The following is a 132691-nucleotide window of genomic DNA, read 5'->3' on the forward strand; positions in this document are numbered from 1 at the left end:
GCATCTTAAATATTAATCATTCCTGGGATTCTGGGATTCCTGGGATACTCTTCCTAGGTAACCTCATCCCCAAGACTTTAAATGGGTCCATTATACTGTGTCTACCAAATACTCTAATCATAATGAAAGCAAGGATCCCACTAATCTTGGCCTGAAGTACAGAAAATAATTAATAGATGTTTGGGCTTCCCTGGTGGCGCAGTGGTTGAGAGTCCACCTGCCGATGCAGAGGACGCGGGTTCGTGCCCCGGTCCGGGAAGATCCCACATGCCGCGGAGCGGCTGGGCCCGTGAGCCATGGCCGCTGAGCCTGCGCGTCCGGAGCCTGTGCTCCGCAACGGGAGAGGCCACAATAGTGAGAGGCCCGCGTACCGCAAAAAAAAAAAATTAATAGGTGTTTGTTGAATGCATTAAATACCCATCTCCAGCCCAGGTCTTCCCCCTGAGCCCCAGACAATAAATATGTATATATGTATATGTGGGCATACATATTATATACCTACCTATTGGACTACTCCACCTGAATGTCTTACAAGCATCTCACATTTATCTTTTTCAAAAATAGCTATTCTTTACTGGCCCCTAACCTCCTCCTTACCTTTGATTCTCTGTTTTAGTAAATGGCACCATGCAAATCAGACACACTGGAGGTTGTCTTTATGACCACCTCTTCACCTACATGCCCTCCCCCCATATCTAATTATTCATTAAATCCATTTATTTTTCTCTTATAAATCGTTCAAGTCTATCTTCTCTATTCCACTTACTCACACGGCCGCAACCTTAGTTGAGGCCTTCATCCTTCTGCAACTACCATGGCCTCCCTCTCTCACTCTCTCTCCAGTCCCAGATCACCCCAATGCAGCCTCTACACTGCTGTCAGAATGTTTTTTTTCTGAAAACAAACCTAGTCACGTACAGTTATATATCCAGTATCAAAAGTCCACGAATTTCCCTTTTCTCTGTCCTTAAAAGCACTGCAACAGGCACCTTTCATGAAAGATTCACTCAAGGCAAATGCAACCATACCCCGTAACAGGATTCAGCCAACATTCTCTAATAGGAATCAGAGCCCTAGGTCAAGAGCACCCTAGATTCCTTTGCTTCATTCATGCAAGGGCAGCGGTGCCTGTGCCACATTCCTAGCCAATATATTTATCTTGAATAGTACTTATTTCACTCCTTTAAAATTATTGCTAGCATCCCTCAGGCTGCCTAATAAACCCTCTAGTGCTAGTTGAAATGGCAGAGAGTTAAACATTTACAGTAGCTACCTGAGTAGAGTCTTTCAGGTGCTTAACTAACCTCCCTTGGAGTGTGTATTTCGGATTAAGGTACTTCAAACATCAGCAATCTGCCCGTAGAGGTAGGTTAAACTAACTAAACACACACATATGTATTACACTTTCTATGTTGAATATTTTTAAACTAAATTACGAACTATATAACATCCTGTTTTGCAGGGCCTTACAGGCGTGCCTAATTTGCCTACTGTGTAATTAAGCAGAGCTAGTACATACCCAACCCTTGGCATTCTTGTCTCAATGCTCAAGACAAGAAAAGACAGGCAACAGATGTTTTCTTCATGAATAGACCAGTGACTTTACTAATCCATTAGGTATAAGGGCAAAAGTTCTGGATGGGAACTCAGAATTCATTTCATCTATCCGGGCTTCAATCTTGCATTTCTCCGACAGAAGCTAATATTAAGCTGAACCATATGAAAGTGCCATCTTCAAAGTGGAAAAACACACAGGTTTTGGCAATTTTATATGGTTCAGTCTCCCATGATGCTTCTAAGCCACCTTCAGATAAACAGAGAGAAACTATTTTAAAGCACTTATAAGAATCAAATTCTATTCAAATGCTTAGTGATGAGGTCCCAGGAGGAGAAGCAGATCCTTACCTCTCAGTGTTGCTAGTGCCTCCAAACTCCTTAATATGCTTCATCATTCAATAAGGGGCTGTGGTTGCCACGAAGTTGTCACAGATCAATTAAATCCTGGGCATTTCTGAGGTGACACTCAGATTAGTGGGAGGATAAAAGGAAATCAATTCTTCCTTTTCAGCCTGCACGTGCCCACTGATTTCCTGGTGCGAATCGTGAACTCTCATTTCAAACAGAAAGGCAAAGATGGCCTCTCCTTTCAGGGCCACTAGTTGATTGCTGAGGTGATGCTGGAAGAATAGAAACCACAGGGGTCTTGCCTTGCCATTAAGGGCACTGACACAAAAAGACATCTTTATACCAGGACTTAGAAAGAGGAGAGGACAGAATTCCAATTTCACCAATCCTTGAAGTAAAATTACCTTGAGAATTTGGGCTTCAAACAGGGATAAGAGCACCAGCCTTCATTTTCTGGCCTACACGTGAAGAGACGTAATGCTTTTTTTTTTTTTTTTTTTTTTTTTTGCGGGACGCGGGCCTCTCACTGCTGTGGCCTCTCCCATTGTGGAGCACAGGCTCCGGACGCGCAGACTCAGCGGCCATGGCTCACGGGCCCATCCGCTCCGCGGCACGCAGGATCCTCCTGGACCGGGGCACGAACCCACGTCCCCCAGTATCGGGAGGCGGACTCTCAACCACTGCGCCACCAGGGAAGCCCGAGACTAATGCTTTTTGAGGAAGAGTGTCACTGCAGAGTGGGGAGGGGGAAGAAGACGAGTCAAGGTGAGGCAAAGTGAATTCCACCATTTAATTAGCAATCACCCCTGACCTGCCAGACACTGCTAGTGTAATTCCTGAATGGCTGAATCAAAGCAAAAGAGCAGGTAATTAGATAGCATGCACTAGAGCACTAGAAGCATCACATTTTCAGGGTTTGCACTGAGAGCAAACTGGATATATGTGCTATGCTTTTAATATGTTTTGCTTTCCAATTAGCAATCAGACCTGATTTGTCAGTCATCCCACCTATAATGCATAAAACATTGGAACATGGAAAAAAAGCAAGTTCAGAAAATCAATCATGCTTATATTTATATTCACTCAATGCTGAGGCGTTGCAAAAACTGCCGAAATATTATCTTTCTCTTTACAAAGGAGCAGAAAGGAAGGGTGAGATTGCAATTCAATATAATGAATAAAACTCTGGCTGTTTGGGGAAAAGTACAATAGCTGAATATTTATGAGATTGATGATGGGAAATGCACTTCATATAGTCAGCAATTGTGGAAATATTCTACCATTTATAAAGAGCATAGGAACAAGTACATGTTCAAGAAACATAGAGTCTTTTTTTTTTTTTTTTTTTTTTTTTTTTTTTTGCGGTACGCAGGCCTCTCACTGTTGTGGCCTCTCCCGTTGCGGAGCACAGGCTCCGGACGCGCAGGCTCAGCGGCCATGGCTCACGGGCCCAGCTGCTCCGCGGCATGTGGGATCTTCCCGGACCGGGGCACGAACCCATGTCCCCCACATCAGCAGGCGGACTCTCAACCACTGCACCACCAGGGAAGCCCTAGAGTCATCTTTTACATATAAGGAGTTAACAGAAAATGTTTTTAAATCTAGCCTTTTTATTGGATGGTAATTGGCAGAATGAGAATTTCTCATCTATCTCAAATGACACACTCACACAAGAGTGAAACTGAGTCCCCCCCAAAACCAAGGCCCTCTAAAACTGAGTTCCCCTGCTGAGTTTATGGAAGCCTCTTTATCCAAAATTTTATTCCCTTTCTTGTCCCACTCCTGTCCCCCTCAGGATTGAAGAGTATCAAAGAAAAGGGGGGATCAATACCGAGCAGGATGCTGCAGGGACCTCCCAGCTATAAAAACCTCTCTACGTCCCCCAACCACACTCAAAGCAAGGGGATGACACTAGAAAAAGGCTTTAGTCTGTTTTTTTGTTTTTTGTTTTTGTAGAAAAAGGCTTTAGTCTCCTAGGCCTTCCCTGATTTCCAAAGAGTGGACTGAAGAGGTTACTAATTAGGGAAGTGAGGGAACACAGAAACAAAGGAAAAGCAGTCAAGCAAGAAAAGTAATGATAGCTTAAATAAGAGCTCAGGTATAAAACAGAGTCCTAGTTCATCCTCAAGGGATATACACAACAATCTGATGCATAACTTTGAGTCATTCTGCAGAAACTGAGACCTGCCCCCCACCCATACCCAGGTGACTACTTGCTGACCACAAGCAGGTAGACCCCAGACTGGTTGGAACCAGAATGTTGATGATCAAGATTTCTAAAACATCACTCTGTTACGTCACCACCAACCAATCAGAAGAAAGTCCACGAGCTGCAACCCTCACCCCAAATCTTGCCTTTTAAAAACTGTTTCCAGAAAGCCATCAGGGAGTTCAGGTGTTTTGAGCACCAGCTGCCCAATCTCCTTGCTTGGCACCCTGCAATAAATGCTATACTTTCCTTCACCACAGCCCAGTGTCAGTAGATTGGCTTTGCTGCACAGTGGGCAAGGGGACCCAAGTTTGGTTCAGTAACAGAAGTAGTGTATAACTTCTTTCTAGCCTTTTAAAGAGAGTAGTCTAAACTCATTTAGTTTCCCTACTTCCTCAGCTCATATTCAGTTCTCAACCAAAGAATCTGTCTTCCATTACCACCATTCCATCAAAACTAGCCTTACCAAGGCCTCCAGTGACCTCTTAATTTCCAATTCAGTGAATACTTCCTGGTACTCATCTTAACAGACGGCCCTGTGGCTGTTGCCACTGATGACTTCTCCCCTCTTCTTCAAAAGCTCTCATCCTTCGTTTCTGTGGTGCCTAGCTCTCGATTCTCCTTCTGCCTCTCTGATCATCCTGTTTCTATCTCTTTTGTGAGCTTCTCTTTATCTGTATGTATCTTAAATATTGGTGCTCCCCACTTCAGCCTGCACGTTTTCCCTGAGTGTTACTTGCTTCTAGCCTCTGGTTTTAATTGCCACTGGCAGGCTGAAGATACCTAAATCTTTACCTCTTGTTCTGATTCTATACCTGAACCTCAGGCACAACATCTCATTTCCAGATGGACCTCTTCACCTAAATATTCACCAACACTTTATACTCAATATGTCCAAAATGGAACTGCTTATCCTTCCAGCTTCCAATCCTGCTCTTCCTCTTGCCCTCCATGTTGCTATTCGTTGTTTGTGGGAGAGGCAGCCCCAACCATGGGCCCCAATGACTTCCACTTCCTGTTCAGGCCCTAGTGTCATCCCCTTGCCTTGAGTGTGGGCTAGTGACTTGCTTCTAACAAATGGAATATGGCAAAATGTACTTCCAAGATTACGTGGCAAAAAAAGATAGTGACTTCCTTCTTGCTTCCTCTCTCTTCCTCTCTCCCTTATTCACTCAGAATGAAGCCAGCCACCATGTTATGGGCTGGCCTACAGAGAAGCTCCCATGATAAAGAACTGATGTCATCAACCAAGGAGTACCAGAGTCCTGCCAACAGCCATGTGACTGAGCTTGTTAGCAGATCCTCCCCAAGTTGAGCCTTGAGATGGCTCAGCTCCAAACACCTTGATTGTAACTTTGCAGAGCTGGGTCCAGCTAATATACCATATACCATATGAATTCATTGTTTACTAAACAGTACATTATTTAGGAAAAATATATATACATGTGGTAAAACCATAAAAAAAGAAGAGGGAAATTATTAACACACTATTGAGAGAAGCGGTTACCTTTGGTAGAAGAATATGGAGGATAAAATTGAGGAAGGGATCATAGGAACTTCTGAGGTGTTGGTACTATTTAAGCCTAATGGTAAGATGTGAATATTTGTTTTATTATTCTTTAATCTGTGCTTCATATGTGTGTCTGTGTATATATATAATGTACTCTTTGAATACATGATACATTTCACAGGTGTTCAATTTGGTTGTTTTCTCATGTTTTCTCATAATTAGATTGACCTTAAGCCTTTTGGGCAAGAATACTACATGAAGTAATGTTTTGTCCTTCTCAGCACATATCAGAGGGTCATGCCTTATTACTGGTCATATTAACCTTGATCAAGGTGGTGTCTGTGAAGTTTTTCCTCTCTGAAGTTACTATTATTCCCTTTGTAATTAATGGAGATGGTTTGAGACTGTGCTAAAACCCTGTTTCTCCTTAAACTTTTGCCCAATGATTTTAGCATCTATCTTACTTAGTGGTTCTTTCTATTGAGTTTGCCCAGTAATGATTTTATATTTCCTTCATTCCTTCAACATTTTTTAATTGAAATTTTTTCTATAGGGAAGAGTTGTCCCTTCTCCTTACATAAAGAGTTTTCCTTTCATAAATAAATGAAATTTATTTATTTTATTATGTATTTATATCCGTATTGACTCAAGGATACTTATTTTACTCTACTGGTCATAATCCAATGTTACTGTTATATATTTTTATTGTTTGAATCATTCCATTCTTGGCCATTGGGAGTTCCACCTTAGCTCCTGTGTCCTTATGACACACTGTCATCCTTTTTTTGAATACTTCTTTTCTCTGACATCACAAGATGTTCCAGTCGCATCTTTTATTTTTTTCCTCCCCAGCTTTTCCAAAGAGTTTTGGTTTCTTTCACAGGACAAGCGAATTTATAAACCGAGATTTTGCCACTAGGAGTACTCATGGCTACCAGAGTATCATTACTCCTGGGCTCTCTCAGTGGACAAAGATGGGAAATATACATATGAATACTAACCCACACATACACACATCTACATTTATTTCTACATATATCGATCTGTGTCTATACATATATAAAATCTGTAAATTCATATTCATGAATCATACCTATGATTCCAATCCAACACCATGAGGCTCATTCCACCTTTTTCCCTTGATTTATCTCTAACTTCTTTCCCCAACAGTGACAGATCCAGCTCTCATTTTCTACAATATATTCATTTGTTTGTTCAATACTAGTATACACATAAAGTAGTTACACAATTGCTCATCTATACCCCTATGAGAAACAGATTTACTAACTAGATAACAGTATTTGCATACAGTTCTTTTTATCTTTAGCCTCACAGAATCCAGCCAAAATATTATTTTCCAAAGCTATTTAGGTTTGTGCTTTTCTGTCCGTTCAACCTCAGTGCAATAATGTCACCCATTTGTAATACAGTTAGGTTCATTTGTTACTGATTACATTCCATTTTGGATTTTCTCCCAGTTCCTGGTTGATTTTAATTATTAAATGGGGAGAAGGTATGTATGTGAAATATGACTATGGTTCTAAAAGTCAAACCTATAAAAAAAATACTCAGAAAAGTATCTCTTCCTTTTCATCCCTACTAACCTGTCCCCATCCATTCCTTCTTCCTGCACCTTTCCTACCAATCTCTGTAGATAACCAATCTCCTTAGTTTCTCATTTATCTTTCCTGTATCTCTTTTGTATACATGTGCAGATACATGTGTATTTTTTTATTTCCCTTCCTTCTCACATAAAGGGTATCATGCTATATATATTCTTTTGTACTTTTCCTTTTCACTTACTAGTAAATATGTCCTGTAAATCACTGCATGTCAGTTCACAGAGATCTTTCTCATTCTTTTTTTTACAGTAGCAGAGTACTCCATTGTCTAGGTGTACTATAATTTATCCAATCACTCCCCAATGTGTTGGAATTTACTTCTTGTCAATATTTTCTAATTACAAACAATGCTGTCTTAAATAACCTTGGCATATGTATTTTGTACATATTGGAAGTACATCTTCAGGGTAGAGCCCTAGAAGTGGGATTTTCTGGGTCAAAGACCAAGTGCATATGTAGTTCTTTTAAGTATTACCAACTTTCCCTCTAGAAGAGCTGTACTGGTGCACATTCTCACCAGGTACTTACTAGGGAGTGTCTGTGTCCTCACAGCATCACCAACAAAACATGTTGACATAGTTTTTTATTTTTGCCAGTTTGATAGTGAGAAATTATACTTCAGTATTGTTTGAATGTACATTTCTCTAATTATAAGTGAATCTGAACATCTTTCCATATGTTCAAATGCTCCTTATATATTTTTGTGTCTACTCATGATTTTTTCCCATTTTTCTAATAGGTTTTGGTCCTTTGTTTCTCAATTTCTACAAGTTCTCTCTTCCTCTCTCATATATACATATACCACAGACAAAGATTATATATATATGTATTTATATATATATATATAATCTTTGTCTGTGGTATATGTTACAGATATTTTCTCCTAGTTTTTCCTTTGGTTTTGTTTATGATATGTGGTTTTTTTTGGTCACAAATCTTTTTTTATTAAACTTTTATGTAGTCAGATTTCTTAATCTTTGCTTTTATTGACCCTGGATTTTGAGTCACAGTTAGAGCCCCTGTGTCTTTAATAATGTTAAAGAGGAATTTATCCATGTTTTCTTCACATACTTGTATGTTTGTATTTTTTACATTTAGATCCCTCACTCCTTTGGAGCTTCTTCTTGGGTATAATGTGAGACGTGGATCTAATTTTAACTTCTTCCAAATGATTACCCAGTTGTCCAGCACCATTAAAAAGTCCAGCTTTATCCCAATGATTGGAGATGCCATCTGATAATTTCTAAATTTGCAACAATGAAGAGGTTATGAAAACCAGCAACAGACAAGACATTTCAAAAAATTGTTACAAAAAGCAGATAGAAGAGCACTGACAGAGGAGGCCAAGCTAAGGAAGTTCATACAGGGGAAGGACATTTTATAATGATTTTTTAAAAGCCAATTCATCAAGAATACATAACAATCTTAAATGTGCGTAACTGTACTGTGTCTCTTGACTGATTTTCTAATCTAACAAAATGCTATGGCTCTCACTTAACACAAAAGTTGGGTTGGAAAATCATTTCTTTATTTGTTCTGCTGAAATTGTTTTCCATTTCACCCCACAGGGCCAGAAGCATAATGAGGAGCTTCCAGCCACATCTACAATAACATCTTGACATCCCCAACATACTCTAGGTCCTTGGGAAACAGCTGGATATAGTAGTCATTCAATTTTTCCAGCTGTGAGTTTTTATCTTTTGCTTTTGGCATTTCAAAATTTTACCAATTCACTTCCATTCTCCTAGAAAAGCTTCAGAAAATAAAAACATCAATCTGTTTTAAAGGGAGTGGTTCTGGGACAGCACTTTTTGTTCTAAAAGACCATAAGAAGCCAAGTAAGCAGGTTTGGCTACCTTACATAGGCCTTCCAACTCCATGCTAGACCTGAGTACTAATCTGCTTCCCAATCAGTAAAAACATTGAGAGATGAATCATTGAATTTCATAAATACTTGGTGTTAATTACAAACTGTATGATGAATTTTGCTGTAAGTAGGATCAGTTTGACATTTTGGAAACTCTCCAGAATCCACTTTTAAGGTGTTTGTGAGGTGGGTAGATTAAGTAGCGAGGGTTCATACCAAAAGATTTATCCATATCTCTGAGCTGATAGAATTCATGAGTCAGCCAAGTCTTCACTTCATGTTTATGAAATGTCTTTCCTCCAGGAAGCTCTTCTCACATTCATTATCTCTTTAATCATTCACCTATTCCGTTAGAGAAAGCAAAGTGGGGAAACATGGGTTATATTAGCTCTTTTACTCCCAGGAGAGACTATTGAGGTTCAGAGAGAACAAAAAATTTAGTAATTCAAATCTGTGAAGTTAAAAAAAAAAAAAAAAAAAAGCTGTCCTAGGAAATTTGTGGAGTAATCATGTAAATTTTATTTTTTTTAATCCCTTATACGTATACTGAGAATAAGAGGTGAACACTGCCTAATGAGCATCATTAGTGTTAATTCATAGTTTAATGTGATAAAAGCTTTAGAGCGCTGTAGCAAAAATGTTAGTCAAATTTTTCACATAATACACAAGCCTATCAGATTCTCTTCTGGTCAAGCTGCTGAAAGTCCTACTCCCTTGCCCACATTATGAGGATTTATGAGATCGGTCTCAGTTAGGAATAAATCACTGAATCTCCTCATCTGTAAAATGAGGCCTCTGGCCTAACCCATGCCTTGTGCCCTAGGTACTTGGTGAGGATGAAAGATCTGAAAAGTTCCTTACCCCTTAGGAAAAACAAAATTACATATGTCTAGTCAGGCAAATTATTAAAGGACGAATGTCTCATGGCTTTAAGAGAAACGAGGACTTTATGACACACGATGATCTGAGTGAGAATATTAATAAAAATGAAAATATATTATACAAGTACCTGTTACTCCTTTGTGACTCCCAATATTTATTTCTGGTGGATCATGGTTATGATCTTAACCAATGAAGCTTTCATAAGTTGGTCACCATTTGAAGGTACTGATATGTTTATTACACATATGAGGGAATGGAATTAATTAACATTTGGGGGCTATTGTCTTTGCATGCATAATTTTAATTATTCCTGACAACAGCCAAAAGAAGAAAACATTATTATCCTCATTTTTCAAATTAAATGGGGATACAGATAAAATTACAAAAGAAACTTACTCAGGATATCATAGGCAGTAGGTGGTAGAGCTGAGATTTGAATTCTGGTCTTTTGATTTTTAAAAACATGTTCATTCCAATACATGGAATGTTTGCCATCAATGATATGTTTCATATTAATATGAATTATTCCAATATTTTAAATTACGTAATTCACAAAATGGACAATGTATCTGTATTCGTTATTTTGGAAATACTGGGCTTCTGCACAAAACGGGAACAAACTCAACTGTTATAAGTAGAAGATGGATAAATGGCATCTCTCTCTGGAAGAGGCATCCCTGGGGAGTTCGCAACACATAGGGACTCTCTAAAGGATGCTCCATGATTGCTCTATGACCTGGTATGTCTAGGGAAGGAGGTTTTATGGGTATTTATAAAATATCTGACAAAAGAACAATGTTCAAGGCTAAGATTATTACTGCCATACACTATGGCATTAGTTTTCATCTTGTATTTTGTCCCAACATCCCTATGGGATGCAATACACTGATATCAGTAATAGTGGTTTCGTTCTCTGCTCCACCAATTCACACCCTGTCTGAGTACCTTAGGGTAGGGTGGTGAGGCCCCTGCAGAAATCTGGAAAAGTCCCCTTTCTCAGATGACTCAGCTATGGGAGGTGGGAGAGGTAGGGAGAACAGTATTCCCATCCCTAAATAAAGTCATTAGAACAAAACACGCTTTTAAGCAAATTATTAGAAATACAGCCTAAAAGGTTACAAGCAAGTTCCCCTTCCTCCAGCCTGATGGAGCTCCATGCCAGGGCATGTGCCTTGATAAGTATAAGGCTGTTCTTCAGTCTTGACTCGCCTCTCATGGCCAACTGGAACATAATCTCCACAACCATCGGCAGTGACCCTTCTCAGGGACTATGAAAGCACAGGTCTCCACATTTCACTAGAAACACAGAATGGCTCTAAGTACCTGTTAGAAGATTAAAATCTCAGTCTCTTTGCCCTTCGATAATTATCAAGAGCTCAGTTTATTTACTAAAAAATGAAAAACATACATACCAAAAGAAGTTTAGCCTAACCAGAAATTAAAGAAACACAAAATCATTTTTCGCTTCAGGGAATTTTATCTAAAATAGGAATTTTTAGCTTTTCTTGAAAATCTAAAGATCTGGACTATCCTTAGTCTTTATTCCTGGATGACAACGGTTGGCAAGAGCTGAGTATCATCCTCTCCCTGAAGATAGGACATGCCGTCCCCAGTTCTTTGCTGTCTCCAGTGAACTCTCCCTATTGTCTCACGCATCTGCCTGCTCACTTGCCTGGCCTCTGTTGGCTTTTGAGTTTGCAATCCTTGAGGAAGTACCCTCCTCTGCTCCAATCATTTGTGACCAGAGAGGTGGAGTCAGGTGACAAGAAACAGCTCCCTGTTTGTAAGAAACGATATGGTTCTGCTCCCTCAGCAGGGGCCATGGATATAGAAAACCTTCAGAAGGGAGGTACGGGTGTGGCAGACATTCTGAGGCTTGGCTTATCCATTACATAAACAGGGAAAGTCATCTATTTTTATAAATTTCAACATATACCATTATATTACATAGAGATATGGTCACAATATATTGTGAAAAAGCAGGTTTAAATCAGTAAGAGAGTAACCCATTTTTCATAACAAATTTATATACAGGCATTGCTTGTGATTTGAATCTAATCCTTTTCTTGGTTTGATATGTTGGATATCAAATTTGGACGGAGTGGAGAATGGGCCTTATATCTGTTTCAAGACCATCCCAAAACCCCAACCAATTTTCCAAAATTTAACTAGATATTCTTAAACACCTATATAGGGAGACAAGATGGTGGAGTAGAAAGACCTTGAGTTCAATTCCTCTCGTGAGAACACCAAAATCACAACTAACTGCTGAACAACCATCGACAAGAAAAGACTGGCACCTACCAAAAAAGATATTCTACATCCAAAGACATAAAGAAGAAATCCAACGAGACGGTAGGAGGGGCACACTCATGATATAAACACCTATATAATAATAACCCCAAGGATTTCTGCATAAATCTATTAGGTAAAATGTCAAACACATAATTATTTAATGGGCTTTTTAGTGGATATATTTTCATGTAATAGGCAACAATACAGTAGAAATTAGCTTTTCTTCTGTACAACAAGCATATACTATAATGTAAACTAAAAACTACCATATATTTAAAGTTATGAAATGAATATAGATAGAACTTAAATAAGCAAACATGAAACATTTTAAAAATGATTACTTACCAAATAAGGAGGGATTTATGGAGAGGAAGATGGAGCCTCAGTTAGGTAGACAGTGATGCTACTCAGGGGTGGGTGCAGTGAGGGAGTTAGCTAGCAGAGAGCAGGTAAAACAGCACACACCTGAGGTGCACCTATGTTCAAATCCAAGGATCTTGTGGACAGCCTTCTCTTTTTGGCACTTGAGTCTCTAGAAGTGGGTGGCTATAAACCATTATCTGAAATAGCAGATGGCCAAGAACCAAAACCAGCAAACAAACAAAAACTTACAAAAATAAATATTTTATCTGCATAATTCCAAGTTTTTGAAAGATCCAGCAACAGGTATTTACGGCTCCCCTTCTTTCTCTTCCTTTGACCTAGAATGAACATCAGGTTGAACAAGTTTCTTGGTTGTAAGTTCTTTGTACCATCCATTTCACTAAATCTAGCCTCCCGCACAAGATTTAGGATCTTTGCTTTGTGTTAATCACTTCCTTGAAACCTTGGAAGTCAGCAACAATTGCGGGACCAGTTTTTTTCCATACTCCATTCATTGTTTGTTACGATACATGCCAAACCCAGTTGATAAATTTGAAGACCTTCTGAATGTCAAAACTCTTCCATGAATCCTTAATCGAAGCAGTGTTGCCTGCATCACCAGACTCTATATCAGCACATACGTGCCACACAGTGCATCACCATCTGTAAACAATATGCCTTGAAGGCTGCAGGGCTCTCAGAGGCTACAATAAGACATAATGCTGGGAAACATAAAGACCACTGTGGTATTATCTCTGTAATTGTCCACACTAGAAGGACATCTGGGAGCATTGTCTATTATCAAAAAAGCATTGTTTGCAAGTTTTCCATCTTTGTGTACCCTTTGATGAATAGAGACAGTTAGATCCTCATGTAATGACTGAATACTGCCTTGGTCACCCAATCTTTATGAGTTGATTATCACATAACAGACAATTTACTCAATAGTCCCTAAAAGGTACTGGGGTTTTTTAAGTGATACGCCAACGGAGGCTTTAGCTTAGAAACAAATTCACTTTAAAGCAGTGTTAGCCTCTTTGGGATGGTTTATGTTCTTAGGACTTTTGTCTCCTTTTTCTGAAATGAACGTACAAGATAGCATTTGTTTTCAAAATAGCCCAATTTCATCAACATTAAAAATTTGCTTTGCAGTTCAATCACCTTTGTCAATAGTTTCCTCCAATTCGTGGGCTCATCTACTTTCTTCATAGGCTTTCCAGCATTCTTAGAAAACATTTTCATGTAGTAATGTGGGGAGTCTGATGAGATAATGCACAACATGTTTAAACTGTGTAAGACAAGATTAGGTATTGACAAAAGAAGAGCTGAGAATCTACTGCAACATTCTATTTTCTCTCCTGAATTTGTGCACAAATCAAAACAGTTTTGCTGCTGTAATAATGTGGATTTGTTATAACAAGTCTTCCTTTCAGATGGTGAATTTTGGGAAAAAACGTTACAAGCCATTTAAACAATGATTTGGATAGTGAGATTCAGATGGCAAGGATTATCCATTATAAGAAGACTATAAAAGGATAGTAACCAAGGTTAATAGTAACTATCCCTGAAAGATGGGACAGAGTAATTTTAACAATTTTTGTTTATCAATGCTTCTAATCTATTGAAAATGAATATCTACCAATTTTATAGTTAAATGGGGAAAGTAGATAACAGAATAAAATGCCATCTACCTGGACTAGCAGAGCACCTCACATCTGAAACACACTGTTTTGGTCCTCTAAGCAGAAAAGCACTTTAACAATATTTCCCATCCACTTTTCCTTCCAAGCTTTATTAAAAATGTAGCAAGATATTAAAATGGGACTCTGTTTTGAATCAGTTTCAGCAGAGGCCACCAAGAAGCTGAGAGCCAAACGATAGATGACAAAGGAGGTGTCAGAAAGCAGTTGTTTCAACCTTTAGTTGAACCCCATATGTCATGGGTATAAGAAGGTTTCGTAGAAGAGGCGGGAAAGAAAACTTGCAGTGTTGTGACATTTTTCACTCGCCCCTCCCTTGGGAGGAAGAAGGATATTTCCTTCAGCTTTACCTCAGCTTGGAGAAAGGGGCTTTAAGGAGAACATTTCAAGAACTTGATATGTGTTTTCTGGAATGTGGAGGGCACAGGAGACTGGTGTCTGGCACCCCCTAAAGGATCCACCACCTGAGGGAGAAGAGCCTGGAAAGAGACCAGGCGGCAGGGGGCTCTAGCTACTCTTGTCCTACTAGTGAGGGTACAGCACAACCTGCGAAGTATTGATAAGATGCTTCCCGATGCTGACTTCCCCACTCTTCCCCAAAGCAGAGGAATCCGGGACAACTTAGTCACAGTGGTAGGAAGGGAGGGCGTAGTAAGGAAAGAGAGAGAGAACACTGCAAAACCTAGAAGGAAGTAAGAAGTAAGACCTTGCCCTCCTTTATCACCACAGACTTCCAGCCCAGCCCGGAAGGAGAAGAAAAGTTCAACTTCAAATGAAGTTCAGAGTTTTCATTATTTTCATGGCCTGAACATAATAAAAACAAAATGGAGACTATTCTGGTGACCAGAAGTGAGCGGAAACATTTCATCTTTTGAGAATGCTAAGAAAACCTGAGGGACCTGTCCTAAATTTCACACAAGGAGTGGGGGAAATCAACAGGTATTAAATGATGGTAGTGTGGGAGCGGGAGAATAAAGTTGCTTATAATTGTACCCTATTGAATTCCATTTGTCGTATTTACTAAAGCTCCCATATGTGTCATACTGCTACCGTTACTGTGAAGAAGTTATGGAGAACATCACACTCTACACCAAGCATAACTTCTTAACCACAGCCCACAGGAAGTAATTTGCCCCAGCCCCGTTCCAGCAGTAGCTGTCCTCCACAGCGAAGTGTTTGTATTATGCTCACTGGAAATCAAGGAACTAGTCCTGCTGGCAGTGGAACTGGTTTTTGTTCAGCGGTTTGAGCATCCTGAATAAAACGTGTGGTGCTCTTCTAACAATACACCAGACACTCTGCAGGCACTTTGAGTGCCAACCTCAATCCTCGCTTCCACTTACCATTCCTACTCTCTTCCCCGTGGTTTTCTTTTATCTTTTTGTGTAGCATGCTTTTATGCAAACCACCTCAAGTTCTTTCTGTAATCTGGTAGAGCAATAAATATACTTATCACAAATAATAAAAATAATTTGCACTAAAATTAATCTCGAACATAATTTAACTTTGTTCTGGTAATTATGAAGGTGCTTTGGCATCTTACATTGCCTGAAGGCCATCAATATGAACATCAGTTATTATTGTGCTATACATGTGATTGAGCTGTTAAGGAGTCTAATTAATGGTTGATCCAATAACAAAGTTTTCTCTGTATTACTAGCCTGGGGTAGGTGGGAGCTGAAGAATACTATTCTGAAATCATCCTTAATTCTTAGGTATTTCTAAGTAAACGTTCATCTATATCAAAGGCATTTAGTTTTAAAGAAACAATGCTGTTTTTGTCTAACAGTCCTATTTGTACACGTGCAAGATTTTACATACAGATATAGATATATAGATATAGTCACTTTGACTATTACATTTATAATGTGGGCCAAGTAGGATTTCTAGTTAAAAATGCAGCTTAATCACAAATGATTACCCAATAAAGACTTCAACAAGAAAGAGTGAAGAAATAATGTAATAAAAGTGGACAGACAGAAGGGAAAACATCGATAGAGGAGAGGTTTGAACACATTCCTAAAAGATGGAAAGAGAATAAAAGCCTGTTGAAGGATAAAATCAATGGAGGAAGCAGAGACTTCGAATTCATAGAAGGAAGAAAAGCAGAGAAAAAAAGACTGTTAATCTTGATGCAGAACCCCAGAGAGACAACGAATTCAAGGTCAGAGGTAAGGATGAAGACCAGAAGATAGGGGGCTGAAAAGAGATTAAAATTCCTCTATAAACAACACTCTGGGAGGTGGCAGCGGGTGAGGGGAAGGAACCTTACAAGAAAGTCATGTCCCATCAGAAAGGTCGGGGAGAAAGATCAACAAGAGGGCAACAAGTCTGCAGAGTGAGAGGCAGGACCGGCGGCGTAAGGCAGAAAGAGAGAAAAGGGCAAGAAGAGCCAGAGAGTAGAGGGGAACAAAAACGACGGAAAGAGAGAGAGAGAGAGGTATACAGAATGAGAGGTGGAGACACTGAGTACTGAAGGAAGTGGGGGGAATCCAGACAAGTGGTGAGTTGTTTGGATATGGATGATTAAGTTGTGATGTATTGATTTGTGGTTTTATAATCCTGTAAATTCTAAATTTGTTTCTATTAGACAGATGAGAATGAGAACTGCAAAATTGCTGTCTAGAAGGCATGTGCATTTTGTAACTATTTGTATCAGAAGACAACTTCCATTTGCAATCCCTATTGAGCCAGGGGGCAGTGTCTTGACTCAGTCAGCTGTGGGTCACCCTCTTCCCTTTTCTTGGGATAGGGTAGGGGATGGGGGGAGGAGTGGGGCAAGAAATGACTCTGTCACTATATGGTGCCTTTTTAAAGGAACATTAAAAGTGTTTTTGTTTTGTTTTGTTTTTTGTGAGGAAGGAAGGGAGGGAGGGAGAGAGGAAGGAAGGAAAGAAGGTCCTCAGAACAATGTAAACCAAAATGTGACCTGACTTTGAGCATCTGGAAGAGGGCTTGCTGATAAGAAATGGAAATCCATTTGAACTGGATACAAGGATCATTTGGCTTTGATTGGTAACAAAGTTGAAACATCGAGTTTTGAATCCTAACACATGACTTACTTGTCTCTACACTGGATGGTATTCACTTGGTCATAATAATGTGAATGCTGCTTATCAAAGTTTAACCTTTGAATTCATCTATAAACTGAACCTGGAAAACTTTAAAATGTTACATAACAGAGGAAAATGTTATCAATTTTGACAACATAAAATTTAAAACTTTTTTCAGAGCAGACAGCTTAATGCTCTCCACCCACATGGCCATCCCGCACTGGCCTCCATGAGGCCCCCTGCCCCAGGACACCCCTCGCACTGGAGCCTGGACCGTGCACGTGAGAGCACGCCCACCATCAGCACGACCTCTCCCACCCTCAGTGCCCAGGACTCGAAGGGGCTGCCTTTCGCTTCAGGGACCTACAGGCAGACAGAAGAGAGGGTGTGCTCTGAGGGAGAAGAGACAGAGAGCGAAAAGAAGGAAGAATGATACTCCCACTCTAGAAGGTGAACAGGATGTCTGTGGAGAGTGAAAAGGGAAGAAGAGCTGTTAGATGCAAGGGGGTCAGTAGACACATGATTCTAATAGTTTCCTCCAAGGGAAACTGTAGAGCATAATAATTAATAGCACAGTTAATAGAGTCATCCCAGCTTTACCACTTATTAACTGGTAACCTTTCACAAGTTATGCAAGAAACTGCTCTGTGCCTCAGTTTCTATGTCTGAAAAATGGGGATAATACTCTCTATTTCATAGGTCCAATTTAGGATAAATGACTTTATATAAAGTGTTTAGAAGAGATCCTGGCATACAGTAAGCACTAAATAAATGTTTAATGTTATCTAACATCATTGGGAGTTACGAGATGCTGTCATGGTAAAATTAAAAATAAAACAAAAATAACAGCTGTTTTAAATTGGAGGTGGAAAGTATAGCTTAAGTAGACACAATACCTTTCAGCTTCTCAGAAGTTCAGCTAATAAATAATGCCTGAAGTTTACAGTTGAAGAAACAGCACCGTTTTGTATTATTTGAAGTTAGAAAGGCAACCATTAGAAACACTAAAACCAGAAATATTTATAAGCATTTTATTATTTTTCTAATCAAGTGAAGAATTATTCATTTAAAAAATAGAGTTATATTTGGCCCAAATTAATTCTACGAAAGCTGAACTACAAAAGCCAAACAAATCAAGCCGAATCTATTCTTTTGCAAATGAATTCAGCCTGGCAGATTTATTGGGAAGTGAAAAATAATCTCTCAGCCTATGATATTTTCCTGAGTCTTTGCCACACTTTCCAGGGTTATAGCAATGCCACACCTCTTGACGGCAAGACTCAGTTCTTGGGGAAGTACAGTATTAGTGCCTTTTGTCACATTTTTGAACTCTACAAAAATTATCCTGGCCCATAGCCCAATTTCATCCAGACTCATGTGACAGCTTTGCCAGATCCAGTGTGTGGGTGCAATGTATCTGCAGGGCTGAACTGCTTCCTCTAGCAAATTGTTACACTGGTTATCAGTTTTCACACTTCTTGCAGGCAGGTGAGCCACGAAGTGGTGTTTCCATGAGTAATAACAAGACTGCTCTTTGGACCATTCCAGCATATCAGAGCTGCCACCTCTCTCATCTCTTCACCTACTACTCCTTCATGCAATGCTTAAAATCTGCATTCTCGCTAAGGCACATCTAACAGACACACGTTAGATTAACACCTTCTGAGAGGAACTAAAACATCAAAGGTATTTAGACATACATGAATGTGGTTATTCTTCATTTCAGTAATGCAGTTGGTTCACTTTCCCTGATATGCAGCTTTCCCATAGATTTTGGAACAATTTTAACAGTTATTTAGCACTTATTATGTGCTAGGAATTGACAATCTAGTTTAACAGATAAATTAGACCCCCCAAAACGTAACAGAATATAAGTTCTATGATGAAGGAAAACACAGGGTGCTGCTGGAACAGTTAGGAGGGGGACTAATCCAGCCTGGGAAGTATAGTAGAGTGACAAGTAGGGTTTCTTGAAGGAAAGAATAGTTAAGCAAGAAAGGAGAGGAAGGGCATTCTCGGGAGAAGGTACAGGATATTATAGATAAGGAGCTGGAATAAGAGTCAGACATGTTCTGGGAAGGGTTTATTTGGGGAAGTGGGAGGTAAGAAGGAGCTAGGTCATAAAGAGAGGGCCTTTACGATATGCCAAGGAACATACATTTTTCTGGAATTCTCTAGGAGAGACATTGAAACATTTTAAGCAGGACAATAATCATTTTGTTTTAGGAAGGTTACTCTGCTCTAAAGGATGGATTTCAAAAGGAGGACAGGAATATCAGTTAGAAGGTAAATCACACACTTCCTCTGGGCCACTTCAAACCCTCTCAGACCCACCACTTTTTCTGGAAGCCACTGCTGGAGTATGGAGTATGTGTTACTTACCTCTCACTTTCTGCACCAGGGATTCCTGAGGCTTTGGGATGTCAAAATCGCTGCTGGGCATTCATGCCAAGTGCAGCCTGGAATTGCTGGGGACTTGATGACCATGAGACCACCCTATGTCCATGGCACCACCCTTGAAAACTGGAATGGAAGCTGAGAAATCAATGCTCAGCTTCCTCCTTTCACATAACAGATGGAAAATTTCTACACGACTGAGCAAGAGTGGTTTGTGGTGGTAGCCAGCTTGGTAAAGCAGACTGTGTTGGCTTTCCCTCCTTCTCTGTTTCTTCATTCCTACCCCCCAGGATGAACTACCCAAGTAAACCTGAGCACAAGCCTTGTTCTCAGATTCTGCTTTTGTGGAACCCAGGCTAAGACTAAAGACTACTACATAAATTCTGGAGAAAGTCATGTGTGCCTGAAATACAGCCTGGCAGTGGGAATGGAGACGAGGAAATGGACTCATTCATAAGACCTTAAGGATGTGGGATCAGCAGCATGGCTGTGAGGAATGAGGAGAAGAGACAAGACTAGGCCTAGGATGATTCCAGGTGTCTGATTCAGGTGGTAGGGTGGCCTTTCACAGAAAGCTGTAGAGAAAAAAGAGAAACAGTACCGGAGGGGTAAAGGAAGAAGAGACTTCAGATGTGAATATACGAAATGTGAGATGGTTTTAAATCATCCAGGGGATGATGTCTTGTGAGCAGTTTCATAAATAGATATAGATATATATATGATATAGAGATATACATAAAATAGTATAGTATGCACCATAAAATACAAAGAAATGAGGAACAAATGGGGAACATCTATACATAAGGGGTGGACGATGATTCTCTATATATTCAAGGAAATATACTGAGATCTAGTTCAATAAGTGAGAAGAAAAAAACTACCAGATGACACAGAAACCAAAGGAGGAAAAAGTTTTTAAAAGGAGGGGATGGTTTACAAGAACAGAACCAGAGGTCCAACTGATAAGAACTGAAATGTATACATTAGATTTGACAAATGGAAAGTCACAGGTGACCTTGGCAAAGTTTCAGCAGCAAAGTAAGTGCAAAAGCCAAATAGCAGTGGGTTACAGGGTGACTGGAAGAGCAGTAAGAGAGTCAGAAAAAATAACAACATAGAATTTGCTCCTTCCCCCACCAGAGATATATAGAAAGATGACACATAGTTGCATAGATGGATGATCTGTTCTACCTATGTGATAGATCATCTGTTCATTATTTGAAAATTTAGACAATAGAGAAGAAATAACTTTAAAAAATCACTTTGTTTCATTCATAGATACTAACTACTATTATTTTGGTATGTCTCTTTCTAGACATTTTCCTAATCATATGTAATACTTCTAGCAAAAACATGATCATATTCTATATACCATTTTATAACCTTTTTTCATATAATAGGTAATAAACATCTTTCCATGTCCATAAATCTATATCTAAAACATCATTTTTAATGGCTGTGTAGTATTCCATTGCATGAATGTATCACAATTTACATAACCAATGCCCAATTAAAGGACATAAAACATGTTGTACTGACAATCCTGTAATACAGCTATGCATGCCTATTTACTTATGATCAATTTCTGGAAGGAGTCTGACTCTATCAAAAGATGCGTTTGGTTTGTTTAAAGATTCTGATAGAACTATGCACCAAAAGTTTACATACACCACAAGTGCTCCATAAAAGCACTGTTTCCACATACCTTTGAAAATAGTGCATCATTAGTTTTTTTTTTTTAACATCTTTATTGGAGTATAATTGCTTTACAGTGTTGTCTTAGTTTCTGCTGTATAACAAAGTGAATCAGCTGTATGCAAACGTATATCCCCAAATCCCATTCCTCTAGCGTTTCTCTCCCACCCTCCCTATCCGACCCCTCTAGGTGGACACAAAGCACCGAGCTGATCTCGCTGTGCCATGCAGCTGCTTCCCACTAGCTATCTATTTTACATTTGGTAGTGTATATATGTCCATGCCACTCTCTCACTTTGTCCCAGCTTCCCCTTCCCCTTCCCTGTGTCCTCAAGTCCATTCTCTACGTCTGCATCCTTATTCCTGTCCTGCCCCTAGGCTCTTCAGAACCATTTTTTTTTTTTTTTTAGATTTCATATATATGTGTTAGCATACTGTATTTGTTTTTCTCTTTCTGACTTACTTCACTCTGTATGACAGTCTCTAGGTCCATCCCCCTCACTACAAATAACTCAATTTCGTTTCACTTTATGGCTGAGCAATATTCTATTGTATACATGTGCCACATATTCTTTATCCATTCATCCGATGATGGACACATAGGTTGCATCCATGTCCTGGCTATTGTAAACAGAGCTGCAATGAACATTTTGGTACATGACTCTTTTTGAATTATGGTTTTCTCAGCATATATGCCCAGTAGTGGGATTGCTGGATCCTATGGTAGTTCTATTTTTAGTTTTTTAAGGACCTCCATACTGTTCTCCATAGTGGCTGTATCCATTTAAATTCCCACCAACAGTGCAAGAAGGTTCCCTTTTCTCCACACCCTCTCCAGCATTTATTGTTTGTAGATTTTTTGATGATGGCCATTCTGACTGGTGTGAGGTGATACCTCATTGTAGTTTTGATTTGCATTTCTCTAATGATTAGTGAGGTTGAGCATCCTTTCATGTGTTTGTTGGCAATCTGTAGGTTTTCTTTGGAGAAATATCTATTTAGGTCTTCTGCCCGTTTTTGGATTGGGTTGTTTGCTTTTTTTATATTGAGCTGCATGAGCTGCTTGTATATTTTGGAAATTAATCCTTTGTCAGTTGCTTCATTTGCAAATATCTTCTCCCATTCTGAGGGCTGTCCTTTCATCTTGTTTATGGTTTCCGTTGCTGTACAAAAGGATTTAAGCTTCATTAGCTCCCATTTGTTTATTTTTGTTTTTATTTCAATTTCTCTAGGAAGTGGGTCAAAAAGGATCTTGCTGTGATTTATGTCATAGAGTGTTCTGCCTATGTTTTCCTCTAATAGTTTTATAGTCTCTGGCCTTACATTTGGTCTTTAATCCATTTTGAGTTTATTTTTGTGTATGGTGTTATGGAGTGTTCTAATTTCATTCTTTTCCATGTAGCTGTACAGTTTTCCCAGCACTATTTATTGAAGAGGCTGTCTTTACTCCATTGTATATTTTTGCTTCCTTTATCAAAGATAAGGTGACCATATATGTTTGGGTTTATCTCTGGGCTTTCTATCCTGTTCCATTCATCTATATTTATGGTTTTGTGCCAGTACCATACTGTCTGGACTACTGTAGCTTTGTAGTATCGTCTGAAGTCAGGAGCCTGATTCCTCCAGCTCCGTTTATCTTTTTCAAGATTGCTTTGGCTATTCGGGGTCTTTTGTGTTTCCATACAAATTGTGAAATTTTTTGTTCTAGTTCTGGGAAAAATGCCACTGGTAGTTTGATAGGGATTGCATTGAATCTGTAGATTGCTTTGCATAGTATAGTCATTTTCACAATGTTGATTCTTCCAATCCAAGAACATGGTATATCTCTCCATCTGTTTGTATCATCTTTAATTTCTTTCATCAGTGTCTTACAGTTTTCTGCATACAGGTCTTTTGTCTCCTTAGGTAGGTTTATTCCTAGGTATTTTATTCTTTTTGTTGCAATGGTAAATGGAGTGTTTCCTTAATTTCTCTTTCAGACATTTCATCATTAGTGTATAGGAATGCAAGAAATTTCTGTGCATTAATTTTGTATCCTGCTGCTCTACCAAATTCACTGATTAGCTCTAGTAGTTTTCTGGTAGCATCTTTAGGATTCTCTATGTATAGTATCATGTCATCTGCAAACAGTGACAATTTTACTTCTTCTTTTCCAATTTGGATTCCTTTCACTTCTTTTTCTTCTCTGATTGCTGTGGCTAAAACTTCCAAAACTATGTTGAATAATAGCAGTGAGAGTGAGCAGCCTTGTCTTGTTCCTGATCTTAGAGGAAATGGTTTCAGTTTTTCACCATTGAGAATGACATTGGCTGTGGGTTTGTCATATATGGCCTTTATTATGTTGTGGTAGGTTCCCTCTACGTCTACTTTCTGGAGGGTTTTTATCATAAATGGGTGTTGAATTTTGTCAAAAGCTTTTTCTGGGGGCTTCCCTGGTGGTGCAGTGGTTGAGAGTCCACCTGCCGATGCAGGGTACACGGGTTCGTGCCCCGGTCTGGGAAGATACCACATGCCGTGGAGCGGCTGGGCCCATGAGCCATGGCCACTGAGCCTGCACGTCCGGAGCCTGTGCTCCATGACAGGAGAGGCCACAACAATGAGAGGCCCACGTACCACAAAAAAAAAAAGCTTTTTCTGCATCTATTATCATATGGTTTTTATCCTTCAATTTGTTAATATGGTGTATCACATTGATTGATTTGCATATATTGAAGGATCCTTGCATTCCTGGGATAAACACCACTTGATCATGGCATATGATCCTTTTAATGTGCTGTTGGATTCTGTTTGCTAGTACTTTGTTGAGGATTTTCGCATCTATATTCATCAGTGATATTGGCCTGTAGTTTTTTTTTGTGACATCCTTGTCTGGTTTTGGTATCAGGGTGACGGTGGCCTCGTAGAATGAGTTTGGAGTGTTCCTCCCTCTGCTATATTTTGGAAGAGTTTGAGAAGGATAGGTGTTAGCTCTTCTCTAAATATTTGATGGAATTTGCCTGTGAAGCCATCTGGTCCTGGGCTTTTGTTTGTTGGAAGATTTTTAATCACAGTTTCAATTTCAGTGCTTGTGATTAGTCTGTTTATATTTTCTATTTCTTCCTGGTTCAGTCTCAGAAGGTTGTACTTTTTAAGAATTTGTCCATTTCTTCCAGGTTGTCCATTTTATTGGCATATAGTTGCTTGTAGTAATCTCTCATGATCCTTTGTATTTCTGCAGTGTCAGTTGTTACTTCTCCTTTCTCATTTCTAATTCTGTTGATTTGAGTCTTCTCCCTTTTTTTCTTGATGAGTCTGGCTAATGGTTTATCAATTTTGTTTATCTCCTCAAAGAACCAGCTTTTAGTTTTATTGATGTTTGCTATTGTTTCCATTTCTTTTTCATTTACTTCTGATTTGATCTTTATGATTTCTTTCCTTCTGCTCACTTTGGGTATTTTTTGTTCTTCTTTCTCTAATTGCTTTAGCTGTAAGTTTAGGTTGTTTATTTGAAATGCTTCTTGTTTCTTGAGGTAGGATTGTATTGCTATAAAGTTCCCTCTTAGAACTGCTTTTGCTGCATCCCATAGGTTTTGGGTCGCCCTGTTTTCATTGTCATTTGTTTCTAGGTATTTTTTTATTTCTTTAGTGATCTCTTGGTTATTTAGTGGCATATTGTTTAGCCTCCATGTGTTTGTATTTTTTACAGTTTTTTTTCCTGTAATTGATATCTAGTCTTAAGGTGTTTTGGTTGGAAAAGATAATTGATATGATTTCAATTTTCTTAAATTTACCAAGGCTTGATTTGTGACCCAAGGTATGATCTATCCAGGAGAATATTCCATGAGCACTTGAGAAGAAAGTGTATTCTCCTGTTTTTGGATGGAATGTCCTATAAATATCAATTAAGTCCATCTTGTTTAATGTGTCATTTAAAGCTTGTTTTCCGTGCTTCCCCAGTGGCGCAGTGGTTAAGAATCCGCCTGCCAATGTAGGGGACACGTGTTCGAGCCCTGGTCTGGGAAGATCCCACATGCCGTGAAGCAACTAAGCCCGTGCACCACAACTACTGAGCCTGTGCTCTAGAGCCCACGAGCCACAACTACTGAGCCCACGTGCCACAACTACTGAAGCCCACACACCTCGAGCCCATGCTCTGCAACAAGAGAAGCCACTGCAGTGAGAAGCCTGCGCAATGTAACGAAGAGCAGTCGCCACACGTTGCAACTAGAGAAAGCCCGTGTGCAGCAACGAAGACCCAATGCAGCCAAAAATAAATTAATTAAATAAATTAAAAAAGAAAAAAAAATTAAAAAACATAAAGCTTCTGTTTTCTTATTTATTTTCATTTTGGATGATCTGTCCATTGGTGAATGTGGGGCGTTAAAGTCCCCTACTATTATTGTGTTACTGTCAATTTCCCCTTTTATAGCTGTTAGCATTTGCCTTATGTATTGGGGTGCTCCTATGTTGGTGCATATTTACAACTGTTGTATCTTCTTCTTGGATTGATCCCTTGGATCATTATGTAGTGTCCTTCTTTGTCTCTTGTAACAGTCTTTATTTTAAAGTCTATTTTGTCTGCTATGAGAATTGCTACTCCAGCGTTTTTTTTTTTTTTTTAATAAGTTTATTTATTTTTGGCTGCATTGGGTCTACGTTGCTCTGTGCAGGCTTTCTGTAGCTGTGGTGAGCAGGGGCTACTCTTTGTTGTGGTGCGTGGGCTTCTCATTGCGGTAGCTTCTCTTGTTGCGGAGCATGGGCTCTAGGTGCATGGGCTTCAGTTGTTGTGGCTCGCAGGCTCTAGAATGCAGGCTCAGTAGTTGTGGCTTAGTTGCTCTGCGCATGTGGGATCTTCCCAGACCAGGGCTTGAACCCGTGTCCCCTGCATTGGCAGGCGGATTCTTAACCACTGTGCCACCAGGGAAGCCCCTCCAGCTCTCTTTTGATTTCCTTTTGCATGGAATATCTTTTTCCATCCCCTCAGTTTCAGTCTGTATGTGTCCCTAGGTCTGGAGTGCGTCTCTTGTAGACAGCATATGTATGGGTCTTGTTTTTGTATCCATTCAGCCAGTCTATGTCTTTTGGTTGGAGCATTTAATCCATTTACATTTAAGGTAATTATTGATATGTATGTTCCTATTACCATTTTCTTAATTGTTTTGGGTTTATTTTTGTAGGTCTTTTCCTTCTCTTGTTTTTCCTGCCTAGAGAAGTTCCTTTAGCATTTGTTGTAAAGCTGGTTTGGTGGTGATGAATTCTCAACTTTTGCTTGTCTGTAAAGGTTTTAATTTCTCCATCGAATCTGAATGAGATCCTTGCTGGGTAGAGTAATCTTGGTTGTAGGTTTTTCCCTTTCATCACTTTAAATATGTCCTGCCACTCCCTTCTGGCTTGCAGAGTTTCTGCTGAAAGATCAGCTGTTAACCTTATGGGGATTCCCTTGTATGCTATTTGTTGCTTTTCCCTTGCTGCTTTTAATATTTTTTCTTCATATTTAATATTTGATAGTTTGATTAATATGTGTCTCAGAGTGCTTCTCTTTGGGTTTATCCTGTATGGGACTCTCTGTGCTTCCTGGACTTGATTGACTATTTCCTTTCCCCTGTTAGGGAAGTTTTTGACTATAATCTCTTATTTTCTCAGACCCTTTCTTTTCCTCCTCTGTTTCTGGGACCCCTACAATTCGACTGTTGGTGCATTTAATGTTGTCCCAGACATCTCTGAGACTGTCCTCAATTCTTTTCATTGTTTTTCTTTATTGTGCTCCCTGGCAGTTATTTCCACCATTTTATCTTCCAGCTCACTCATCCATTCTTCTGCCTCAGTTGTTCCATTATTGATTCCTTCTAGAGTATTTTTAACTTCAGTAATTGTGTTGTTCATTACTGTTTGTTTCATCTTTAGTTCTTCTAGTCCTTGTTAAATGTTTCTTGTATTTTCTCCATTCTGTTTCTGAGATTTTGGATCATCTTTACTATCATTACTCTGGGTTCTTTTTCAGGTAGGTTGCCTATTGCATCTTCATTTATTTGATCTTGTAGGTTTTTACCTTGCTCCTTTGTCTGTAACATTTTTTTTTGTCTTTTTTTTTTTTTTTTTTTTTTTTTTGATGGGTGGTGCTGTATTCCAGTCTTACTGGTTGTTTGCCCTGAGACGTCCAGCACTGGAGTTTGCAGGCAGTTGGATAGAGCTGGGTCTTGGTGCTGAGATGAGGACCTCCGGGAGGGCTCACTCTGACTGATATTCCCTGTGGTCTGAGGTTCTCTGTTGGCCCAGCGGTTTGTATTCGGAGCTCACGCCCGGCCTCCAGCCTGGGAACTGAGATCCTGCAAGTTTTGTGGGGCAGTTTAAAAAAAAAAAAAAAAAAAGGAAGAAAGAAAGAAAAAAAAGAAGTACAATATCAAAGAATAAAAATCAAAGTAAAATTAGAAAGATAAAAAATATATTAGGAAGGGAAGAGAAATGGGGACATATGTATATGTATAACTGATTCACTTTGTTATAAAGCAGAAACTAACACACCATTGTAAAGCAATTATACTCTAATAAAAATGTTAAAAAAAAAGAAAAATATATATTAGGAAAAATAAAAGTATAATTGAAACAAATGAAACAAGGCAAGTTAAAACCGCAACAGAAAAAAGAGAAAAGGGGTGGGGGGGAGCAAGCCAAAAGGAGTGATCACGAACTAAGTATAAAGAATAAAATTAGAAATATAAAAAATTTATTAAGAAAAATAAAAATATAAAAGAATCAACAACAATGAATCAACAAGGTAAAACAGAACCCCATCTAAAAGACGAAAAAAAAAAAAAGCCTTGGCTATGGGGGCGGAATTTAGGCCGGGGTGGAACTTAGGCAGGGGCAGGGTTTAGGGTGGGGCGGGACCTAGGTTGGGGGGCTGGTGATGCTTGAGCGTGGGGTGGGGCCTCTGCTTAGGACCTGCCCAGAGCGGAGAGGCAGCACGTGGAAGGAAGGCCTCTGGAGTGTGGGGTTCTGGAGTTTGGAGGTAGGGCCCTGAGTGAGGGTGTGTGGGTGGGGTTTAGGCCCAGAGCGTTGGAGGGGGTCTCCAAGGGTAGAGGTGGGTCCCTGGCTGGGGTGTAGGGACGGGGCTTGTGCTCTGCGTGGCAGGAGGGAGTCTCCGAGGGCAGAGGATTAGCCCAACAGCCTCCCGGGTGCCTAACTGGACAGGGAAGGCACTGGCCCTGTTCTCTTCCATTCCCTCATGCCCCTCCCCATCTCCCCCAGGGTCTCCCCATTGCTGCTGGACCCCTAACCGTGCGTGGGTTCCACTGGGTGTAGGAACTCCTCCCCTCCCCCAGCCACCCCACAGGGGCACCGGTCCCCTTGTCCAGCCTTTACTTTTGCTCCCCCTTCCCTCCCTCCCACTCCCTCAGGATCCGCGCAGCTGGAGGGGGCCTAGGTGGGCAGAGGATCAGGCCCAGCATCTCAGCAGGTTCCTGGGGGCCCCAGTGGGCAGGGGAAACCTGGCCATGCTCCCTTTTGATCCTCTGCCCTCCCAGTGGTTCCCCAATTTCCCCCTTTAGGTGTGGGATCCCTTCCCCTCCCCAAGCCACCCCTCAGGCGCACCAGTCCCGTCCCACCTCCAGTTCTCCTCCCCCTTCTCTCCCCTCATGCCCCACGTCCTACCCGGTCGCTGAGGGTTCCTCCTGTCCCCTTAAGTGTCTGTGGTCCTCCACCAGTGCCTGGTAGGTGCCCTAGTTGTGAGGAGACGTGAATTCCACGTCCTCCTAGTACGCCATCTTGACTCCATTCCCCTCATTAGTTTTAATACAGACCTACCTTGTTATATTACACTTGGCTTTATTGCGCTTCGCAGACACTGCAGTTTTTACAAATTGAATTGTTGTGACAACCTTGCATCCAGCAAGTCTATTGTCGCCATTTTTCCAATAGCATTTGCTCAGTTTGTGTCTCTGTGTCACATTTTGCTAATTCTTGCAGCATTTCAAACATTCTCATTATTATTATTATATGTTATGGTGATCTGTGATCAGTGATCTTCGATGTTACTACTGTAATTGTTTTGGGGGCACCACAGTCCATGTTCATAGTGAACTTAGTCTATAAATGTTGTATGAGTTCAGACTGCTGCACTGAACAGCTGTTCCCCCACCTCTCTCCCTCTCCTCAGGCCATTATTCTCTGAAACACAAGAACATTGACATTACGCCAGTTAATAACCCTACAATGGCCTCTAAGTATTCAACAGATTTTCAATGTAGATAAAACAGCCTTATATTGGAAGATGCCATCTAGGACTTTCATAGCTAGAGAGAAGTCAATGCCTGGCTTCCAAGCATCAAAGGACAGGCTGACTCTCTTGTTAGGGGCTAATACACCTGATGACTTTAAGTTGAAGGCAGTGCTCATTTACCATTCCAAGAATCCTAGGGCCCTTAAGAATTATGCTGAATCAACTCTGCCTGTGCTCTATAAATGGAACAACAAAGCCTTGATGACAGCATATCTGTTTACAACATGGTTTACTGAGACCTGCTCCTCAGAAAAAAAAGATTTCTTTCAAAATATGACTGCTCATTGACAATGCACCTCGTCACCCAAGAGCTCTGATGGAGATGTACAATGAGATGAATGATGTTTTTATGCCTGCTAACACAACATCCATTCTGCAGCCCACGGATCAAGGAGTAATTTTGACTTTCAAGTCTTATTATTTAAGAAATACATTTTGTAAGGCTATAGTTGCCATAGATAGTGATTCCTCTGATGGATCTGGGCAGTCAGTTGAAAACCTCTGGAAAGGATTCACCATTCTACATGCCATTAAGAACATTCATGAGTCATGGGAAGAGGACAAAATAGCAAAGTTAACAGGAGTTTCGAAAAAGCTGACTCCAACCCTCATGGATGACTTTAAGGGGTTTAACACTTCAGTGGAGGAAATAACTGCAGATATAGTAGAAAAAGCAAGAGAAGTAGAATTAGAAGGGGAACCATAAGATGTGACTGAATTGCTGCAATCTCATGATAAAACTTTAACAGATGAAGAGTTGCTTCTCATGGATGAACAAAGAGAAGTGTTTTTTTGTGATGGACTCTACTGGTAAAGATGCTGTGAAGATTGTTGAAATGACAACAGAGGATTTACACTAACTTAGTTGATAAAGCAGCACAGGGTTTGAGAGGACTGACTCCAATTTTGAAACTTCTGAAGTAAAATGCCATCAAACAACATTACATGCTGCAGAGAAATCGCTCCTTAAAGAAAGAGTCGATCAAAGGGGCAAACTTCATTGCTGTCTTATTTTAAGAAACTGCCAGCTACCCCAGCCCTCAGCAAACAACACCCTGGATCAGTCAGCAGCCATCAACTCGAGGCAAGACTCTCCTCCAGCACAAAGATTCGCTGAAGGCTCAGATGATGGTTAGCATTTTTTAGCAATAAAGTATTATTTAACTAAGGTATGTACGTTGTCTTTTTGTTTTAGACATAATGCTATTGCACACTTATTAAGACTACAGTATAGTGTGAACCAACTTTTACACGCACTGAGAAACCAAAAAATTTATGTGACTTGCCTTATTTCAATACTCAGTTTATTGCAGTGGTCTGGAACCAAACTTGCAATATCTCCAAGGTAGACCTGTATATGTAACTTTTCACCATATACAAACAACTTATCTTTACAAAGTAAAACATGTCTCTCTTGACGTTTTTGTCTTGTTTCTTTTCCCCACACACAGGTTATGACGATATTTTCCTATATTTTATTGCTTTTATATTTAAAAATGGAACTTATTTTCAAAACGATATAAGCTGTAAATATAACTTTGTTTTCTTCCAAACGGATAGCCCATTATGCCAGTATATTTATAAATAAACCATCCTTTACATCCAAACTGAAATGACACTCTTATCATTTATTAGTTTCTCATATATATTCTGATCTTTTTTTTTTCTGGATCTTCTACATTATTTATCTAATCTAGTTGTCTATACCATTCCAGTACTAAGTGGGTTCAATTATAGAAACTTTGGGAGGCAAGTCCTCCCTAACTTGCAAAAGAACTTTGGCTAGTCTCAGATGTCTACTCTCCCCTACAGACATTAGTATTAGAATCATTTTGTACTATTCTAAAACAAACAAACAAGCAAAAATAAACAAAAACCTATTTAAAAAAACAAGTGGGACTACATCAAATTTAAAGGCTTCTGCACAGCAGAAGAAACTAACAACAAAATGAAAAGGCAACCTACTGAATGGGAGAAAATATTTGCAATCATATATATGATAAGGGGCTAATATCCAAATATGTAAAGAACTCATTCAACTCAAGAGCCAAAAAAAAAATCCAATTTAAAAATGGGCAGAAGATCTGAACATTTTTAGACATACAGATGGCCAACAGGCAACATGAAAAGGTGCTCAATATCACTAATCATCAGGGAATTGCAAATCTAAACCACAATGAAATACCACCTCATACCTGTTAGTATGGCTATTATCAGAAAGATAAAAGAAGAGCTGGTGAGGTTGTGGAAAAGAGAATGCTTGTACACTGTTGTTGGAAATGTAAATTGGGGCTGCTGTTGTGGAAAACAGCATGAAGGTTCCTCAAAAAATTAAACATATAGAACTACATATGATCCATTCTGGGTATTTACCCAAAGACAGAGAAAACACTAACTTGAAAAGATATATGACCCCCATGCTCATTGTAGCATTATTTACAAAAGCCAAGACATGGAAACAAGTGTCCAGTGATTAGATGGATTAAAAAATGTGACACAAACACACACAAACAAAATGGAATATTATTCAGCCATTTTATTAAAAAAACGGAAATCTTGCCATTCTGACAACATGCAGGGAACTACTTAAGGGCATTATGCTAACTTAAGTAAGTCACACAAAGACAAATACTTTATGATCTCACTTATATGTGGAATCTTAAAAAAAACACAAAAACCACAACACACAAACACCCCCAAAACACGAGTTCATGGACATAGAGAACAAACAGATTGGTGGTTGCCAGAGGTAGGGAGTGTGGGGTGGAGGGTGGGCGAAATGGGTCAAAAGGTACAAACCTCCAGTATTAAATAAGTCATGGGGATGTAATGTACAGCTTGGTGACTGTAATTAGTAATACTGTATTGTATATTTGAAAGTTGCTAAGAGACTAGATCTTAAAAGTTCTCATCGCAAGAAAACAAATGGGTAACAATGTGTGGTGATGAATGTTAACTAGACATATTGTAGTGATCATCTTGCAGTATATACAAATATTGAATCATATTTATAACTGAAACTAATATGTTATATGCCAATCATATCTCAATAAAAAATTTATAAACAAGATTCTAAATGGAAATGCAGTGAATTTAGATATTAATTTAGACCTATTTTAAGTACTAAGTATTCCCATCCAGGAAAAAGAAGTCTCTATGATCATTCAAGATTGCTTTATGCCCTTTATTTAATAAGAGTCTGTATTTACACAGGGTCTGTTCCTTTCTTATTAAATTTATTCCAAGGTATTTTATAAAGTCTGTCATTATTGTAAGGAGAATTTATCTGTTGCTTCAAATGCTAACTGGATATTGCCAACTTGAAGAAAAGCTTTTGATTTCTGTATTACATATCATGTAACCAGCCAAATATTAATTCTAAGATTTTTAGGGAAATCTTTGGAGTATACAGCCACATCATTAATAATTTCCCTATTCTTTTTTATGATGTATACCAATCACTTAATTTTTTTGTATTTTGAATTAGCTAAAGCTTTAAAAACCGAATAAACAGTTGTGGGGGAGGGTAAATCTATCTTTTCTAATTTAATGCAATGGTATGTGTATTTCATGTAACATGATATTTGCTGTCAGTTCTTACAAAGTATTACATTTAGATGATTTCCCTCTATTGCTATTTTATTTTGAGGATTTTTTTCCTCTTTAAAAACTTTTATTGTGAAATATATAATACAACTTAAAATTTAAAATGAATATTATAACAAAATAAACGCCCATGTATACACCATGCCGTATTAAGTTACCTGTTATCCAGAATTTTGTGCTAGTTATTATGCCCTTGCTTTTCTTTAAAATGTTACCAGCTATCTATCCCTAAATAACTGTCCTTGTTTTTGAAGTTTATATTGTTGTTGAACTTTATATAGACAGAATAATGCTGTATCTATTTTTCTGACTTGCTTTTTCACTCAGTATGTTCCTGAAATTGTTATTGGACATAGATAGAATGCATTCATGTCATCACTGTACGTCATTAAATTGTATGACTATCCTATAATTTACATATCCATTCTACTGTTGACATTGGGTTGTTTCCAGTTTGGGAATACTATAAACAATGCTGCTGTAGGCATTCTCACACCTGTACGCCAGCAGACACACGTGTGCAACGGCTTCCCTAAGTAAGAATGGATATAGGTTTGGTCATGTACAACTTTACTACATAATGACAAACTGACTTCTCTACAATAAATCAATTCATCAATACGTCAATTTACCTATCCTTGCACCAAATACCATTTCGTTTATAAGTCTTGGTATCTTGTAAATCAAATGCTCTCACCTTGTGCCTCCTCACGAGTATCTTAACTTTATTGGCTATTTGCTCTACCAAGTCTATTTTAGAATAAGCCAGTTTAATAAATTAAAAATTCTTATTGAGTATGGACAATCAATTTGGGGAATTTCTATCTAAGAATATACTCTGTACTGTTAGATTAATGACTTCTAATAAAGTTTTAATTTTCTGCATAAAACTCTTGCAAATTACTTTTTTTTTTATTATAGCTTTTGATTTTTGCTGGTACATAGAAATAAAATTGATTTTTACTTGTTTCCAGAACCTTACTAAACTCTTATTAATTCTACCAATTTATCTGCATATTCTTTGTGGAGGTGGGGAGGGAAGATGGGCCTATGCACACAATAACTCCCCTGTGAATAAGAATATATTTTTTCCTCTTGAATTCTTTTTATTATTATTTTTTTAATATTTATTTATTTATTTGGTTGCACCAGGTCTTAGTTGCCCCATGTGGGCTCCTTTTGTTGCAGCAGACGGGTTCCTTAGTTGCGGCTCCAGGGCTACTTAGTTGTGGCATGCGAACTCTTAGTTGCGGCATGCATGTGGGAATCTAGTTCCCTGACGAGGGATTGAACCTGGGCCCCATGCATTGGGAGCGCGGAGTCTTATCCACTGTGCCACCAGAGAAGTCCCTCCTCTTGAATTCTTAGACCTTTCTTTCTTTTTTTTTAAATTGTCAGTGCACTGGCTAGGACCTCCAATATAATGACATCCTTGTATTCTGATCTTGAAGGAAATGCTTTTAAAGTTTCATCATTAAGTAAGATTGTGCTGTACTCTTTCTTGGTGAAAGTCCTTTACTACCTTAAGGAAGTGCTTTTTTATACATTAAATTTTTCAGGGTTTCCCTGGTGGTGCAGTGGTTGAGAGTCTGCCTGCCGATGCTGGGGACACGGGTTTGTGCCCTGGTCTGGGAAGATCCCACATGCCACGGAGAGGCTGGGCCCGTGAGCCATGGACGCTGAGTCTGCATGTCTGGAGCCTGTGCTCCGCAACGGGAGAGGCCACAATGGTGAGAGGCCCACGTACCAAAAAAAAAAAAAAATTTTTTTCAGATGTTTTTTATTTATTACTTAGATGATCCTATGATTTTCCCCTTTATCTGTTAATGTGGTGAATTACATTTTGTATTTAAAAACTGATTTTGCATTGTTAAATCAACCTTGCATTCCAGAGATAAACTCAACTTAGTAATGATGCATAATCTTTTTTATGCAATGCTGAATTCACATTGCTAATAGAGTATTAGCAATTTTAGAATTTTTCCATTGATAGTCTTAAATGAGATTAGACTATAATTTTCCTTTCCTTTTCTCTTTGTTCTGATATCAAGGTTATGTTAAAAACTCATTAGAAAATGGAAAATGTTGGGATTTCCCTGGTGGTCCAGGTGGTTAAGAATCCACCTTACAATGCTGGGGACATGGGTTCGATCCCTGGTCAGGGAACTAAGATCCCACATGCCACACGGCAACTAAGCCTGCACTACAACTACTAAGCCCGCGTGCCACAACTAGAGAGCCCATGTGCCGCAACTAGAGAGCCCGTGTGCCGCAACTACTGAGCCCGTGCACTCTGGTGCCCACATGCTCATCACAACTAGAGAGAAGCCTGCGCACTGCAATGAAGAGCCTGTGTGCCAGAATGAAAAACCCTGCGTGCCGCAACTAAGACCCAACGTAGCCAAAAACAAATAGGTAAATAAATATTCAAAAATAAATGGAAAATGTTCTCTCTTCAATCTGTTTCTTGAATTTGGGGTGTACTTACCCTGAAACTATCTAGGCCAAGCATTTTCTTTATAAGAAAGAATTTTAACTTTGGAATCTATTCTTTAATAATTATAGAACCAACCAGGATTTTTTTTTCTTACTGAGTCATTTTTTTTTGTATTTTCTTCAGAATTTATCAATTTCAACTAAGTCTGCAATTTGACTGGCAGAAAGTTGTTCATAATATAATATGCATGTGTCAGTGTATTATATCACGTCTAACATTTTATATTTGCTCTCTCAACCTTGAAAGATGTTTGTCAACATTATTGGTCTTCTTAAAAAGCTAAATAAAACAATAAATTACTATGAAGTGAACAAGTATATAACATAAAGGTTAAGAAATAGAATGCTGCCAGAGTACCTAAATTCCCATGTGCCTCTTCCTCATTTTCCCCCAGGGAGGTTATACTATGTTGGCTTTTAGAGTAACCATTTTCTTGTTTGCCTTTAAACTTTTACCTGATAACTCTACAACCTTACACAATAAAGTATCACTTTGTCAATTTTTAAACTTTATATAAATAGAATTTTAAAAATAGTTATTTTTATATCTGTTTTCTTTCACTCAATACTCTCAAGATTTATCCAGGTCATTGCATGTTTAGGAGTTCGTTCAATGCATGACTATAATACAGTATATTCATCCATTATAATGTTGATATAAATTTCTGGTTTTTCATTTTCAGGCTATTATGTATAATGTAGCTATGAACATTCTTTTGTACATGGATTCTGGTATTTGTGTGCCTATTTTTCCTGAAATAAATATCTGGGATTACAACTGTTTGGTTTTAAGGTATGCATATCTTAAACCTTACTGCTTAATGCCCAAGTGTTTTGTAAAATGATTATACAATTCACACTCCTACAAGCAGTGGAAGAGACTTCTCTGCTTCCCATTTGTGCTAAGCAAATATGGTGCATGTGCAATGGTATCTTACTTGCATTTTCTGCATTATGAATGAGGAACATCTCTTAATAAACTTATTAGCCATTTGGGTTTCTCACTTGTAAAATGCCTTTTTTTCTATAGAGATGTCTGATTTTTCAGATTTTTAAGTTATTTACATATTCTGGATATGAGTCGTTTGTCAATTGCATAAATTGCAAACATCTACTCTGTGACTTTCACTCTCTTAATGATGTCTTTTCATGACTAGAAGTTCTTAATTTTAATGTAGATTTATCAATCTTTCCCACTATAATTAGCTTAAACAAAGTAACAAGTTTAAGTAATCTTTCCTAACCCAACAGATTAAACATACTCTCCTACATTACCTAGTAAAATCTTTATAGTTTTACCTTTCATATTTAGGTCTACAATTCCCTTAAAATTCATTTTTGTATATAGCATGTGAAGAAATTAATTTCCTTCCCTTCTTTTTTTAATAGAGATACCCATTTTTCTCTGCACCATTTATTGAACAGACTGTCTTTTCCCCAATGTTTTAAAGTGCTACTTTTTTCTGTTTATGTATTTTCAATTATAATCCATTAATCTATTTGTGTTCAGTACACCAAAACTTCCAACACCTCAACGTCTTGATTGCTACGACTTTATAATAAACCTTGTTTCTAATAAAGCTTCCTCAACTGAGTGGTTATTCATAACTCTTGTATTTCCATATAAATTTTTAAAACAGTTTGTTATTTTACACACACACAAACACACACACTTTGTATTTTGACTGGCTTTGTTTGAATCTATAATTCAATTTGGGGGAAACATTTTTCAAAAGTAAAGTAACCAATCCATGACTATGGTATAATATCTCTATTAAGGTCTTTAATTAACGTAAATAAAGTCCCATGGTCTTCTCTTGTACATCTTTTATTAGATTTATTCTTAAGTACTTCAGTGGTTTTTATGCTATTGTAACAGGTATCTTTTAAGAAAAAGCATTTTCAACCTGTTTGTGGCTGGTGTTAATATAATTCATACTTGTATACTGATTTTGTATCAGAATTTAATTTAGTAACTTATCTGTAGATTCTTTAGGATCTCCTATCTACACAATCATATCATCTGTGAAATAACAGCAGTATTGGTTTTTCCTTTCTAATTTTTCTACCATTTCTTTTTCTTACAATACTGCACTGGGAGGGACTACATTAAAATGTTGATTAAAGGTGAAGTAGGCACCCCACTCCTTTCTGATCACAAAGAATATGTTGCCAAGGTTTCATCATAAAGTATGATGTTTGTTATAGTTTTTTTGGTAGATAATCTTTTGTAAGTTTAAGGATGTTCCATTCTACTCCTAATCTGCAAAAAGTCTGATCACAAGAGACAAATTTATCGGATGTTTTCCCTGCAACTACAGAGGTAATATAATTTTTCTCCCTTAACCTATTAGGAAAATATACTGATAAATTATCTAAAATTAGAATAACCTTGTGTGCCTGGGATAAACCCAACTTGGTTATGATATACTATTCTTCTTATATATTACAATATTTCATTTGTTAACATTTTGAAATATTGCATGTATTTTCACAAATAGGATTAACATTTCTTAAAATGTCCAAAGTTATCCAGAACTCATAAAATGAGATGGGACGTTTCCTTCCTCTATTCTCTTTAAGTATTTGTGTAAGATTGGTATTAATTCTTCATTAAATATTGAATAGCATTATCCAGTGAAGCCATCTGGGCCTGGTGATTTTTTTCTAGGAATAATTTAAAATGTGGATTCCATTTCTATAGTGTTTATAGGAACATTTATATGTGTTCTATTTCTTCCTGTATCAGTATTAATAAGTTACATTCCTCTAGAAATATGTCTGTGAGAATTGTGGTATTCTGTTGCAGTAACGAGTTCCAATTTGCTCACATCTTCATGAATCCACACTCCTGGGTAATAGTACCTTCCCACATGGACTTTAAAGCTCCCTTTAAAGTTAAAATTAACTACCTGCTACGCTTTGCCAGTGAACATCCAATACATTTCCAAGTTCATGCCTTTTCTCACATCACTTCCTCTCCCTGGAAAACCCACATCTTTGGAGGCAACCATAGCTCCCTCCATCCCAATACAATGATAAAAGTTGTGTATTTTCTGCCAGAAAAAATGCATACATGCACATAAACACAAAATTTTATATAAACTATCATAGGATTCACTACCTCCATTCTGCAAAGTAGATTCCAGATTAACGACTCCTAACTTACACATTGCCCAGTATACATAATGCTTACAAATACTAATAGAGGGAGGAATAAGCAATAAATATGCAAGCAAATACACAACAGAGCAAAGGTTGATATAAGCATTCATACTGGCTTATGAAAATTTGTCTGAAAGAACTGTTTAAAACATGAAACATAAAATATACTTGAGTTTTAAGTATTTATTTACAAAGTTCTTCCTAATACAACTGCTTTTAAAATATAGCAATAAAGGATCATTTACTATTTAAAAGTGGTACATATGTGGCATAGAAAAAAATCTATATAGTCAGTTAAACTATTATAACTGAAAATTGTTAAGTGACAATTAAACATTTGCAGTACTCCTTAAACAGGTAGGAAATAAAAATGCATTTATTCATAGGAACTTGATTAATTTGTATTACTGACTTAAAAAAAGACTACTGTGAAAGATAACATCAGGGTTTGAAAAGTATTTTACAAAAGCAAATAAATGCATTTCAGTTTTACACTTAATTATGAGGCCATGATAAAAATTTGACCATACACATATCTATGTATTTTACAGCAGGTTAGCCAACTTTAGAATTATTTCATAAAGAATATAAACAATCTTTACCACAATTTCCCCATGGTCTTATCCTTCAAAATGAAATTCCACACACTGTCAAACTAAATCAAGATTTGCTAGTGGCTAAAATCATCATAAGTATATTGTCCCTTAAACAGCTACAAGTATACACCAGTATCATGTTTGTTCAAAATATACATTATTTTCTAATCTTTCTGCCCTTATCTCAATTTGCAAGCGTATTTTGAAACCATCTCCTTTAACTGTTATTCTTGTTAATAGTGGCAAATCTTTAAAATCCACATGCTGTATCTTTATTTATAAAATAAACTGCAAAAGGAGCAGTTAAATAACTACTTTAAACAGCACATGTGGACCAAGAACCCACTATTCAGAGATCTATGCAGGTTTTTATCTAGTAAGTACTGTGGTATCACTTAATTTCTGAACAAATTGAGATACACAGATATTTATTTCCAAAAATTCATTCATGGACACTATACAAAGAGATTCACAGCAGTATTTGGCGTCAGCCAATAAAATTTATTTACTGTATCACGTGGCAAAGTTACTAATATCATGAATAACTTAAATGATTGGTCTTCAATTGCATTCAACAAAGAGAAAAATTACATCAAAATCAATATAATTTTTTACATGAATTAACTCAAAAAATGTAAGAGGTTAATCTTACTCTTTCAAGAAGAAAATAAAATGGCATAGTTTAGTGTTACCTTCTTTCCAGCGTTCACCAAGTGCTAACGACAAGTACCATTTAAGTCAGTTTCTTATTTGAATATGAGGTTGTTTAAAAGTTTCTACAAATTAAGATTTTTTTAAGCTTCATATCAAATGAGTTGTAGATCTACTTAAAGTATGACTTCTCCTTTCAAAGAAGGAAGGAAGGCTGACAAGGGAAGGAGATGGGATGCCCTGTAAAGACAAAATATTGTGTATTTAAAATTTTTTCTTTTAAAAATTGTAATATACAGTTTAGTTATCATACATGTCATTTTTACATTTTACAAATTATCATAACAATTAAGACATCTGAAAAATCTAAACTCTTTAAATAAACTTAAAATTAGGGGGAAGGGTGGGGAGAACACATAATTAAAACTATTTTAGCATTCTGAAAACAAGAAACAAATGGATAGACTAGTTTACTACATATGAACTCAGTTGAAACAGATATATGCTTAGTGTTTCAGATTTTTTTAAATTATAAATTAGAGTATAAGTTTTGAGGTTAAAAAGACAAACCCTAGTGGTTTCTTCTTAATCATAAAGCAGAATTAAGAGGAGTAAAATTACTTCATGGGAAATAATTTTCTAAATTAAAAGTCATAAACTCCGAAAGAGTTTTTATATTATGTATGCAACCCATATTTTTATGTCTGTATGTGTTTGTGTGTATGTATGATTTTGCTCCATGTAAAAATTGAGCAAAACAGCAGTGCTTCTGATAATAGAGATTATTAATATACTAAGCTGTCTAAACTTATTGTTTCAGAGTGGCAAAGTTAAATATCATCAGATTTTTAATAACAAAGAAACATAGACATGAATACCAAACACTCAAGAGGGGGTGTAAATCAAAACAAATTATAAAGGTACTGTTTTATTTTAGAGATATTAATGGCTAACTGTAACTAAACTTAGAGCCAGCAAGGTAGCTAGCTATAAATTCTCATCAATTAGGTAGTAAATAAAATGAAGTGTTTAAAGAGCTAGGTTGGTAAAGTATTACCATTCAAGTGATAGCAAAGAAATGATTTAAGTAGATAGTATAATAGTTTACATTTTCCTCAGGTAAAACCTTTACGATTTGCCATATTAAAAGCATAAATTTTACATAAATGTCATAAATCTAAGATTAAGAATCAGATCTGTAATATAAATCCACTTCACAGGACAATTACTACTATTTTTTAAATAATCATTTTCATAAATAAGAAAATCTCTAATGGGACTGATTTTTTCTGGACTTATGAGTAAATTACCTTGCAAACATATCTTTATGTGCCAATAAGCAAAGAAACTCTATTAAGCCTATGTTGTGAATTCAAAGCAGTTATAAAGCTGTGAATTCAAAAGTCCCCACCCACCTAATAAGTAATTCAGTGGAGAAAAATACTTTCTTTTTTCACAAATGCAAACTTCAAATAGCTAATAAGCTCACATTAAACTTCACGAGGCTTGTTCCCATTACTGGTTGGCATATCTCCTAATTCTTCACAAATGTCAAAGATGACTTGGATAGAACTTTTTTTGAAATTTGAAAACTCAGTATTTCCTTCTAGCATCTCTGAAAAACTAGCTCGTGAGGCAGAATGACGTATAGATCGAAACCAGGAGTTTTGAGAGCGCCCACCAGTAGAGTTTGAGCGCTGAACATAACCATGCTTAGTAAATCCAATTATAGTGCTTGTGGAAACAGAATGGGTAATCTGTTAGAACAGAAATAGGCAATTGAGAAGAGGACATGAACGTCTTAAAGATATTTTAGGTACTTCTTATTTATGTTGTCTACATAAAATTGACAAAACCATAAATAATATATATTAATTTTCCAAAATTCTTCTATTAAATCCAATTATCTTCATTTGAAAAGCAATAATGTTTATAATAGTTACTATAAATGCAGGAAATAAACAAGGGATAGTACTTTGGACTTCAGAAAGCTTACAGTCCGATTTTAGTAAATGAATGCTAAACTTTGTCAATTTCAATATATTTTTCATTAATCAAATTTCTTTGCAAAAATTTATATCATCAACTAAGTACAACTTCTCTCTCACTGGAAGGTTAATCTTGATTAAAAGTTCTGTATAAACATACTCATATTAGCTGTTAACCTTTGATGTATATTAACTAACGACTTAACTAGCTTTATAAAAAATAAGTTATTAAGCATTATGTGCCTTTTCTGTATAAACTTTAACAATTAAAGGTAACCATTTATAAAACACCAAAGCACTCCCTTTGTGTATATTAACTTATTTAATCCTTACAACTACTACTTTAGATTCATTTTACAGACAGTGAAATTGAAACAGGAAGATCTCTAATAAGCTGACAAAAGTCACACAGCTAGCAAATAGCAGAACTGGGATTTGAACATGTGAGTTCCAGAGTTCATGCTCTTAACCACTACTCAAACTGCCTTTGAGTACAAAATCACATTATACGTGAGTGTGTGTGTGTATTTACTCTCTACAATAACACCATAGGTAAGTACTATTAACCTCTTTTCTCTCATCTGCAAAAATGGGGATAAGAGAGAATAGGAAACTTGCTGAAGGACATACAGCTAAGAAGTGACAGTCACTTGCTTTTCTTAACCTTAGTAGGTAAGGTTAATAATTTTTACAAAGGACAGATACATCACTATTTAGTGACAGTAATAAATGTTAGAAATGCCCTTAATATTAATTAAATGACTAAAATTCTGACACTGTTGGGAATTTGGATTGCTCAGGAAACATTTAAAAATATATACATGAATTTAGAACCCATATCATCCTTTGATATTCACAGCTTCAGAGATTATATATTCATCACAGAAATAATGAAAGAAATAAAACTCAGTCTCTGCTATATTACTGGAGCCAATCTATAAATAGAACCATGGCTATTTACATCAGTAAAGTGATAGGCCAGATTGAAACATGTTTCTTAGAGACCTACAACTCAATCCCAGTAAAATTTCATATCAAACTACACATTAAGTAAGTCTCTAGTTCATTAAGTGAGGTTTTCTCAGTTACCTAACCCAGTAAAGAGGTCAGATGCTTAGATATATCCAAAAAATTGATGGAGATATTAATATTTCCGTCTTTAAAAAGTTAACAAATTCCACACCAACTTCATAAATTTGGAGTCATTTAGCCCATTAAATCAAAATCACTTACTGCTAACGAAGATGTGCTAGACAGACGACTCATTACATGCTTATCATTGCTAGAAGGACTTCTTCCCTCCACCGAACTTTGGGATGTCATAAGAGCCCTTCGTAGAGCTCTTTTTGGAGTTTTGGAGAAAGAGAATGCTCTTGTAACCTAGAGTTAAATTACAATTAATTAAAAAACCTAGACAAATCTAACTGATTAGAACAATTATATGTAAACAAAGCCAAATTCACACCAAAAGTTTTTCTATAAAAAGTATATAGCAAAATTAGAATCTCTTTGGACAAAGCAGTGAGAAAATGTAGTACATTGTAGATTACTCCATCTTGGTTTCATAGAGCACCTACACTAGTCCAGCAGGAGAAAGTGGGAGGGAAAATTTGGCATGAGAGAAGAAACCTGGGTGTTATCTGATTTTGCTACAATTTAGTTGTGAGATCTTTGATCCAAAGTCACTTAAACCTCAATTTCTTTAATTGAAAAAGTGTAGGAGTTTATTTGAATCATCACTATTAACATGTTTATCTATTATACATCATACATGTTAAATGCAGAGATAAATGATGATTAAAGTATAAAGCCTCCCCTCAAAGGCAAGGAAAACAACAACCAAGACTAATAAACCTAGCAAGTAGACTACAGTTGCAAAATTTTACCTGTAAAATTAAAAGTCTAGTTCTACTTTTAAAAAGCCCTATTACCAACATACTTGTGTAGTCCTCAACAACTTCAATGCTGTAAGGTAAGTAACAAAGCTATCTTCATCATTAGAAGTCTGAAACACACTTATGGTAAGGAATAGATCCCAGGTTTCCTGACTCTACTGTGTGCCCTTTGCTGAAAAATATCTGATTTTTAACCTGAATGCAATTCATGTTAAATGCAATTTCTAACATGAATGCACACGTATCTATACCTAAAACACCATCAGAAGTATCATAGTAACTAAAATGGGAAGGATAACAATTTGTTATAATTACTGTGCCAAAGAATTCACTGAGCTAAACTATTATCTCTGTAGGCCATTGCCTAGAACCAAAAACAGCTTTATTTTATACACTACCTGATGTCTATGGCAATACTATTTTAATATACTCTGAAAAATACATTTTGGAGATATGCTGAATAATAATTTCACTAAGACTCACCTTTTTTGAAGTCTTTTTTATTGCTCTAGATGCTCTACTCAATGTACTGTCCATATCTTTCGTATTTACTTCAAAGGATTCTGGATCAGCAGTGTAAATAAGATTCTCCTGTTGAAAATTAATATTTTTATTTTAAAATAAACAAAATAAAAATACACAACTGTTCCTAAAATCAAACCTTTAAGAACTTATATGCTCACATAGGGAGCATATATAAATGAAGCTACTCAAGATTTCTGATGTGTTTGATATAATTTCTACTCTGAAATTTATTTAAGGCCTCAAAAAGTATATAACAGAAGAACAAGAACTGATTCAAAGAATCAGATTTTTATATTTTTTACAGTGTGTGTGTGTGTGTGTGTGTGTGTGTGTGAGTACAGAAATATTTTCTCTTCAACATGGCAAAAGTTCTCAAATGATAAGGCACTGACTCAGGGCTTTTAAAAAATTTATTATGCATAATATTTGAAATGTAGGAAAGAGCTCAACTGCAGTTGCCTAATATCTGAATTTACAAACATTTCTTAGTAACAAAATTTCACAACTGGGAAGAATTCTGTGGTTTAACACAGTATAAATCAGGATATAGTTAAATGTTTGCTGCCATCTTGTGGTTAATTTTACTTTATGAAATATTTTCATTAACTGTTTATATTTCAGTTCTAGAATTATTAGCCATCCTGTGGCTAGTAATTCAATAGATTTTATTTTAAGGAAATTTTTCCATTAACCGTTTACATTTCAGAATCATGGTTATAAATTTAGAAAGGACTGCATAAGCCATGTAGTCAGACATTGTGAAAAATGCAGGAGTAATCTCTATAATAGGCAATCACTATACTGCAGAAATCCATTTTATATATGGATATCTAGAACTATGAGAAAAAATTCTTCCTTATAATGAGCAGTTTTTTGGCTTTACAAAAAGCTGTCTGCATCTCTTTTCTCATCAGCACTCTGTTGTACACACTAGCACTGTATTTCCTTCTATGAACCTTTTTGTGGAACAATCCTTTATTTATAACAACATATTCTTGGCCCACAGAATTTTTTTTTTTTTTTTTGGCGGTACGCGGGCCTCTCACTGCTGTGGCCTCTCCCGTTGCAGAGCACAGGCTCCGGACGCGCAGGCTCAGCGGCCATGGCTCACGGGCCCAGCCGCTCTGCGGCATGTGGGATCTTCCCGGACTGGGGCACGAACCCGCGTCCCCTGCATTGGCAGGCGGACGCTCAACCACTGTGCCACCAGGGAAGCCCCCCACAGAAATTTTTAAAAAACAAACAAATCAAGGGCCAGAGGAGGCGGTGGAATAGAAGGAAGTGGAACTCACCTCTTCCCACAAATATACCACAAATACATCTACATGTGGAATAATTCTTACAGTATACCTGCTGAATGCCAGCAAAAGATCTCATAAAACCAAAATGCAAGAAAGATGACCACCTAACAGGGTAGGGTGAAAGAAAGAAAACGGGAATTGGGACAGGATCTGTGGCCCTGGGAGGGTGCTGTGAAAGAGGAAAGGTTCCCTCACCATGGGAAGCCGCTTTACCAGCAGGGGAGATCAGTGGGGAGAGAAAGGGAGCTTCAGAAGCTTGGAGGAGAGTGCTGCAGCCAGTGTGCAACAAGAAGAACATAGAGAGACCTGCACAGAAGGCCCTGGCCATCTCACTGCAATCCCTAGCCTAGGACCCACATCTGCTGGTACACACAGGGGCTGAGTGCTAAAACTTGGGCTTCAGAGGACAGACCTGAGAAGACTGGCATTGGCTGCATGGAGACAGCCTGAAGAGGCTGGAGTGTGGTCCACAGCTGCAAACAGGGGCACGCGCAAGAAGGAGCCCAGATCTGTCACTGATGTCCCATTGTTAACCTGCAAGCTCGAAGGGAGGGGCGGGGCCTGGAACAGCAGCCTCATTCTCGGTGTGCTCACAGAGGGTGAGGCTCTGCCTCTATGATTTGGGAGCGAGCAAGCTTGGGTGAGCTGCCCACACATGGAGGCAGGGCTGAAACCCTAGCCTATGGCCAGCGGCCGCACAACTTCAGAAGCAGGGTTGAAATCTGAGTGTTCCAGCAGCTGTGATATCTGCAGATTTGTGCATCTGAGACAGCTTTGTAAACTCAGTGCCTGCAGGACATCAGAGTAGATTATTGGCGCTCCTGTGGCTGGGGCAGGTCTGGCGGTAGCAGGCTCTGCTGGTGCTCACACACAGAGGCAGGGTCGGGGTCTGGGCTGACTCAGTAGCTCCTACGGTGGGTCCAGGTGCTTGACCCAGTCCAGATGCACGACCATGGTATACCAGTGCTTGAACTCAGTGGTTCCATGTCAAAAGATCTATGCTAGTGGCTTTGTGAGCACAGCACCTGAGGGATACCCCAGCTTACTGTCTGAATTCCCATGGTTGAGGTGAGACTGAGGGCAGTGCCAAAGACAGTATACATTGGTGAGCCAACACGACAGGTAACAAGCAAAACCACAGAGCGACTTCCCAGTAGACAGCTTCTGCAGAGGAATAATCAGGGGTTCCTCTCCCAGCAGGGGCATTCAAGCCCAACTACCTCACACCAGTCCAGAAACAGAGCTGGTGGCATCTACTCCAACAACTGGGGTGCAGACCCTGCCCCTGACAGAGCTGTGACAACCAAAGAGCAAAGAGGAGGCCATGCTCAACATCAGTGCAGGCTCTGATCATCACGGTACAATCATACCCCCTATCAAGGGGATAACAGCTAACACACACTAAAGAAAAATGTGGCAGACATCCATAATAAAAACAGCCCTTGCACAAAAATATTACACTCACGAGGGCTACACAGGGAAACACAAAAAACAGCCCTTCAAGATCACAGCAGATAACTATTTCTCCTTAATTCACACAGTCAGAGAAATAGAAGTAAAATGAAGCAGAGGAAACACTCCCAATTAAAAGACCAAGAGAATTCCCCTGAAAGAACAATGAAACAGACATCTGCAGTCTAGCCTATCCTGAGTCCAAAAAGGAGGTAATGAAAATACTGAAGTAATTAAGCAAGTCTATCAATAGAAATGCACATTACTGTAAAAAGGAACTAAAAACTATAGAAAGGAGGCAATTAAATTAGAAAACTCATTTGCCAAAACAAAAGCTGAACTCGAGGCAATCAACAACAAACTGGATAATGCAAAAGAACTTATAAGTGATCTGGAAGATAGAATAATGGAAATCACCCAATCAGAACAGCAGACAGAAACACAAATGAAAAAAAAAAAGGAAAGCAATAAACAAGACCTATGGGATAATATAAAGTATCCAGATCTATGCATAATAGGGATCCCAGAAGGAAAACAAAGAGAAAAGGGGATCAAAAATTTATTTGGAGCTTCCCTGGTGGCGCAGTGGTTGAGAGTCTGCCTGCCGATGCAGCGGACATGGGTTCGTGCCCTGGTCTGGGAAGATCCCACATGCCACGGAGCGGCTAGGCCCATGAGCCATGGCCGCTGAGCCTGCGCATCCGGAGCCTGTGCTCCGCAATGGGAGAGGCCACAACAGTGAGAGGCCCACGTACTGCAAAAAAAAAAAATTTATTTGAAGAAATTATGGCTGATGACTTCCCAAATATAAAGAAGGAAACAGATACCCAGGTACAGGAAACACAGAGGGCCCCAAACAAGAAGAACCCAAACAGACCTACACCAAGACATATTATAATTAAAATGGCAAAAGTTAAAAGATATGAGGGTTCTAAAGGCAGCAAGAGAAAAACAAAGCGTTAATTACAAGGGAAACCACATAAGGCTATCAGCTGATTTCTCTACAGAAACATTGAAGACCAGAAGGGAGTGGCAAGATATATTCAAAGTCTTGAAAGGGAAGAAGCTGCAACCCAGGATACTCTAGCCAGCAAGATTATCACTTAGGATAGAAGGAGAGATAAAGAATTTCTCAGACAAGCGAAAACTAAAAGAATACAGCAATATTAAACCTATCCTAATAGGAGTATTGAAAGGTCTTCTTTAAATAGAAAAGAAGCAAGAATCTAGAGGAAAGAGAAATATCTCAACTGGAAAGTAAATCACTTAAATAAGCCAGTATACAGATTAAAAAAATAAATTTTTGTGAAAACAATGATAACTACAATGAACACCAAAAGAATAAACATGAAGATGTAAAAGAGGACATCAAAATCATAAAATGTGGGGGAAGAGAGTATGAAAAATATACAACAGATTCACAAAAACCAAAAAGAACAGAACAAAAGCGTAATACAAAAGAAAACCATCAAACTACAAAATGAAAAACAAAAAGAAAGGAACAAAGAAGAAATACAAAATCAACTAGAAAACAAGATTTAAAATGGCAATAAATACATATCTACCAATAATTACCTAAAATGTCAATGGACTAAATTCTCTAATAAAAAGACATAGAGTGGAAGATTGAATTAAAAAACAGGAGCTTACAATATGCTGCCTACAAGGGACCCACTTTAGGGCGAAGGACACACATAGATTGAAAGTGATGAGATGGAAAAAGATATTTCATGCAAACAGAAATGACAAGAAAGTGGGTCTAGCAATACTCCTATCAGACAAAACAGACTCTAAAACTAATGTAATAAAGATAATAAAGGACACTCTATAATGATAAAAGGGTCAATACAAGAAGAGGCTATTACACTCATTAACATAACACTTGTTAACATATGCAGTATAGGAGCACCTAAATACAAAAAGCAAATGGTAACAGACATAAAGGGAGAAATTGACAGGAATACAATAGTAAGAGACTTTTAACACCTCACTCACACCAATGGACAGATCTTCCAGATATAAAAATCAGTAAGGCAAGAGAGATCCTAAATGATACAATAGAACAGTTAGACTTAATTGATATTTTCAGGACATTACATCCAAAAAAACCAGAATACACATTCTTTTTAAGTGCACATGGAATAATCTCTAAGACAAACCACATACTAGGACAAAAAACAAGCCTGAACAAATTTAAGAGGATAGAAATTATTTCAAGCATCTTTTCTGACCACAAAGGCGTGAAACTAGAAATCAACCACAAAAAGAGAAATAAGAAAAAAATGATTACATGGAGACTAAAAAACATGCTACAAAAACCAATGGGTTGATGATGCAATCAAAGAGGAAATCAGAAGATACCTTGAAACATATGACATAAAAACACAACCATACAAAATCTATGGCATGCAGCAAAAGAAGTTCTTATAAGGAAGGAAATAATAAAGATCAGAGAGAAAATAAATAAAATATAGATTAAAAAACAGAAGAAAAGAGCTGGTTCTTTGAAATGGTAAACAAAATCAACAAACCTCTCTTCAGGCTCATCAAGAACAGAGGACCCAAATAAACAAAATAAGAAATGAAAGAGGAGAAATAACAACCAGTACAACAGAAATTTAAAAAACCATAAGACAATACTATGAACAATTATATGCCAACAAATTCAACAACCTAGAAAAAATGTACAATTTTCTAGAAACATACAACCCACCAAAACTGAATGAAGAGCAAAGAAAATTTGAACAGACCATTCACTAGATGTGAAATACAATATGTAATGAAAAAACTCCCTGCAAACCGAAGTCAGGACCAGATGGCTTCACTGAGGAATTCTGCCAAGCATACAAAGAAGAACTTATAAAAACCCTCCCCAAACTCTTCCACCAAAAGATTGAAAAGGGAACACTCCCAAAGGCATTCTAGAAAGCCACCATCACCCTGATACCAAAACCAAAAACAATACCAAAAAAGAAAATTAAAGGCCAATATCTTTGATGAATAAAAATGAAAAAATTCTCAACAAAATATTAGCAAACCAAATCCAACAACACATAAAAACAAGATCACATACCACAATCAAGTTGGATTCATCCCAGGGTCACAAAGATGGTTTGACATACAAATATCAGTGTGATAACACCACATCAACAAAAGAAAAGACAAAAAACACATGATCATCTCAATAGATGCAGGAAAAGCATCTGATAAAATTCAATGTCCATTCATGATAAAAACTTTTACCAAAGTGGGTATAGAGGGAACATACTGCAACATAATAAAAGCTGTTTTGACAAACCCCCAGCCAAGATAATACTCAATGGTGAAAAGCTGAAAGCCTCCCCGCTAAAATCTGGAACAAGACAAGGGTGCCCACTCTCACCACTTCTTTTCAATATAGGATTGGAAGTCTGAGCCACAGCAATGGACAAGAAAAAGGAATAAAATGTATCAAAATTGGAAAAGAGGTAAAACTGTCATTACATGCAGATGACATGACACTAAATATAAAAAACCCTATAGACTCCACACAAAAACTATTAGAACTGATAAATTCAGCAAGGTAATGATACAAGGTTAACATACAGAAATCTGTTGTATTTCTTTACACTAACAATGAAATATCAGAAAGTTAAAAAAAGAAAAAGAAAAAAATCCCTTTTAAAACCACATCATACACACACAAAATATTTAGGAATAAACCTGACCAAGGAGGTCAAAGATTTATATGCTGAGAACGCTAGAAAATTGTTAAAGGAAACTGAAGATGATTCAAAGAAATGAAATCATGCTCTTGATTGGAAGAATTAATATTGTTAAAACGGCCATACTACCCAAAGCAATCTACAGATTTAATGCAATCCCTATCAAGTTACTCATGACATTTTTCACAGAACTAAAACAAATAGTTCTCATATTTATATGGAACCATAAAAAAAACAGAATTACCAAAGCAATCCTGAGGAAAAATAACAAGGCTGGAGGCATAACCCTCTCAGTCTTCAGAGAATACTACAAAGCTACAGTAATCAAAACAGTGTTGTACTGGCCCCCAAACAGACATATGGATCAATGGAACAGAACAGAGAGCCCAGAAATAAACCAACATACCTACAGTCAATTAATCCTTGATAAAGGAGGCAAGAATATACAATGGAGAAAAGACACTCTCTTCAGCAACTGGTGCTGGGAAAGCTGGACAGCTGTATGTAAATCAATGACGTGAGAAGACACCCTCACGCCATACATAAAAATAAACTCAAAATGATAAAGAATTAAATATAAGACAAGACACCATAAAACTCCTAGAAGAGAACACAGGCAAAACATTCTGACATAAATTGTACCAATGTTTTCTTAGGTCAGTCTCCCAAGGCAATAGAAATAAAGGCAAAAATAAACAAATTGGACCTAATCAAACTTATAAGCTTTCGCATAGGAAGGAAACCATATAAAGAAAAGACAACCTACAGAAGGGGAGAAAATATTTGCAAACGATTCAATCAACAAGGGATTAACTTCCAAAATATACAAATAGTTCATACAACTCTATAACAAGAAAACAACCCAATCAATAACTGGGCAGAAGACCTAAATAAACATTTCTCCAAAGAAGACATACAGATGGCCAAGAGGCACATGGAAAGATGCTCAACATCACTAATTATTAGAGAAATGAAAATCAAACCTACAATGAGGTACCCCTCACACCAGTCAGAATGGCCATCATTAAAAAGTCTACAAATAACAAATCCCAGAGAGGGTGTGGAGAAAAAGGGAACCCTCCTACACTGTTGGTTGGAATGTAAACTGGTGTAGCCACTATGAAAACAGTATGGAGGTTCCTTAAAAAAACTAAAAATAGAGTTATCGTATGACCTAGGGATCCCACTCCTGGGCATATATCCAGAGAAAACTATAATTCAAAGATACATGCACCCCAATGTCCACAGCAGCACAATTTACAATTGCTGAGACATGGAAGCAACCTAAATGTCCATTGACAGATGAATGGATAAAGAAGATGTGGTATATATACAAAATGGAATAGGGACTTCTTTGGTGGCGAGCTACAACTACTGAAGCCCACGTGCCTAGAGCCCATGCTCTGCAATGAGAGGCCACCACAATGAGAAGCCTGTGCACAGCAACGAAGAGTAGCCCCCACTCGCCACAGCTAGGAAAAAAGCCCGTGCGCAGCAGCAAAGACCCAATGCAGCCAAAAATAAATAATTAATTAATTTAAAAAGAAAAAAAATTTTTAAAAATGGACTGACTACCCCTCAGCCACGAAAAAGAATGAAAGTATGCCATGCAGCAACATGGATGGACCTAGAAATTATCATACTAAATGAAGTAAATCACAAAGAGAAAAGACAAATACCATATGATATCACTTATATGTGGAATCTAAAATATGACATAAATGAACTTACTTACGAAAAAGAAACAGACTCACAGACATAGAAAATGTAAAAACTTATGGTTACCAAAGGGGAACGGGGGTGGGAGAGGGATAAACTAGGAGTTTGGGATTAGCAGATACAAACTACTATATATAAAATAGATAAACAACAAGGTCCTACTGTATAGCACAGGGAACTATATTCAGTATCCTATAATAAACCATAATGAAAAAGAATATGTGTGTATATGTATAACTGAATCACTTTGCTGTACACCAGAAACTAACACAATGCTGTAAATCAACTATATTTCAATTAAAAAACATAAAATTTGAAAGTCTGTTAATTTTTCTAAACAGTTAGGTAAATACTTTTAATAAAGTATTTACTTTATAAGCAATAATAATTATACCTCAATGTCTTTAAGATCAGATTTAACTATAATAAACTGAATGTTTTATTCCCACAGGAAATGTCCAAGTACTATACTGGAAAAGGTTATCTGTCTATACATTCTCCTCCATCTACGTCATTTGTGCAAAGATGAAGGGATCTATATCTATCACAAGTCTCTCCCATATATAATGAAGAAATCAAATTATTATTATTTTTTTTTTTGCGGTATGTGGGCCTCTCTGACTGTTGTGGCCTCTCCTGTTTGCGGAGCACAGGCTCCGGACGTGCAGGCTCAGCGGCCATAGCTCACAGGCCTAGCTGCTCCACGGCATGTGGGATCTTCCCGGACCGGGGCACGAACCCGTGTCCCCTGCATCGGCAGGCAGACTCTCAACCACTGCGCCACCAGGGAAGCCCCCAAATTATCTTTTAATGGACCTAGATTTCACCCAAGATCTACTACAAGCTACCTGATTTCTGGTGAGTCATTTAACTTCAAGAATTTGATTTTCTCATATATCTTCACTTTAATCTGTACAGGATAAAAATGGTTATATATTCATAATGGCATTTGATTTTAAGAGATTGGACTAAGAAAACTGCATTGGCAACTTGCCTGACAGGAAAAGCAACTTGCTACAATTCACCTATTGCTCTCAATAAGATAAAAGAACAATAGATCAAAATACTCTCTCACAGATAGCCAAGTCAAAGAGCACTAATGAAAATACATTATAAGTCCCAAAAGCTTCACTACAGCAGAGCCAAAGGAGCTGTAAGGCTATGAGGCCTTATATATGAGGCCCTGTCTGTAAGCTAGGGACTCAAAGAAATGTTTCATGTGTCTATATTTTTAAAAATTTCCTCCAAAACAACTTTTAAATCAGTTTTCCTCAATAAACACAACACAAACTCTCCTTCATCCATAATTAACAAGTCATTAGAAACGTACACGTTTAGTCTGTGTATTACCATGGAGTTTAAACTTTCATTATAATAGTGGTTTAAGAACTTACAGCATCTGCTTTACAAATGGTGTTGGCTACATGTCGACATAGCATCTTTAGCCAGTTTTCTTTTGGAGGTTCCTCTGATGTCATCTGGAAACTGAGCAGCACATTTGCCTGCTCTGTAGGTGGCCTCACAAGCAAGGCAAAAGCATTATGGCAATCTAGGGTTCCAGAATAATCACAAACATTAAATGTTACTCCTTGGAAAATGACAGACTTAACACAAGTTCCCTCAGAGCAATGAGATTCCAAAAAATTATCTCTTCTCTACCTTTTCTGTCCCCTCTTTTTTTTTTTTGCGTTACACGGGCCTCTCCCTGTTGCGGCCTCTCCCATTGCGGAGCATAGGCTCTGGACGCACAGGCTCAGCGGCCATTGCTCACGGGCCTAGCCGCTCCGCAGCACGTGGGATCTTCCCAGACCGGGGCACAAACCCGTGTCCCCTGCATCGGCTGGCGGACTCTCAACCACTGTGCCACCAGGGAAGCCCTCCCCTCTGTTTTTAACTGGACAAAGAATAGCATCATATTAAGTTGAAACACTGGAAAGAATTATAATCTTATGTACCATGTGAGGAACCAACAATGATATTGTTAAGTAAACAGTATTTTCCATGACATTTCATATTTTCTTTGATGGAGTTTTAAAAAATTAGATTATATCATTTCTTAGAATTCTAGAATTTAAGTTTTAAAATAAAGTGACATTGTAAGAATAATTCAATAATTCAACCTATTTAAATCTAGTTCAAATAAATAAAATACTCAAATATTAAAATTGTTACAAAATGTTTTATGACCAAGATGCTAAAACAGAATGTATTTTAAACAATGAAGTCTTCCATAATTATAATCCAAAAATATAGAGATCATTTAAGTGAATGTTCTAGGTAACCTTTAATAAATCCAGAATTTGACAGCTGAGTAAAGAGCAATATAAGTTGCCATTCAAGGGTTTTTTTATTGTTTCTCATAAATTAAAAACTTTCCATCATTTGAGGATAGGATCAGTAATGGAACCAGTTTACACTGTAAAAATATATGCCTAAACAAGCAAAATATTGCCAGGCATGCACATCACTAGGTACTATTTTAAAAACTGATACTGCGCCAGTAGGTATAAACTTTTCCCAATTTCAGGCCTTCAAAGAATCCTCTCTAACACTCCCAAAGTATAGAGTAAAAGCTTTCCTTAATACACATTTGAGCCCATGTTGAGTCTACCATAGTTACTTTGGGTGTACTTACTCATGCACATCTATTCCTGGTCATATCCTAAGTGTATCCCTAACAATACAGCCATTGGCAACAGGGAAGGTTATAAGCTGTGGGGCACAGGTAATAGACTACAATTGTCTTTGGATTCTGAAGGAATAAAAATAAGTTTTGGTGTGGGAATGGGCACTATTTTGACATGTAACCACTTAAAAGCTCTCTGTCCCTTAAGAGATGAAGATATCCTTCAGACTGAGATAGTATTTTCATTTGAAAAAAACTAAAAATCTCCCAGTTCCTAGAGATGTAGTTGAAGTATAAGAACAATCACTTTGCCAGAACTAACCAACAATATTTAAAGATAATATACCAGCTTAAAAAATATATATAAGGGAATCAAACTTTCAATGAATATAAACTATTTTTATCTAGCCAATAGTTTATCCAATGACCATACCTTCTGTCTCTCGTATGTCTAGCACCTTCTTAATCTGAGAAAGAGGCATTAGATGAATATGCTTAAGAGATGCTGGGGGTCGGGTCTGGCCATGAGGACTCCTAAAAGTGCCAATAACCTTGTGTCGTTTTCTTGCTATCTGATTATAGAAAAAAAAAAAAGTCATCGTCAGTAACATAAAAACAAACACCAAATGCTTAAAAGTTAAATGGCACTAATCACATAAATCTATATGCAGCTTATTTAACTACCAGTCATTCCAAAATTACTATCTGATAAGAAGCATAGTTACTATGTGACAAATTCATACATGTAACTATGTAGCAGGAATGCTCATGTTTATATGAGAAGAGCTCAAAAGTCAGGAAAACAGGATATATGGAAAAGACCCCAGAGGTGTGAAAGAACTTAGAAGCACTGTGAGAAGTAACAGGATCAAAGGATGAAGGAACCTTCAATAAAAGGCCTTGAATTCGGAAAGGGGAATAGTTGCTCTGGGATTGCTGCCTTGGGTTCAAAAGATAATTGATTTCAGTGTAAGAGCAGAATACACAATTATCTCAGATGCTTTGCAAGGCACTGAAGATAAAGGAGTGAATAATACAGAAATGGTTCTGGCTCTCATGATACCTACATGCTATTGAAAAACAGGAAAATTAAAGTAACTAAATAATACATTAAAAATTGATACAAATTATAAAGTCAAGGTGCTATGTTAAGATATAACTTTACCTAAACTGGGAACTCATGCAAAGGAAGACATAGGTAAAGTAATGCTGGAGAAGGCAGGAGCAAAATCAGAAAGGACCCTGTGACTCATGATGTATTTGAGTTCTGTGAATTTTATAAGGTCTTTAAATTTATTGTTTTCATTTCCATGAAATCCTAGTATATTATTTTGCCTTTTTAAAAGAACATTTCTTTGGGGGTTATAATCGTCAACTGAAAGACATTAACACAAAATGATTTAGATTAAGCTACCTAATGAATTGAGATTGACTGGTCATCATCATGAATATGACAAAGTAAGGCTGAAAAATGTACTGTTGATAGCTTGTGTTGGCTAATGAGACAAGATCAAAAGGCAGTCAGTATCATATTCACATTGATGCAGAAATATGATGCAGATCTATGATACATATCAAATATTAAAGGCCCATTTACATTAATATATGAAAAAAGCTGATTCTTTAAATAATTATTTCCACTGTACTATTTGAATATACTTTTAATTTAGCTAAGCAAAATAAATAATTTTAAGGTTCATTTTTAAAAAGGAAAAACAATGACAAGTGCTAATATTGATGATACAAATGCTAGTCCGTCAAGGTAAAAACTCAAAATACAGATACATCACCTGTCATGTTTAAGTGAAGTCAGTTTAGATCTTATCTATTTTAAATACTTCTAACTTTTACCATTCTCTTCATTCCAAATTTGCTCAAAGTTTTGTTTTTTTTTTTAAAACAAACAAGCTAAAGAATAAGAGTTTATAAATCTAAAAGTCCAAATTATAAATTTGGAGTTCAAATTTAATGTTAGAAATAGAAATGTTACAGTTAATGTGATTCTGACATGGAGACTAAGAGAGAGTAGAACAAAAAGTCACTGAATTCAGGAAGATGAAGGAAGTAAGAAACCAGGGTATCAGATAACAGACTTGGAGGCTACAAGGAATGACCAATGGCAGGAATTAAAATGGAAGGTAAGTCAATGAGCCAGTTGTAGAAGACTTTACAAAAATTGAAGGGGATGTAAAATTTAAAAATTTAAAGTAAGTCTCAACTATCTAAGGATTAAGAGGATAAAGACCAGAATGGATTAGCAAAGGAAGTACAGATAACCTAACCTATTAGATGAATGGAGCCAGCTGACCTATGAACCTCAACAGGAAAAACTTACAAAAGCTTTAATGAAAGCAAACAAACAGAACTACTAAGCAGCTACATGGTGCTCAGTGAGCATGATACTGCAGGTTCAAATAAAATATGATCAAAAATTGACTCTACCTAGTCCCTGTTCTCAAAAGCAGAGCACGCTAAAGCTCTCATTACAGGGGAGACAAGTAGTTCAGAATTATCTGCCTCATGATTTTTTATAACTTTCTCAGTTCAGGGTAAGGTCAATTGTGTACAGTATTTTCACTGCCTTTACTTTTGTGTTTTGTGACAGTACTGACCAAATGAAAATACCATTTTTCACTAACCTCACAACAACAAAACTCTTTAACACAAGTAAATTTTTGGTGAGATTTTATTGCAGCTGTAACTGTACCTGGCTTGTTCTCTAAGATTCCGTTGTATTTATACTTTAAAAACTAATGTGCAGGAGACCTTCAAGATGGCGGAGGAGTAAGACACGGAGATCATCTTCCTCCCCACAAATACATCAGAAATACATCTGCATGTGGAACAACTCCTACAGAACACCTACTGAACGCTGGCAGAAGACCTCAGACCTCCCAAAAGGCAAGAAACTCCCCCACGTACCTGGGTAGGGCAAAAGAAAAAAGAATAAACAGAGACAAAAGGATAGGGATGGGACCTGCACCAGTGGGAGGGAGCTGTGAAGGAGGAAAGGTTTCCACACATTAGGAAGCCCGTTCACTGGTGGAGACAGGAGGGTGGGTGGGGGGGAAGCTTCAGCGCCATGGAGGAGAGCGCAGCAACAGGGGTGCAGAGGGCAAAGTGGAGAGATTCCCACACAGAGGATCGGTGCCGACAAGCACTCACCAGCCCAAGAGGATTGTCTACTCAGCTGCAGGGGTGGGCGGGGGCTGGGAGCTGAGGCTTGGGCTTTGGTCAGATCCCAGGGAGAGGAATGGGGTTGGCAGCGTGAACACACCCTGAAGGGGCTAGTGCACCACAGATAGTCAGGAGGGAGTCCGGGAAAAAGTATGGAGCTGCCGAAAAGGCAAGAGATCATTGTTTTGGGGTGCACGAGGAGAGGGGATTCAGAGCACCGCCTAAATGAGGTCCAGAGACGGGTGCAAGTAGCGGCTATCAGCGCGGACACCAGAGACGGGCATGAGACACCAAGGCTGCTGCTGCCGCCACCAAGAAGCCTGTGTGCGAGCACAGGTCACTACTCACACCTCCCCTCCCGGGAGCCTGTGCAGCCCGCCACTGCCAGGGTCCCGTGATCCAGGGACAACTTCTCCGGGAGAACACATGGCGCACCTCAGGCTGTTGCAACGTCATGTGGGCCTCTGCCGCCGCAGGCTCGGCCCCACATTCCGTGCCCCTCCCTCCCCCCGGCCTGAGTGAGCCAGAGCCCCCGAATCAGCGGCTCCTTTAACCCCGTCCTGTCTGAGTGAACAACAGATGCCCTCAGGCAACCTACACGCAGAGGCGGGGCCAAATCTAAAGCTGAAGCCCAGGAGCTGTGGGAACAAAGAAGAGAAAGGGAAATCTCTCCCAGCAGCCTCAGGAGCAGCGGATGAAATCTCCACAGTCACCCTGATGTACCCTGCATCTGTGGAATACCTGAATAGACAACGAATCATCCCAAAATTGAGGCGGCAGACTTTGGGAGCAGCTGTAGACTTGGGGTTTGCTTTCTGCATCTAATTTGTTTCTGATTTTATGTTTACCTTAGTTTACTATTTAGAGTTTATTATCATTGGTAGATTTGTTTATTGCTTTGGTTGCTCTCTTCCTATATATTTTTTTAATACATGGATTTTTTCCCCCTTTTTCTCTTTTTGTGTATGTGTGTGCTTCTTTGTGTGATTCTGTCTGTATAGTGTTGCTTTTACCATTTGTCCTAAGGTTCTGTCTGTCTGCTTTTTTTTTTTTTTAGTATAGTTTTTGGCGCTTGTTATCATTGGTGGATCTGTTTTTTGCTTTGGTCGTTCTTTCTTTTCTTTTTTTTAATTACTTCTTATTTTTTTTATTTTTAACAACGTTTTTATTTTAATAACTTTATTTTATTTTTCTTTCTCTCTTTATGTCTTTTTTTCTCCCTTTGCCTCTGAGCCATGTGGCTAACAGGGTCTTGGTGCTCCAGCCAGGTGTCAGGCCTGTGCCTCTGATGTGGGAGAGCCAAGTTCAGCATACTGGTCTACCAGAGAACTCCCGACTCCATGTAATATCAAACGGCGAAAGCTCTCCCAGAGATCTGCATCTCAACGCTAAGACCCAGCTCCACTCAACGACCAGCAAACTACAGTGCTGGATACCTTATCCCAAACAACTAACAAGACAGGAACACAACGCTACCCATGAGCAGAGAGGCTGCCTAGAAAGACAAGATCCAGCCTCATCCACCAGAACACAGACACCAGTCCCCTCCAACAGGAAGCCTACACAACCCACTGAACCAACTTTAGCCACTGGGCCAGACACCAAAATCAATGGAACTACGAACCTGCAGCCTGCGAAAAGGAAACCCCAAACACAGTAAGTTAAGAAAAATGAGAAGACAGAGAAACACACAGCAGATGAAGGAGCAAGGTAAAAACCCACCAGACCAAACAAATGAAGAGAAAATAGGCAGTGTACCTGAAAACAAATTCAGAGTAATGATAATAAAGATGATCCAAAATCTTGGAAATAGAATGGAGGAAATACAAGAAGTGTTTAACACGGACCTAGAAGAACTAAAGAGCAAACAAACAATGATGAACAGCACAATAAATGAAATTAAAAATTCTCTAGAAGGAATCAATAGCAGAATAACTGAGAAAGAAGAACGGATAAGTGACCTGCAAGATAAAATAGTGGAAATAACTACCGCAGAGCAGAATAAAGAAAAAAAGAATGAAAAGAACTGAGGACAGTCTCAGAGACCTCTGGGACAACATTAAACACACCAACATTCGAAATATAGGGGTCCCAGAAGATGAAGAGAAAAAGAAAGGGACTGAGAAAATATTTGAAGAGATTATAGTTGAAAACTTCCCTAATATGCGAAAGGAAATAGTCAATCAAATCCAGGAAGAAAAGAAAGTCCCATACAGGATAAATCCAAGGAGAAACACGCCAAGACACAAATTAATCAAACTACTAAAAATTAAATACAAAGAAAAAATATTAAAAGCAGCAAGGGAAAAACAACAAATAACATACAAGGGAATCCCCATAAGGTTAACAGCTGATCCTTCAGCAGAAACTCTGCAAGCCAGAAGGGAGTAGCAGGACATATTTAAAGTGATGAAAGGGAAAAACCTACCACCAAGATTACTCTACCCAGCAAGGATCTCATTCAGATTTGATGGAGAAATTAAAACCTTTACAGACAAGCAAAAGCTAAGAGTATTCGGCACCACCAAACCAGCTTTACAACAAATGCTAAAGGAACGTCTCTAGGCAGGAAAAACAAAAGAAGGAAAAGACCTACAATAACAAACCCAAAACAATTAAGAAAATGGTAATAGGAACATACATATCGATAACTACCTTAAATGTAAATGGATTAAGTGTTCCAACCAAAAGACACAGACTGGGTGAATGGATACAAAAACAAGACCCGTACATATGCTGCCTACAAGAGACCCACTCCAGACCTAGGGACACATACAGACTGAAAGTGAAGGGATGGAAAAAGATATTCCATGCAAAAGGAAATCAAAAGAAAGCTGGAGGGCTTCCCTGGTGGCGCAGTGGTTGGGAGTCTGCCGGCCGATGCAGGGGATATGGGTTCGTGCCCCAGTCTGGGAGGGTCCCGCGTGCCGCGGAGTGGCTGGGCCCGTGAGCCATGGCCGCTGCACCTGCGCGTCCGGAGTCTGTGCTCCATGACGGAAGAGGCTGCAGCAGTGAGAGGCCCGCGTACCACACACACACAAAAAAAAGAAAGCTGGAGTAGCAATTCTCGTATCAGACAAAACAGACTTTAAAACAAAGACTGTTACAAGAGACAAATATGGACACTACATAATGATCAAGGGATCAATCTAAGAAGATATAACAATTGTAAATATTTATGCATCCAACATAGGAGCACATAAGGCAAATGCTAACAGCCATAAAAGGAGAAATCGACAGTAACAAATTCATATTAGGGGACTTTAATACCCCACTTTCAACAATGGACAGATCATCCAAAATGAAAATAAATAAGGAAACACAAGCTTTAAATGACACATTAAACAAGACGGATTTAACTGGTAGTTATAGGACATTCCATCCAAAAACAATAGAATACACTTTCTTCTCAAGTGCTTACAGAACATTCCCCAGGAGAGATCATATCTTGCGTCACAAATCAAGCTTTGGTAAATTTAAGAAAACTGAAATCGTATCAAGTATCTTTTCCAACCACAACACTATCAGACTAGACATCAATTACAGGAAAAAATACAAACACATGGAGGCTAAACAGTACACTAGTTGAGAACCAAGAGATCACTGAAGAAATCAAAGAGGAAATCAAAAAATACCTAGAAACAAATGACAAGGAAAACACGATGACCCAAAACCCATGGGATGCAGCAGAAGCAGTTCTAAGAGGGAACTTTATAGCAATACAATCCTACCTCAAGAAACAAGAAACATCTCAAATAAACGACCTAACCTTACACCTAAAGCAATTAGAGAAAGAAGAACAAAAAAACCCCAAAGTTAGCAGAAGGAAAGAAGTCATAAAGATCAGATCAGAAATAAATGAAAAAGAAATGAAGGAAACAATAGCAAAGATCAATAAAACTAAAAGCTGGTTCTTTGAGAAAATAAACCATAATGATAAACCATTACTCAGGCTCATCAAGAAAAAAAAGGAAGAAGACTCAAATCAATACACTTAGAAAAGAAATAGGAAAAGTAACAACTGACAATGCAGAAAATACAAAGGATTATGAGAGACTATTGCAAGCAACTATATGCCAATAAAATGGACAACCTGGAAGAAATGGACAAATTCTTAGAAATGCACAACCTTCCAAGACTGAACCAGGAAGAAATAGAAAATATGAACAGACCAATCACAAGCACTGCATTTGAAACTATGATTAAAAATATTCCAACAAACAAAAAAATAAAATAAAATAAAAAATATTCCAACAAACAAAAGCCCAGGATCAGATGGCTTCACAGGTGAATTCTATCAAACATTTAGAGAAGAGCTAACACCTATCCTTCTCAAACTCTTCCAAAATACAGCAGAGGGAGGAACACACCCAAACTCATTCTACGAGGCCACCATCACCATGATACCAAAACTAGACAAAAATGTCACAAAGAAAGAAAACTACAGGCCAATATCACTCATGAACATAGATGCAAAATTCCTCAACAAAATACTAGCAAACAGAATCCAACAGCACATTAAAAGGATCATACACCATGATCAAGTGGGGTTTATCCCAGGAATGCAAGGATTCTTCAATACACACAAATGCCCATTGACAAATGAATGGATGAAGAAGATGTGGTACATATATACAATGGAATGTTACTCAGCCATAAAAAGGAACAAAATTGGGTCATTTGTAGAGATGTGGATGGATCTAGAGACTGTCATACAGAGTGAAGTAAGTCAGAAAGAGAAAAATATTGTATATTAATGCATATATGTGGAGCCTAGAAAAATGGTACAGATGAACCAGTTTGCAGGGCAGAAAGAGAGACACAAATGTAGAGAAGAAATGTTATGGACACCAAGGGGGAGAGTGGTGGTGTGATGAACTGGGAGATTGGGATTGACATATATACACTAATATGTATAAAATGGATAACTAATAAGAACCTGCTGTATAAAAAAATAAATTAAATTGAAAAATTAAAAAAAAAAAAACAAAACCAAAAAACAAAGAGTCATGTGCCACAATGTTCATTTCAGCTCTATTTATAATAGCCAGGACATGGAAGCAACCTAAGTGTCTGTCCATCAACAGATGAATGGATAAAGAAGATGTGGCACATATATACAATGGAATATTACTCAGCCATAAAAAGAACAAAACTGAATTATGTGTAGTGAGGTGGATAGACCTAGAGTCTGTCATACAGAGTGAAGTTAAGTCAGAAAGAGAAAAACGAACACCATATGGTAACACATATATATGGAATACAAAAAAAAAAAGGTTCTGAAGAACCGAGGGGCAGGACAGGAATAAAGAGGCAGACGTAGAGAATGGACTTGAGGACACGGGAAGGGGGAAGGGTAAGCTGGGACGAAGTGAGAGACTGGCATGGACATATATACACTACCAAATGTAAAACAGATAGCTAGTGGAAAGAAGCCACATAGCATAGGGAGATCAGCTTGGTGCTTTGTGACCACCTAGTGGGGTGGGATAGGGATGGTGGGAGGGAGATGCAAGCGGGAGGAGATATCGGGATATATGTATATGTATAGCTGATTCATTTTGTTATAAAGCAGAAACTAACACACCATTGTAAATCAATTATACTCCAGGGCTTCCCTGGTGGCACAGTGGTTGAGAGTCCGCCTGCCAATGCAGGGGACACGGGTTCGTACCCGGGTCTGAAAGGATCCCACATGCCGCGGAGCGGCTTGGCCCGTGAGCCATGGCCGCTGGGCCTGTGCGTCTGGAGCCTGTGGTCTGCAACGGGAGAGGCCACAACAGTGAGAGGCCCACGTACCGCAAAAAAAAAAAAATTAGACTCCAATAAAGATGTTAAAAAAAAAATACTAATGTGCATGATACAAGAGGGTAGCACTAGATAAGAAATGAAGTAGAAAGGAATAAAAGGAAGAAGTATAAATTTTAAAGAAAAAGGCAACTCATCAGAATCACTTCAATGAATGCAACAAAAAGTTACCCAATAACACAAATGTCAAATGAGTCTCCTGGTTAATGACTTTATCATTAGAAGATAGAATGTGTTCTATTTTCTGAGATGAAGGAAAATACATTCCATTATATCCCCCAATTAGACTGTTTAGTTATTAAAAATACACGAATAAAATAATGGAAGAAAGGGGTTGAAAAAGTACATAAATATAATTCAATCTGCCTGTAGGAGTAATATGGGGAAAAAATTTAACTTGGATAGATAAGAATTTTAGAATTAGAATCATTGCACCGCATCTGATAAACTGACCATTAACTCACTCTAAAACCTGTAGACTTAAGGAAGAAATCAGGGGATTATAAATTCATTGTATTAAATAATCAACATATCTCCTTCTTCAACAAAATACTGATTTCTTTGCTGGAAAAATCCACTTAAATTTCAAAAAGAACTCATAATTATTTTGTAAATCTTGAAGAAATATACATAGATATAAGAAGTTCCTAAAATTCTTCACCTAAGCATTTATTTGCATGGAAATAAACTAAATTTTCATTGTGACTTGGATCTGAAGTCATAAAAAATCATCACATTTCTTAATATTAGGCCTTCTCCTAAAAGCATTCAATTAATAGTATTAAGTCAACAACCAGTCTCATCAAAAAAATGTGATTAAGTTCACTTTAAGCTATTTACTTTAATCACTTAATTAAATTAATTTAAAGTTATTGTAATTAAATCAAAGTTTGGTTTTAAACATTCAGTGAAGTCACACAAAACAGCAGTGTTATTATACTGTATTAAGGACAACTTTACCTCTAGGCAGTCATTGAAGAGGAAGAGGGTTACTTGTTCTCCTCTGTCACAGGGGTGCTCACCTAGAGAAATTGTTTCAACTCGCTGAACTAAGCTTCGGTGAGAAGATAAAAGATTAGCCTGAATAGATTGAAAATATTAATTAAAAAGATTACTTTATAGCAAATAATTTGTAAAAGTTATAATTTAAAAGAAAGTTGTGTTGAGATTCTGTTTATATTATAACTGCAGAATCTAAATACAGTTGAGCCTTTAACAACACAGGTTTGAACTGTGTTGGTCCACTTATACACAGTTTTTTTTCAATAAATAAGTACTCCAGTACTACACGATCCATGATTGGTTGAATCCATGAATACAGAACCACAGAAACAAAGGGCCAACTATAAAGTTATATGCAGATTTTCTACTGCACTGGTGGGGCTGATGCCCTTAACACCCAGTTGTTCAAGGGTCAACTGTTAACAAGAAAAAGAAAATAAGTTGACAATCATCAAAAATGAATACCTACTGGACATCCATCTACTTCATAAACAACATCGAAAATTTGCTTTTGAGCTTCTGTCTTTCTCTTATCCTCATTAATATGGCTGAAAAATTAATAGTTACTTTTAGAACAAGATTATAAAAACTGTATATACATACATCTCGTGTCACAAACAAAAATCCTTCCATGTGAGTCTATCTTAATTTTGATACCTGTATCAGTTAAAATATTCCCTAAAAGTATCCCACTACATTAAAAAAAATTTCATACAACCCTTCAGAGAGGTATATTTTGCTTTAGTCCTTACTATATTGTGTCTTTTTTTTAAACTATACTCACTCACTTCCTAAAATAAGTTACAATGGTATAAACTTCAGGTTCTCATAATCTAAGTGTAAGTTCAGGTAAGGTTTTATGCAAATCATTCCTAAGTCATATGCTAATCATTTCACTGAAATAAAAATTAAGACTAATGGACAAGATGGAATAAGGAGGAAAAAAATATACTCTGCCTGAAACAACTAAAAAAATAAAAACAATCAAAGTATAACGAAACAGGGTTCTCAAGTCACCGGAAGTCAATTCCTGTGAGACAGGAAACAATGCAAGGCCAATTATATCCTGTATACAAAAGATACATTTTACATACAAAGACATAAATAGACTGAAAGTAAAATGATGAAAAAGAGCACAATATATTCTCCTCAAGTGTACATGGAACATTCTCCAGGTTAAGCCATAAAATAGGCCTCAAAAAGTTTGAAAGGACTGAAATAATACAAAGTATATTTTCCATAAACAATGAAGTAAAATCAGAAATTGATAACAAAAGGAAACTTTGAAAATTCACAAATATGTGGGAATTAGCCAAAACACTCCTACACAACCAATGGGTCAAGAAGTAATCACAAGGGAAATTAGAAAATACTTTCAGATAAACAAAAACAAAAACACAAAATTTATGGAATATGACTAAAACAATGCTTAAAGGGAAATTTATAGCTATAAAAGTATACAATTAGGGGCTTCCCTGGTGGCGCAGTGGTTGAGAATCTGCCTGCCAATGCAGGGGACATGGGTTTGAGCCCTGGTCCAGGAAGATCCCACATGCCACGGAGCAACTAAGCCTGTGCACCACAGCTTCTGAGCCTGCGCTCTAGAGCCCACGTGCCACAACTACTGAAGCCTGCACGTCTAGAGCCTGTGCTCCACAACAGGAGAAGCCACCACAATAAGAAGCCCGCACACCGCAATGAAGAGTAGCCCCTGCTCACCACAACTAGAGAAAGCCTCCGCACAGCAAAGAAGACAAAATGAAGACCCAGTGCAGCCAAAAATAAATAAATAAATAAATTTAAAGAAGTGGAAAAAAAAAAGTGTACAATTAAAAAAATGATCTCAGGCTTCCCTGGTGGCGCAGTGGTTGAGAGTCCGCCTGCCGATGCAGGGGACACAGGTTCGTGCCCCGGTCCGGGAAGATCCCACATGCCGCGGAGCGGCTAGGCCTGTGAGCCATGGCCGCTGAGCCTGTGCGTCCGGAGAGGCCACAACAGTGAGAGGCCCGCGTACAGCAAAAAAAAAAAAAAGATCTCAAATCAGTTTCCTAACCTTCTACTGTAAGACACTGGGGAGGAAAAAAGAGCAAACTAAATCTAAAGCAAGCAGGAAAAAAGGAAATCATAAAGATCAGAGTGAAAATGAATGAAATAGAGAATAGAAAAAAATCAACAAAACTAAAAGCTTTTTTCTTTTATGAAAATACGTTAACACTCACTGCTTAATTCGTAGTTTGTAGAAAGGATCAAGTTAAATAACGTGTGAGTACGTTAAACCACAAAGTGTTGAAAAACACTATTATCCTGATCCCAAAATAACAAAGCAGAAGCATGAAGGCTGGCTGATTAACATATAATATATAAACATAAGCAAAAGCCAAAATATGCATAATGCTTTCAGCAGCAACAGAAGCTGGTATTCATTAATTTGAGCATTATACTACTGCTGGATCCTTTCACTAGAGATAGTAATCTTTCGCTCTAGGAGCTCCTTTGCAAGTATTTTTAAGAAACGCTATTTCACATAGAAGCACCTCATGGAATCTCAGAAATCATTTAAATCTATTGAATATGCTTATTATGTAAAGCTCAAAGAAGTGAAATGCCCTCGCCCTTCATGAAGCAAAACAATTAACAGCAACAGAGTTTTCAATTTTGATCATATTAGTCAGGAAAAAATCATTTCTGATCAATGCTATGTCTTCAAGTTAAACCTACAGTAAACAGCTTAAGTTTAACAATCAAGTTCCCTAGTAAATTTCTTTAAGTTTATACTTCTAATACATCTCCAACAAACCGTATCAATTTAATTCCATAGAATTCAAAGTAAGAAACAAAAAGTCAAAGCTAATGTGAAAAAAGTATTATAAACTTCTTCTTTACATCATGGTCAAATTCCCAATTTCCATTTGGGTAGTTTATAAGAATATGAAGACAAAAACAAGCTAAGACTGGAGGTATATGAAGAAATTGTCTACTAGTGTATTTTTTACAATTTTCAAATTTCTAAACCATTGTTACTCTCTGCATAATAGTTCAATACCTTCAGAAATATGTTTTAATTATTGTATGCTTAACAATACTTCTAACATTTTAATGTGTGACTACACTACTATAAAATAATTTAGATACTATTACAGAATTATGCTACTGATATTTTTCTCACCATTTATGATTCTAGTTGTTCTACCAATTCCATTCTAAATCTAAGGAGCAATAAAAAATTGAAATAATGTACTTACGTCATTACTTCCTTTAGTGATCCAATAGCTTTTTCTAGAGTGCTTTTGTCAGGATTTTCTTCAGCTGTATGCTTCTTAAGATCTGTAATGATAAAATGTTTTCTCTATAATTAAAAAAAATTCATTGGTTCTCCAACTATGACTTAAAAATGCTGTCCACTTTGATAGATACAGGTTGATTAATTTTTTAAAAATAATATCTTTTACTTGTTTTATGCAGGCTTCCCTGGTGGTGCAGTGGTTGAGAGTCCGCCTGCCGATGCAGGGGACACGGGTTCGTGCCCCGGTCCAGGAAGATACCACATGCTGCGGAGCGGCTGAGCCCTGTGAGCCATGGCCACTGAGCCTGCATGTCCGGAGCCTGTGCTCCGCAACGGGAGAGGCCACAACAGTGAGAGGCCCGTGTATCGCAAAAAAAAAAAAAAAAAAATGTTTTATGCAATGTTCCCTTTTAAGAGCTCTCTTCTTAAATGTATTAAAGTTTCCATGTTTTTTCATTGACTAAATTTCCAGAATATGTAACAGATTTTCTTACACTATTTCAATTCCCTTCTAGTAAAGCTTGAGGACTCCTAGATTCTTCAAACTCTCTCCATAGTGCTGAAGGAAAACACATGATTCTCAATTAGCTAAGAAATCATTATATATGCCGTATTTCATAGCGGGGTCCATGGCTCCATCACAGAAAGCAGTTGGTGTCCTCAAGAGATGGTTTTGTTTAGTTTGTAGGTTCATGAGATGCTTACACTTTGACTCTTCTTATCCAAGTTGCTTATAATGTTCCATCTAACTGTTTGTTCCCCAATACCAGGCCCACCTAATCTTTTAAGTGGAATGATAGAAGAAAGGCTTAGAAATCAAGTTCATTTTAGTCATGACAACATTTGATGGGATTCCTATAAGTACTTAAGGAAACAATAATGAAGATAAATTTAAAAAAATACCCTGCTTTGTAAAGTTAAAAGTTCATGTGTTCATATATTCTTCTTATAATCTGTAAAAACAGGATAGCTTTTAAAGACTGGGGAAATCATCTCATATGTTAGTAATTCGAAACTACATTAGATAACCTCAAAGAGAATAAAAATGCTCAATTTTTGTAGTTACAACCATAACTCATAGTTTAATCAATATACTTTAAAGACAATAGATTAAACAGTCACAAACTTAGCCTCCTTATCTGCTACACACACTATTGTAGTTAAGGTTTGGGGACCAAAATGCTTTATTATACTTATTCCTATTTGTAATTTAATTTTCATACTTAAATTTAAAAAATATAAAAATTGGGCTTCCCTGGTGGCGCAGTGGTTGAGAGTCCGCCTGCCAATGCAAGGGACATGGGTTCGTGCCCCGGTCCGGGAGGATCCCACATGCCGCGGAGCAGCTGGGCCCGTGAGCCATGGCCGCTGAGCCTGTGCGTCTGGAGCCTGTGCTCCGCAACTGGAGAGGCCACAACAGTGAGAGGCCCGCGTACCGCAAAAAAAATAGTAATAATTAAAAAAAATAAAAATAATAAAAAAAAAATTGACTGTCCTAAAACTATTCACTACTTTAGTCAGGTAATATAAAAGCATATAAATATGCCTTTCTTTTCATGCAGGCATAATTTATTCATATTTATTCATAAAAATTAACTCTGCTATAAAAATCCCTTTCATTTATATCTGTAGTTTAAGTTTTAGAATAAACGGATGTATGTTTCAAGAGTGTTCTGCACAATGTAAGAAAAAAAAGCATAAAATGAAGCATAAAGAGCTTTTACTAAGATTCAGAAAAAGACGAGATCACTTGAGACATATTAATCATCTCTGATCTTGTAATTTTGTGGGTGAATTTCGTGTGGATGTAAACTGATCGTGAAATTAGTGATGCACCATGAAATATAAGAAGACTTTTAGTAGACAGACAAAAAGTACAATACTAGTCAATATAATTGACATCACAACAAATAAAGCATTTTAGGCCAGAGTGAATTTTTGTAGCACCAGTGATTATTCAGATTATCCATAAAGACATTTCCTATGTAAAAGATACAAGCTTTAAAGCTGAAACCTAAGAGGATTTTGAAAATGAGAAATTTTTCAAATTTTTTAGAACAAAACAATTCCATAGAAACATCCAAAATTGTCTGGAAACAGATCAGACAAGTACCATTTAAAAGTAATGCAACACTGGGTAACCTCTGTACTGGTCGGATGAGAAGTTCAACAAGGCTTTGCCGCCCACATTCTGGTTTAGCTTGGTTTATCTGAAAGGAATTAATTTATTCATTAATTATTTAAAAGGTTTTCTGCAAAGATTAGACATTACATTTACTAGATTACACTTTTATCATTTGTGCCCTGATAAGAACTAACAGAAGTAGGGTGGCAGTTGTTCTCTGGCAGATTACTGTGGCTAAATAATCTCCCAAGGCCTGAAATGGCCTCCTGGCAAGCCAAGGATTAACACCTTAAACAGAGAGTGAGTTCTCTAAGCACTCTTATACATTTCATTTGAGTTTCTCTTACATCTACACCATTCAAAAGAAAAAAAACAAATTTAAAATATTAATTATGCTGATACCATTTGGATAAACAAAGTAAGGCACTGGTAAGAAAAAAAAATCATTAAAAGCAAAACAAAACTCATTGGAAAATTTTTAGAGGTGTTTGAGAACTAAAACATGAATAAATTAGAAAAAAAAACAAAACCACAGACAACATTCATATTCATTCAGCTGTCTCTTGGATCCTGCTTGTAGCATGTCAAAACTTGTGAAGCCAAACATCACTGCCACTCTCAGGTAAAGCTAAAGTTAACAGATAACATTAAGGTGTTCTTACATGGATACATTTTTACTAAAAGTATAATTTTAATGAACTCATTAGATTTTTATTTGAAAGAAATGCACATTACCTTCAGAAAAGCATGAAATCTTGGTTTCTGTTTTTCACATTTAATAATTGTTTCCTTGCTCATTTCAAAGAAGTTCACAAAGGGAGGGTACGTTTTTACCAAATCTTTTGACTAGCAACAATTAAAAAAAACAACACATTAATTGGTAATGGATGTTACCCTTAGTCAATGAAACTTAAAGTTGAATAATCAGTAGTCAAAATCTGACATGCTGGACCCAAAATAAAAGTTTAAAATAAGTTTCTTCTCAAGTTAAATACAGGAATTTATTTTATAAACTTTTCACTAACTACTGTGTTAACTGCTAAACAAAATGCATCAATTGGTACCCAGAGCCTAAAGCCTGAAAAGCAAATAAAGACTCAAAAAGAAAAAGAAGTATATTAAAGCTTATAGTATTGATATAAACATGACAAAGTTTTAAAACTTCTATAAGTTCAGAATATAGTAATTATAGTTGATCTATACAGAATCCAAGAACATGCTATTATCTACTGAAGGATCCAAACCACCATTAAAAGACCAACTGTACTGGGTAATTTTTAGGTAAAATGAAAACAAAAAAAAGGAAAATGTCTTGACTAATTGAGACTAACAGGTATCAAAAAGATATGGGACAATAATTTGCATATTTGGAATTCTCAACCAACCAGAAAAAAAACATCTAAGGGATATAGGGTAAAGATTAAAGTTAGGAGACCTCGGAAAACAAAAGTAAATGGGCAAGAATCCAAGGCAGTGAAACTTACAAATCATATCCAAAGAGACTGAAAGAAATTTATAAATCCTATTCACAGCATCTCATCCAAAATTAATATACTTTATTTGATAAACTATGTTGTTCTTATCTTAGAGAAGAAACAGTTCATTAGAAACTTTTATGCAGACACAAAGACAGTAAAAACTGCTATCAACTAAGGAAAGAAATGACTAAAACTCGATTTCTGAAAATTACAAAAAAATCATTAATCTGTGGCTATTTATAAGAGGCAAATAACATATATATAGTAAAATGTTTGTAGCACAATACAACAATTAGTGTTCCTAATGATGACCTTGAGCTATCAAGAAACTGTTAGACTGTATAGAGAAGGCATGTTTCAGAAGAGAAGAACACTTGCAATATATTTTACAAACACAACTATGTCAAAGTGTTTAAAAAGCTCTCACATTTAAACAGGTAACTTTTATTCCCTGTCAGTCCTTGTTGAGATGATACTTTAATCTGAAAACTTAAAAAGGAAATAAAATACTTACATATTTAAGAAAGATATCACCAATACTTTTGCTCTCATCCCAATTAACAATAAGGTCTTCAAGATCATCCTGAAAAAACACAAAATGGGACAAGGAGATTGACTTTGACAATCCCTTTAACATCTTTTTATATTTAAGATATTCATTTGAAAGATGCACTTTACAATGTATCTTACTTAATTTGATGTGTATAACAATTAATAACATTCTTTCTCCTCAACAAGAAATTAACTTTTTGACTATGAGGAAAATATCCTTTGAAAAATAATTAAGAAAATATAAAGAATGTCAAGTCAATAAGATTTAAGTCTAGGGACTTCCCTGGGTGGCGCAGTGGTTAAAAATCCACCTGCCAATGCAGGGGACAAGGGTTCGAGCCCTGGTCCGGTAAGATCCCACATGCTGTGGAGCAACTAAGCCCGTGAGCCACAACTACTGAGCCCACGCACCACAACTACCGAAGCCCACGCACCTAGGGCCCATGCTCCGCAACAAGAGAAGCCACTGCAACGAGAAGCCCGCACACTGCAACGAAGAGTAGCCCCCACTAAAAAAGCCCCCACTAAAAAAAGCCCGTGCACGGCAGCAAAGACCCAACGCAGGCAAAAACAAATAAATAAAAATAAATAAATTTATTTTTTAAAAAAAAGAAGACTAAGTCTAACTTCCCAGTATGATGTGGTAGTTCAGTATCTTTTCTAATTATTAACTATAAAGCTGATGGTGTGATTAATTATAGAATTAATTAATTATAGAAAACTACTTTCGATCTTGCTGCTGAAACATCAGCCATTAGAAACTGTAATCTATAAAGGGGTCAGCAAACTTTACTTAAAGGGCCAGAAGGTAAGTATTTTAAGGCTTGCAGGCCACATGGTTTCTGTCACACGTCCTCAACCCTGTCCTTGTAGAGTGTAAGGAGCCATAGATAATACATAAATGATTGTGTGTGGCTGTGTATCAATAAAACTTCCCTTACCAAAACAAGCAAAACTTTACCAAAATCCTAAATTGGCTGGATTTGGTCCACTGACTACAGTTTGCTAATCCCTGGCCTATAAAATTTCTCAATCATCATCCTAAAATACTATATATTTTCAAAAATTTAGAAGACACCCTAAAAGCTTTCTAGGATAATAAAATAAAACACAAATCAGATGATAAAATGAGATACCAAGAAATGACATGCCCTAATTGAAATCCTAAAAGTGACTTTAAAGTAGAAATTAATCAGTAAACTTATACAAGAGCTTTTTAAAGTGTTATATGCAGACCCCCCCAAAACACACTTTTTTAGTGGGATCCACGAGATTAAACTATTTTTACTACACTACTAAGGCATTATTTGACTTTTTTATTGTAATCCTCTCATAAGGATACAACAGAGTTTTCTAGAGGCTATATATATGATGTGTGATACTGCAACAGAATGAATTAAGAAGTAGGCAGGAGAAATAGTCTTCTATTAAGCCAGACAGAAAAAAAAACATAAATCAACATCACTCCTCACTATTTGTTTTGGAAATTAGTTATTTTTTTAAAAGAACACGTTATTTATCTATCATATAATGAGTCATTATTACTTTAAATTTATTAATGTATGTTTTAAAAATTGGATATCCACACAAAAAAAGATGAACTTAAACCCTCACCTCAGCCAAAAATGAACTCAAGATAGGTTCTAGACCTAATTGTAAGAGCTAAAACAATACAACCTCTAGAAGAAAATATAGGAGAAAATCTTCAAAACCTTGGGTTAGGAAAAAATTTCTTAGATATGACACCAAAAGCACATTACATTTTCAAAAATGGATAAATAGGACTTCATCAAAATTAAAAATTTTGGTACTTCAAAAGACACCACTAAATAAATGAAATGACAAGCAATGACAGGGTGGGAGGAAATATCTGCAAAACACATAGCTGATAAAGGACTTGTATCTATAGTTTACAGAGAACTCTTACAACTCAGTAAGACAACAAACAACCCAACCAAAAAATGGGCACCAGATCTAAGCACACATTTCACAAAGGTAATATATGAATGGTTAACAAGCACATGAAAAGATGCTCAACATCATTAATCATTAGGGAAATGTAAATCAAAATCACTTCACATCCCAGAATGGCTATAAAAGAAAAAGGATTAGTATTGGCAAGAATGCGTAGAAATCTGAACTCTTATAGATTACTGGTGAGAATATAAAATGATGTAAAAACCTGGCAGTTTCTCAAAAATTTTAAATATAAGACTACCAATATGACCTAACAATTCTACTACTCCTAAGTATCTACGGAAGAGAATGAAAGCATGCCCAAACGAAGATTTGCACATAATGTTCGTATCAGCATTATTCATAACAGCCAAAAACTGAAAACAAGCTAAATTTCCATCAGTTGGTGAATGGATAAAGAAATGTAGGATAGCCGTATAATAGACTATTATCTGGCCACACAAAGGAACAAACTACTAACGTACTAAATCATAGATGAAATTCAAAAATATGCTAAGTGAAAGAAGCCAGACATAAGACACCTCATATTATATACTGACATTTATATGAAGTTTCTAGAAAAGGCAAATTCATAAAAAAGTAGATTAGTGGTTGCCTGGACCAGGGCCTAGGAATGGGGTTTACTACAAATGGGTATGAAGGATCTTAATGGGGAAGGTGAAATGCTCTAAAATGGATTTATGGTGGTGGTTGCATGATGTGGTAAAGTTATTAAAATCATTGAATCATATATTTTAAAAAGGTTGAATTTAAAGATGTAAAATGTACCTCAATAAAGCTGTTAAAAAAACTGAGGCATCTTTAAAAATACTATTAGATTTTTGTTTTAATTTCAAAAACAGTTACCAATAGATAAAACCCATATAGGGCTTCCCTGGTGGCGCAGTGGATGAGAGTCCACCTGCCGATGCAGAGGACACGGGTTCATGCCCCGGTCCGGGAAGATCCCACATGCTGCAGAGCGGCTGGGCCCGTAAGCCATGGCCGCTGAGCCTGTGCGTCCAGAGCTTGTGCTCCGCAATGGGAGAGGCCACAACAGTGAGAGGCCTGCGTACCGCCAAAAAAACCCAAAAATAACAAAACCATATAAACATAAGTTCCTCAGTCATTTTTAAGAATGAAAAGGGACCCTGAGACCAAATAATTTAAGAACCACTACCCTATATTCTGCAGATTCAGAAAAGCCAAAAGGGAAAAAATTTACTTCCAATAGCAAAAAGGTGAACTCAAGCAAGAATAATTTAACAGCTCACAGTGTCAAGAACAAAGATTTAACTGTTTAAAACTGCACTTGAAAGAAACAAAAGAAAAAGATTATAAATAAGACTAATCTTGGAACAATATAATGTAGTGAATTCTGGCACTGACTAGTTAGTTTTAAATACTGGTTCTAGAGCCTGTTAGTTTTGTGCTGTTAGGCAAGTTACTTAACCTTAAAGTGCCTCAATTTTCTATTACGAAAAATGAGGATAGTAATGACTCCTATCTCATAAAGGATTAAATTAGTTAATACTTGATTAGCACTTAGAAGAAAGCCTAACCCTAACCTTATAGTAGTGCTCAATAAGCTATTATTAACTATATTTTCCTATGTATTTAATATAAATAAGGGAGATATTTGGAAAACTGTGATGCAAAAAAAACCCAAAACAACCTTATAGCACTGCCAATATAATCTAGTGGTACATTTTTAAAGTGTAAAAAATTACAGGATGGCTGCATATACTTATATAAGAATATTGTTACCAGAGAGCAAAATAATCTCTAGGGGATCCGAAAAATAGTCTACTGTTTCTGGTTAACCTTTAAATCCTCATGCTTGTTGATTAAATAAAGATCTCTGCCCTAATCAACTGTTAGCTCAGGGACTAAGTAAAGAAACTAAGGCTTAGAGACATTAATTTGTCCCAAATCACACAGTTGTGAACGAGTATTCATACTCAGGCTTGTCTGACTCCTGATTCTATGTCATTCTACTTGATCTATACCACAGTTCTCCCCATCAGAAACGGGGAGTCAGGTGGGCAGGTGAGCCCCAAACAGCATTATTCATAGTGCCACCATTTCTTACAATGTTTCTGTAGGAATATGCTTGTATCAGTTTCGGACAGACCCTGGGACATGTCTCCTCCTTGTCCATTACACAATTCTCCATCGGATGCTCCCAAAGTTACCTCCTGGCCATAAGAAAGGAGAACTCTATAGTTCTAAGACATAGAGCATAGCTCCCAAAGCATATTGCAAAAGTAGAGGAAGTTGTAAGCAGATGGGATTAAGAAAGCTAAGCTCCTTCCTTCTCTTCTTCCTCGCTAAGATTTCTTCTGTCCTGTTACCATCTATTTTTATACAAGATAGGTTTCTCTTTTGCTTAGCTCACAATATACCAAATTAGCAGATTTCCCAGTATACACCTGTTCCTGAAACAAGTACAAGGTACCTTAGGACTTACACTAAATTAACAAATAACAAAGCACAAACACAGAAAGAAAACATTCTCCCTCCAACCCTTTCCTTTCTCTTTTGTTTCATCATAGTTCCTTACAAAAGCAGGCATTTGCACATCAAGGACCAATGGTGATTAGCCCTGAAAAGGAAAAATTCACACATAGGAAAAGAGGTGTTCATAACAATCTCAAAAATTCTCAACTTAATCTAAATATTAGCATGCTAAAAGTTGGAGGCAAATTAAGAATAAGGCTAAAGGTATCCACATGATATCTAGGATGACAAAATACACTAAGTTCCAGTCCTAATTTGGACATTTAAAAGTAGCATGACCAATGTTCAGCAAATATTTACTGATAGAAATCTAAGTGCCAGAGAGTGGTTGTAAACACAGTGGGTAAAAAATGATTTTAGTCCTTCACAAAACATCTAAACATTAGTTTACTTGCCTTCTAAATTTAGTTTATTGGTAATATGAATTGCTATTGTTATTTATTGAATGCTCAGTGTTAGGCACTATGCTTAGTGACTTATAAAAATGTAAAAACTGAGAATAAAAATTTCACAACCACCCATGATTCAGATACTACTATCCCCATTTTACAGATAAGAAAACTGAAGCAATTAAAGTTACCTTACTTCAAACCCAAATCTACTTTATTCCACAGTCCATATCTGAAACCACTATGCAATGCTATAAAATAGATACCAGTGCTTCTCAGGAATACCATACCAATAAGATGATATGAAAAACTGTACAAACTTAAGCCACATTTACACGGTTTATTTATTTACATATTAAAAGAATAAATCTACAGCATGATAATCAAGAAGCAATACAGCATTAGTAACAGTCAGGACATGGAAAGAAACTAAGTGTCCATAAATGAATTAATGGATAAAGAAAATGTGGTATATACAATGAAATATTATTCAGCCATGAAAAGGTTATCCTGCAATCTGTGACAACATGGATGGACCTTGAGGGCATTATGCTACGTGAGATAAGTCAGAGAAAACAAATACTATATGATCTCACTTACATGTGGAATCTTTAAAAAAAAAAAACTCATAGATACAGAGAACAGATTGGTAGCTGCCAGAGGCAGGGGGAGGAGTGGGTGAAATGCGTAAAGGTGGTCAAAAGGTGCAAACTTCCAGTTATAAGAAAAATAAGTCCTTAGGCTATAATGTAGAGCATGGTGACTATAGTTAACAATACTGTTTTGTATATCTGAAAGTTGCTAAGGGAGTAGATCTTAAAAGTTCTCATCACAAAGAAAAAAAAAACAACTATGTGTGGTGGCAGATGTTAACTAAACTTATTGTGCTGACCATTTTGCAATACATATATCAATCCATTATGTTGTACACCTAAAACTAATACAATGCTATATGTCAATTTTACCTCATTAGAAGGGGGGACAAGACAACATTAGGGTTTAGGAGAACAGACTGAGACAAAAAAGGGTTCAAATTCAGTGTCCAGCATTTATTATATGACTGACTTTAGAAAAATTATTTAATCTCTGTATGTAGCAGTTTCACATCTGTAAAATGTGGACAATTATAATATCAACTTCTTGGTAATGTTCAATAGATGTGACAATACTTGATAAATGGTGGGCTACATTCAAAAGAAGAAAAAAATGTTATGCATAAAAAAACAGAAAGAAAATACAACAAAATTTTAGGAGTATTTGGGTTATGGGATTATAGGTTTTTTCTACTCCTTTCTCCTTTTCTCCTTTATTTTACAAATAAATGTTTGACAGCACACATTGCCGTCACTGTAGAAAATAACATAGGCTTTAAAATTTTAAACGTATGACAAACCTGAAATCAGCTAAAAAACAACTACTAGTTGAAATACTGGTAATCCAAGTTTATAAAAGCTTAAAAAATTATGTTACACAATAGAAAACTAAAGGGTGACCATCGTTTTCAAAGCTCCAGTGACTCACTAGTGAATGAAACAAAAAAGCAGACTCACAGATATAGAGAACAAACTAGTGGTTACTGGTGGGAAGATGGAAGCGAGGAGGGCAATTTAAGGGTAGTGTGGAAAAAGAGGGTTATTATGGGATTAGATGAAATTATGTATATGAAACTTTTGAAAACTGTAAAGCACTACAGAATTTAAAGACTCTTTCATCTAGTAAAAAAGAAATTTTTTTTTAAAAAAGATCCAGTCAATCAGAGAACATGATTTTCTGAATTGAGATTATGATCCTATACACATAAAAGTATGTAACATTTTATATTGAATGGGAACTTGCACACCCAGACTGGCTAAATGACTAACACAAAGTGATCCACAAATTAGTAGTAAAACACCAAGATGAAAACCTGCTTGCCTTTCCACTCTACCTTTATGCCTCTCAGTGTTTCTTATGGGAAAAAAAAAAAAAAAAAAAAAAAACCATTCCAAGAAAATTTTCCTCTTCAAATATTCAGAATCCTAACTGGAAATAAGGAGAAACTAGCCTGAGATTCTATAGTTTTGTTTTTTTTTGCGGTACGCGGGCCTCTCACTGCTGTGGCCTCTCCCGTTGCGGAGCACAGGCTCCGGACGTGCAGGCTCAGTGGCCATGGCTCACGGGCCCAGCTGCTCCGCGGCATGTGGGATCCTCCCGGACCAGGGCACAAACCCGTGTACCCTGCATTGGCAGGCGGACTCTCAACCACTGCGCCACCAGGGAAGCCCGATTCTATAGCTTTTTAAGAAAAGACAGACTCTCCTTCAAAATTACTTGTAAATCTAGAAATAAGTGAAATATGGTCAAGAATATTGATAAAATATACAATACAAGCATTTGATAAATTGCATTTTTATTAACTTATAAGTCTTTTATATTTTTGTCCACAACGTGCAGTAAAATCAAAAGTAAGTTAATGTATTTGTTTGAAAACATTCTGTAATTCAGATTGATCTTTTTATTGTAATATAGAATAAACATTTAGGGAAAAGTTTTCAATTAGCAATAATAGCACGCCTCAGATAAACCTCATTGGGTATGATACTGCCACTGCACAAAGCTGGAAGAGACATTAATATGGGTTGTTTTGAGAGGAAAACTGATAAATTTTGCTCAGGCATCACATAGGTAAACTAAGAGGAAATAATGCTAAACTACTTTTAAGGGTTCAGCTAAACCTGCCCCAAAATTACTTTACTATGAGAGATTGATACCTGGAATTCATGGACCCTTCATCAAGGGAAAATCATTAAAAAGAGGATAGCATTGTCTTACACGGTTTGGGCATTTATCTGACCATACAGATAGAGAGAAATGAAAGAAATGATCTCGAGTCCCTTCCAACTTCACAGTTTTTCAAATAAACCAAAGCAAAACAAAAACATACAACTTAAGATGAACAACAGCAGGAAAATAAGAAAAATAGTACTAGCAAACACATGTCTCTATAGAAAAGACTTCATAAGGTCTAAATTCCTTATTTTCAAATTAATCAAAATCAAAACACAGGCAAACAGCAAATATTAATAAGGCACTGGAGCAAAGGGACAAATGATTCAAAGGAATAAATGAGGGATTAAGCAATTTTAAATACAAAACTTATTTAGCTAGTCAGAAGCACCTGAAAAATCGTACTAAATATACACAATGAAAAAAGAATTACTACCACACTAACACATACAAATTTACCTTTATCTTAGTGTGCACATCAAAGATATCTGGAATACTACCAAAAATAGTCTTAATCTCTTCTGGTGCAAGGATAGGCCCACCTCGTTGTCCTTCCTCTTCCAAAGGCACTTGAAATAGCTAAAAGGTAAAAAAAAGATTAGTTTAGGTCGACTGTGGAAAAAGAAAAAAAAATTAAAAATCTAACATACAGACAGTGATAAAGGAGAGCTATGATGTTAATGGAAAAGAAAAAAAAGTTGAAAAAAAAATACTTCTCCCTAAATTTGAGACCTTTTCTCATAACATTTTCTAGTCTGTTTAATCCTATTTATTTATTCATTTCTGTGTGTATATACAATCTTGTAATAAAATGTTACATTAGGGCTTCCCTGGTGGCGCAGTGGTTGAGAATCTGCCTGCCAATGCAGGGGACACGGGTTCGAACCCTGCTCTGGGAAGATCCCACATGCCACGGAGCAACTAGGCCAGTGAGCCACAACTACTGAGCCTCTGAGTGTCTGGAGCCTGTGCTCCGCAACAAGAGAGACCGCGATAGTGAGAGGCCCGCGCACCGCGATGAAGAGTGGCCCCTGCTTGCCGCAACTAGAGAAAGCCCTCGCACAGAAACGAAGACCCAACACAGCCAAAAATAAATAAATAAATAAATTTTTAAAAATAAAATAAAATGTTACATTAGAATCTAATAAAAGTTTATCACAGTTCTATAAATCATTAAAATTGTTAGTAGGATTCACAGTAATTTCTACTTTTTTATTCAAGTAAGTAAGGAACAAAGCAATAAGCAGTCATACACTTAATGTAAGTACTAAATGTTTTTAAATGATAGCAAAAAAACTTGGTTTAGGAGGAAAAGACTGGATGTGAAGCTAGAAGACCTGTTTATAACCATGTTGATCTAAGGTGGAGCTGAGGCAGTGATGCTAGCACAGGGGAGTGGCTGCAAATATAGATCATCATTAGCAGAGAGGTGTGACTGCACAGAGACCATAATAAATCAATTGCTTGCAGACTCATATCAAAACCCTGTCAGAAGTGGCAAGTGAAAACAAGCTCAGGAAAAAAAAAAAAAACAAGCTCAGGGCTCCCACTAATTCTGCATTATGGTGAGTTGTATAATTTTTCATTATATATTACAATATAATAATAATAGAAATAAAGTGCACAATAATGTAATGCCCTTGAATCATCCCGAAACCATCCCCCGCACCTCCACCATACGTGGAATAATTGTCTTCCAGAAAACCGGCCCCTGGTGCCAAAAAGGTTGGGGGCTACTGTATTATATGATTCCATTTTATGACATTTTCAAAAACCACAGAATTAAAAAAACAAACAAACAAAAAAAAAAACACAGAATTATAAAAATGGGGAATAGATCAGTGGTTACCAGGAGGTGGAAGGAGAAAAGGGTGTGACATAAAGGAATAGTACCAGGAGTTTTTTGGGGGATGGAAATATTCTGTATCCTGATTGTAGTGGTGGTTAAACAAATTTTCACGTGTTAAAATTCATGGAAATGTACATCAAAGAAAGAGTCAATTTTACTATATAATTAATAAAATTTGACTTAAATTTTAAAATGTTCATTGACTATTCAAAGTAAAAATAATAATGTATTATTGTGTTCTTAACATATGTGGAAGTAAAATGAATGACAACAGCACAAAGGGCAGGAGGGGATTGAAGGAAGGGGGGAAGAAAGTACATTCTAAATAGTAAGAAACTTCATTAAGATTATGAATTGTTCCTATTTTTAAGAACGACTACAATTCTACAACAGTTTATCCCCCTTTAAAAAAAATATGTGTGTGTGTATATATATATATATATATATATTCAGGCTTTCCATTTCTGTAAGTATGGTGAAAGCTACCTGCTGAAAACAAAATACTGAAGAAAAACCTCTTTCTAAATACAGCAATAAGCTGACAAGAAAGTGAGGTACCTTCAGAGGCCAAAATCTAAGTGAAAGTAGAAAGCTGAGTACTAAATCACCTTTTGCCCCAAAGACATTTGCCTAAACTGATGAAAGTTAAGCTTCACCTATAAAAGCCTCAGTGGGAACAGGAGACCAACACAAAACCTGGTTTCCAACATACTAACAACTTCCAGTTGTTTAACTGGAAGTTAAACTTCCAGTTTAACCAATGATCCAGAAATTCCAGGTTTTTGCCCAGAATATGTTCTCAAGGAGCCATGAATAAGAATATTCACAGCAGCACTACTAGTAATAGTAAAAACAAACAGCAACGAAACACTAAAACAAATTTCAATGTCAGCAATGAAACACTAAAACAAATCTCAATGTCTATTAAAAATAAAAGTTAAAGTTGAAATATTCATACAGGAAAATGAATTACTACTACATGCAGTGACACAGATGTGTTTCAAAAACATTTCTATCAAGTGAAAAAAGCAATTCACTAAAAAATATATACTGTTACATTTGATGTTCTACACATATGTGATAGATCTATAAGGAAAATGATAAGCACAAAATTCCAGATTACAGTTATCGCTGAGAGAGGGGAAAGAAATGGAATTGGGAAAAAACACAATAGAGGATGCAAAGATATCTGTAACCATTTATAAGCATTCCTTTATCTAGTCAACATTTAATTAAAATTCCTAAACAAAAATGTTAAGACACCAAAATACTTCAAGATTCATTAAAACTTCTCAGTATTCTTAAGACACAATACCTTAAAACAGTTCTACTGTGTTTGTTTTAATCCCTCATATAAAATTAGTTAGCCAAAAAACTATTGATTCTACCTTTCCAATATTTCTCAAATCTATCCTCTTTTCATTCTCACTGATACTATCCTAAGAAGTTCAGGTTCTCAAAATCTCTAACCAAGACTGCCAAAATAACCTCCGAGTAGATCTCCTTGCCTCCACAATTTCCCCTTCTTCAATACCTCCTTCAAAGTGAACCAAGTTCCCTTCTAAAATACAAGTCAAGTGATATCATCCCCCCTCCCATCAAAAATTCTTCTATAATTACACGTGACACACTGTACAAAGGCTGTCTCCAGTCTGGCATAAGCAGTCTTAACTCTCACTGTATCCATACTCCAACCCCTATCCCAGTCCACTTAACCCACCCTCAACTCTAATCCCCCTAGACTACTCTGTAATACTTTGAATGATACGTATCTTCAGTTTGTACTGTTGGAATAATCTCAAATACACTTCCTACCATACTCTTTGCATGCACCAATCATAATTATGCTTTAAAACTCACTTCAATTTGTATCTTCTTTATGATACTTCTTCCAGTGTTCAACCATTGAAAATTCCAGACCAAACCTTCCCTAAGCTGGAAGAGGAGCAAAATTCTCACCATACAATCTCCAAATGCCTTAACTAAACCTCCCTCATGAAGTTCATAACCTTCCACTTGGTATTATAATAGGTGTGTATGTTTTAACTCCTCTTCCAGTCTAAGTTCCTTTAAAACAGGAACCCTCTTTAACACTTGTCACAAAACTTTATATTAATAGGTACCTAAGTATTATTTGGAATACATCAAGCTTCTCGATAGTCACTTAATTTGGGAGCTAAGCTAAAATTAAGCTATTCCAAATCCAAACTACAAAAAAAAAAAAAGACACATTAGTCCTAAAAAAAAAAAGCTTAAAAAGAACACTATCATGAATTTAGACCACAATCTTTTAAATAAACTTAGGTGAGTTTATACTAAGCACAGTGGTATGAAAGTCTGTCTACAGTGTAATAATTACAAGTGCTTTTGAAAAAGAAGTTTTAGTGAATTTAATTGATATGCAAATTAAAATTCTGAAACTCCAGTGCCTTTACCACAGCCTGAAAGGATTTACATTTCTACGTAATAAATGCTACCAAAGTACATGAACAGTATATGCCAAGGGGATTTTCTGCTACTCAACCACATTTTGGCTGACTATAAAAACTTCAACAAGAAACTCATCTAGGATGATTTCCCTTGAGGAAGAAGAGCAGAGCTGACTTAAAACAAGTGAAGTTTAATATAGCAGAGGGCCTCATAAAACCCTGACTACTGCTAAACAAATTAACTGTGAAGAATAATCTCTCTGTGAATACCAAGAAAGAAGTCTTTTCATTTCTTATTCATGCATTTTATCAATGGTACAAGCAACTAAAGGCCATTATATTGGACCTTAATGAGATATATTAAGATTTCAAATAGAGATCAGTTAAAAATTAAACCCAAATCAGAAACTCCCTATTATTTTTCTATTCAAAGTCAAGCTTGGTGGTATCAACCTTATTTTCCTGACAAATTATTTCCTTCATTACCACAAAGTTATTCCTTCTTTCTACAGATTCCAAAATAATGTCCTATTACTGTGACTTTCAGAACCTTGAATTTTGATTTATTCCTTAATATCTTCTTCAATCTCAACCTACAAGGATTCATTAAAATTGTTTTTCTTCAGAAATAACTTCACAGTACATTTAATATTAGTAAGCAATGAGTCAACATTTGACTACTGCGTAATTTAAGAAAACTCGACACAGTGAAGGATTACTAAAAAAAATGACTGACAACCATATTGTTATGCTTCATTGCTAATTGCTTTTCCATATATATACAGTACTAAATAAAGCAGTGACTCTAGAATACACATTATCAGAAAAAGCTACCGCTTCCAAATATAAATGCAGTATCTTGACATGGAAGCTGCTAAATTCTGAATTAAACTCAGTCCCCTCTAAGATTGTCTATTGAGGATCCTTCTCTCTTTAAAGTCACTATTAAAAAAAGATGCTATTTCTGCATGAATAAAACGCTACTCTTACAGTTATGCCATTTCCCTAAGAGCAGTTTTTGTCATACATTTTCATTTTTAATATCTGTTCAAATTCTATGCTTATATAATTTTCTTATAAAAAATAATACCACTTAGATTTTTTTACTTATAAACACTGGAACAGAGAACATTTTTCCAAACTCTTACCTGAATAATTGTGGCCAATATATTTACGTAATTACTTTCAGTCTGATAGAGCTCTCTTGCAACTTGCCACCTGGCTGACTGCTTTGAAGGAACTGGAGTAGAATTTTTAGATGACTTAGTACAAGACTTTGGTGTTTCTAAAAGGTAAAAAGGAGGAAAGATTTAAAATGGAAGTCAGATGTAAGTATCAAACACTACAAATTTAATAGAAAAAAAGGGAAAGATATCTACTCTTATAAATATACCACCATACACATTTTCATTAAAGTAGAATTTCCTCCTAGAATAAGGCCAGAAAAAAATAATGGTCATGTACTCTTCAAAAATATCGAGGTCATTAAAAACAAAGATTGATTAAAAAAAAGAACTGTTCCAGATAAGAAGAGACTAGAGAAAGATAACACAACAACCTGTGATCATGGATTGGATCCTAAGCCAGAAAAAACTTTTTTCTTTTGCTTAAAAGCACATTAGAACATTAGTGAAATAACTGGTAAAATTTGAAGGTCTATAGAATAGATCATAGTATTAAATGTTAATTTCCTAATTATAATACTTATACTGTACTTATGTAAGAAATGTTCCTGTATTTTGGGAAATACACAATTAAGTATTTAGAGGTAGAGGCACATCATATCTCCAACTTACTCTCCGAACAGCACAGATATAAAAAATACACGTGTATGTAAAAAAAGAGAGAGAGAGAGAATGAATGAATGTATACTAAAGCAAATATGGCAGAATATTTCCATTTAGGAAATCTGAGAGTACAGGAATCTTTACAGCAATATATAAAGATATTTAAGTTAAAAAAGAAGGAAAAGGTTGTTACGATTACACAGTCAAAATAATGGAAAACTTTTCATATATATATATGGAGAAAGACTCCCTTAAAAAAAAAAACAAAAAAAAAAACCCAACAACATTAACTAAATTCTCTGTTAAAGTATCTTAACATAAGATATTCAGTCTAACCCAAATTGGAGGGAGGATGCATTAGTATATTTTATATGTATCTCAAGAAAAAAATTTTAATGAAATTTCATGAAAGCTTAAGATACATTTTCTTACTATCAATACGGTTAGAATACTTAAACATTATATACAGAATCTCCTAATAGCAAGTTTCTCAATAGGAAAAGGAATGTATAACGCATAATAGAATGACATGAAAGAAGACAATATTTAGTCCCAGCATATCAAATTTACTCAATGATAAATAATCTTAAGCATTAATTTAAACAATCATGCATACTGTGGAGTTCTGAATGTTTAAAAAAAAACAAAAAAACAGACTTCAAAGAATTTCCCACTTGCCATGTATTATTTTGGGCTACACTCACCAGACCCAGGAGCCTCTGCCATTACGGTATACTTTAGGGGGAAAAAAACTGACATACACTGATCTAATTTAATTATTGTGTCTAAGCAGTGATCTACAAACTGGGTATTCTATTATTCAGAATACCTAATATATAACAGTTGTCATGTCTGTTTTCTTTAGTGGTTCATTTTCTTCTGTCCCCTCAACTTCATATTCAAGCTTCAGTCCTTTATGTTCATCTCTTACCATCTCATGCCCATTAGGTCCACCATGATCACAGAACCAGTAAATTCTTAGATCTACATATCTAATCATAATCCCCCGCCCAAGCACCTGGTTCAGCTCTTCCAAATGCCTACTGGACATTTCTACCTCAATTTAACCTGGATTTTCTCTCAAACTACACTCTTTCCTCCAAAATATAAACTTTCTATTTTTGCTAAGGAAGAATTTCTTCCATTTAATACTTTGCCATCTTCTCCTCTTCCTCCCCATCACTCCATTCTATCAATATTTCCCCAGTGCTTCTTACTTTTCTTTCCAAACATCATCAACTCTGGTTTAGGGCCTTATTACCTTGTGGCCCAAGTCTCTAGAGGTTACTTCATGGTCAGGCTATCTCTAAACTGCTTTACTTCTAATCATGCTTCAGAATAATCCACTACAAATTACTTACTCAATGAATCACTCTGCTGCTCAAGTTTCTAAAGTTCCTTGCTGATGACAATATACAGATCAGACATGCCAGTCTGATCTCAAAGTTCTCTAATATTAGGCCCCAATTAACCTTTCTAATTTGACTCTGACTCCTCCATCCTCCAATCAAACTGACCTATTCACTTTTCCCTAAAAACTCATTTTGTAGGCTGTTACCTGTATTCTTGCTCCTCTTATAATCTCAAATCCACCTCAGTTTTCTGGGCCTACCTTAAATTGACTTTCAATTCCTTCCATGAATATTTAGTGAGTACCTACTCTATACTAGGCACTGGGAATAAAGCAGAGAAGCTAGACAAGGTTCTTGTTCTCTTCCAGCTTACATTCTGGTGAAGCAAGTAAAATAAAGCAGTAAACAAACAATTCTAACAGTGATAACTACTACTGAAGGCAACAACCAGGTAATGGGTTGGTAGGAAGGAGTAGTGGGACAGAGACTTAACTTTAAAGAGAACCCCGATAAGATTTAAGACAGGGAGAGCAAATATAAAGTTCCTGAGGTATGGTTGTAGTAGAAAAATCTGAAGAATAATGAAGATATTATGACTGACACCCAGAGAGGATTAGTGGAGGACAAAAGCACATGAGGTTAGAAGTAGGTGAAGAAAGATTACATAGGAACCTGAAAGCTACGGTAATACAAAGCCATTGAATGACTTCATGCAGAGGAGCGGCATGAACTAATTTATACGTTTTTAGAGACTGGTTAGTCTGCATGTAGAAAGGCAAAAATGAGTACAGGGAGACCACCTTGGGGACCACTGCAATTGTCTAAGAGAGACCATTTTTACAGAAAAGGTTGATAAAGGAAGCGTAACAAAGGAACAGAGTTGGAGTGGCAGAGAGAATCAAGAGTTCTAATTTGATGATGTTAAGTTTAGGATGTGTATTAGACATGAACAAGGAGGTGTCAAGTATATTGTTGGACAGGGAAAACCTCAAATTTGGGAGTCAACAGCACATAGAAAAGCCATGGAATTAAATGAGATAATTTAGGAAGAATTCAATGGAGAAGAAACGACTCGGGAATAATATTCCACATTTAGAGTTAGAGAGAGAAGTTAGGTCAAGGAGAATGTGAAACAAGTGATATGCAAAAGCCAAAATTAAAAAATGTGTCCAGGAAGGAGCAGCTGCTCGTGTGTTGAATACTGCTGATTACACAAACACTGTCAGCACCCCCAGCAAGAGCGACTGGAATGAGTGAAACTCAACTGGAATGAACTGAAAGGAAAATGAAAAGCAAGGAAATGAGACAATGGATCAAGGTGATTCCTTCAAGAGTACCTATATGAAAGGGAAGAGGGAAATGGGACAGTAAGTGGAAAGTATTACAGAGTCCAGGGAAGGTTTTGATTGTTTCATAAATTAGAAAACACAACAAATTTGTGTGCAGACTAAAAAAAACAGAGGGGAAAAACTGAAGATCAAGAGAGAAGAGCTAATTATAGGTGGCTTCCTGTATCAGCTGAGAACAAAGTAAATTCACCTTCCTCTGTACCTATTTTCTCTATAATCTATGTGACATCTTCTATGATTCCTGTGTATTAAGAACCTGCTCTTTGAACAGTTCTATCACTTTCTAGCTGTGTGACCCCAGACAAGTTTTACTTCTCTAACCTCAATCTAGTCATCTGTAAAACAGGGACAATAAAACCTATCTTATAAATATACAAAACACATAAACAATTAGTATATAGCAAGCAACTATTAAATGTAAGCATTTTCATGTGCCTTTTCTCCTCAGACAGAACAAAGGTCATTAAAAACAGAGCCTTTCTGGGACTTCCCTGGTGGCTCAGTGGTTAAGAATCCGCCTGCCAATGCAGGGGAGACAGGTTCGAGCCCTGGTCCAGGAAGATCCCACATGCCGCGGAGCAACTAAGCCTGTGTGCCACAACTACTGACCCTGCGCTCTACAGCCCGAGAGCCACAACTACTGAGCCCACGTGCCACAAGTACTGAAGCCTGCGTGCCTAGAGCCTGTGCTCCGCAACAAGAGAAGCCACCGCAAGGAGAAGCCCGCACACCGAAACGAAGAGTAGCCCCCGCTCGCCGCAACTAAAGAAAGCCCGCGTGCAGCAACGAAGACCCAATGCAGCCAAAAATAAATTAATTAATTAATGTAAAACAAAGAGCCTTTCATATTCACTGTAGTAGGGATTTATCTATCTATATTCTAATAATTATTCTATTCCACTAAATTTAAACATCAATTTTTTAAAATGTGAATTACCTCCGTAGTTAATGCTAGATTCTGGTGTGTTGGAGATATCTAGGAGTGACCCTATAGAAAGGGAATGTTCAGCTGACGGGCGCTTACGGGGAGGGAAAGGTGACATGTCTGTCTCTCTTGAAAGCTGAGCAAGTGTCTCTTTTAAACGACGTCTTTTGCGATTGCTGTTTGGGGTATTTAGAGAAAGCAGTGATACTGATTTCTTGAGCTCAGGTGTATTAGCCTGCAATCAAAAGCACAAAAGCTCAATTTTACTTCAGTGGTTCTTTACTGAGACAGGAACAAAAGAAAAATATATTTACGAGTCTGACAAAATCGGGATTTTGCACAAGAACTGTACATCTATATACTCTTCCATGTAATTCAGAAGCTTCATGAAACATAATAATCAAAGGAGCATTGTAATTATCTAACCCTTAACACCTAATGCTTTTTCTCCATAGCACTATTACTATTACATATTCATCTGTAAGCTTCTTTATTGTCTACTCCCCATTAGGCCATAAACTCCAGGAAGACAAAGACCATTCATATTTCATTCACCATATCTCTGGCATTTAGCACAATGCTTGGACATAGTGCTCTCCAATATTTGTCGAATACCACTTGATTTTAGGAGTTCTCTTCTGAAATCTAAGGCATATTTTTTAAACTTTATGTCAGGAACCTTACATTGAGAATAAAAGAGTCCAAAGAGAACACAACAGAGTACATATTTAGATTTTATAGAAACACAATAAATCCACACCTTCGCTTTCAAATATTCCATTCAAAATTATTAAATCTCGAACTGAAGTAAATTTTCCTTAAAGCCTGCTTCTATACCTTTATGTCACATTTTGGTGAATGATACTACTTTTCACCAAGATCCAGCATCAAGGCTGGATTTTTCCTTGCCTATATTCCTTCTACTACAGTCATTTTTAAAATGCCATCTCTCCCCTTAATATTCTTCAGTGGTTCCAATACTTACAGGACAAATCCAAACCCTTTAACATATTAAAAACTTGATTCTGCCTATCTAGTCAGCTGTACCTGTTGGCCTTCCTTCCCACACTCTTTTCCAAAGCCATACTAAACTACTTGCTATTTTAATGTACTTTCAAGTTTTCATTCCCTCTCCCACCTGCTATCTAACATGAATGTCCTAACCAGGTTAGCCTAGGAAGCTGGCTCATATTTATTTGCTCTTTCAATCGCGCCTGAGTCTCTCAGAGTGAAGCTAGTTAGAATACATACATTACTCAATTATAGCAAATTTCTGCACGTCTCTCTTTCCTATAAGGTTCTAAGTTTTTGAAGATAGGGATGTTACTGTTCATGATGGTATTACCAAGAATTTGCACAGAATGAAAATCTACATAGACTATTACTCAATATCCAACTGTTTAATTATTCTGAAACCCCTAAATATGACAAAAAAGATGACCTGTGTGCTAATTATACTACGCTCTTTTGGGATAAAAAGGTGTCATCTTTATACAATCAAATTCACAGAATAAATGACAAAAGGGACAAAAAGCATACCTTTTCATATAAATACATAGTTTCTCCAGCTCGGGCATCCATCTGAATGCTTCCCCAGAACCACTAGGGGAAAGAACATTTTAATTAAGAATTTATCTCATCAGGTAAGCTATCAATATTACCAATGTTTTTTAAAAACCAATCTCATTCTAGAATTACTTGCCTCTTGCTTGACAACATAAAGTTTCTTTGAAGGTTCAAATGGAAGTTCTTTTACTATATTTTCTTCAACTATAAGGTGAGTGCATCTTTCATCTCCAACAGGTAAATAGTTTCCTCCTAAAGAGGAAAGCATACAAGCATACATAAGCCCAACTATTTAGCCCCAGGCCCAAATTTTTAAAGAGGCATATTCATCTCCTGATCAGCAGGAGTAAGGAATAAAATACATATAACTTCTAAATTATGCTAAATTCTACCTTGCATTTCAGTCATTTCTTCCATATTGGTTTTCTCTTCATCTGAAAATCCCAGGAAACTTAAAATGCAATCTTGAAATGGAGGAACTTTAAATTCATTTCTAAATTCATCAAATGATGCACAGAAATCCCTAAAAACAAAACACACTCTTCTAAAACCAGCTTAACTGAAATTCAATAAGTTAGGCAGATTAATTTATAAATCTACGGTAATTCTCAAGGTTTTAGCATAACCTGTTTACTGAAAATATTTTACATTTGGTCCTGAAATGTTCATAAAAACCTCAGTTAAAAAAAAAATTGACGTGTCCTCAGTCATCCCAGAAGTAACATCTCACAAAGTTTAATCACGGGTAATCTTTACAAGATGCAAATCTCTGCTCTGTACATGAAATTTTATATGCATTCCAGTTCTATAGTTTCATAAAATCTTAAGTAATAATGAAGTACAATAGCAAGGAATTATGTGATTGTAAAGCTTAACAAGGTTACGAAATGCAATCACCACTTAAAATGTAACCAGACAAACAGAAAATAAGAAAAAATACGGCACAACCCAAACATCCAGATGCATTAAGCTATTACCTGATAATTTTAGAATGTTCTTAATGGTTATTAAATTATTTCACAAAGTGAAGTTCAAAGATATCATAGATGTCTTGCCATTTTCAATTTTTTATAAACAAAACTTTGCTCCTCCTAGACTTTATTCCCTAAGCTTCACAAAGACTGAATTAATTTTTTATATACTAATCTATGAATTTTGGGCATGTGGGTTTATCTTCATGACACAACGTGACTGATTCACATAATTAACTACTGAATTTCTAAACACTTACTGTTCATTCCGCCTTTCCCAAGCTTTATATATCCATTCTGGTTTCATAATTGGAGTACCCAGGCTCACAGCTATCTAAAAACATAAACATGTTTATCATTAATTATATGGTGAATTTTTATCTTAAATAACTGCATTCATGCAAGTTATAAGCAATTATATACATACATTTTGCACAGTCTTAGATCATTGTTCATCTGCTTTGTAACAAAATATAAAGAAAAATTAACAGAAAAAACTATCTTTCCATCATACAATTTAGGTTAAAATAACTTTGAAACAAGTTCCATGATGTCCAAACTGTTTCACTGTATTTTAAATAAATACATCTGTGAAGTTAATTAAGTTCATCTTTATTACATTTCTATTTCTCTTTGTGTTTACCTCCTTGGAAGTACTAACCCCCAAGACAGCAGTAAGAGTAAGAGAAAATTTCTGATTAAGCCACTAAAACCTTAGATATGAATTGTAAATATACCTCCCAGGAATTCAACAATACCCTAAAATTACCATTTGCTACATAAATACACTGATGGAGGGTGGGAACAAAGTGATAAACTCTTCTTAACATATTCAGGTGCAATCTTAAACTAAGACTTTAATCCCAATGAAAGTATTTTCTCCCATTCTTTTATAATTTTCACAAGTTAAATCTTGGAACCATTTTATAAGAACAAAGTTCTTCTCTTAGATAAGAGAGAAATATCTGCCCTCATGACCTTCTGACTTCCTTATTCACCACTGCTCATAGTAATTTTTGCTAATATTATTCATCTGCCTAAACTGTTATCCATCTACCAACCTCCACAATCCCCATCATCTTTTAAGACCTAACTCAAGTTCCACTGCCTCCTTCAAACCTCAGGGGCCACACTCCTATGATTTAAAATTTTTACTAAATGTTCATATAGCAAAAATTGAATTTCTGATCCTCAATAAATTATGGGGGAAATAGACAGGATAAGAGCACTACTGTTAAATCCATCCTCAAACAGTGCTATATTGAAATATACAAAAATACCGAAGTTTACATACCCTGAATTTTTCTCCTTGTGTACAATTTGCCACCAAATGTGTAACTTTTGAATTAAAGTCTTTTCGAATAACTCCACCCATGTGATGAACCAATGTCACCAATCTGACCTCAAAAGAAAATGTAAACATTGACTTTATCATTAATTTGAACAAAATTTTAAACTATGTTTATAATTCATTTAGCATTTACTGAATACTTTCTATTTATAAGGTACATATGTGAATTTTATAAAGATAAATTTTATGTCAAAAAATTAAAGGTTCATTTGCCTTATTGGCACAGGCAAAATTATACAGAGATAGGCTAGTAAAGATGATCACACAAAACTAAGTTAATTAACAACTGGCTTTCACACAAGTAAGAAAGTAAATATATTACTTTTTGGAGGGGGGTGAAGTAGAAAAGAATAGCATTATTGCTTTGCCAAGCAAAGGGGGACATATCGGGCTCATGCCTGGAAAAACTGTGTGTCCCAGTACATTATTTTTTTAAAACCAGGTTGCCATCACACCAAGATTCTTCCCACAAAATTAGAGTAATACCCCATTAGCTCCAACATAAAAAATTTTATGGATCAAAGAAAGAAGTTTCTATGAATTCTCTAGAGCAATGAGAATGCTTTAAGGCTGGACCTGCATAACAAAAAATCACAATGCGTAAACAAAAACTTCAAATAATGTGGCTGATGTGATACTTAACAAAAAGACAGTTTAAACAGATTATATAGTCATGAAATTTTTCTAATTCACATACCAGCTATCCTAAATGAAATATCTGTTTCTTTACAAGGCTCTTCAGAGTATTTCTTCATAAAGTTTAAGACCTAGTATATTCATAGTAATTTCTCCTTCAATATTTTAAAAATAAAACCATGATATAACTACCAAAAAAAAGCTAATTTAAATTTATTTTGCTAGAAAAAATATTCTTTGAATAGAATGTTTTAAAATACTTACTAGTTCTTCTTTCTTCCTGAATCCAGTAAAACATAGTACTAGATTCATCATGCTTGTACAATAGAGTGGGCGACATGAAAATGGCAAAGGCTGAAGGATACAACAATTTTAAATCTGTGAGCTTCTTTACAGTAAAAATAGAACACATCTTTCTCAAGCTAAACGTATTTCCCTCTCTTGCCAATTAACTTTCCCAATCCAAAGATATACTTCCACCTTTCAATATGCAACAAATAGCCAAAACCCAGTTTCACAATAAAAATTTCCCATGATTCCCATATCATATTTGATACATATCATCTAGACACACTTTACTACTGGCAAATAAAACATAAATATTCATACCCAAACCTTTATTTCCAAAATGTACTTTGACACAGATGAAGTATTATAAGGAAAGATTTCCCTACGTTACTGTAAATGCTTCAAATTAAAGTTAAAAGAGGTCAAAAATAGTTTCTAATAAATACTAATAATACATACACTTGAACCAAATATGATTCCAATTTTTGAGCTAAAAAATGGAGATAATGAATAATTTAACAAATGGTTTTATCTATCTGTCTATACATGAAAGAGAATGGATAAAAAAATATATTTAATTTCCACTATTATACAGGAATGTTCTTTTCCATAATTGTGGCCTTTAAAAAGTTTATGTGGTTTCTGAAAGCAACACTTCTGAATCAAAACAGAGAATTAAAGATTATCATGTGCTCATTACTAGTATCTATAACAAAAGAAGCACAAAGACCCAAGCAATTTAAAGTTAAGGCAAGCTTAAGAATGCCAAAACAGAGCAATAAAAACCAAAGAATAGGTATTAACTCTACTACTACTCTTACACTGAAATGCTATTTAAAAACAAAAAGCTAAAGTAGGACTTCCCTGGTGGTGCAGTGGTTAAGAATCTGCCTGCCAATGCAGGGGACATGGGTTCAAGCCCTGGTCTGGGAAGAGCCCACATGCCGCAGAGCAACTAAGCCCGTGGGCCACAACTACTGAGCCTGCGCTCTAGAGCCAGCGAGCCACAACTACTGAGCCTACGTGCCACAACTACTGAAGCCCGCGCGCCTAGAGCCTGTGCTCCACAACAAGAGGAGCCACCACAATGAGAAGCCCGCGCGCCGCAACGAAGAGTAGTCCCCTCTCGCCGCAAATAGAGAAAGCCTGCACGCAGCAACGAAGACCCAACACAGTCATAAATGAATGAATGAATGAATAGATAAATAAATAAATAAATAGCTAAAGTAATTTCCCCAATTTTAAATCATGCAGAAACTGATAAAAATGGAATTGTGGTACCAGTTCTGTGTGAAGGAAAATTAAAGTTTATGTATATGTACACATCTTTAGAACTCAAGTTTAAGCAAACTACTACTTCCCAAGATACTGCAGGTATTGAGACTAAATATATGTAAATAATATTGTTTAGAATTAAAGGACTATATTAGAGTAGCCACTACTATTCCTATCCTAAATATTCACATTCTCAACAATTAATGAAATTTTTCTGCATAAAAATTCTTTAATAAAAATTTAACCTTGAGAAGTTATAATAAGCATATATTCTTTCTTACCTCTCCTTTTTGTGCACAGTTTAATACAACTGGTGGTCCAATAACTCTACAGTCAGTCTTGTATAACTCATTAAAGACAGAATCCTGGAAGTCCATGACTATGAATACATTTTCAAATTCTGGAGAATCCAAACTTTTAAATTCTTCAACTGATTCCATCTTCACAAATGGCACTTTAATTTCCTTGATTTTTTTCACGGAGTTATTAGAAATAAAATATTATAAAATTAATTCATGTGTCTCTCTAAATAAGACCTAAAAATCAATTCAATATCAACATTTTTATTTTTATATTTGTAGAAGTTTAAAATCATACAATAAGCATTATACTTATTAGTGAACAGTCATATTTCTTTACTTATGTTTTTATATAAACATATCTCCATCCATATTAAGATCTTAAATTTTGAAGATTATTATAAAGGCATAAGTTTCTGACATGACTTGGTAGTCATTATAAAGCATCTAGTATGCATACAAAATAAAGATGATGAATTTTTTAAGTACACGTATTTATAGTAAGATGCATTATAAAGATATCCACTACTGCTCTTTATTCTGATCAAGAAAATGATGCCACGCATATAGTTCTTCCTGCACAAACTGTTTTCAGAAAAATAGAAAAAATACTATGACATGCAACATCTACAAAAAGGATGGAGTTAACTTAATGATTTCAGTATATACAAGGGAAGTAAGAGAAATATATGAAATACGTAGGCAGTTGCAGCATGGCAAACACAGGATATAAAAAGGCAAGTGAGTGTTTAACACTTTATACTGTAGATCTATGAAAAAGAATGAAGATATTTTGGTATCTATATGCCTCCCGTTTTTAAAGAACAGAACCATTTAAAAGAAAATTCAAATGGGTCAGTAAATTATTTGGGACTTATTTGCTAGGCTGACGTGTAGGGCTGAATTGTGTATATCCAAAACTCATGCTGAAGTCTATAGGGATACCTTAGAATGTGACTATCTGGAGATATGGCCTTTCAACATGTTAATTAAGGTTAAATGAAGTCACAAGGGTGGATCCTAGTCAGATTGGATTAGTGGTGGATTGGTGTCCTTATAAGAGGGGGAAATTTGGACACACTAAAGAGCAGAGATGTGCATGTACAGAAGGCTGTGTGAAGATATATGAAGAAGGTGGCAGCCATCTACAAACCAAGGAGAGAGGCCTCAAGAGAAATCAAACCTGCTGACACCTTGATCTTGGACTTTTAGTCTCCAGGAAAGTGAGAAAATAAATTTCTGTTGTTTAAGTTGCCCAGTCTGTGGTATTTTGACATGGAGGCCCTCACAATCTAGTATAACTGGTATAGAGAGTTAGATATATTACATGCTGAGGTAAACTCCCTGATGACTGTCAATTATTGTGATTTGTAATTCTGGAAATAAAGCAAGAATTTAGAATAAATATAAAATTATTGAGAAAAAAGAAGCTAAAGAGTTTAAAGTGTCATCTTCATAAATACATAAATGGAATGTCATTTAAATCTAACAATGCCAAATTACTTTATAAGGATTTCATTATTTATGAAACATTATATTTTTGGGTTTCAGAAACACCCAAATTTTAAAATAAATGTAATAGTTTCTAGTAATCTAGCTTCAGAGTGCTCAGAGTATAACTTGTGCCTAATTTAGGTCCAATCACCATAAGTGGACTCTACAAATACAATCAAAGGAAGTGCAGCATGCCACATGCAATGAAATGCTTGACCTACCATATTAACAATACTTTTTATTAATTTTTCATCCGATTTTCCAGGACAACTTTCTTTTATCTTTATAACAGGGACTTCCATTATTTTAATAGTCTGTGGAAAAGAGACTTAAGTATGAGGTTAAGAAAACTATAAAATTTATTTATACACAGATGGAAGAAAAATATTTTAAAAAACCCAAAAATCTAAAAACTAAATTCCCATACCTTTAAGGCTTTTATAAGTTCTTCTTGTTTTCCAGCTTCTTGAACCAATATTATTCTTGTTTCAATCTGGGGCATTTCTTCTATTAAAATTAAAAATGTTTAAGTAAAACATTTTTATTCACTAACATCAAAATCAACAGCACATGCAACTTTAGGAAAGATCCATTTATACAGTGAAAAAGGAAGAAGTGGCTCTTCTCCTGACCAGTCATAACTGACTATATTCTAGCTAACAATGTTGCAGCTAGACTGCCCTCACATACGGGAAAAGCAATATCCAACAAGATGCTTTCACCTTCAAATTTGGGAAGCATTTATCCAAACAATAATAAAAAATCTAGTGTAAAGAGTTTCTGTTAACAAATTTTTACTGAATACCTGTAGCCTAGCTTAACAGTATTACAGTTAAATCATAAGAAAGTTACTAGTCAGTAAGTTTAGGATTAAAATAGTGATTTGATATTTTAAAGCAGATAACATGTTTACCTTCAACATATAAACTAGATCCAATAAATAAGTTTTCTTTAGAAGTTTCAGTAACTTTAGAATCAAAAATGGAAGAGTCTGCCAAGCTTGTACTCCCAGTAGTGGATGTTAATGCACTATTTTCAGCCATTATTTGTACTCTTCTGCAATGGCTAAAAAAAACAAAATTTGAATAAAATTACATGAAACAAACAATTACTGGGCAAAAACAAGCATTATACCTAGAACTTATAAAAAGTATCACTACCCTTTTTTTTTTTTAATACTGAACCAAACAAAGTCACTCAACTTCTCTGAGCCTCAGTTTGCTCTTCTGTAAAATAAAGATACTAAAAACTGACTCACAGGGATACAGTAAAAATAACAATGTACCAAAAGTACTCAGATATTACCTGACAGTCAAAAAGTACTCACAAAGGTACTCATAAATACTATGCTACCTCTCCACTCCATACCTTTGCCCTCAACCAAACTATTTCTCTTCCTATATTCATTTATAATACCATCATCCCCCAAATAATCCCAGTCAAAAACACGATCCAGCCATACTCTTTCACCTGCCTCATTCGCCCTGCCCCAAAGCATCTCTGGGACCCAGCCCCCCTTTCTGTGGCCAATGCCACAGTGGCCACTTGGTCAAATACAACAGTTCCAAACAACTTTATCACCAGTTTCTTCAGAGGTCACTTTCCACACGGTTTTCAGGGTATGCTCCTAAAAACAAATGTGACCATATTATTTCGCTACTTAGAACTTCCATGAGCACTGCTCCCTATCCGATCAAGTTCAAATTCACCATCCACTTTACACTTTAGTCCTAGCCTACCTATTTAGCCTCATCTCCTGTATTTCCCCCAGTCCACATCGACTGTATGCTCCAGCCACAAAGCATTTCCCAGCATTTTCCAAATAAAGATCATAATTTACTCCACACCTACTTGTATTTAATAGTGCTCAATTCTCCACCTATCATGTCTTTCAACCCCTGACCCACCACTCTTGACTTATCCTCTGTAGATTCCTCCAAACCTCTCATGTATAACTGGACTGCTCCCTTACTTGTATTTTTATATTACTTTACAAATGTCTAAAAGATTTCACGAGACAATTAACACATGTCAATAAGACTCTGGACTATGAAAGAAAATCTTTGTTTTTAAATTTCCAGGACTTAAAGAGTTGAAAAGTTAAGCAAGCAGGGAATAAAGAAAAAGTTGAATAGATCTTCATCAATTTAAATTGGGGTTTTTACATAAGTTTATTATCTTGAAGTAAATTTCCAGAATATTGGGCAAATATAAAGAGGAAGCCCAATCTTATGTGGAGGTCTATGCCTGATCTCTTTCCTACTTTTTCAGAATAATAAAATATACAAATAACTTCCACCAGATTTTTAGCAAAGTAATAGTTTCAGGTATCATTAGCAGCATTTCGGCATGGTGATGTCAAATAGTGTGAATATGTACATACTAATAACAACAGACCTAAGCGCAATTATTAGGTGCACACTTCAAAGACAAGCTACTCAGCTTCCTGTCTCAGCTCTGCACTTAGTAGGTTAAGCCTCAGCTTCCACATCAGGAAAAGAAATAATAGCACAACTCAAATCCAATTGTGATAAAAACTGAATAGATGATGTCTCTAAATGAGTGACGATTATTCATTCTCATATATAGTCACAATGTAGACATTTCTCATTGCCTTACCAAACATCCACGGCAATCATTATTCTAAGGCTCTCCAAAGGAGTGCTCCAATAGTTGTTAATAAGAGCCTTTACTTAGAATCAATGATAAATTCTATCCAGCCCTTATTTTTTTGTTAAGTCTCACACTTAAATGTTTCCAGTGAAAAAGAAAGGCTCTATCTAAACAGGCTTTCATTTAAAGTCCCCTTAAAAGAATGTTAAAAAGAAAAACCGGGGCTTCCCTGGTGGCGCAGTGGTTGAGAGTCTGCCTGTTAATGCAGGGGACACGGGGTTCAGGCCCTGGTCTGGGAGGATCCCGCGAGCCGCGGAGCGACTGGGCCCATGAGCCACAACTACTGAGCCTGCGCGTCTGTAGCCTGTGCTCCGCAAGGGGAGAGACCGCGAGAGTGAGAGGCCCGCGCACCGCGATGAAGAGTGGCCCCCGCTTGCCAAAACTAGAGAAAGCCCTCACGCAGAAACGAAGACCCAACACAGCAAAAATAAATTAATTAATATCCTTCTTAAAAAAAAAAAAAGAAAAACCAAGAGATGAATTAACCTGCCTTAAGGAATGTAGGAGGAGGGAGACTTTAATAAATCAAAAACACCATGAGTTTACATTTTTCACCTATGCCTCTCTGTTTAGTAGGTGATTGGGACTTCCCTGGTGGTCCAGGGGCTAAGACTCTGCGCTCCCAATGCAGGGGGCCCAGGTTCGATCCCTGGTCAGGGAACTAGATCCCATATGTTGCAGCTAAGAGTTCGCATGCCGCAACTAAAGATCCCATGTAACCCCAACGAAGATCCTGTGCAACGAATATCCTGCATGCCACAACTAAGATCCCACGCAGCCAAAAAAAAAAAAAGGTAGGTGATTAAAAATTAAAATTGACTGATGACACTGTATGTGATCAATTTACTGCCAAAACAGTTTTAAAATTTAGAAAAAAGCTGCATGCTAAACTCATCACATATCAACAGTCTGATTACAAACTGAAATACACTAATCACTTTTTCACATTTATGTATTCTGTAAGTTTTTTATAACAAACACAAAAGGATCAGTGTTCATAAACCCATACAGATTACTTCTCATCTGAGAACATACTCAAGGAGCTTCTAACTAAATACAACTCATGCCTTTTTTCATCACAAAGATAAAATGTGTCATTTAAACAAGTTTTCTTTTACTTATTTTTTTAGGCAATCATCTTTCAGGGTGGAGGAGCTAAACGCCTTCCTGGGTATGTTGGTGGTGTTACAATAACATTGCTAACATTACATAACACTGTGACTAACAATATTTATTTAACACTTAATATGCGGCATTATTCTAAACCTTTAGACATTGTTCTAAACCTTTTACTTGTATTCATTTAATCTTTGCAACAATCCTAAGAGGCAGGTACTATTATCATATTCCTCTTACAGGTAAAGAAACCTAGAGCAGAGAGATTAATTCCCCCCAGGTCAGAGTGTTGTTAGTGGCAAAACAAGGGTTCAAATCCGGTCTGATTCCAGAGGCTGCGCTTTTAACCATTAAGCCATACCCGTCTGTACGCGGGGTGGGGCGCTGGAACGAGCTGGCGTTTTATCTTAAATACTAAAAACTAAAGAGAAGACGCCAAGAAGAATCCAAGGGTGAAACCACTAAGTAATCTGAGATAAGCCCCCAAAGGGCGCAGCTGCCGGCCCCCAGAGCCGCAGAGCCCACTGCGGTTTGCCAAGACCCCTTTCCCGACAACTCCCCACTTTGCCCAGAAACTCTTTCGGAAGAAATATTCAACCAGGTGAGCGGTGACGACGCACAGCAGCCAGGTGGACCTCGGGCTCCCACTCCGCATCCCGGCCCCGATGTTGGGAACGCGGCGGTGTGGTTCCCAGAGCCGGGAAGCCAAGGCTGGGAGCTCCGGAATTCGCGGTCACCGGGGCGGGGCCGTGGGACACAAGCAGAGCGGCCCACTGCTCCAGGGACGCCGGCCCTCTCCCACCTCCGCCACCCGCACCCACAGAGCCCTCACCACTTTCAAAAGACGCCCTGGAAGTTCCACCTTTTCAAGAACCGACCCTTCTCACTTTTACCGCCATTCCTCGCCGCCGGCGGCCGCAGCCAATTCAAAAAGTGACCCGCAGAGGGGCGGTGATTGGCCGCCGCTCCCCGCCCACCTCCCCGCAGGTGCCAACCGATTGGTTGTGCGTGTGTTTCAAATAAACCCAACGGCTCCGACGTCAGAACGTCCCGAATTTGTAGAGAAGTGCCCGGATGTTACCAGGAGGTGGTAGTAATGGCTCCTGGGCTTCTGTGGGAGTAGCAGGTGTGTCTGTGACTACCGCTTGTTTACTCAGTAAACATCCCGTTTCCTAAGGAAAATTTGAGTGGATTCTTCGTCCCCTCGGCTTTTTTTTTTTTCCCCCGCCACCAAATCCTTTAAACGTAATCAGTGCCTTGGCAGATGAATTTTTCTCCAGTGATTCCTGTGAGCTGTAAGATTTTTCTGCCTGAGCTTTAGGAATTTAAAGTTGGGTTAAGGGGTTTGGGGTTTGGTGGTTGTGTTGGCGCGGCGGGGCCCAGGACACGGGAACTCGGAGTCTCTCCAGATGGACTTCAAATCGGCAGCCTCTTATTTAAATCCTGACGTATATAAAGCACTGTGCTCTGGTCTAGGGAATTTCACGGATGATTAGAATAAATTCTTAGTGTTTCTAAGCCTTTAAAAAAAAATATATAAGCTTGCATTTGAACAAATGTAAAAATATGTCACGAGATTCTAGACTCTTCTGGAGCCAAAGTAAATTGTTAGCTGCTGCGCCCGCCCCTCCCCCCCTCCCCGAGGTCTTTTGCTGCTTTCCTCTGAAGTCTAGCCAAGAATTTATCGGTTTTCCTATAATTACGATTGCTATCATGAAAATCTTTTATTTTCTTCGTTTTCTAAATATAATATCCTGTCACACAACCTCTTAAAAAGACACCTCCCGAAGGTGAGTTTTGCATAGTTCCCACCTGATCGCTGGTTTAAATAAAGGAAGAAAGGAGAATCCGCTGCTGCAACCTTAAATTTCAACAAGAGGAGGAGAACTTGTACTTTGGAATGGAACACTTCTGAACGTCTCAAACAGGTCGTCAGGATTTGGAATTTTTCCTAACTTTGTCAGGCCACCTTAGAATGCCTGAAAAGTTTGTAATGCATTCCACAAAATGAGTGAACCAGTCTGGTAATTATTGGTTTCCCTGTTGATAATTGAAGAATATTTACAGTCTGCCCTTCATTTAATGTCATGATAACCGTTAGGGAGAAAGCAAAGAAAAACAGTAATTGAAATTTCACTTTGGAATGTGCTTGCATACTTAAACTAGGGTGTGCCCAGCATTCCAAAAGGTCTCCTCACTGAAAATACATTAAGCTAGTGAAGAAAGCAACCTGTTTCCTCTGTGCATTGCTCCCTGTTAGGCTTTGCACCCAAATCTATTGATTGCCTACACGGTATCACCACACAAATTGTATGCTAGCCTAACGAAAGCTATACTTGATTCCTTTTAAGGGTTATATGGCAGTCTGACTAGCAAATAAATGGGCAATACAGTCTTCTAACATTTCCTAACCATGTGACATCCTTTTCCATTTCCTAGGCAAGTAACCTCAAGCAAATAATTTAACCTCTCTATGCCTCAGTTTGAGTCTTTATAAAAGGGCATGATAATACCTCAGAGTATTGTTGTGAGGATTAAAAGTTAATATATGTAATTAAAACATATTCTAGCATATAATAAGCATTCAGTAGATGTTAGCTGTTAATATTACTACTACTTTGCTGCTGTGGCTGCTGCTACTATTACCACTACTGTTACCTCAGCTGAGGCCCTATACTTGCCTGATGGGACTGATGGTCCTCTACACCGCCTTCTCACCCCTGACCACAGGAGCAATGGCAGCAGTGTTTCTGTTCCCTTTGCCCCACCCATTCCCAGCCACAAATCCCGCCACCCACCAGACCAAGCTTGGTGCAGTGAAGACCTCCATTGCATTCTTTTCCTACCAGAGAGAGGACAGTCCTTCTACACCAAACCTAATCTCTCTTCTCTTTTAAGGGAAAGCCTGCAATGCTCAAGACGTCTCCTCTTGTCTAGAAGATACGGCCTTCTGGCTGCTGCCCTTGGCCAGGCTTCTGTCCCCTTCCAAGGCAAGTCCAGCCAAGATTCTTTATGCTAAATGCAAGCCTCTTCCTTCAGGTGCCTTCACTGGAAATGTAGTTATTGAATTCATATGTCAAGGGGACAAAACTGTTTACAGTACAGGATAAATAGATAGATAGATAGATAGATAAATCAATATGAGAAGTTCCTTGAAAGAATAAACCATTTAAAAAATTCTTACATGTCATTCACACCTCCTAAGATGCTGAATGAACAGTTTTCAACAAAAAATACTAAAGGAATTGAACTAAAGTACTTAGTATATTAAAGTACGTGACATATTTTCATCAAACAATATGATAATTTCTGAGGTGGGGAAATGAAACGTGGAAGATAGAACTACTGAGATTCTTCCTTTGGAGGATCAACTTCCCCACCTCCATCTCTGAATTGAGTGACACGCTGGACCATCTTTCCTGACTCTCATCTTAACACTTGTTCCTCTTCCAGTTTATTCCCTCCTCTTTATTTATAGTTCCTTTCTTTCCTTACGCCCTCCCCTTTCCATCTCCATCTTCCTTTTCCATATGTACTCCTTCAGGGCAGCAGAGAATGGGGAGTTAGGAAAGTTAGTTTGGGGTTATGGAATACCTTTTTCCACCCTATATCCACCCGCATTCACAAGTATGCACACTGCCCACGCCATCACTCTTCAAATCAGAATGAAGAAGATTTCTCACACTTTTGTAGTTTGTTCTAATCTGCTAATAAGAATTAGTATATCTGAAAAGACTATTAAATTTTTGCAATAAATGGGCAATATTTGTTGTGGTGGATTTTGTTTTTATTACCTAAAGTTGTGATGAAATATAGTTTCTAGGTTTTACTTTTTATTTTTAAAGGAACATTTCTTTCTCTTTTTTTAAATAAATTTATTTACTTATTTTTGTCTGCATTGGGTCTTCATTGCTGCACACAGGTTTCCTCTGGTTGCGGTGAGTGAGGGCTACTTTTCTTTGCAGTGCATGGGCTTCTCATTGTGGTGGCTTCTCTTGTTGCAGAGCACAGGCTCTACGTGCATGGGCTTCAGTATTTGTAGCACATGGGCTCAGTAGTTGTGGCTCGCTGGCTCTAGAGCAGAGGCTCAGTAGTTGTGGTGCACAGTCTTAGTTGCTTCGTGGCATGTGGGACCCTCCTGGACCAGGGCTTGAACCCATGTCCCCTGCATTGGCAGGTGGATTCTTAACCACTGCACCACCAGGGAGGGAAGTCCTAGGTTTTATTTTTAAGTATGAAATGTCATCGACCAATAATACCATCTACTTTATAGTAAAATTAACTATTTCATCATAGAATTAAATGTTTTACTGTAACTAAATATTAACATTGTAATGGCACATAGAACTCATGTAATTGTTTTTCTCCTTTGTCACCATCCTTACCACCTCAAAGCATTTGTGAAATACATAGCTATGTATAAAGCCACACTAGGTACAGTTACAAAGATTCAGTCCCTCTAAGAATTTATCACTTAAGATTTTTGTTTCAAAATCTTTAATGAGTAGCCATGGAATTCTGTACTTTCTTGGAATTATTAACATTTTCCAATTAAAATGTTGTATTTCCAAGTTGGTTATAATATAGCATCTTCTAACCTGTCATCTCTGCCTGTGAAATAAGCTTTAGAAATTATAATCACTGTGAGCCAGAAGAAGCTATTTTACATACCTCAACAGTCAGTAATTAGGATACGACATTGGCAGTTTTATTCATATGAATCATTAGGCTGTAAATCACTTGACATAGATTTGCAATACTATACAAATTTACCACTTAAAGTTTCACTTGGACAAATAGAATTACCGTTCCTTGATGGAGCAAGAGGTTTCCAAATATGGTGAGGCCATTTTTCAAATTATGTAATTTGATTAGCAAAATTTTAGATGTAGAAAAAAAAATCTCAGTTCACTAGTGTCATTCTTTATTTTACAAATGAATTTTACCGAGGCCCGCAACATAGAGCTTATATTCCTTTACCAAGGTCAGGTAACTGGTTAATGGAAAAACCAAGATCAAAAATTTTATTTCTATTAAATCTACTTTGTCTTTATTAAATTAAAGATACTAATATTTATATTTTACATTAAACTTATAAAAGTACCAGTATCTTTATTCATACTGCTTATATATTTTACTTTTGAGGACATTAAGATGCTTTCAGGGACTTCCCTGGCAGTCCACGCAGGGTGCGTGGGTTCCATCCCTGGTTGGGGAACTAAGATCCTGCATGCCACCCGGCATGGCCAAAAATAAAAAAATTTTTAAATTAAAAAGAAAAAGATGCTTTCAGTCCCATAAGAGCCTTGTTGGTCTTGTTCACCAATGTATCTATCTCCAGCACCTAGTAACAGTTCCTGGCATATAAGATGTTCTCAAAAGTTGTTGCATGAATAACATTGTAATTGATCTTCAGAATCCATATTGCCTTCTTCTAATTAATTCTCGAGTTTGCATTTAGAGTGACATTATGCAAATCCAAACTCATCATATCACTACCTCCTTAAAACGCTTCAATACTACTAGGCCTCCATGGCCTGACCTCTACTCATTTCCAGCTTCATCTTACACCATGTTCACTTTCTTTCTCTTGAGTTCTATACCTGCCTTCCTTCTCAAGGATTTTTGCATCTGCTCTTCTCTCTACCAATTCCTTTGATCCCCATTCTTTTAACCTAAGAGACAACTTCTAATCCTTTTAGCATTTGCTCACTTACTACTCCTCAGAAGATCTTTGCTAACTACCCATATCATCAGAATCCCCATTATATAGCCCCCAGCACCATGAGTATCTCTTTTGTGGTCCTTATCAAAGATGTGATTATTGGATTAATGTCTCTCTCCTCCACTATCTAAGCTACTTGAAAGGGAAAATGTCTTTTTGTTTACCATTTTGTCCACAGTGAAGGCACTCAATGAAATATTTGTTGAAATAACAAGTAAATGAATTAATGATTAAATGAACTTATTTTTATTATAATATCAGTGATGTCCTTTCTAAAGTTATTTTAAAAGTTTTCTTTTTTTTTTTTCTGATTTTGTTTTTCTTTGGCTGTTCTGTGCACCTTGTGGGATCTCAGCTCCCCAACCAGGGATTGAATCCAGGCCACAGCAGTGAAAGTCCAGAGTCCTAACCACTAGGCCACCAGGGAACTCCCCTAAAAAAGGTTTCTATTATTTTTACTTTTATCTAACCCATTATTTATGACAATTTTTCAGGAAAGATTAAGTGGCATATTTCCAAAATTAATAAATTTACAAAAGGATAAAATAATTTACATCTTTTATTGACAGTTGAGTAAATTACCCAAGGATTGAATGCTTTTTATACCACGCCTATTCCAGCTATGAATGGAAGAGAGTTAATGCTAATAGTACTAAACTGATTGGATAAAACTTGCCAGTGCTTATGAACATAGGTAATTATCCATATCAAAAATTCAGTTTTTATACAACTTACACTTTCATACATTATAAACTGATACTTATAAATTGCCTCTTCCACACTGTCAACTGACTTGTAGACATCAAAGTTATCCCAAAGTGATTTTGTCTTCAGTTTAGTTTTGACAGTAACTCCGTCTTTGTAGAGTAGTACTGATATTTACTATGACAACAATTTGAATACTTTGATTGTACTTAGCAATATTTTGCTGCTGCTATTCAAATGAATGGAAAAATGGAATTGCTAATGCAATTGAAATAAAAATGGAACCCAGGTCCTCAAAAAATGGTGGATATTTGACCTCAGTTGGCATGAGGATTTAGCATAAGCAGATTAACTGTGGGTTTAATAATGAAGGAAGAGTTACATGTAAATAGAAATGCATTGGGGAAGGTATATTAAAGGTGAGATATACTGTTGTAAGTGATATTCAAGTGTATAGTGCAACTATATATAAATCCTATGCCTAGAAAAAAATTAACATTAATGAAATACACAAAATGTTCTTAGTGTCTCTATCTTGGCCATTGCATTTACATTATTTCCCCTTCTTTCCTTTTTTTTTTGGTACTTTTCAAATTTTCTATCATGAGCATTTTAGTGGACAGTTGTTGCTTTCCTGGCTGTTGAACATTTAACCATTCCTTCCTAATAATAGTCTGATTTCCCTTTTGAGAAATCCCTCATTGAATATGGTTTTAGTGCAAGGTAATGTTCATCTGTTGCCATAGGTCTGAGTGGAGCCACATTCTCTTCCCATGCTTAAAGCTCAGTCATCATCTGCTCTTTCAAAGGATTTTGAATTTTTAGCATGTGCTAAAGATGTGGGAAGGGTTAAGGATCATGTATTGATACATTCTAATAGCATCAACAGTGTGCAGACCAGCTTCTTTGAGTCCAGTAATCTTTGATGGTATTTCCACTGACTACACCTCTGGAGCTCTCTAGCTCCTCCCAATTCCCAAGGCTGACCCTCATACTGCTTCTGTGAATTTGCAGAATAAATTAAATCCTTTTTTCCTTCAAGATAGTTAGAATTGGTTTCTATTGCTTGTGACCAAGAATGCCCAGATGTGTTGCTTTTACAAATCCAAATCTTGTTGGCTCTACCTTCAAAATATGTCCATAATTAAACTAGTTCTTATCCCTCCATTACCCTTTTCTACACTACCATCATCTCTCACCTGAATTATTGCAATGGCCTCCTAACTCATGCCCCCAATTTTACCCATAAATCTTCACCATCTATCCTCAAAGAAGCAACTGGAATATTCCTGTTAAAATATAAGTCAGATCATGTCACTCTGCTCAAAACCTTTATTGGCTTCCAATTTCTTTCATACTAAAGCCAAAGTTCCCACAATAATCTTCATGGCCCTACATAATCCTCATTGACATCCTCACCGTCTCCCTTTCACACCTTTACTTACCTCTAGCCACACTGGCTTCTTTGCTGCTCCTCAAAGACACGAGGCACACTCCTAATTCAGGCTGATTTCTCTGCTTTTATGCTCTTCCTTCATATGTGCCTGACTTACCCCCTCTTCTCTGTCAATTCTTGCTCAAATTCACCATATCAGCTAGGTGGCTACCCCTCCAAAAATTGCAGCTCCTCCTCAAGCTCTCCTGGTCCCCTTTGCCTTGCCCTTTTAATTTTATAGCCATTATCAACTACAAGTATATATTTATTTGTTATGTTATTATTTATTGTCTGTCTCTCCATACTAGAATGTGAGTTCCATGAAGGCAGCAGGGGGGTTTTGTCTGTTTTTTCCCTAGTATATTTCCAGTGACTAAGTCAGTACCTGCCACATGATAGGTACTCAGAAATTTTTTGAAGAAAAGAATAAATGAAAGAAGAAAGGAAGGAATGAAAATAAGGAAGAAAGGAAATAAATATTTCTAAATATTACTTACATAATATAATGAAAATTTAGTTAATAGTTTATCCACTGTTTTCAAGCTTTTTGCATATTTCTTCAAATGAAATGTCACAGTGAACTCCAATATATAAAACAGATAAATGCCAAGCTGAACTGACATAGAAGAAGAGAGGTCATGATTTATCTTCATAGAGACTGCAGGAATTTTAATTCTTCTAGAACATAGAATTTGAAAACCACTGACTACTGACAGAATTTGAAAATGATTGACCATGGTATCTGAAGGGCCAAACCCTTTATTTACAAAACAAGAAGATGAGATTTACTCCTAATAGATATTCACACCCATCTATGAAGTTATCTAGCAAAAAAAAAAATTCTTTTTGAATTTGAATCTAGTTAATCTCTAGATCTGATTTTTTAGGAAATACAGAGAACAGAGAAATGTGAAAAATTATAGCACAGGGATACAGTCAGTAAGATCTAGCCTTGTAGAAACTCTACAAGAAACCCTGATTTCTTCAACAAATAATTGAAAGGGGAAAATGATTAGTAAAGGGATAATCAATAGATGAGACTTAAAAGACATAAAACCAAATACAACATGTAGATTTTATTTGGATCATGATTCAAACTTTTTAAAAAATTATGACAACGGGATTTCTGCTTCTCCTATAGCTGAGTAAACTGCTAAACAACCAACTCTTTCACAAATAACTATAGATATAGGGGAAAAGTACAAAAAACAATTATCCAAAAGATTTGAACAGTGAACAAAAGCAGGTAGACTCTGCAGAGGAGTAAAAACTTGGATTGACATGGGGTGTTTAAAAATGTTATGACTTTTAGAATAAGAAAACTCTGCAGTTATTGTTATGCAGAGGCCAAAACTAAGAGAAAAGACAGTCTTTCTGTCATAAGGAGCAGAGGACAGAATTTGGGGCAACCACAGCTGCTGGAAAGTAAGGGGGTACAGAGGGTCCTCTAGAGAGCCTAAGAGAAGCATGCTAAATTCTGCATATAAAATGAAACGATCTCTAGCTGAATCCTTAACCATGCAAATACAAGGAGAACTGCAAGTAATCCTGTCAAGGAAAAAAGAACAGAACTGAGATTTGAGCTGCTGCTCAAAAGACAGAGTTTTCAGTTTCAGTTCAAACAAGTAATTGCCTGACAATACAAAAATATCAGCATTTTTTTGAAGAATAAAACAGAATTCAGAATCTCCAAGATATAACCATCACATCTATGTTCTGTGCCATATCAAAAAAAAAAACAAAAAAACAGGCATGACACATTCTAAGAAAAATAAACCAATAGAGGCTAATTCTGAGGTAGCCCAGATTTGAAGATTAGGATACAAGGACTTTAAAGCAGTTATTATAACTATGCTGAACGAGATAAAGGAAAGTATTCTTGTAATTAGTGAAAACACAGAAAAATCTCAGCAGAGAAATAGTATTAAAAAGAATCAAATGGAGCACAAAAAGCAAGAATCATAATATAAATTACGAAAAATTTTATAAATTATATTTCGTAAAATTAAAAACTTCTACCCTCCAAAAGTCACTGTTAAGAAATGTCAACAGTTAAGAAAGTGAAAAGACAAGCCACAGACTGGAAAAAAATTACTTTCAAAATACCTATATGACTAAACATTGATATTCAGAATATTTAAAGAACTCTCATGACTTAATAAAACAAGCAACCCACTTTTTTCAAATGGGCAAAGAAAGATTTGACAGATACCCCACCAAAGAAGAGATACTAATGGCAAATATGCACGTTATAAGATGCTTAGCATCACATAATTGCCAAATGACCCAATAATCCCATTCCTATGTATGAGAATCATTGAGGAAATTTTATTCATAATTGCTAAAAACTGGAAAGAACCCAACTGTATATCATTAGTGAATGCATAAACAAGTACATCCAAAACATGGGAAACTACTCAGCAGTTTACATGCAACAAAATGGATGACTCTCATAAGCATCATTTTAAGTGAAAGAAAACAGAAACAAAATACATGTTGTATGATTCCACTGATGTGGTATTCTGAACAAGACAATGATAAAGGGACAAAATACAGATAATGGTTGACGGAGGCTAAAGGGTAGGAGTGGAGGCTTACTGCAAAATGGCACAAGAGAACTTTGGAGGATGACGGAAGTATGCATGTCTTGATTGTGGTAGTGGTTACACAAATGTATATCTCTGCCAAAAGTCATGAAGTTACTGTATCGAATAATGTCTTAATAAGCATAACTTAAAAAAAAGAACAAAATGGGAATTCTAGGGTGGAAAATAAAATAGCTAAAACAAAAAATTAACTGGATGAACTTAATAGTAGATTATGAGCCTGGCACACTGCCTACTGTGCTAAGGAGACAGATGGATGGACCTAACAGAAGAATGAAGAGTCAGTCAGTTGGAACATAGACCAATAAAAATTATCCAATCATAAGGACAGAGAGAAAACTTTTGGATAAAAAATGAGAGCTTTAGGAACCTGTGGGAAAACATCACATATAATTGGAATCCCAGGAGGAGAGAGAGAAAGAGGAAAAAATAATTTTAAGAAATAATGGCCGAAATTTTCTCAAATATGGGAAAAGACATAGCATTTGCCAGAAGAAAAGGTTTCTATTTCCAGAAGCTCAGAAACCCAAATTAGGATAAATACAAAGAATGTCTTTCATATCATAGTCAAATTGCTGAAATCCAAAGATAAAGGCAAAATCTTAAAAGTGGCCATGGGGAAAAAAAAAAGACACATTACAAATAGGAGAACAAGAGTTTGCAAATACACTAACTTCTTATTAGAAACTATGGAGACCAGGAGACAGTGGTACAACATCAAACAAATACTGAAAGAAAAAACTATTAACCCCAAATTCTATATCTAGTGAAAATATCCTTCCAGAATGAAGGCAAAATAAAGACATTTTCAAATAAAAGAAAACTAAGAATTAACTCCTAGCACACTAGTATTACAAGAAATGCTAAAGAAAGTTTTTCAGGCTGATGTGAGATGATTCCAGCTAGAAACTTTAATACTCATGAAGAAATGAAGAACTTTAAGAAATGGTAAATAACTGAGTAAATATGAAAGACTATTTTTCTATTGATTTCTTTAAAACACATGTAACTGCTTAAAACAAAAATTATAGGCTTTTTATGGGATTTATAATGTAAGTAGATGTAATACATATGACAACTACTGCATAAAGAAAGGCAGGAGCTCTAAACGAACCCACATGGTTGCAGAGTTTGCACATGTTGTCTTAATCTGTTTAGGCTGCTTTAACAAAAACAACATAGACTGGTTGGTTTATAAACAGCAGTAATTTATTTATTTTTATTTTATTTTTGTTATTTATGTTTTGACTGTATTGGGTCTTCATTGCTGCATGCGGGCTTTAGTTGCGGCGACGGGCTACTCTTCATTGCGGTGCGCAGGCTTCTCATTGCGTTGGCTTCTCTTGTTGTGGAGCACGGGCTCTAGGTGTGCAGGCTTCAGTATTTGCAGCACGTGGGCTCAATAGTTGTGGCTTGCAGGCTCTAGAGTGCAGGCTAGAGCTAGAGCAGGCTAGCTAGCGCAGGCTCAGTAGTTGTGCCGCACAGGCTTAGTTGCTCCGTGGCATGTGGGATCTTCCTGGACCAGGGCTCGAACCCGTGTCCCCTGCATTGGCAGGCGGTTTCTTAATCACTGCGCCACCAGAGAAGCCCCAACAGCAGTAATTTATTGCTCACAGTTCTATAGGCTGAAAGTCCAAAATCAGCGTAACAGGTGGTAAGGTTCTGGTGAAGACCTTCTTCCAGGTTGCAGACTTCTGACTTCTCACTGTGTCCTCACATGGTGGAAGGGGTGAGGGATCTCTGTGCAGTCTCTTTTAAAACAATAGTAATCCCATTCACGAGGGCTTCAGCCTCATGACACAAGCACCTCCTAGAGGCCCCACCTCCTAATATTATCACATTGGGCATTGAGATTTCACCATATGAATTTTGGGGGAATGCAAATATTGAGACCACAGCACATGTTATACGAGGTAGAATATGAAAAGTTGACTGTATACTGTAATCCCTAGAGAAAACACTAAATTAATAATTCAAAGAGGCATAAATAAAAATGCAAAGAGGCAGAGAAAAAAATTAAGTAAAATTCTAAAAACATTTAAATAAACCAGAAGAAGGCAGAAAAAGGGAAAGGAGAGAATAAAAAACTGAGAATCCAAAAAACAAATAATAAATGATAGATCTAAATCCAGAAGGTTTAAACAGACACTTTACAAAAGAATACAAACTAATGGTAATGACCAAGAAGCACATAAAAAGGTGCTCAATGTCATTAGTCATCAGAGATAAGCAAATTAACAGCAAAATGAGATAGCACTATACACTCATTAGAATGTAAAAAGACTGATAATTAAAAATACTGATAATACCAAATGTTGGCGAGAATGTGAAAAAATCAGAACCTTCATTGTTGGTCCATGTAAAAAGCTACAACCTCTTTGAAAAAAGATAGGAACCATTTCCTGTAAAATAAGTATGCACCTACCCTATGACATTAATGCTTACTCAAGAAAAATCAATACATCTGACCACAAAAAGACTTGTATAAGAACTTTCATAGCAGCTTTACTCATAATACCCCAAAACTGGAAACAGCTCAGGTATCCATCAGAGACTATATAAACAAACTGTGGTATATTCATACAAGGGAATATTATTCAGCAGGAAAAAAAGGAATGAATCACTGATTTCCACAACAATGTGGATGACTGACTCTCAAAAACATTATGCTGAGTGGAAAAAAGCCTCACACAAAAGAGTAAGGCTATTTATATAAGATTCAAGAACAGTAAAATCTAATCTATTATGGAAAATAATCAGAACAGTGGTTTTCTCTTAGGTAATGGAGATAGGGAGTAAATGGGGAGGGTCATGATGGCAATGGCAATATTATGTATCTTGACAGCAGTTTGAGTTACAGATATATGCATTTGTCAAAACTCAATATATACTTAAGATTTGTGCATTTTATTGTTTGGAAATTTTATGATAAAAGAAAAAGTAAACAAATATTTTACTGTAGTTAATAATGTGCATATTGAAGTAAATATTTAAGGGAAATTGTACTGATATCTGTAATTTACTTTGAAATGTGTAAAAAAAAAACAGATGAACTAATGGATACACAGAGGGATAGATATATGATAAAACCAGAAATAGAAAAACATTAATGGTATCATCTAGGTGGTCTGAAAATAGGTGTTCACTGTAAAATTATTTCGACTTTGCTGTATGAAAATTTCACAATAAAATGTTGGGGGAAAGATTCAGTAAAAATTTATTTAAAATAAGAGGATATCAAAGAAATGTGAATGCAGACTGGATATTTGATGGTATTAAGGAATTATGTTTATTTTTGTGTGTGTGATAATGGTATTGTGGTTATAGTCTTTAAAGGTATCTTTTAGAGATGCATTACAAAAAAAAGTCACATTTTTGAGACCCTTGCATGTTTTTCTTTGTTTGTTCCCCAAATTTATACTTTTTTATTCATGTAAATTGACCTTATGGGCTTCCCAGTTCTGTTTTCCTATGATTGTGATATATTGACCCTGAATATGATACCTTTACTAAATTCTGGAGCAGAAATAGAACAAAAGAGTGACTGTTAGCAGGATTCACAATTTATGGGATATGAGTTCAAAGGCACTGGGACTTGAGAAGTTTTAGACCCACGATGACTGAGCTACTAAAATTCTAGCAAGCGTTAGGGATCAAGTAGTATGTAAGATGCTATAGACCAGAGCCACACACAGGAAAAGAAATTCCATACTTTGGACAACAAAGGTGAGTCAGAGGAAACCCAAAATTCAGGCAATTGTGTGATTCCAGAAGTTCTTAACCTTTGCCCTATAGCAAATAAGCTAATAGGTACCCCATGAAGTGGTCTGTGAGTTTTTGTGCAAGTTGTATAAAATGATGTTAGTGCTTAGAATAATGACACATAGAAAGCACTCAATCAATGCTAGATATTATTATTATTATGTATTTGACAAATATTTTAGGTACTTATTATACATCAGGCACTGTGCTAGGCACTGGGGATAAAATTATGAAACAAATTGGTGCAGCCTTTGCCACCATAGAGCTCAGAGTTTAGTGAGCTCTATGTAGAAAATCCTCACTCCATCATAGTGCTTTCCTCTTTTTACAACTGGAGTTCACAAGGCCATATAGCATGCTAACCATCCATAACAGGTAATTTTATGTTAATATGTATAAAATAGAAAAATGTTTCCCTAATGCCTACTAACATGAAAGTTGTGATGCTTGGTAGAGTCGCAGATGTGAAAAAAAAAAAAAACAACTAATGCTTTATGTCTCATTATTTTTACCTTCTCTTTCACACACAGTTGAACTTATAGAGGCTATTAAAATATTAGGCTATTTTCTCCTTCATTAAGCATAATTTCCTTTAATTTTTTATTAACATTTTGCATGCTTCTCTTTTTGAAGATTAAATGGAGCTATTATGTATAGTATCATAGAATTGAGATGTTTATCAATATTTTCAAATTATATTGTTTCATTTTCCTAATTAAAATCCTTTCTTTGTTTTCTTTTTTGCATGAATGTGACTGACCAAGGAATTGGTATATATTAAATCACTGCTCTTGAAAACACCAATGTGAAATTAAAAGCCAATATCTTATCATATAGTAGATACCTTTAGACAGCACTTGTATGTTGATTTTTTTTAAATTGTAAACATGGATTACTTATATAATTTAAAACTTGGGAAAATGAAGCAGTCCTAATTATGCCATTTTCTTTATCAAACCTTTGACTTCCTGTTACCAGTAGCATATGTCCAAGCACTTTCCCATGAACATCCAAGGCCTTTTACCAACTCTCTCCCAAACAGAAAGTACAAATATGTTTCCATGCTTTGAAAATAAGGAACATAAGTTAAAAGACCCATTTCCTGGAAACTCTTGGAATACTTTAAGGTAGAAACCACAATTCATATATTTATCTGAAGTTTTAATAATATCTAATTAGATATTAAATCATCTACCCATAAACTTTACAAGTATAGTGTAAATCTCAAAACAAAACAAAGCTTGAGTTTCTAGTCTATTCATCTATTACATTATCTTGTTAAAATTGTAGTGAATATATTTAGTATTTTACTATCTTAGGCTCCTAAAGAAAAACCAAATATGTGTTTGATTATCACAAGATTATCATAGGGAAAAGAAGTTTTAGTAAAACAGACTTTGTACTGCCTTAAGCAAGGTCTGGCTTGATTTCTTGAGGGTACTTTAGAATTCCTCAAGACAGAAAAAAGTTTTATTATTGTGGCACAATTACTTTTCTTGAACCAGGAGAAGGGAGTTTAAGTATAGGCTTTGTTTCCTAGGCCATAGAAATGAAGGGCTGGGCTCTAGTTCACCATCTTTGGCTTATACCACATTGCTGGGCTTTACCTCCACCTGCTTCACTTGGTGGTCCTTTTTTATATCTCCTCTCAAATGTGGACGCACTCACCAGGAGCCAGGGATCCCACAGTGGTCTCCCTTTTCTGTGGGTCCTAAATAGCTTAGGCTGAGTCTGAGTACACTGGGCTCCACTATATTTGTAAAGGGTGTGAATCTGCTCCACAATCATGGATCCAAAAAAACATCATTTTCTTTATTGTTCTAAATTAGATATGCATGCCTAAGCTTTCTACTCGACAGGATTTGTGGGATATTTAATCCATCTTGTTTAGCTGATTATACAGGAGAATGCATATAAGGCAGATGGGCTGCACCCCTCTCTAGTATCATAAACAATCTGGGTCATTGTATACAATCCAGAAAATTTGGGGGAAAGGATTCTGGTCTTCAGTCCATTTTGATCAGCGCTGAGATGTTGATTATTGCTGCCTGCATAAATTATTTACAGGCAGCCACCTCTACTCTTGTCATACCATGCTTGAAGAAGAGTACCATCTGTTCCCCAAATGATGACACTTTGCTTCAGTCCCCAGGCATCCCCAAGCTGCCCCTACTCAGCAGCTGCCCCGTTTCTTACTTTTCCTGGGGAGCCACGTGGGAGTGGGTCTGAGATCTTCATCACTCTCAGGACTGCCTCCACCATGTTTCAGGAAAAATGCCCCAAAAGTCAGACCAGAATCCATCTTCACCTCAGGGAACTGGTCTCTATCTTCTCCCTCTCCTTCTTTCCAATCTTCTGAAACACAAAATGGCCTTCTTCCTTGAGGGCAACGGTGGGAGTGCAGATGGGATCTTCAATGTTATGGAGCTTTTCACAGAAAGGAATGCTCACTGCTATATGTATTTTGTTTAATGCTAACTTACTGCACTAACTAAACATGAGTTATTATGAGACACTAAATCAAAACAAATTTAAACATTATTTATTTAATGAAACAAGTGTATAATAAAATTTCATATTTATTAATTAAAAATCATATCTGATATATCAGGTCTTCTTAAATAATATATACACATTTATCAAACTAAAAAACAGATTATATTGATTAAAAAACTTATTACTACTTTTATACTTCAAGCGATTAAAAAGTATTAATACTATGGATTTAAATTTGTTTTTCATTATTTCTATACTATTCTCATTCTTATTTCTCATTACTCTTAGTGGTTGCGTTCCTAGGGTTACAGAAATATTAATTACCTGGAGGGGTATAGTGCCAAATTAAAAAGCAGAAAACATCAGTGCAGGGTAGCCAAGGTTACAGTTTCTGGATTGTTGGTATGTTGGGTCTGGCTGTATCTTTCAAATCTCAGCTGCTGATCTCCAGGCTGTACTTCCTTTTCATAATTATTTTTGTAGCAAAGACTCTAATGTGAAGTTTATGATAAGGTATTGTGGGCAAAGCAGAGCCAGAATCAATAAGAACAGCAGGGGATAAACCATGGAATATTAAAGCTAGAGAACACCTTAAAGTCAGTCTCTGCTCATTTCATTTTTCAAATGAGGAAAAAGAAAAAGAAAAGGCGCTGGTGGTAAGGAGACAATTAAGATGGCCTTTTTTTTCCCCCAGAAAATTGTTTATGTGATACTCTTCTTTTTTTTAAATAAATTTATTTATTTATTTGTTTGTTTTTGGCTGCGTTGGGTCTTCGTTGCTGCGCGTTGGGTCTTCGTTGCTGCATGCAGGCTTTCTCTAGCTGCGGTGAGAGGGGGCTACTCTTCGTTGCAGTGTATGGCCTTCTCATCGCGGTGGCTTCTCTTGTTGTGGAGCATGGGCTCTAGGCGTGCGGGCTTCAGTAGTTGTGGCATCGGGGCTCAGTAGTTGTGGCTTGCAGGCTCAGTTGCTCCACAGCATCTGGGATCTTCCCAGACCAGGGTGCAAACCCATGTCCCCTGCATTAGCAGGAGGATTCCTAAGCACTGCGCCACTAGGGAAGTCCAAGATGACCTTTTTAATAGCCCAGGAATTGTGATTCTATGGTCTCGAACAAGGATGGCAGCAGTAAAAAAGAAGGCAGATGTCAGAGGCAGGGTAAACAAAACTGAAGACTTGCTGCTGACTAAGTTGAAATGCAAGTTTCTGTAATTGGTAACATGCTATGGGGAGTTGATTTGATAACAAAAGTGTAGTATATTTACAGCAGAGCTTGCCTTGTTTCTCAAAGCAGTAAAATTAGTAGAGCCAGCCAGTGAATGAGTGATTGCCATTGAACAGTGTTATATCCCCAAAAGGATTGGTTATCAAATTGGTTTTTCTTCATACTATGCAGTAATTTTAGGTGTTCTAAAACAATGTTACCTAAGGTATGATCTGTAGATCAGAACCAGTCTATAAACAGTTATCAATTCACTGTGAGATAAATACAGAAATTGTGAGTAAGCATTTAGAAACTTTAATACCAATTTAACATTGCTGTGACATTCAACTGCATGATCAGAGGAACTTAACGAAATATTGGTCTGAAAGGATTGGAAAAATCCCTGGTCCTTCACAGTTTGAGAAACTCTGTTTTCAAAGACAAGGGAAGACTGATGGCACAGTGGTTAAGAATCCTCCTGCCAATGCAGGGGACACGGGTTCGATCCCTGGTCCGGGAAGATCCCACATGCCACAGAGCAACTAAGCCCATGCGCCTCAACTACTGAAGCCCGCATGCCTAGAGCCCGTGCTCTGCAACAAGAGAAGCCACCGCAATGAGAAGCCCGCACACCTCAACAATGAGTAGCCCCTGCAACTAGAGAAAGCCCGCGTGCAGCAACGAAGACCCAGTGCAGCCAAAAATAAATTAATTAATTAATAATTTTTTTAAAAGACAAGGGAAGATACTCACAATATATGAAATTACAAAAGCAGGTGACAAAAACTTAATATTGTATGAAACTATTTTTATAAATATATACACTTATCTATAGTAAAAATAGAAATATATTAGCCAAAAAAGAGATTAAATAAAATAATGTATATAAAATACTTAGAACACTGCCGGGTACAGAGAAAGAAATACTCCATAGGTGTTCCTCATTATGATGATGACAATGCTGGGACCGATCTGCGGTTGCCAGTCCTATTCTGGCTGTTCTATAACCATCAAGGATTTTAATTCTATTGCATAGCTGCTGCTACTGCCACCATTGTGCTTGCTGGTCCCTCACTATTGGTACAGACCCCACCCCAGGGTGTCTGCCTTATCACTGTGCCATTCCAAACACACATTCATCATTAATCATGGATTGTTCCCTCGGCAGCAAAGTCTCATGGCTCTTTCTCTTTCTGAGTCAGTTTCAACAGGAGTTAACAGGATGTTAAGCCTACCAAGAAACGTAACAATACTTTAGGCTGCTTAAAAATCAAAATGCATAGAGTTGCTTGTGAAAGTCAGCTTACATCTTCCTTGTGGTTCTTATCTAGACTTACAAAAGAATACATTTATTTAGAGGAGTATAGCTGAAAGAAACACAAGAGATCACCTAATGAAGGTTAAAGAGTAAAGCTTTGGTAACAATGTGTCAAAGTCCATAGTCCAGCTCTGCCATTGCCTAACTGTGTGACTTTGGGCAAGTTACTTAACCTCGCATAGCTCCTCTCTTAGCCTGAGAGAGTAATATTACTTATCACTCCTTCAGCAGTGACTAGCAAAGTATGTGCTCAATAAATAATAGCTGTTGTTATTAACACAACCCTACCACTTACAGAGGAGGGAACTAGGTCAAAGAGGCCCAAGATCACATGACTGGTGCATTATTGAACTAGGACTAGATGCCAATGCTTTTTCTCATACCCCTCGCTGCCTTTCACAACTCTGTTCTGAAATTCTATAAATTCTCAGAGATGCCTCAGCATTGTGTTTATTTGTGTCTTGGAAAACATGGGCAAAAACATAGATATCAGGTTCAGCATATGTTTTTATTTTGTGCATTCATTAATTCTGGAAATGTGGTGGTATAGACCTATAGATGGATGTATACAGAGGAGGAAAGGAGAGGAGGAGAAAGAACAAATGCAACTAAGTTGTAATTCCTCTGTATCCTACGGATGTGCCACCACTGGCTAGCCTCTACGTTCAGGAATTCTCATATATTAATGATCTGGGTTTATAAAATATTAAAAATCATCATAATTGTGAATTTATTCTGTAAACGATTGTATCTGGGCTTTCTGTTATAAACAACAGAACCAACTCAGTTTAGCTAGTTTTAACAGAAAAGGACCAATCATTCTCAGAGGCTAAAGCTTCTTGGAGCAGTACCCAAAGCCATGAGACTGTCCACTGTGTCTCTGGGAACAATGAGGACAGACAGTACCACCAACCTTCACCTCTGACACCGCTGAGAGCTCTGTGCCTCTCAGCCAGACTCTTCATGATGCTCTTTTGAGTCAAAGGCATTCCATGAGTGCTGCTAATGGCAGAACCTAGGGCACATACTGGGTGTCTGAGATGTCAAAGAGACTGGAGAGGTGACATTTATAGCTTCTAGCTTGCAGACCTGGGATTTACAATGTGGGAAATTACCAACATTTAGAGTGTTCAAAAGATTCTGAGAGGCCACAGATTTACAAAATGCCCACTATGATCCTCATGCAAGTTTTTTTTGGAATAGTGTCCCATTCACATGCCCCCAAACATATTTACTGTAAGGTGTATGAAGAGTCAGATGATTCACCTTTTAACATGGAATAAACTGAATATTTCTGAGGAGTTAAATAGTTAAAATTTTTTCTTTTTGTTCTCTTTCCCTCCAACACTCCCACTTTATCCCCTACTTTCCTTCCTATTCTCCCTCCTTTTTCTCTTGTCTTTTTTCTGTATCTGTGATTTCTCTAAATACTTATCAATAAGCTGTATAAGTGACAATTGTCATTAAATTTTAAGAAAATATTGAGTGAATTTAGCAAGTTTTTTCATACTCTTAATGTTTTAAGTATTCAAATCTACATTTCAGTAAGATCTCTCTCCTGAGATCCACACCTATACATTGAGCTGCCTCCCAGAATCTCCCTTTGGAAGTCTCACAATTACTCAATCTTCAGTTAAGCCCCAAACTGAACTCAATATTATCTTACACAGACCTTCTTCTGCTGTATTTTCTAAGTGAATTGTGCCACCTACCCAATTGTCCATGACTTTAGAAACTTTGGAATCATCTTCCACTCCTCCCTTTTTCCAAGCTGTAATAGCCCAGCAATCCTGTGTACTATGCTCCTCTAAAATCCATCCAGTTATTTCCACCCCTTCTGCTGCTGTCTTATTCAGGGTCTCAGCTCTTTTCACACAGACCTTGAAGTGATGCTTCCAGGCTAGCATCCTGACTTTCATCTTGCCCTACCCACTACAGCAAGCATATGTTATCAGAATTATCTTTTTAAAAATGTTGATCTGATTATATTATTTACCTTCCATTAGACTATCTCAAACAACTTCCTTAGCCTTCAGGTCAGTACAAAGCTTAAGCTACACCTTGACAATCAAAGTCCTTCATGATGTATTTACTGTCCCCTTCTCTTGCCAAGGGGTAGGGCTTAACCTGAGTTGTATATTGGAGTCCAAGGGTCCAACTGGGGCAGGGCACTCTACCTACCTAAGGATGGCATATATGCACACTTTGGACCAAGGACAGCTTTGCAGCATTCCAGGTTACCTTCCTCAAGTTTTTGAAGGGTTGCATTTAGCAAGTGAGTGATATATATTTGTTTAGTATCTGAGACCATACAAGATTGAACATTTGTACTTACAAGATTAAGCTTAATCAGCAGGGATTTTGGTTAGTCTTAAGAGAGATAAGTGTTTTCCTGTTAGTTTGATTAATCCTGAAAGCAAGTTGTCAAATCTCTAGAAGTGTTCAAAAACATAATCTTTTTTTGTTTTTGCGGTTCCCGGGCCTCTCACTGTTGTGGCCTCTCCCGTTGCGGAGCACAGGCTCCAGATGCGCAGGCTCAGCGGCCATGGCTCACGGGCCCAGCCGCTCCACGGCATGTGGGATCTTCCCGGACCGGGACACGAACCCGTGTCCCCTGCATCGGCATCAGCAGGCGGACTCTCAACCACTGCGCCACCAGGGAAGCCCCCCAAAAACATAACCTTATTTTAAGTAATTAGACATTAATCTAATACCAGGAGACATGGAGTTGTAGGAAAGAATTTTTTTTAAAACAAAACATTTTATTAACAAAGTAATGGATTTAATATACACAAAAATATTATATCTTATCACAAGAAACCATGGTCCACTCTACATACTAAGGGGATAAGACACAAGCTTAAAGTTTTATGGGGAACGTCATCCCCCCAGTCCTTCTGGCATAGCTCTGTATTCATCCATTTGACCTCATTTGGAAATAATTCAAGGTTCATCTTTGAGGTTGTTTGTTGGTGTCAGTTCAGGGCCAAATGGCCCTCTGCCACAACCCCTCCCTCCAGTTTCTGGTTATGACTTTTATTTTAAAAGAATACTCTTTGTTCAAATAATCAGTACAAATTAACAATGCTAAAATAAATAGCTACACAGTTTCAGGCAATGCTTTCCTGAAGAGTCTCTAAATGTTCACTGATTCATCAAGGGTAGGTTCCCACATCCTCTTTTGAGGGGCTTTAACTTGCTGCAGAAGACCTTGGCAAAGTGATATGTGATGGTTCCCTGCTCTGCCCCTGAGTGTTGGGCTGCAAAAAAGGGCCAGGATCAGGCAAGAGAAATATGGGTTTTAGAGCTGAGCCCCAGCAGAAACTTATTTAGAGTTTGTGTCAGTACTCAATATGGGTGTCTACAGGGCATTCACTGTTCCCTAGGGAAGGGTTATATCACCTCAGCACTGAGACATGAATGGAGTTTCAGTCAGGCCAGTGGTCACTGTCACAAAACAGCTTTGACCACTGTGCCAATCATACTGTCATTCTTGTTGACCTAAAACAAATAGACTGCCAGTTATTTCACCAGCAGAAAGGAAGTGAGTTTATTCAGGATCAGCAGAGAATTGCAGTTTGGGTTCTACAACCATGATGAGCCACGGGCAAGTCGTTGCATGGCAAGGGAAGGAGAACGCTTTGACAAAGGGGTAAAGAAAGTTGGGAGGGCTATAGTAAACAAAGAGTCCATGGCTTTTCATTGGTTGAGTCCTTCCAGGAAACCAGTCTTTTTTTTTCCTGTTGTGCTCTGCTATCATTCAGGGTGTGAGAGCTCCCCCTTCTGGCTTCCCAACTCAATTTTTTTGAGGTTTCTGTTCATTAATATTTTAGTTGTAATAATTGTTATCATTGGATCAATACCTTCAAATGTATATCACTCTTTACAATTTACATTATACTCTCACTTGCATACTCTCAGATTGTTCTCCCAACCATCCTATGATGTGGGTGTTATTATACTCCCATGTGTCAAATGAGGAGACTGAGGTTTAGAGAGATTATCTCACAGCTAAGTCATTGGCATAGCTGGGATTTGAATTGAGAGTCCACGTTCCTTTTTTTTTTTTTTGGCCGTGTCACACAGCTTGTGGGATCTTAGTTCCCTGACCAGGGATTGAACCCGCGCCTTCGGCAGTGAAAGCAGGGAGTCCTAACAACGTGCGAGAGTTCATGTTCTTAACTGCTCCACTGCAACCATCTCAGCCAGAGCCTCTCCATCCCCAAAGCTGGTGCCAACCAGACTCTATTTGTTGAAATAGTCGGCTTTAGTGACTCAGCAGTCAGTGCAGTGGAGTGAAATGAGAATGGCTGTGCAGTCAGGCCCAGGTTCAAATCCCAGCCATCTATCTGAGTAACCTTGGGCAAATGACCATGTCATTCTCAGCCCCAGCTTCCCGTTGCGAAATGAGGCTATTGAAAGTATGCCTCAGGGAATTGTCATGGGTGATGGGTGTGGGTGGGCAGGGCAGGAAGGGCAGAATTTGCTACTTCTTTTACCTTTATTGTAGCTGTGGCTATGTTGTATGTTGAATGTCACACATATGATCTGGTCCCTAACTTCAAAGAGGGGAGGGCCTTATGTAAAGTGGGAAATGAGTTAGAAAATTCAGAATAGGAATTAATTCTGCCAAAGGAGGCTTCGCCCAGAAGAGAGTATGCAAATACGGCTTTGAGAGAGATGAGGACACTGGCTGGCTACACTCACATCTGCACAGGATATGTGGTTGACAAGGAATCTCATACCTGTTATCCAGTTGATCTCCACAGTAATGCTGGGCTGAGAAGGGTCTTTAGCAGATTACACCTTTGCAATTGGGGAAACTGAAGCAGACTATATTCAGTCAAGGTCACAAGTCAGCAGGGAGCTTCCTGCCTGTCTTCTGACTCTAGACCAGTGCCCAATGCCTCTGTTCCTCTCATAATAAAGTGACCCCAGGGTACCTGACTATCCCTGACCGGCTTGACAGAGCTTGTGTGCCTTTATTTGGTCTCTGTTTGTAGAGACCAGGGTTATTCACATCTCCCTGGATTCCCACAGGGGACAGGCCCCACTTACTTCAGAAGGGGAAGGTGCCCAATTTGTGCAGATTCTCCTTCAGTTTCCCATAGTCCACTTCTTCAGTGTCAGTGGAGGGGGTGGTCATGGAAGTAGATGTTTGTGATGCCCACCTTCCTCCCCTCCCTGATGCCCAGCCGCCCAGGTTCCTAGACAAGTTCAGGGGCCCAGCATCTCTGCAGGAAGGAGAGGCCCATTTGGTCTCTGCCCCAAGGGAGGCTGAGTTTGGGCTCCTTCCTACCCCTATTAATGATAAATGTGTCTAATTAAAAATTTGCTACCCCCTGACTTGTCAGCCCTGGGGCAGGCCTGGGCTGGGTGGACTTAGAAAGTCCACATGGACTTAGAAAGAAGAGTGGAAAGGATAACATTTTAAAACAACAAAGAAAGTAGACATGGACTTAGAAAGAAGAGTGGAAAGGATAACATTTTAAAACAACAAAAGTAAAAGAGTTAGCATAAAAGATAACTTTTAAAAACTAGGGAGATGCAGTTATTAAGTAGATGATCAAAGAATTTATAAAATTAATGAGACCTTCATTTAATAGAAATAGACCATTATATACAATAAAAAACTCATTATATATATGTTTTTCAGGCTAGCCTAGGAAGTAAGTTTCTTCTTGCTTCCTTACTAGGACTAGAAAGAACACAACTTCCTTTGTTGGATCCTGAGATCTCTACCACTGATTATAGAATTGATCTTGTAATTCAATTCATTAAATCTCTATTTATAAAGTAATTAGTAATGAGTTAGTCATAAGTATTGCAAAAACTGAATGATTCATTTTACCTAAGGAAAGGAAAAATAACTTTAGGCCAGTGAGTCTAGAAGAGCTTAATTATGCTCCATGTTTTTTCCCAATGATAGAATTTCTTGCCAAATATACATTTCTGTGGATTATGATCACCTATTGAACTAATACTGTATATTAATGATTCCTTATTTTTTCCCACATAAATTACTTTTTTTGTGTGATAGATTTTGTATTTTTCTTATAAAAGTACATTTTTAGAGCCTTAAAGTGCCTTTTGGAATATGATTAGCCTGTATTTGCATTCTCATATGACTGGTAGCTCTTGGAGCTAGAAGAAATCTTAGAGATACTAGGTCCAAACTATTATTTTACAGATGAAGAAACTGAGAGTCAAGAATGATGAGTAATTTTCCCTAGGTCATATAGGTAGCCTGTGATAGAGCCAAGTGAATAACTCCCAGCCAGCTTCCTTTCTATTAGGATAGGCTGTTTGAGGCAAATAAATTATAAAGAATTGTTTTATAAATAGAATTTTAAAACCGGATAAACAGATGTAAATAATGTAACTTTCAATGAAAGTCCAGGTTTATCTGGTCTAAGATGGTTCCAGTACCAATCTTCTTTGGCATCTTTGTGACTTTTTGTTTCTAAGTTATTTTAAAAACATTATAGAGTAATGAATGAAGAAAATAGAAAATTTCAAAGTAGTAAAAAGAAAATAAACGTATTCAAAGTTCTGTTATACAAACACAAATGCATTTGAGGTTTGGGTGTATTTCCCTCCATTTGTTGTATTTGTGGTGTGTTTTTTTTTTTTTTGCGGTACACGGGCCTCTCACTGTCGTGGCCTCTCCCGTTGCGGAGCACAGGCTCCGGATGCGCAGGCTCAGCAGCCATGGCTCACGGGCCCAGCCGCTCCGCGGCATGTGGGATCTTCCCAGACCGGGGCACAAACCCGTGTCCCCTGCATCGGCAGGTGGACTCTCAACCACTGCGCCACCAGGGAAGCCCTGTGTTGTTTTAAACATAATTGTTGCCATAATATATATTCATTCACTTATAACTAAGCAGTTGTTTGTGGTGGTGGTATCCTGTTTTTTAAATTATTTTAAGGAGGTGTTCTATTTACATTTAGATATTTATTTTACTATGTAGAAGAAACATTTTAATATGTAGAAGAAACTTATATGTATTTATTTTAAAATAAATATTTTTCTACAAGAAAACACTTACATAGTTTCCAAGGTGTTTTTTAAGAAAATGTAGATAACTAATCTGTGCTAAAGAATGTTTTCTACATAAAGATTCATAGCATCATTTATAAAAGGAAACTGGATACTGTCTATTTACCTACCTTCCCCAACATCTGTGTAATCTATTCTAACTTTATAATTTTTTGGAGGAAAAACAGGACCCTGGAAATTATTTTACATTCCTTGACTCTTGGAAGGTTAAACATTTTCCTATGTGTCTCTTTACTACCTGTGTTTTCTGCTACATGAATATACACATTGTTAAAATGTACTTATTTTATCAATGGAGTTTTATATTGATAAAAATTTTTAAATAACAGAAATTTTTAATGTTTAAACAAATGCATCAAAAGTCTACCATATTTTTTACTATGTGTAGCAAATTATCATAGCTGAGTTATAAACTTGAGGGAAAAAAAATCCTAAAACAGAGTTGACATGATACAATGCTGCAATAGTTGAATCACTTTTCAGGAGTCTTGAAATTACAACTTGCTGAATTAATTGTAAAACTCCCCCTTTAATGACACACATGCACAAGCAAAAAATAAAATCCTGCACATTTTAACAATTTTTTCCCTTACCTTTTAATTCTTTGTTTCAAGAGTTTGTTTGTTTGTTTGTTTGTAAGGGTGGGGGCACTGATATTAATATGATGGTTCCATAGATATCCCTTATTTCTGTCTTCCCTCCCACCCCAGCAACAAAAAAGTCAGCATCCATCCACGGGCAGAAGTGCCTTTGAGGGGGCTGTGGGTCCCCACATCATATGTCAAGGGACCCAGGAGGAGTCTTGCCTACCCCTGTGTCAGGTAATAGGCAGATAAACCTTGACTCCAACTGTGAACCTTGCAGTGACCCATAAACCATTTCCAGCTTTTCTCGGTCAAGATCTGGGAGTCCCTAGAGAACACTGACTTGGACAATCACTCACAAACCAAAGAGCCTTTGTGGAAGTCCATGTTTGCAGAGAAGTTCCCACACTCCACTGGAGGAAAAAAAAAGTTGAGACACATTGAACTGAGCATTTAGTAAAGACTAGAGGAAATGAGAAGACAGCAACACAAAAACTCCAAGGAACATGAAAAATCAAGGACACATGATACCACCAAAAAAATCACAATAATCTTCTGGTGACTGAACAGAAAGACATGGAGATCTCTGACTTACTGAACAAACACTGCAAAATAACTATTTTAAGGAAACTCAGTGAGCTACAAGAAAACACAGAAAGACAATTCAGCAAAATCAGGAAAACGATACATGAACAAAATGAAATTAACAAAAAGATAGAAATCATCAGAAAGAACCAAACAAATTCTGGAGCTGAAAAATACAATGAATGAAATTAAAAATGCAATAGAGAACATAAGAGCAGACTTGATCAAACAGAAGAAAGAATCAGTGATTTTGAAGACAGGAGCTTTGAAATTTTCCAGTCAGAAGAGAACAGATAAAAAAGAATGGAAAAGAGGAAAGAAAGCCTATGCGAGTTATGGGATACCATCAAAAGGATCAGTTTGTGATCATTGCTGTTACAGAAGGAGAAGAGAGGGAGAAGGGGGTAGAAAACTTAATTAGAGAAATAATGCTGAGAAGTTCCCAAATTTGGGGAGAGATTTGGATATCCAAGTTCATGAAGCTCATAGGTGACTAAACAAAATCAAAGAAACCCTTCCAAGACACATTAGAATAAAATGTCAAAAATCAAAGACAAAAAAAATCTTAAAAGCAGAGAGGAAAAAGGGAAACCCTCAAAAGGCTATTAGTAGACTTTTCAGCAGGAGCCTTACCAGCCAGAAGAGAGTAAAATGATATATTAAAAATGCAGAAAGGGCTTCCCTGGTGGCGCAGTGGTTGAGAGTCCGCCCGCCGATGAGGGGGACACGGGTTCGTGCCCCGGTCCGGCAGGGCCCGTGAGCCATGGCCGCTGAGCCTGCGCGTCCGGAGCCTGTGCTCCGCAACGGGAGAGGCCACAACAGTGAGAGGCCCGCGTACAGCAAAAAAAAAAAACAAACAACCAAACATAAGAGGGGAGGAGTAAAGGGTAGAGTTTTTGTATGCAATCAAAGTTAAGTTGTTACCTGCATAAAATAGACTGTTATGTTTATATTTTATGTAAGCCTAATGGTAACCATGCAGCAAAAACCTAAAGTGGATTCACAAAAGATAAGGAGAAGAGAATAAAAGCATACCAATACAGAAAATCATTAATTCACAAAGGAGGGCAGCAAGAGCGGAAGAAAGGAATAAGGCAACTGCAAAACATCCAGGAAACAATTGATAAGATGGCATATGTAAGTTCTTACCTATTAATGATCTCTTTTTCACAGTCAGGCTTTCAGATCTAAATATTAGACTTTACCAGCTATAACATTTATTGAACTTCAACTATGTGCCTAGAACTGAGAAGAGACCTGGATATAGGGCTCAGAGCAGGCACCGGAGCAGGTAATAACTTTAATTTTGCATTCAAATTTTTAAAAAGAATAACTTTCTGGGAATATGCTACAGAACTAACAAAAGTAAATGCCCAAAAGATCTAATCAATAGTTTATTTTTCCAAGATGAGTATTTAAAAACCATGAGGCAGTAGAGAAACCTAACTGTATACATAACTCACTTGATTTACTTTTAACATATCTAGTTGCTAAAATTAAAATGTCATTTTGACTACTTCACCAGACATTTTTAATAGCTAGTTATTACAAAGCATATTTTTATCATTATAAATCATTTATTCCTGAGAAGTATACACTGATTATGCTATCACTGATTTACATAAATGCAATTAAATCACTGAAATGAATTATGATTGTAAATCACTAACTCGGGTCCCACCAGTAGTTCAGTTAAAAACAGACTTGTTTATATGATTCATAAAATCAACAGAAGTTGCTCCTTGAAAGTGTCATGCTCTTGCACCCAAACCTTTGATTACACAATATGCTTGCATATGCCTTTCTGCCCTTGTCTGTGTACTTCTACTCAGATATTCTTTCTACACCTCTCCTATAGCACTTAGCAAGTTTTCTTCTGTTTATTTATTTTCTTTCCTACTAGACTGAGAACTCCTTCCCTACATGGATATTATCCCATTCCCAAGAATGAAACAGTGTTCAATACTTAGTAGGTCACCAGTAAATGTCTACAGATTTTGAAAATAAATGACATCTATGTCCAAAGATAATAAGGGAATTGTAACATATTGTGATATTATATAAGTTTAAATATTATCAATTCCTTTCTACATAGTTTCATGCATAGACCATGAAAAGATGTCTGGTTCTTGAATGCACACATAAAATGCAAGGAGCTACTTTATATCAAGAACTATGAAATCATTTTCTCAGGGTTTAAAGGAATATAAACCTTAAATGTGTTACCCACAGTCGTTTGCGTCAATCTGAAAATCTGAAAAAAAATGGAAAATGGAGAAAAGATACTTAACCAGAACCCTACTAAAAGGCTAGCTTTTAAGCAGGCAAATATTCAATAATCTTTCCGAAACAAGATTCTGAAATAAGAAAATCATGTTAGTATTTCAGAAATATTGAAAATTACTTTAAAATAGGTTTCTTCAGGATACATAAATCCAATAACATAACTTTCTGTCTAACTCATCCCCTTTACCCAGAGGCAGGTCCTTTAAGTTGGCTTTGTGAGAAAGGTAAGAGTCTTAACTGCTAACTGATCAGGTAGCAGTTATAGAAGGTGCTTCTATGACAAGCTTCAAGGTCCAAATGTATTACATGCTTAACATTGTAAGATATTGTCACTCTGAGGAAGTGACATTTAAACAGATACCTAATGGGCCAACTAGGATGAAAAGTAGAGGGCAGAGAGTGCCAGGTAGAGGAAATGGCACAGAATGACACAAATAAAGACCCAGAGGCAGAAGAGCCTTCATAGAAGTGACTTACTGAAAAGAAGCCAGTGTGGCTGCAGCATAGAGGACAGGTGAGGAGGGCACTAGGTGAGTTACAGAGTAGGCAGAAGTGGACCAGCCAAGGTTGGTAGGCTTGGGAAGAACTTTGGAATTTATTTGAAGATTATATTCAAATTCACAGGTGACTGACTGGAACCCTGATTTCCAACTCATCACTTTCCATCAGATGCACCCCAGGACCAACAACCATGCCCAGTCATCTACCTGGGTCACACCTTTTCCAGTGGATAGATCCACCAAGGACACCTTAATAACAATCAGTTCCTTGGAGAGCACAGAAGATTTTAGATAATGGAATGTGCCTGACTTTAAATAAGAAATACCTTTGGTCAAAGATCCCACCTTGTATCTTATTGCTGAGTACCTTTCTTCTTTGGGAGTACCTGAGCTAATGCTGACCAGATGCTGGTTTCAAAGAATGGTGTCATGTTTTCTACTGACCTTATTTACCTTCTGATTTTTAAATTTCTATCTTATTTTATTTTTTAATTTTTTTTTAAATTTAAAAAAAAAATTTTTTTTTTTTTTT

At 37.0% G+C, this 132691-nt stretch overlaps 1 protein-coding gene and 1 non-coding gene across 9 annotated transcripts; both read right to left on the reverse strand.

Annotated features, from left to right (window-relative positions):
• Positions 1 to 39190: 39190 nt before the first annotated feature.
• ECT2 (epithelial cell transforming 2) lies at positions 39191 to 102813 on the reverse strand. 8 transcript variants are annotated; one of them, XM_029215263.1, is made up of 25 exons: positions 102728 to 102813; positions 99020 to 99171; positions 98534 to 98613; positions 98328 to 98420; positions 96595 to 96777; positions 95015 to 95104; positions 94058 to 94165; positions 93024 to 93097; positions 92185 to 92315; positions 91929 to 92044; positions 91766 to 91828; positions 90239 to 90461; positions 85962 to 86098; positions 80995 to 81114; positions 72867 to 72935; positions 71610 to 71720; positions 70863 to 70959; positions 68709 to 68790; positions 65936 to 66014; positions 65425 to 65544; positions 55913 to 56051; positions 54248 to 54402; positions 44636 to 44743; positions 43491 to 43637; positions 39191 to 40509 (listed from the first exon to the last, which is right to left on the reverse strand). In XM_029215263.1, the coding sequence occupies exons 2-25, from the start codon at positions 99147 to 99149 to the stop codon at positions 40420 to 40422; spliced, it is 2745 nt and encodes a 914-aa protein (XP_029071096.1). In that variant the 5' UTR covers positions 99150 to 99171; positions 102728 to 102813; the 3' UTR covers positions 39191 to 40419. The 8 variants fall into 8 exon arrangements, with proteins under 8 accessions (XP_029071096.1, XP_029071098.1, XP_029071099.1 ...); XM_029215265.1 differs by having other exon boundaries at positions 39195 to 40509; positions 98534 to 98610; XM_029215266.1 differs by having other exon boundaries at positions 39195 to 40509; positions 90326 to 90461.
• LOC114891373 lies at positions 80227 to 80367 on the reverse strand. The gene has a single exon (XR_003792483.1). It is a non-coding gene; the product is annotated as a U4 spliceosomal RNA (small nuclear RNA).
• Positions 102814 to 132691: the final 29878 nt, after the last annotated feature.

Source organism: Monodon monoceros, unplaced genomic scaffold (assembly GCF_005190385.1).
Source record: "Monodon monoceros isolate NGI ecotype Baffin Bay Population unplaced genomic scaffold, NGI_Narwhal_1 Super_Scaffold_11, whole genome shotgun sequence".
Classification (NCBI taxonomy): Eukaryota; Metazoa; Chordata; class Mammalia; order Artiodactyla; family Monodontidae; genus Monodon; species Monodon monoceros.

What these genes read in the sequence shown, in the direction of transcription:
- ECT2 (XM_029215270.1), bottom strand. Translation starts at nt 99,149, where the DNA reads ATGGCTGAAAATAGTGCATTAACATCCACTACTGGGAGTACAAGCTTG. An exon ending in TATTGGCCACAATTATTCAG is followed by an intron (nt 81,115 to 85,961) that starts GTAAGAGTTTGG and finishes TTTACCTTTTAG; the next exon opens with CTATTTCAAGTGCCTTTGGA. An exon ending in GTGATATCTTTCTTAAATAT is followed by an intron (nt 71,721 to 72,866) that starts GTAAGTATTTTA and finishes AATTGTTGCTAG; the next exon opens with TCAAAAGATTTGGTAAAAAC.